Raw genomic sequence first — 128,438 nt, 5'->3', positions numbered from 1 at the left:
TGGCTGGCTTTTCCCTCTGCCAGGAATGCTATTTCCTCCTTTCTCACTCAGGTCAGGGGGGATGTTCCTTATCCTGGAATCCTCAGTTTGGACATTACCCTCTCTGAGAGCCCTCTCCTCTTTCTAAAGTTTCCCCTCTCCCTGATCCCATAAAAGTTCAAACATCTTACCATATTACATATGATTTTGGAAACTTCCCAAAATTTATTTTTGGAATAAAGGAGATGGATGAGGACAAGGTTTTTCCCAGCCATATTTATTTGGTCCTCAATATTTTGCTCAAATTATCCAGGTTGGTAGTTCTCAACCTTAGCTGAGACAACAACGTCCACCTGCCGAGGGTGAAGGCCCACGATAGGCTGTTCTGGGCACCTGGAGGCCAATGGGGTCAGGGACCAGATGTCTTTATAGGATCAGCCTCCTGGGATCATTCAGGGACCACGAAGATATCATTTTCTGTAGGAAGCAAGACATCTGGTGACTGCGGTATTCTACTTCAATCCTCACTCACTCTCACCAGTGAAGCTGCCTTAGGAACAAAACCAGCCAAGCAAGGAGGGTGTTTGGTTTGGGGAAAAAATGATCTATTGATCCAAAGCAATCTCTGTGCTAGTGGAGACCCTGTCTCAAGAGGAGGGATGGCAGACTCCACAGTTCCCAGCTATCAATATAGGAGGGAGCTTCGTTTTCCTGGGTCACTGAAAAAGAACAAGAGAACTCTGGCGCCTTGGTCCTGGAGAAGACCCAGGGGGAACGTCCCTCTCAGAAACACTCTGGGCAAAGGTTGTGGAGTTGTTTTTATCTATAAATGTCCATATCTGATAGTTCAGGATTTCTTGCTTTTTAGGGTTTCACTGAAGTTTTAGGTGACTAAGAATAAAAATTCTAGTTAACACATACTTCTGTATACAAAATATGCTAGAAAGGGTTATGTTATAGGTGAAAAAAAAGAATAATTTTGTCTAATTCAGAAGTTATCTACAAGTTAGTTCAAATTACAGTTTTGAAAAGGTTATTTATGAAACAATGTAGTAAGGAATCATTAAGTAGGGGAGAAAGATGCGAAAAAAGTTTAAATAATAAAACATTCTTCAAAACCTGATACAGAATTGGAGATATTTGGCTAATTAACACTTTCATTGTTAAAGCCAAGTCTTGATTAAAGTAAAATAAAAGTATTGTAAAGAAATGAATCAGCAGTTTGGCAATTCTTTTTTAAATATAGTTAAGCATGAAGCTGGATTGAGTGTGGAGCCAAATTTCACATCCATGCTTGCATTGCTTCATGCTGTTTACCACTTTGCTTGGATAGTGCTGGAGTACTTGTTGGTCATGTGCCTAAAGTGAATTTCTTGATTGCACAGAATTTATAATAATATTGATGAACTTAAGGATATTAACTTTTGTATCAGGAATAAAATATGTAATATGTAGGTTTTGGGGGTAGGTAACACTGTAGCCTCCAAAGTATACTGAGTAGGAAAATTTAGGGTTGGTCTCCTGTTTTTTGTTTCTGCTTCTAGTTTTCATTCATTTGCGTTTATTCTCCTCTAGCTTTGTGTGTATGTGTATGTGTATGCATATATATATAACCAATATTTTTTTTTAGTTCCTAGTGGAAGGCTTTTACTTGGTTCTGTGAATAGTTATTTTGTTTCCTATGCATTTCTAGCAAATCATTATGTGTTCCATTTATCTGGAATTTCTATGCTGCCTTTGTTGGACCACAGGAGTTAATGGAGCACACCAGCTTCCTATCCTTAAAATAATTTTTTGGATTCTAGGCTCCCTGATACTTTAAGTGTGTTGAGTATACTCTAATAAATAGAATTTGAGTCACATTTCTCTCTCTCTCTGCCTAATTTCTCCAAAATTTGTAAACGATTTGTGAATATTCTTAATTCATGGCAATGTGTTTGTTTGCATACAGTCAAGCGAGGTCAACTAGGGCTGGTCAGGGAGAGAGAACCCAGAAACGTGGCATGCTGGCAAAAGGGTAAGAATTTCTTACCAGCCAGTCACTGGCCTCTTTCTCTCTGTACAAACTGGTTAAACAAATAGTAAAAGTCACTGTTTATCTCCTCTGTAAAGTTTTAATTAATATAAAAGAGCTTTAATTAATTGGTTTAATAATAATAAGAGCTTAAATCAAATATTTTGTCAGAAAAGTGAAAAATGTAATGCCTTTCCTTTAGTTCATGTGACTTGAGTAATCTTTGGGAAATAAAGACAGTTTTAAAGATTATTGGTAAAATACAAAGGTCTTCAAAATGTAAACAGGTGGCCTAAGTTATGTTCAAATATTAGGTTTGCTAAATGCTTTAAGGTCATAAACTGCTTCTTTAGCTTTTGAAAATTGTTTAACTTGTCTGCTTTCCTCCAGGTGAGGCCTGAGGACATGTGGAGTTGGCCACGCCCCTAGCTAATGCTGGAAATAGTCAAACCTTATCAGAACATAACTTACCAGGTTTCCCATTAAAATTAAAATTGCTGAGAGTCACCATTATAACATGTAATTAAGACTACTAGAAACAGTTTTACATGCAAGGTGTATAAGAACAGTAGAATTTTTTGTAAAAGATTATAAAAGTTTTTTGCTTCTTTAAAATTTCTGAGTTATAATTTTGGCAAAATAAATAATTTATGGTAATCTGGAATTCCAAAATTAAACTTCAGTTTAAAAATTTTCTTTCCTAATGCCTAGTTTTTTGAATGGATCAGGGGGGTCCTTGAAAACATCTGGAAAAGAAGTAAAAAAGGTTATTTGACATGGTTAGGTATATGGGATTGCCAAAATGATGTTCAATCTTCTTTAGGTTATATTTTTGTGAATAATACTAATATATATTCCAAAATTATATGGGATTTCTAAAATTCTAATGTGTAAGTATATGCTACCAATTATCATTATGGTTATTGTGTTAAGTTACTGTAAACCACAGAAATAACTAAATTTCCTTATATAAGGGAAATTTGTTCTACCCAAGTAGAACAAAAAAAATTAAATACCAAGAAAAGTCATATTTTCATGTTAAACCAGCTGATACTGAAATTGTTTAGATATACAATTTGAATAAATTCACAGCTTAAGTCAAATTACCTTTGATAACTCATGAGTTATCAGTGCTATGCACCTAATTTAGAAAAATAACTGGTATTCAAGAGGATATACATCTGATGTTAATAAGCATGGACTCATGGAGAACCAGGATGACCACCTTGTCCTTTTTGAGTCCTTAAAGCTTTTATTATTAAAAGTTCTGCATTCCATGACTCATCATGGAAAAGATAAAATAATCCAAAGTGAATACATGCATGTAGTAACTTATAAATTACTAAAATAGTTTACAACCAATGTTTGGCTCTATATTCATGGGAAAACAATTAAAGCTTCAGGTACATTTGGTCACCTGGTGGGTCATTTGAACATTTTATAAAGGGATTTCGCTCAATTGTTATTTTCAGTGCATGTTTTCTGGTTGTATAAAAGCTTTCCTGGACAGGCAAGGTGGCTCACGCCTGTAATCCCAGCACTTTGGGAGGCTGAGGATCACCTGAGGTCAGGAGTTCGAGACCAGCCTGGCCAACATGGCGAAACCCTGCCTCTACTAAAGGTACAAAAAGTTAGCCGGGCATGGTGTTGGGTGCCTGTAATCCCAGCTACTCAGGAGGATGAGGCAGGAGAATCACTTGAACCTAGGAGGCAGGGGTTGCAGTGAGCTGAGATCACACCATTGCACTCCAGCCTGGGTGACACAGCAAGACTCTGTTTCAAAAAAAAAAAAAAAGAAAGAAAAAGCTTTCCCATGCCAGAGGGCTAATGTTTTCACAGCAGATTATTATGCTACAGTGTAGTTTCATCTGGTAAAGAAAACTTTTTATGGTTTGGATCTTCTGAGAACGTCAAAGAAAAACTGTCCTTGCCATCCACACTCTTACAAAACTTCAGGACCTTGAACTTTGGGTTCATAATCTCACAACTGAGAAGCGTCCCTCATCACTCTTGGAACCGTACACCCGTTGAAATCCTTAAGGTAAAACTAGCCAGGAAAGTTTCTCCCCAGAAGAAGACGGCATCCTTGATGTGAACTGCTTTTTCCACGTTCACAGATTAAGACTTCTATTATCATGAAACTCTTTTCTTTGAATATTTTTTCTTGCTTATGCCTCTATAAACAATAGAAGTGAAAAGGGAGTCAGTCTGTTATGTGCACTTACTGGGTATAGTTTTATTTGTGAGGAAGTTTACAGCCAGCCCTATACATGGAAAAACTTATACTTTGATAGATAAAAGGTGAAGGCCTAATGTAGGTACAAAACTTTAATGGTACATACATTGCCTCGTATTCAGTTATAAACAAAACATTGATTCATTCCTTTTAACCCACATCATGGGTTAAAAAGAACATTGCCAGGAGGTCTTCACTCTTCTAGAAGGGCATCGTTTGTTAGGTCCTTTTTCCATGGTTTAAAGTAAAAGAAGCAATGATTAGAAATGTAACCCTCGTGATAGACTCTAGAGCAAATTATACAGTAAAGGACACAACAAACTTTAAATTCTCTTGTAAAAGTTATAATAGAATTAGCTGAACAAGAAGTGTCTGTTCCGCTGCTGGCACTTGTGGCCTATGGAAAAATACATCAGGTGAAAATTATGGAAATTCAGTGGCAGGGGATTAACAAAGAGACTACTTATTAAGTGAGTAGACTCTTTATCTAGCTCATTCTTTGCTCTATCTGATTTTAGGAGGTTTGACTTATGGAGACCCTGGGTAAGGACCATACTCCAAACTCTTTGTACTATCCTCCCAATAGTCATGAGAATAGTCTCCCTGGTGCACTGGATTCTCTCGAAGGTTTTATTGCTTGCATGCAGCCATCTCTAGAACGTCATATGGTCTCTCTTCAACTGGAATGACAAGAGCTGAAAGAAATGTGCAACCTTGAGGACACCGCAACCTATCAATGAAGTGCTGAGACCAGAAACCCAAAATGATGGTAACTGAGAGTGGTGCTAAGGCCCTAAGTTTTGGCCACACTCTCACCTAAGAGAGAATCTGACCAAAAAGGGGGAATATTTTTAAACAAAATTATGGGATGCTATTGTTTTAGACTAAGATCATGCACTAGGCCCCAGCAGACCCAACCAAGCCAAAAGGGAGTTATTGATGCTCAGAGTTTAAGGAAACACATGGATTCTAGAACAGAACAGGTTTTGTTTTTTCTCCTGCAAATCTCTATAACAAACATTCCTGACAACATAGATATCCATCCCCTGAAGTTCCCATTAAATCTTTTAACCAAATTCATTTCCTCTCGCCTAGAGACCATCAAACTTCAGATAGTTATGCAACAAAGGTTCTAGCCAGTTCCAGGTGAAGACACCACCCCTGGCCATCAAGGAGCTACTCTGCCTCCACTAGACAGAGCAGGGCGAGAGTTCTGTGATCGCCAACAGGTAGGGACTATGCGCCAAGCCAGCATGAAGCAGTAACAGAAGAAAGACCATTGGTCCTTCTGCCTCCCACATAGATTTATGGGAATCACATCTCTCAGGGGGAAAATGAGGCAGGAAAATAGGGACTGGAGGCAGGGAACATAAGGCCGATTCACACTTCAGCTACAACAGCAAATATCCTCTCCATAGGGTGTACACCAAGTAAATGACTTTGTAACTTTAATTCATCCTCTTCATTACATAAAGCATATACCATGTAATCAATGGAATCCTCTAAAGGATATTTAAACTCCCAAAAATTCTGTAATGGGGCCCTTGAGCCCCCATCCTTGGGCCCTCGCCCAGACTGTAGAATGTACTTTCATTTTCAATAAATCCCTTCATTCCTTCCTGGCTTTGTTTGTCCATTTTGTCCAATTCTTTGTTCAAGACGCCAAGAACCTAGACACCCTCCGCCAGTGACACTACCTGGAGCTTCCTTCTGCACTTCTTCTTCCTCCTCTACTCAAAGACAGTCACATGGGTCTGCTGGTCCTCAGGGCAGGTGCTGAGCACATGTGTGCTGGACATGCTGGATGCTGGGCAGACGGGTTGGGGGTCTGTGGGCAGGACCCTCCCCAATACCCCTTCTCCACTTTCCACTTTGTCCCCCTCTTCCCTTCGAAGGGCCCTGAAGAGCACTGGGGCAGTCGGACCCATCTGTGGAAGCCCCAACTCCTACCTCCTTAGAGAGCAGCAGGGACCCCTCACTCTCGAGTGCCCCTCCAAGGCTGGCAAGACAACAAGCCCGGGAGACAAGAGAATCAGTGATCCTGGCCCAGAGAGGATATGGGCAGAGGGCATGGGAAGATCCCCCGGCCCGGAGCCAGAAACAAGAGTTCAGCCAGGTGTGGGACGGGTCCAGCCCCGGCATGGAGCGGACAGCCTGGAGGGCAGAGGGGGCCCCGTGCCCAGGGCCTTCTCACCCACTGTGGAGACAGGCCCCCATGTGAGGTGGCAAGCGGGCTGGGTGACAGTGAAGGCCTCTTCCATCTGAGATATGGATCAGGACTGCCGAACCAGGAGTGACCTGAGGCTCCCCCACTCCAAAAAGCTCCCCAACCCCAGACTGCACACAGCACTCCCTCTGGGATCAGCAGCCTGCAGGGGTGTCCTCAGTCACAGACCAGGGGGCCACACAGGGACCCCGAGGACGCCAGAGGCCCAGGCCTGTGGGGCTCATCCCTAAGGGGCCCCGGTGGGCTCGGTGAAGATGCTGACCATGTCTGTTTCCTTTATTCTCAGCCAAACTGGAGCGAGGGTCCTCAAGGGCATCCCTTGGCATTGGGCCATCTGTGAGGGAGACAGACCGGCCCTCCCCGGCCCAGCAGCTCAGCTCCAGGAGCCCATGTCATCAGCCCTCCTGGGACAGAAGCCTTGTCCTGTCCGGCCTGTATTGTACCAAATGTCTCAGTCACAAAGTTTTCCTATTTCTGTCCTGGAGAAATGGAGCTTTACTGGTTTGAAGGTCTTAGGGCCCATGTAGAATGAAGCCTCCCAGAGGGCACACAAAAAATGGTTGCATTTAACATGGAGACCGCATTAAGTCTGGAACCTGGGACATTCTCTGGTGCCCCTTAGTGTTTCCATGTAAAGGAAGTCAAATAACTTGCCATAGAGGTTTGCAACAGAGGCACCTGAACATGGAGGGGGAGGGCTATTTAACTCTCAGAGGCTGACTGAAGATGAGGCCAAGCAGGAGAGTCCTGACTCACTGAGGGCAGGGGAAATGTGTGGGGGCAGGTAGGAGAGCACTTCATAGACATACACCATGGCCTTGTGACCTGTCACAGAACCGTGCACTTAACTAGCTGTGCACATTTTCTCTCCACTCCATTTGCTACTCTCCAATCATGCAGGGAGCTTGCTACAAAATGCACATTGCTATACCACAGCCCAGGTCTTGCAATCCAAGTCTGGCAAGGATTCCTGCACATCAATGGCCCCAGTGACTTTCATGCACACCCAAGTCTGAAGGTCCATGGCTGTCCTGACTCCTGGATGTCATCACGTGACCATGAAAAAAGGAACAAGGGTCAGCAGCAGCAGGCCAGTCACAGAAAGGGAAGAAATGTGAGTGCATGGCCTTCTCGACACCCAAACCAGTCTTTGGGCACAAATTGAGACTGCAGCTCTGGCCACTGACTCAGACCAGGGACATCCCCATCCAAGTCAGTCTGCACTGGCTCTTCTTCCTCCTGCCACCCTCTCTTTGACTGCTTGTGTCAATAAAAGGAGAAGCAGCCAGTTTTCAGAATAAAGTGTAGCTTAATTATGACATAGGAAAGACTGCAAGCCACTAGGGGAAAGACTGCAAGCCACTAGGGGAGGAGGAGGAGTTAAAAGGCTCCTGAAAATGAGAGGGGAAAGAAGGGGCAAACATCTTGGTAAATAAAGTCTCCAACCACAGCACAGTCACTGGAATTTTTTTCTTAATTTTTATTTTCAAACTTACAGTAAACAAAGCAGTCAAACTGTCAAAAGAACAGCAATTTTACACAATGAAAAGCATACACAACAAGCCAAAATACAACAGCTCTCGGGTCTATATGTTGCAGTGGTGCTGGCACCAGAGGGAACATCCAGGAAGGTTCCAGTGCCTGCCAGGGAGCCCAGCCCCACAGAGGGCCCCGGGGCTGGAGGGAAGCCACTCACACTCCCAACACATCACCCACCTCAAAGCATTCCCTTCAGGCATCTGAAGCAGGAAAGCCCATTTGACTTCCTGTGAAGCACTGAAAGGACAGCCAGCATCTCAGACATGCAGGTGATTTTTAATACACTGGTGGGAATGTGTTGGGGGGTCACCCAGGGGGTCCCTAAGTGGTCAGATACACTTTGTCACAATTTACACCTACATGAGGTGATTACTGGGCAACAGGAGAACAGGTTTCCTGAATTTCATAGCCAGATCGGGAGCTAAAAGGAGAGATTTCCTGAACCTAGAAACGGCAATGTCACAGTGAATAGGGGATTAACTTGGATACAAAAGTTTAGAATAATGCCCACCAGGAATGCATGTAGCTCCATCTCTCTTCCCAGTTCCAGTGTTCTCAGAGCAACAGCCACCCTTGAATCCATAAGGAGACAGGAAGGGGCCCAGGGGGACGTGGGGAGGCAAGGTTTGGCCAAACCACAGCAGCTACCAGAAAGGCCCAAGGCCCTCACACCTGCCTTCCACACTCTTCAGAGTACACCCCTGTAAACCGGGGTGACCCGAGGTGGCAAGCCTTCAAGAAAGGCACTACCCGGCTTCCAATCCTGCAGGCCAACTTCAGTCAACTCTCTTTTTCATTAGATTTGTTCCTGATTAAAAGACAGCTCTTGCCCCCAAAAGAGATCTTTATAGCACTGTCACACAAACAGCAGAACTTGGTCATGTAGAGCCTCTTCTGAAAATCTGGGCCCATCCTATTTCTCTGATAATTCTTGTTTTAAAGCATGCTTCCTCTTGAATTCTTTAAATGCAGAAAAACAACAGAAAATGAACTGATGTCATGAGTACCCTAAGGCTTCTACCGCACGTGATGGTTCTGCCGGGTATGGTCGTCGTGTCCTGTGTTCTGGTGTTCTCTCCACTGAGCAGTGAGTTCTGTCACTGCCCCCTCCCCAGCCTAACCAGCTAAAGAGCTGGACGTGGTCCCCACCAGCTTCCCTGTGCCTGTGAGCTAAGAATAATTTTCACATTGTTAAATAGTTTTTAAAAATCGAAGTTTCTTGACACTGAACATTATATGCAATTCAGATTTCTGTGTCTAAGAGTTGTACCAGATACAGCCATACTTCTGTAGTTTATGGCAGAGACCATACAGCCCACAGAGCTGACAGTGTTCGCTACCTGGCTGTCTATGAAAACATCTGCCCACCCCCGAAACAGGGGATCCCATTCTCTGCAGGACTGAAGAGCCCTCAGTTCAGATGCAGACAGGGCTCCCAGACAAGCACAGCTTGAGACACGGTTGTTTCATAAATTATATTAAGTATTTTTCCTCCTCCTTGTCCCTAGTTTGCAATTTCACAGTGGACAAATGGACAAACCACCATGTTTGAATTTGAATACATAGATACACGCAAGATATCTTACAAAGAACAACGCACATCCTTCTGCTTCCTCTTTCGGCTCTGCTGACAAGTTTGGTCATGATGTCATTGTACCCCCACTATGCCTGAAAGTACACCAAATGTAAAGCAGAGGCAGACACCACAAGACGCAGGCTCCACCCGAGGCCACTCCAGCTCTGCAACCAACACACTGGCCACCAGGCAGCGGCAGCCAGGCAGTGGGACAGAAAGCCGAGAAGGAAAACACGAGAGGAGGATCGCTCAGACACCAGCAACGCTGCATTTTCTCCAGACTGAGATGACAGAGACACGTTGTGAGTTGCAGCCCGACTCCTTCACTGCACCCACTGCCAGCCACCAGCAGACACCAACGTGGCCAGAGGGGAGCCAGGTGCACAGGGCAGAGGAAACATAAGCAGCACCGATTTAAAAGCAAGACTCGCTCTCAGGACTAAAGGAGAAGCTATCTAAATTTCACTATGAACAGTAATTCACTCACTTCGCTAGTGTTACATGTATGAAGTTCACCTCTGTGGAAAAAGAGAGGAAAGGGGCAGTGATGAGAAAATGCCTTTTTAGGCCGAGAGCGATGGCTCACACTTGTAATCCCAGCACTTTGGGAGGCCGAGGTGCACCTGAGGTCAGGAGCTCGAGACCAGCCTGGCCAACGTGGTGAAACACCGTCTCTACTAAAAATACAAAAATTGGCCAGGTACCTGTGATCCCAGCTACTCAGGAGGCTGAGGCAGGAGAGAATCACTTGAACCCAGGAGGCGGAGGTTACACTGAGCCAAGATCGTGCCACTGCACTCCACCCTGGGCAACAAGAATGAAACTCCATCTCAAAAAACAAAAAAAAGAAAGAAAGAAAATGCCTGTTTCTAGAAATCTGTGAGAAGCTTCCACCTGCAGCTTGACGCTAAGTTATCTGCAGAGCAGACACACTTGGAAACCCAATGTAGTGTCCTCAGTTGCAGAGCTCTGGGGGCTGCTTCACAGCCGCTGAGAAAACCGAGGCGAAGAGTTCCATACTCTCCGTATTTAACACTAAAAGTCATGAACAAGGTCTTCTGTCCCGCACACTGCATCTCTGTCTTCAACTTACTTCTTAAAGAACCCATAATCTTACAGCAGACAGGGGCCTTTCCATACCCAGTGCTAGGGAATGCCAGGCAGAGGTCACTCCATGCTGTGAGGCTCCCATCGCCCACCCCCGCTCCTCCGCCATATTATGAGGAGCACAGAAGATGTCCTGGTGATGGGTGCACATTGCTCCTCCCACCCAGAGCACAACCCTCACCTGATCCATCTTCAGTGCAGTTCCTGGAGCCTCCCCATCCGTGCGGTCTATCCTGACCCCACGGGTCCCAGGTGCAGAGGGGCCACATCTGCATGGGAGACAGCGTCACCAGGCCGGGAGGTGGGGGGTGGATGGGGGTATCACTTGGTGAGGCTTGCCAATGCATTGCCTTCATTTTTTCTGACCAGCTGCAGATAAGTCTACTCTATTCCAGGAACTGTGATCGAACAGCAAGTACCTGCAGAGGCAGAGAGAGGGAGGATGTTCGCATCTAATTCCTAAGACGGGAAAGCCAGAACAACCTGCCCTACACAAGAGCACGCATGCTCTGCACTCTGCACAGGTCTGCCAGGCCTGATTTCATGGCCAGAAGGTTTTGGCTTTTCAGTCCCCAAGGAGGAACAAGTGTGTAGCTGGCTGGTGGCACTGGCCCTGCCCATCACCACAGCTTGACCACCACCCCCACCTGCCACAACGTCACCCATTGCCTCACCCGACCTCACACAGCCTCTCCCCCACCCGTGACAGCCCTGCCCTTGTGTGGGGCCTGCTGTTGTCAAGGATCACGGGGGTCCAGTCCACATCCACCTTGTTGCCCTGAAGGCTGTCCAGTATACCACAGAGCCTTCCAGATGAAACCTCTCAAGAGGGCGTCCATGTTGCTCTGAAGGTGAAGTGCAAAGGCCTCAGGGAGTTCCTGACGGCTGGGGTCCCCTTGATCCCTGGAGGGTCAACGGGTTTCTGTGCCATGAAAGAATGAAACTGGGAAAGAAGAGAGGAGCTGATAAAAAAAACTGATGTGTCCAGGTCATGCGGTTAAAAACACAACTGCCCAGGTGTTCTCTGCATTAAGGGAACCCCTCCAGAGAGGGCCTTCAGTCAGGCACCTTCTCTCCCTCCTGCGAGCTCGTCAGGGCTGGCATCCTATCCAGAGCAGGCCCTCATACTTCAGCAAATGAAGGTCAACACCTTCGAGCAGTTCTACGCTCACATGTGGGTTGGTCTCAGCTATACCAGAGGGGAAGCAGCACTGCCACCACGGGGCCTCCCCTGCCCCAGGGCCTTCCTCCCGCCCCACAGGACACATCCTTCACTGTCCTGCAAGTCCTTGATGCTGGCCTTGGTGATAATGGCATCGTCACACTTGAACCACTGGTCTTTGTGCTGCGGGATAAAGCTGGTGTGGTGGCCGCTCTCCAAGGTCCTTTGATGGTTAATGTCAGCAAATAAGGAAAACGTAGTGCAGGAGAAAGGAGAGGGAGTGCAGCGGACTCAATGCTGTCACTCACCACCGCCAGAAACCAGGCAGCCTGGGAGAGGGAGCGCAGCGCACTCAATGCTGTCACTCATCACCGTCAGCAACCAGGCAGCCTGGGCAGGGAGGGGAGGCCTGTCAATCCCCAGGGACTCAGGCTGATGCACAGGAGGCTACAGGGACAAGGAGAGCCTGGTCACCCCGCTTGGCTCTCACCCAGGTCCAGCTGCTTCCTGGAACCGCATCTAGTGGGAGTGGTGACTGCAGTCAGCAGCGGGGATCCTGGAACATCCCAGCCTTTCATTCTTTCTACAACCCCAAGGCAAGAAGAATGGACACTGAGCTTTCCAGATGGAACCTCCCTTCTCCCATAGGCCAGGAGTTGAGATGGGCTCCTCCAATAGGAGGCAGCATCTGTGGCCCCGCATGGAGCAGCCTCTCCTAGCACAGCCACGGGCAGCCAGGCGGGAAGCTGGTCAGTGGCAGGAGCTCTGCTGGGTGCCCTGCAGGGCAGACAGGAGCCCATCGCTGGCTCTCCGCCAGAGGCCCCCGACACCCACATCGCTGAGCACCTCTTACTTGTTGTTATTGAGACTGTCCATGGGCTGCTGGGACTGTCCATTCATCCTGCTCTCTTTGCTATAACAAACGACAGCAGAATTCAGCATCATTCAAAATCATCAGACACAGAGACACAAGGCTCTCGTGATACCAACACTTATCCAGGCCCGACCACGCAGACACTGTACTGGGGTGCACTTTATGTTTCAGGTAGAAATCACCCCACATTTTGTGAGGATACCAAGGCAGAGCACACCTGGGTCCCCGAGTCACCTGGCCCTCCCAAGGTGGGTCCTGAATGGGCTTGGTGATGGGAGTTGGATCTGGGACAAACGTGAGTTTGGTTTGTGACACAGAGATGGTGAGGGCACTCTTCCTCACACATGTAAAGGGTTTGTTTGAAAAGCATAAGTCAAATCCATTCCACAACCTAGACAGCTGCTTCCTCAAAAGGGGCAAAGATTGCTGCTTATTATTTCATGACCAGCACCTCTCCTGGTGAGATGGGGGAGACACGGGTACTGGGAACAGGAAGTCCCAGGCGTTATTTACTGTGTTTTCCCATGGTTGTGGTTGGCTGAAAACACAAGATCTTTGTGACCCTGACCTTAGCAACAGTACTATCACCTCCCTCGGTACATGACATCGTGGTCAGGCTGACAACACGGAGCTCTGACTCTGGTGATCTTGTTTTATTCAAGAGGTCATCTGTGTGCCACAAGACAGGTGGGACAGCCATGAGAAAGGACACCAGGAAGAGGCCGATAACTAACCAAAGGCAACATGCTTTCCACAGTGCTGGCACTGGGACGGTGGCCCTCTGAAAAACAACATCCTCCAAATCATAACATCCATGTCTCAACCCTCAGAACCTGAGACTGGGACCTCATTTGTGAAAAGTCTTTGCAGCTGGAATCAAGGTAAGGATGTCGAGATGAGATACTCCTGGAATGATCTGCCTGGGCCCCAAATCCAATGACCACTGTTTCTGACAGCAGAGGGAGATTGGACACACACTCAGAGGAGCCGGCCGTGTGACCAGGAAGCCAGGGAAGGGACATGGCCACAGAAGTTACATATGGAACCACCGGCAGCTGGAGGCTGTCTAGGGTCAGACAAAGGGTCTAGGGAGGAATGGAATCCCCCTAGACCCTTTGTAGGAAGTGGGGCCTTGCCAACCCCTTGATTTCAGATTTCCGACCTCTAGAACTGTGAGAAAATTAATTTCTGTGGTTCTAAGCTTCCAAGTTTTTGGTCGTTTGTCACAGATCTGTAGGAAACTCATATGTGTCTCACACATTAGTGAGCAGCATGGTATTCTGGAGGCTTAAATTCCAAGGGCCCCACGATATTACAGATCTGAAAAGGAAAATGCAATCTACAACTGCAAAAGCAACGATGTCTATCTGTACTTCAACACCTGTTCCACCAATTAAAGTGCTGACTTCTCGCTGTGATCCCACCTGACTTTGCCAGTTTGAAAGTGGATCAAAAATTGTTAGAGAAACATTCAAAGCAAAATCAGTATATCTGGCAAAAACAACTCATTAAAGTGTGTCTTATCTTAAGATCAGGATAAATAGGTTTTTGGAAGGTGGGGTTTATATTAATATCAACAGTTATCTTATCACAGGAGCTCCAAGCGGGGTTCCTGTCCTGACCACAGCCCCTCCAGACACAGAACAGGCCAACACCCCCACCTAGACCTGGAGGCCATGAAGGGGCCCATGTCCAGCTCCAGGGGAAAGAACATGTATGTGGCGATCTTCCGTCACAGCTTGGCTGAGTGTTCAAATCACTGCAGAAACAGGAAAAAGGCAGAGAAGAGGAAAGAAGAACAGAAATGTCACTGGAGACTTCAGGGGCTTCCTTCAATAACATGTGTCTGTGTATCTCATTGTATTTTATGGAATTGCCTTTTAGCTACATCTAGAATTACAGATTCCATAACAATGATAACCCATACAAGTCCTCTTTTACAGGGTTCCAGTCAAGGCTTCAAATGATGGAATTGTTCCGTGATAACACCAAGGGTACAAAAAGTAATTTCACAGCAAACCCAGCAAAGCATAGACAAGCAAAGATCCACGACCCGTAGCAGAATAAATAAAGAATTTGTTTCTTTCACCAGACAGAAGACAGTCTTTTGCCTAGATCAGGAGTCACGCATTCCAGGCAGTGAGCTAGGAATGGGTGCTTTCCACATTTAAAGAGTTGTAAAATGAAACAAAGAACATGCAACAGAGATTGTGTGATCGCATGTGGCCCGTGGAGCCTGGTATCTTCACAGTCTGGGCCTTTAGACAAAGAGCTTGCCAACTCCTGGACTGGATCTGAATGCTGAGGGCCTTCGTTCTAAAATAAAAGAACAACGTAAAATCTGAGGTGGGAGTAGCTGGAGGAATTTGGGTAGAAGTAATAAAAACGTCACAACCACTCCCTCACAACCACTCCCCTCCCCTAGAAGAGTAGCTCACATCCTACTTTCACTGTAAGACCACTGCTTTTGTTTACCACAGCACAGAGAGAAGGACAATTCACTCACACCCTCTTGTTTCCTCTGTGTTCTTGCTGACTTGCTGCAATTATAAAAAATGTTGGCCAGGCGTGGTGGCTCACGCCTGTAATCCCAGCACTTTGGGAGGCCGAGGCGGGCAGATCACCGGAAGTCAGGAGTTCAAGACCAGCCTGGCCAACATGGCGAAACCCCATCTCTAATAAAACAAAAATTAGCCAGGCATGGTGGTGCACGTCTGCAATTCCAGCTACTCAGGAGGCTGAGGCAGAAAAATCGCTTGAACCCAGGAGGCAAAGGTTGCAGTGAGCCAGATCGCGCCACTGTACTCCAGCATGGGTGAAAGAGTGAGACTGTGTCTCAAAAAACAACAACAACAAACAAAAAAAAAAACTCTGCACATCAAACCAAACCAAGAGGCTGCAAGTTGTACTATGGGCTAAAAATCGAGTCTGCCACTAGAGTTGGCTTTCTGGAAAACCAACTATTTTGAGATAGGAACAGGCTACGATGGGCAGTTTCTTCATGTTGAGCTGATCCGTGGACTCCTGGTAGTTATGGCAATCACTGTGCTTGATCTTGGCACTGCTGCCCTAGTACTCTGGTCTGGTGAATCTACAAGGTGTTTTAAAAAGATAGGAGTGGTAAGGGAGATGTGAGAGACAGGAAAAAGTGAGGAAAGGGGTATTTTATCTCTTTCAATAGGTTGATTTTTCCTACCAAAAACACCCACATATAACTATGAATGGTTACAATTTCACAATGAAAAAAAGAGAAATGTTTCCACCTTTGCTGCCTATCTCTTTAGAGAATATTGATCATAAATGTTTTGTTTCAGGGAAAGAGCTGGGGAAATGATAATAATGTTCTAAGTACCACATGACCCAGCAGTCAAATTTGAGCCAGAAAAATGAAAACTAATGTTCACACAAAAACTGTCCACAAATGTGTACCACGGTGTTACTCATAATCATCACAGAACTGGAAACAACCTCATTTCTTCCCATGGATGAATAAAGAAACTGTGGAACATCTGTACCATGGAACACAAGTCAGCAGCGAAAAGGAAGAAACTACTGACCGCAGCCGCACCCTGGATGCATCCTCAGAGAGTTATCATGAGCAAGAAAAGCCAACCCAAAGGGCTCCCTGTTGTATGATTCAGTTGACATGACATTCTGGAAATGTCAGGTTTATGGAAATGGAGAAGGAGTCCCCAATGGCTGGGGTTACAGAGCGAGTGGTGAGGAAGGAGGTGATGAAGATGCTGGGTACTTTCTGCATGAATATCTCTGTATCCCGGCTAGGGCGCCACACCACAGCACCGCAGGATGTCACCATCAGGGAACCAGGACAAGGGGCAGCAGATTGCTTCTTACAACTGTATGTGAATCTATAATGATCTCAACATGAGCAGTTTAATGTAGAGAGACGAGAGGTCTGGGAAAGGTAATTTCCTGACGGTGCAGAGGCAAGAAGTAGGAGGGCTATGTTAGAAGTGCATCTGGCACAGGTGGCAGCTGCCACCAACAAAACCCACGGAACAGATGATTCAACAAAGCACACATCAAATTTTAAAGCTGAAACACTAGCAAAAATCTCAATCTTTTCACAGCCAGGTATGGAAAGCCTTTGTTTATGGTTTGGAAATTCTGCCATCTCACCTAGGGCAAGATGAAAAGACCCCCGGGCAAAGTGGCACCTGTTTCCTTGCTAGCTTTGGGATCTGTTCTCCACAAGACTCAAAAGGAGCCTTTGCTTGTAATACAAAGTGAGGAAGGGCGCGCTCTCCCTCTCCTCCACCTTCCCAGGAGCCAGCACCATGCCAGGTCTCTCCTAACAACACAGGCTTCCTACACATTGTAGTTTGTGAAGTGCGGTTTCTCCTTCATGGCCTACTGTTTTAGGAATGCTTTTTTTTTTTTTTTTTTTTTTTGAGACGGAGTCTCACTCTGTTGCCCAGGCTGGCATGCAGTGGCACAGTCTCGGTTCACTGCAACCCCCACCTCCCAGGTTCAAGTGATTCTCCTGCCTCAGCCTCCCGAGTAGCTGGGATTACAGGTGCCTGCCACCACACCTGGCTAACTTTTTGTATTTTTAGTAGAAGCAGGGTTTCGCCATGTTGGCCAGGCTTGTCTCGAACTCCTGACCTCGTGATCCACCTGCCTCGGCCTCCAAAAGCACTGGGATTACAGGAGTGAGCCACCGTGCCTGGCCAACACTTTCACTTTATTGGAATTTATGATGAAGTTTAATTTAGTTGCAAAGGCCTTCTTTAAGAAGGTTTTGGTTTCCATCGTTTATTTACTAGTTTTCTGAATTTAGAACGTGATACCCCATTTTATTATGTGGACTTAGTGTTACAAAGTTGATGCTTTCAAAATTCTAAACATGCAAACTTTTGGCAGGGCACAGTGGCTCATGCCTGTAATACCAGCATTTGGGGAGGCTATGTTGAAAGGATCACTTGAGCTCAGAAGTTCAAGGCCAGCCTGAGCAATGTGGCAAGACTCTATCTCGACCAAAAACAAAGAAAAACTTTTTTAATCACAAAATTATCTGGGCATGGTGGCACACACCTGTGGTCCCAACTACTGGGGAGGCTGAGGCAAGAGGATGGTGTGAGCCCAAGAGATTGAGGCTGCAGTGAGCTATGATCATGCCACTGCACTCCAGCCTGTGCAACAGAGCAAGACCCTATCTCAAAAAATAAAATAAACATGCAACTTTGGTCCTGTTGACTATGCAGCCAGACAGAAACCAAAAGCTTATACCTCTTCTAAGGAATACTTCCACTCAACAAGGACTCTTCTGTATTACCTTTAATTAATGCAAATAAAACAAGGACTATAAAACACTAGACAAAGTTTAGGAAGGTTTTCTGCTCCTTTTACAATTGTATGCTACGGCTACTTAAATACATTAAAAAAAAAAAAAAAAAAAAAGCTTCCTAAATCTTATTACTTATCCCAAATAAAGCAGTAAATGAACAATTTCAAAAATGGCCCTAAGCACAGAACATCACAACTAAGTTTTAATCACGTGTAGGGAAGGCTGTGGACCACAGGGAGAGAGCTGGACGTTTCTCAGCTCACACTCCAGGGTCGGTGTCTACTACAAAGGCTAAAGGAGCATCCAGTTTGGCCCTCAACTCATTTACATGAGGAGGTTGGAATATCAGCTGCTGACAGCAACATCCGGCACTGTGCAAAACTGGGGAACAGAAATATCAGCTGCTGACAGCAACATCCGGCACTGTGCAAAACTGGCCAAAACAGAAGACAAACTGGCCAACCCAGGCTAGTGCTGCATCTTTGCTCAGGCTCTGTCCTGGGCATGTAAAAGAAAAGCCCTCTTTTGGTTCTGATCAAGTACAGCCTTCCCGCCAGGAAGACGAGCCCCTTCCATGTGGGTGCAGGCAGGCTTCTCACCTTCGAGGCAGTCCATGATTGTGGTGATTCCCAGACACGTGGCTTTCCTTGTTCGCCATGCTGCCCTTGCTCCCTGGGCTCAGGGGCCAGAATGGGGTGGAACAGCTGGGCAGATCCAAGCTGATGTCCCAGAAGGGGTCTATGGTAGTGGAGACACTGCTGGAAGCAAAGAGAGGGAACAATGCCTGTGAGGACTGATGCCCTTCCAGCTCCAGAGGCATCCTGGGGAGGAGGCTGCGCCCACACCCCTTCCCCATAGTGCCCTTTGTCTCAGGGACACTTGGGACTTAGGATCAAGAGCAGCAGTGCTCATACCCGACCTGTCTTGGCTCCCAAGGTGGCCCTGGGGAGGGATGTGTGTGAACCCTGAAGCCAAGGGCTGCTCCTCAAGCAAGGGCTTCCCAGCCTGGAGACCATCATAGTCACTAAAGGGCTTTGGAAGAGGATAAACTCATGGGCCCCATCAGAGGCTCTGAATCCACCGGTCTATTTTACAGCTGCATCTGGAACCTGGGGCCTGCGATCTAGGTGACACTGGAGACTTCCTTGCACACTTCACAGAGAGTGTGCTCCAGCCAGGCTGGACTTTTTTTCTTTCTTTTTTTTTTTTTTTTTTTTTTTGATAGAGTCTCACTCCATCACCCAGGCTGGAGTGCAGTGGTGCCATCTTGACTCACTGCAGCCTCCGCCTCGTGGGTACAAGTGATTCTTCTGCCTCAGCCTCCCGAGTAGCTGGGATTACAGGTGCCCGCCACCATGCCCGGCTAATTTTTTGTATTTTTAGTAAAGACGGGGTTTCACCATGTTGGCCAAGCTAGTCTTGAACTCCTGACCTCAAGTGATAGGCCTGCCTTGGCCTCCCAAAGTGCTGGGATTACAGGCGTGAGCCACTGCGTCCAGCCCCCAGCTGGACATTTTTTTTTTTATACTTTAAGTTCTAGGGTACATGTGCACAATATGCAGGTTTGTTACATATGTGTACATGTGCCTTGTTGGTGTGCTGCACCCATTAACTCACCATTCACATTAGGTATATCTCCTAATGCTATCCCTCCCCCCACCCCCTCCCCACAATAGGACCCGGTGTGTGATGCTCCCCTTCCTGTGTCCAAGTGATCTCATTGTTCAATTCCCACCTATGAGTGAGAACATGCGGTATTCGGTTTTCTGTTCTTGTGATAGTTTGCTGAGAATGATGGTTTCCAGCTGCATCCATGTCCCTACAAAGGACACAAACTCATCCTTTTTTATGGCTGCATAGTATTCCATGGTGTATATGTGCCACGTTTTCCAGCTGGACATTTAATGCTGCATTTCACAAGGCCAGTTCCTTGCTAGAGATTTATTTGACAACACTAAAAACAAAAACTCACAGACTGGGAAATTTGCTCTCGATATTTATACAAGATTTAAATCTGAGACAATTTCCTGCTGACGGAATTCAGTAGTTGAGGGTCAGCAAGGAGGTCTAAACTGCTCAGAGCAAACTCGGTTCCTAATGCTTAGAGCCAAGGCCTCTAACGGTCTATGCTCCTTACAGAAAATTGCATCCGTGACACAGCCAGCAGTGGCCTTTCCCGTTTTTCACTGGTCTTATGCAGATTGCAGGTGGCAATCCATTATGGGTTCTGAAATCGTTTTAGTGGATCATGTCCAGGGTTTTTAAAACTTCAACTGCAGTAAAGAACAGAGCCAGGCACCGTGACGCACACCTGTAGTCCCAGCTACTTGGGAGGCTGAGGTGAGAGGATTGCTTGAGCCCAGGGGTTCAAGGCCAGCCTGGGCAACGTAAGACCCCATGGCTAAAAATAAAACAAAACCCAGCAGCGTGCACTAAGGTTGGTTGAGAGGGTTCCTCTAATCTAACAAAACAGTAGATTGTTCCTGCACTCAATGCTTGGAGTTGTAAGCAAAGACCACACCTCAAAAGAATTAGGGCCGCTACATAGAGAAAATGGAACAGGAAACCATAAAATAATGAGAACTAACACACTTCAAAGCACATATGTAAATAATCTGCCATACGTGATCCACCCCTTCTTGAAGGGGGTTATTTTCTGTTTGTTTGTTTCCTGGTCAAGGACTAAAAGAAGAGAAATGTTGGGGGAAGCTTCCAAGAACATACTACCGGCTGTGGACAACACCAAGACCTCCACACAGAGGTCTCACATCCCACCGGGACACCCGCCCCAGGATCTCCCCAACAGGAGGCACCTCTACCCCATGACCTTCGCTCTCAGGGTGTCTGTTAACCATTTCTCTTGTAGCCTCCTTAAAGACCTCTCAGAGCACACACAGTTCTGGAGACTGGCAGCTCTAGAGACTGGGAGATGTCAGCACAGCCCCGGAGGGTTTCAACGCCACGAAGCACACGGCCTGTCACTTACTGGCAGACTTGGCAGGTGACGTCCAACTGCAGCCCACCAGTGAAGATCTGATCTATGACGCAGCTGCAGTGTTTGGGGTTGTTGGCCTTCTTCCTGTTGTCGTCACCTGGGGACAGAGCACGGCTCTGGGATTAACGTCTGTGTGCTCCAAAGATGGGGAGTCTCCAAGGGAAGAGCACGTTCACCCAGCAGAGACCCGAGGAACCCTGGGCCGATGCTTTAAAGGGCCACATGAGGCCGGGCGTGGTGGCTCTCGCCTGTAATCCCAGCACTTTGGGAGGCCAAGGCGGGCGGATCATGAGGTCAAGAGATCGCGACCATCCTGGCCAACATGGTGAAACCCTGTCTCTACTAAAAATACAAAAATTAGCTGGGCGTGATGGCACGTGCCTGTGGTCCCACCTACTCAGGAGGTTGAGGCAGGAGAATCGCTTGAACCTGGGAGGCAGAGGCTGCAGTGAGCCAAGATCGCACCACTGCACTCCAGCCTGGTGACAGAGCGAGACTCTGTCTCAAAACAAAACAAAAAAGCCACGTGAGGACACTCCTCATTTCAGCAGAGGGTCTCCTCATTATTTTAACGTGATGAGAAATCACAGCACTTGGATTTGTAATGTTTCTTTTTCTCATTCCCTAAGAAGAGACACACAGCTTCAATCTTGCCAAGAAAGCCCTCATAATACCCAAATGACTGAGTATAGGGTAACTGAGCACCTTTTTCATATAGAGAATGATTGAGTCAATATTTTTCTGGTAAGACAGCTAAACATATGGTGGGCCAGGTACACCCAAGGAAGCCCCTACAACCTCCCTCCCTGACTAGGTGTCACGGTGCCCTGAGTGCAGAATGCGACACCGCAGGATGCTCTGGAACTGTCCTCATCAGCTGGAGCCCCCGGGGGACAGCATGTCTTCCTGTTAGTTGCATCTGGAAGTGCCATGCCCACCCTCTCTATCCAATACACGTTTAATTCATATCTGTGTGTGTGGGTAAGTGAAGAAGAAACTTAAGTAGTGGAACTTAATACCTAATGTGGAATACATATTCTACATAACTTCACTCAACTAGACAGTAGGGATAGTGCATGGGGCCGTGTGTTTATAGGTCACAGTTCAAAGATGTTGAATCATGACAGAGGAAGAGAGACTGATCACTGAGTCTTCTGAGCAGAGGTTTAAGATTAGAAAGAAAAATGCTACCCAGAAGGAACTCAAATTCATGGGACAAAATGTTAGAATATCCATGTAGGAAGATGCAAAGAAAGATAAATGGAAAGATGCCATGGAGGTCACAAGGACAAACAACTGCATGTAACCAAGGGCACATGGCCAGGTCACCTTGCTAAAGGGTTTCGACGATCATGTTTCTAAATGGAAGAATCTTACATTTCTTTTCAGACATTTCCAAGGGGATGAAATCAGAAGCACAAGAATCTTGGTTAGGAGACTGTGGACCGCTACAGCAAGAGTGCTGGCCCCAGTCAAGCACTTACCTCACTGATTACAACTGTCCACGGCTCCATGTCCCCATAGACTGTAGGTGCTAGGACAACCCCTGATGCATTCTAGGTAACTGGTAACTGTTTACTAAATAGCACATTTTATAAATGTGTGCATCAACGTCACTTCAGTGTTCACTACTAAATGACCACCTCGTTCCTTAGCTACTCAAGCCAAAAATAATAATAATATTATTATTGTTTTTCACATAGTAAATTTTTTATTGGAGGGGGAGAACATCTAAAATTTACATTCTTAGAAAAATTTTAGTATGCAACACAATATTTTGAATTATAATCCTTGTGCTGCACATTATATTTCTAGGCCTATTTAATCGATCATAGTTGGCACGACTACAACCATAAAGACTGTTGAGATTACAATGCTCTTTACAAATAACTCTATTCAAGAAAAAAATTGAAATGACACCCACAAAAAAAGCTGATTGCATTTTTATAATAAACAACAATGAAAGAAAGATAATATGTTTTGAGAAGAATTTAAAGTACTGAACTTAGGTTAAATTATTTAATACAAAAAAGTATTAAAGTGTCACCCTCATTTGTAATTTAAAGCCAGCAGAATATACATACTTCTAATTGTCATCCTACTAAGAAGATACATATACTGAAATCAACAAAGTTTTAAGTTCTTCAGTTTTTAAAGATGCATAGTTTAACATTACTGAGACACTTTCCAACACATCTTCTAAGCAAGGCACCAGACTCCAAATTTTTTTTTTCACTTAAAAAATATTCACTGGGCTGGGTGCACGACTCACGCCTGTAATCCCAGCACTTTGGGAGGCCGAGGCGGATGGATCACCTAAGATCAGGAGTCTGAGACCAGCCTAGCCAACGTGGCAAAAACCCATCCGTGGCAAAAACCCATCTCTACTAAAAATACAGAAAATTAGCCAGGCGTGGTGGCGAGTGCCCGCAATCCCAACTACTTGGGAGGCTGAGGCAGGAGAAGTGCTTGAACCAGGGAGGCAGAGGTGGCAGTGAGCCGAGATCATACCACTGCACTCCAGCCTGGGCGACGGAAACTCTGTTTCAAAAAAAAAAAAATCATTTTACTAGTCTCTTCATTCATTTTACTGGTCTCTATAACAGATTTGAAGGAAAGTTTATAGACTGTAAGTCATGCTTTCTGTTATTATCTACCTCCTACTTATTCTTTACCTGAAGGTGAAATGTCTAACTGTGACTTGGAACTGTCGTCGACCCACAGTATTCTAAGCATATATTATTTTCATTACCAAATTTCATCTTCCCAGCCTGAAGGACTACTAGCAAACTGAGGTGGTGACAAGATTGACATGTGAGAAGTCAAAAGAAGGCAATCTGAGGTTACTGACCCTCTGGCCATGTTATACCTAAGAAGTCAGTCACTTGAGCATCCCTGGGTAGGAGGCTACTGTGTGTTGTTGAGGTCACATCCACATCACCTGCTGGCTGAGATGGAATGAGTTAAATCACAAAAGTTAAGAGTAAAGAGTGTTGGTCAAACAAATAGACCTAATCCTGATATCCCTGAGAATTTCAGATGGAGAAGCATTTTCAAAGAAAACAATTGTTTCACAATGATCTGGACAATGAATTTTTCTTGCCTGTAAATTTTATTTGAAAAATGATAAGGATAAAAATAATTACATTTTTCTTCCTTTTACACTTATTTGACCTAAAATAAAATTTCAAAACCCCTAGAACCTGGAGGCTATCACCACATATCCTGATCATTTAACCTGGAGTTGACATACCTTCTCTGGTGTCACCACCATCCATGTACATACATGGCTAATGATGCATCTTCATCATATGCCTCTGATTAAATCTATCATGCTCAGTTACTCCTCCCAGGAAGAATCAAGCCACAGGAAAATAGGACTAAGGCTGAGGATGAGAAAAGGGTGAAGTATGGAAAGTACTGGAAGACTGGGGACATGAAGTGGGCTGGGGAGACAAGGAATTTAATGGGAGATCCTGAACACACAGGAGCAGAAAAGGGGCAAAAGCTTACAATGAACTACCAGAAATTGGAGGGGAAATAAAGATGTCAAAGATAAAAGCCAATTTCACCTAATGCACAACTGTCTCCAGCAAGATCTACTCCTCCAGGCTTAGTGGGCAGTAACTATTGGAAGGTTGGCAGAGATGCGGGAACTAAGAAATAAACCAAGACTACAAAATTACCACTGTGCCTACTTCAATACACCTTTCTTCCCCCACTCCAGGTAACACTCACATAGAAAGCACAGCACAAAATGAATGCTCACTGGTTGGTTAGTAAAAAGTTGTAAAGTAGGCAGATAATGGGAAAGGCACCATCGTACTGTTACCAAGCAAAGGAGGCTGGCTGCCCGAGGCACTGGAAGTCAATACTGTAACACTGGGTTTTTGATAAAATAAAAACTGTTATTGCATGTCAACCAACAAAGAAATAGGAAGTCCAGCTCAAATCTGTCTCCCTGTGCTGGCGTTAGGGCAATTATTAGAAATGGTTTTGAGTGTGGATTCCGGGATTAGCAGGTGCGTGGTGGAAGGAAAGAGGAAGTCTGGGAAGTCCTTGGGCATGTGCTCCTGTCTCTTCATGCTACCTAAGGGTTCCACCTGCAAATTCAGTGAGGAGTTAGTATGAAACATGCCATAGAAATTCAGCTGTAAGGTCAGCAAGCTGGGTCTGTGCAGACTCTAGATGGCCTTATAGGTTCCAATGGATTTCAGCCAGTTTTATTAACCTACAAGCCCAGGCATTTCAGCATTTCAGCAATTTGTTTATTTTATCTGCCATCCTGTAAACTCAAGAATTTCTATGACTGTTTTCTTTAACTCTTTGGCACACAGTTTCAACACCCTTCTTCTCAGAGGTTGTCATTCTCACCCTCACCTTCTGGTTCTTGCAGGCTCAGTTCTAGCCTCCCACATTGTATTAGTTTTTTCTCACAATGCTATAAAGAACTGCCCAAGACTGGGTAATTTATAAAGGAAAGAGGTTTAGTTGACTCACAATCTCACGTGACTGGGGAGGCCTCAGGAAACTTACAATCATGGCAGAAGGCCAAGGAGAAGCAGTCACCTTCTTCACAAGGCGGCAGAAAGGAGAAGTGCTAAGAGAAGGGGAAAGAGCACCTTATAAAACCATCAGATCTCGTGAGAATTCACTCACTATTGCGAGAACAACATGGGGGAAGCTGCCCCCATGATCCAATTACTTCCACCTGGTCTCTCCTTTGACATGCGGGGATTATGGGGATTACAATTCAAGATGAGATTTGGGTAGGGACACAAAGCCTTACCATATCACACATATCATACATAGAGCCTATCCTCCCCACATCCCATTCCTTGATGGGGTGTGGGGGACAAGTGGGGAGGGGGGTGACATCCCTGTTCTCAGCCATCACAGGAAGTCATGACCCTGTAGGTGCAGAGACGTGGCTCACATTTGTATCTTTTGGGGAAAACTGAGATAATCAAGGTGGGGCTAGGGTCTGGGGACGAGGCAAGTAAAGGACTTTGCCACGTCCGCACCCACCAGGCAAGGAGCAGAGGCTCTGTTAGGGCGCCATGCCAGGGGCTGCAGTTTCAAAATCCTGCAGACTCCACCCTCTATCTGGCCGCACTGTCCTCAATCCTGCGAGGTGACCTGGGGAGGGAGGACAGGTCGCATGCTCCGACCTCACCAGGGACTCCACTGGACCGGAGTTCTTCCTCCGCCCAGTCCACATGAGAACACTCCGTGGCCGCCGGGAGACAGCTTCAGACCTGGAAGCCCTGGAAAAAGAAACTGATATAGCCATCGCCGCTGCCGCTAGAGGGCGCCTGGGGGCGAGGCGCGGGTGGGGCCAGGCGGTGTCCTACAGGAGGCAGGGCGGCGAGCCGAGAGGGGCGGGGCAAGGGACCGGGAGGCGGGGCCAGCGGCCGCAAGGCGGAAGAGACCCTCTCACCTCCGACACCGCGCCTCTCGCTGTCTTCACTCTCAGTACCTCTTCGCGTTCTTGCCAGTGCCGCATCGCTGGGCTGGCTGCCTCCGAGGTCTCTAAGAGCCGCCTACCGCGCCCCGCCCGCCACCCGGCAGCCCCCAGCCCCTCAAGGACGCATCACTTAGTGCCGCGGTCACGGCTACCGTCACAAGCGCCCCCCAGCCCCACCCTACCCCGGCCTGCCCGCCGTCCTTCTCCCGCCCCCGCCCCTGCCTGCCAGCTCCACCGGGCCGCAGGTGCGGACGACCTCAAAATTCCTCGGCCCGCGAAGGCCGCCAGCTGCAGGGAGCAGAGGGGAGGCGCGGTCCCGCAGCGCCCCCAGACTCATGTCCCAGGTGTGTCCAGACCCCCGAGGCACCGCTCGCAGGGCGATGACAGCCCGCGAGGCTCGGCCTCGGCCCCCGGCACCCTTGGTCCCAGCTACGCCGCCTCCTGGCCTTCCCCCAAGTCCGAGGGAGAGGTGGGATTCTCCCCGACGCAGTGGAAACCTGGAATCCCTTTTAGGGTCCCGTTCGTGCTGCACCCTTGACTCCACCATCTGCAAACGGATTCTTGTCCGGAATCCCCGAAGCCTTTAGGACAGCTCTTATTCTCTTGAATGAAGAGTCTCTAATTTTCGGAAAGACCACAGGCTAAAAGTCAACTGAGTTTTCTTGAATAGTTATAGTTAAATTTGAGGCAGGAATTAAATTTCAGTTGATAGCCACAAAGCGGACTGGTACGAACCTACTGGATGGTCATTGTGGTGACTACTTGGAGGCACCTTCCACTTTGTGGATTTGTTTCAGTTGAAATTCATTTCCATAGAACTTATTTAGGTCTTTATTACTGATTTGACCGCTTTCAGTGCAGAGGGAAGCCTGTGATTTCTGTGCAGCGTCAGGTTGAACAATTTAACAGTGTAAAATGTGTTTTCTGCCTGCCTTGAGTGGACAAGCCAAATGTCCCCTCCTTTACTTTTCCAGGTTGTGCCTTTTTAGCCAAGAAGCATGGAGGTCATTCACGGCAGGCCCTACTGTTGCAGGGAGCTTGAAGGAGCTGACATACTGTCCAACACCTTTTACTCTAATGAATTGCACACCCCCCTCCAAACGACTACTCGCCCAACTGCCTCAGAGGACAGGTAAAACAAAAACTAGAAAAAGCAAAAAAGAAAAAGCAGTTTTAATGTATTAGTGTATTTTATTATGTGATGAAAAACATGTATTGTTCTGGGGCTCTTCTGTTTTTTGTTTGTTTGATTTTAAGACGGAGTCTCACTCTTGTCACTCAGGCTGGAGTGCAGTGGTGTGATCTCGACTCACCCGGACCTCCGCCTCCCAGGTTGAAGTGATTCTCCTGCCTCACCTTCCAGCGTATCTGGGATTACAGGCATGTGCTCCACCATGCCCAGCTAATTTTTTTGCATTTCTAGTAGAGACAGGGTTTCACTATGTTGGCCAGGCTGGTCTCAAACTCCTGACCTCAAATGATCCACCCACCTCGGCCGCCCAAAGTGCTGGGATTACAGGCGTGACCACTGCACCGGGCTGGGGCTCTTCTGCTTATCATATCACAGGGAAGGCAAAACGTGGCAATTAACTGAACCGTCAAGTGTCTGTAAGGAACTCGAGAAGTAAGTGGCTGTGTACTATAAAAGCCAGACATCATATTCATCCACTACATTCTAAAATCGTAGAATGGCCCGTTCCTTCATTGGGAAATTAATATGTGGTAATCAAAGACTATTATAAAGAGTACTGTATTGGTTCCCTAACATGCCCTTCTACTGTCTAGAATTTGCTGCTTATAGTTGTGTAAATTTTTGCTTCACCAAATTCCCTGTAGCACATTAATTACACATTATGATTTAATTTATGAAAAGCAGTTTGGTGATTTCTCCAAGAACTCAAAACAGAGTTACCATTTGACCCAGCAATCCCGTTATTGGATTCTAAGTTGTTCTTATACGTTGTTCTATCAAAGGAATATAAGTTGTTCTACCATAAAGACACAGGTATGTTCATCGCAGCACTATTCACAATAGCAAAGATATGGAATCAGCCTAAATGCCCATCAATGGTTGACTGGATAAAGAAAATGTGGTACATATACACCATGGAATACTATGCAGCCATAAAAAACGAGATCATGTCCTTTGCAGCAACATGGATGGAGCTGGAGGCCGTTATTCTAAAGCAAACTAACACAGAAACAGAAAACCAAATATCACCTATTCTCACTTATAAGTGGGAGCTAAACATTGAGTACACATGGAGACAAAGAAGGGAACCACAGACACCAAGGCCTACTTGAGGGTAGAGAGAGGGAGGAAGGCGAGGACCAGAAAACTACCTCTTGGGTACTGTGCTTATCACCTGGGTGACAAAATAATTTGTACACCCAACCACTGCAACGTGCAATTTACCCGTATAACAAACCTGCATATGTACCCCTGAACCTAGAAAAAAAGTTTTTAAAAAAAATTACAATGAAAAATATTGCACCTAACATATCTAATGATTACTATGTGTCAGCACTCTACCAAATGCTTTGTATGTAGTAATTCGTTTAATCCTCATGACAACCCTATGAGATAAGTACTACTGTTATCTGCATTTTACATATGAAATAACAGATACACACAAGGAGTTTGCCAAGATCTTAGTGTCAGCATTTCCTCTATTGTATTTACTTGAATCATTTTAAGGAAAGGAAAAGAAAAAAACACCTCAAAACACCTGGACAATGAAAAAATGACTGGTTGTCTGCTTGTTTTGTGGAGTTCTTTTCTTTTTTTTTTTTTTTTTTTTAGACGGAGTCTCGCTCTGTCACCAGGCTGGAGTGCAGTGGCACAATCTCGGCTCACTGCAACCTCCGCCTCCTGGGTTCAAGCAATTCTCCTGCCTCAGCCTCCCGAGTAGCTGGGACTACAGGCGCACACCACCACGCCCAGCTAATTTTTTTGTATTTTTAGTAGAAACGGGATTTCACCATGTTGGCCAGGATGGTCTCGATCTGCTGACCTCGTGATCCATCCACCTCAGCCTCCCAATCATTTAAGAATTCTTTAGGAAACCAGACAGGCAGTCACCCAACCTCAGTTTAAACACTTCCAAAAAGGACAGCACTTCCACACCAGGCAGTCCATTTCACTTTTGAATGCTCCTGATTGTTAGATCATTTTCTTTCTAATGAGAACAATTTTTTCCCTTGTAATTTCTGCCTGCTGATTCTGGTTCTTCCCTCTGAAGCTATGCAAACAGTAATTCATCGTCCCATGCTAGCAGCCCTTCAAAATCTGAAGATTCTCTTGGCCCCTCTGAGAGTTCTGTTTGCCAGACTAAACACTGATTCTCACAGATTCAGCTCCTTTTTCTTCTTGCACTTAGCCTTTCACCATCTCGATCAGACTTCCACAGGTCTTCTCCAGTTTACAAACATGCTGTTTATATTAATAAAGAAAAAGAATGATTTTTCCATAATTATAAAACTAACACACATTCCTCATAATGTAGAAATCATAGAAATCTGTAAGGAAAACAAATTCTTTCTGTTTCCAACAGAAAAATTATGAAAATGAGGCACAGGAAAGAAACCCTCTGTACTTCCTTTATCCAGAGATAATAACTACTGTGTTAACATCTTAATATGTGTCCTCTCCAATTTTTTTAAATGTAAAGATCATATTCAACATTTTTTAAATCAATTGCTATTTTCACTTAATGAAAAGAAATATTCTTATATTGGGGGAAGAGGAGCTCTTGTCACTTCTGGGTCAGTCCTGGCTGCCCCTACTCCCTCTACCGTTGACCTGATTCACAAGAGTGGTTTTCAGCCCTTAATTCCCGTTCAGCTCCAAGGGCTATCACATTAGGCAGAGCTTCACTTGAGTCAAATGAAATTCTTAGTGGATTGTGTGTGATCTGGGAATGGGCAGTTGTCCCTGGCTCAAAAACAGCAATGTGAGGTTTTATATTTGGCCTAAAGGAATCCAAGAATTTAGGGCTGCCATGTCTGAATGCACCACCAAAAAGCACTGTCAAAGGCTTCTCACTGAAATGTTGATCCCCTCTACCTAAAAGGTCCTGTAGTTGGTTAGTGATCGACTCCAAAACCCTTTAACTGGCATGAAATTTAAGAGAAGCACATTTTTTGTTAACTGACTATAAAATTCAACACGATATATGGTCAACTATAAACTACAAAAAGGTATTATTTGAAGCTCTATCTAGGTACAACCATGTGTCTGGCTACTAATAACTACAATTTGCTTTCCCTTTTATTTCACGTGAATTATTTCCTTTCACAATCCCCAGACTGAGAAAACCAGGATGATCATGTGTTCTCAGAACCCCTCCTCTTAACCCCCTCTTAAAAAGCCACCAGACAGCTTACAAAAGAGTCTCTTCTCTCAGTGTTAGTGATGGAGCGGCTCTGGGCGGTGTTCGCAGGATACCAGTGGCCCGTCTGTTCTATCATTGCTGAGGCTCACTTCTCCAGACCAGGTGCAGGGTCTGTGGCTCCCAATTTGAATCACAAGGTATCTCAACAGCAAAATAAAACAATACAAAACAGAAAGCCCCTGGTTTTTCAGGATTACCTTCATAATGGTAAGGATGAATGTGAGCCCTAGCATACGTCTGCACTCAGCAGCTTAATTTTCTAAACATGGATATACTTAAAGGGACACTCTTTGTAAATACCGTGATGTATCCAGGTACAACTTAGATCATGTAGGCTGTACCTACAGCTTAGATGCAGCCATCATGGCCCTCACTTGGCAGTTTTAGCAGTGACGCAAAACAATTTCCTCACATCAGCCTACTTTTTTTTTCTTTTCACGATAGGTGAGGTGAATACAAAAATTAGCCAGGTGTGGGGGCTCACACCTGTGGTCCCAGCTACTTGGGAGGCTGAGGTGGGAGGATCACTTGAGCTTAGAGGCAGAGGTTGTAGTATGCCAAGATCACACCACAGCACTCCCGACTGGGCAACAGAGCGAGACCCTGTCTCAAAAATCAAAACAAAATAAAACAAGACAAAAATAGGTGACGCAGTCTAGCTGCCCTGTTACCCAGGACTGGTCTGCAGACAGGGTACTTCAAAATCACCTGAGGAACTTCCTAGAAAGACAGATTCCCAGGCTTCCTCTGTGGACATGCTGACTCCCCAGGTCTGAGGTGGGGCAAGGGAATCTGCATTTTTAAGTTTTTCAGCTTACATTGAGAACTACTGCGCTAGCAGCACTGAAAATGTAAGAAAACCAGGACTACGGTTCTGGCTTACCTGATGACCAAGAGTAAGTTAGTTGTTACACTTTAATGACTTTATTCAAGTGGATTTTTTAGAACAATTATGCTAGCCACTATTTTATATAAACTTGCTTATCTCCATTAAAAATATTAAGTATATAAACAGGTGGTTTTTTGTTCTCATTTCTTCTGTTGAAAATTTAAGTGTGGCAGGAACAGCTACTCAAAATCATCAAGATTCCTATCCCCTTTTTCATTCAGCTGACTTCTCCTTACTTCTAGCAAGTTCTCTTAGCTCACAGGGCAAACATATCCATTAAGGAAGTGCCTTGAGAACTGCTTAGGATTTCATTATATAATAGAATTTCATTATAGAATTTGATTATCAGTTCCCATTTTGTTTCTGGATTCACTTTGCTGTTTTCTGACTCTTAAAACATTTTTTTAAATAATAGTTATCTGCCAACTAAAAATGAGGGTTATGTTTATTTCAAGCTTTTCTTTAATCATGCCTCCCAGTAATTACTGGCTAAATTACTGAATTTGGGACTTGATGCACAAAATCTTGTACAGTGACTTTAAAATGAAATATTGGTTCATCTATAGGGAATGTACCTTTTCAAAAACAAGTAAACAATTTTCTATTGCTAGAGATGGTAGCACCAATAATTTGATAATTATTCTCTTTGTTATAGAGATGTATTTTATTTACATTGAGAACTACCGGGCTAGCAGAAAGGGAGAGAGAGGGAGAGAGAGAGGGAGAAAGAGGTGAGAGACAGTGAGAGAGAGGGGGAGGAAAAGAGGTAGAGAAAAAGGGAAGCGGAGACAGAGAGGAAAAAAGAAAGGTTTAAAATTTCATTAAAATTATTAAAACATAACCCTCATTTTTAGTTGGCAGATAACTATCATTTTTTAAAAATGTTTAAGAATCAGAAAGCAACGAAGTGAATCCAGAAACAAATGGGAGCCTATAATGAAATCCTAAAATTATTACATCCTAAAATGTCAATTTTTATTTTAATTTGGTTCCTTCTCTACAATTCTGTGAGTATTAAGGCTAAGGGGAGGGAGACGTGATACCTTAAAGTAAGAGGGAAATATGACTTATTTATGCATTGTCTTTTATTTTAAATGATTTCCTGCAACTTTCCAGCTTTAGGTGGATGCCAGTCCAAATGATTGATTAGCATTTTCTACCAGCTCATCTTCCGGGGACAATGTAATATACGGGGGTCAGATGTTGAGAAATTGACTCATTTAGGTTTTGAATGTAACTTTTACAAACTTAGATATTAAAGCTTAGGTTGTCATTAATCAAATGCATTTAAATATTTTTAACTTGTCACGTCCCCGAAACCGTGTCTCTTGATCGTTGTCAGACAGCTAGAGAGGACGTAGAGGTCTGAGAGCTGAATGCCAGCATCCCTTCTACAGCACCCCAAATCAGTGGGCCCAGGACTCTCCTTGCCTAGCTAGTGCGGGGTTAGCAAACTTTTTCTGTAAAGAGCCAGATGCTAGGCTTTACCGTCTGTGTCCAACTATTCAACTCTGCCATTGTGAGGCAAAAGCAGCCATAGACTGTAGATAGTTCATAAATGAATGGTCATGGCTGTATTCCAATAGACTTTTATTTACAAAAACAGGCAGGGAGTTGGATTTGGCTCATGGGCCATGCTTTGCCAACCCTCAATCTAGTGACTTCACAGGATAATACATTCCACTTACAAGACAGTCCTGAGTGTTGCTTCTTCATTCTATTCAACAATTATTCCAGGTGGAGGAGAGGGGGGTTATGTTAAGCCAAGCACTGTACTGGTAAAGAGAAAAAAGTTGCTCCACAGGTCATACCTCTTTCTCCTTCCCTCTCTCTCTCTCTCCCTGGCTCTCCCCTTCTCTCTCCCTATCTACCTATCTCCCCTTCTCTTTCTCACTCTCTCTCCCTTTCTCTCCTTCCCTTTTTCTCCCTCTTTCTTCCCCCTTCCTCCTCTCACCCTCCTCCCCAACCCTTCACCCCACCCCCCTTCCTCTCCTCCATGTTTCTGAGTGGCTGCCACTGTTCTCACGGTATAATCCAGAGGATTTTGAAGGATAGGATACTGTCCTTGTTTTCCTCTCATGCTCCACCTCTCACCATGGCCCTTCTCTACATGCCCCAAGTTCTGGAATTCTATATCAACTCTTCTAATATAGTTCAAAATTCAACTATATTTTCTCAACCCCTAAGATCTGGGTAAGTTCTACTCAAATCTTTACTCATGCCTTGTAGAATACCTCCAGATTTATCCAAGTTCCCAGGATAAGGATAGGGATAGCATTTGAAAGTCTCATGGTCACTTCTGACTTTGGGTTCCTGGTTGCACTTAAAAGAACACACTGGCCCAGATGTGAAACTCAATCATCCCTCATTTTTCTCTGGCCCAGATGTGAAACTCAATCATCCCTCATTTTTCTCTAAAGACCTTGTCCATGCAGAGCATTTGTGAGCCTGGTAAACTTCACTGAATTGTTGGGGATCAGGAGGGAGAGTCACACCATGCCATGCTACATGTAACCAAAACACCTTAGAGCCATAACTTCCACATTCTTAAAAGGTCTTTAACCAGCTGTCACCAAGGGTTTCTCCCTGGGTTTCCAACCAGTGCAGTCCCCAGTAGCCTCACCATCCTGGTGGCTCCTCTCATCTCCCTCTTCCCTTACTCCCCTTTCCTCTCCTCTCCCTCTTTCAAGAGCAAACAAACACGTTTCTCCCACTGCAGAGCAGTTTAATCAGTCTGAGCTTGCTTGAGCTCCTACCAATACCCATACTTTCAGAGTCTGTGTCTACACCAAGTGGCTTAGCAGAATATTTTACCAAACAAAAGTAATTCTTCCCTAAGAGAGATTCTAGACTAAAGCCAACACTGTCAAGAATTTTCCAGTCTATTAAACTCTAGGCCTTGCTACCTGCTATTCCCTTGCACGCCCCAGTATTTCCTCTCTTTCCTCTAGATAACTCCTACTCATCCTTTAGAACACATCTTGTGATTCCCCCAAGAATCCTTCCTCCTGAAAGGATTCCTGTTTGTCCTGCAAAGTGCCTTATAGGTATATACCATAATACCAATCCAGGACCACTTAAATCCAAGCTTAAGTTTAGGGTAGATGCAAACTGGGGCCACAGGGAAACTGGTTAACTTCTGACTCACCTTGAACACGAGAGGGTAAGCATTTTAAGGTCCCAGCTTTTTGTGTAGATGGTCTCCTTTAGTTTCCTCACTTGGCTGATTTCCATATCCCTCACCTTAAAGCAAAAATGTAAATTTGCCAGGATTGGCCCTGCCCTAAGGGCAGAAGTGACTTCCCTGCTTGCTTACTTCACTGGGTTCCTATTTACCCTCTATGTAGCACTCATCCCTTTCTGTCTTGTCAAAAAGTTAGTTGCTTTTAAGATTTTTTTTCCCCCTCCCAGTACTTTTAGTTGTTTTCAGTGGGAAGTTTGGTCCAAATAACCTAGGCCGCCATTACTGGAAACTGAAAGTCATTAAATCCTTCCTAATTAGGAAGCAGAACTTTTGCCAGATACTTTGCAGGTGATTTTGTGAGGCTGTGTTCCTAACCAGATTTCATTCCTCTCTCACAGAAAGCAGTACAGGAAACAAATCCACCTCTTTGGCCTTACTTATTTATTCAGTAGTATTCATTGGGTACTTCCTGTGTGCCAGGCACTGGGGTAAAGCCTGGTTACAACAGTGAGCCAATAGAATCCCTGCCCTTCACTCCTTTGTTAACAAAAAGCAGGCCGGGCACGGTGGCTCAAGCCTGTAATCCCAGCACTTTGCGAGGCCGAGATGGGCGGATCATGAGGTCAGGAGATCGAGACCATCCTGGCTAACACGGTGAAACCCCGTCTCTACTAAAAAGTACAAAAAAACTAGCCAGGCGCGGTGGTGGGCGCCTGTAGTCCCAGCTACTCCGGAGGCTGAGGCAGGAGAATGGCATAAACCCGGGAGGCGGAGCTTGCAGTGAGCTGAGATCCGGCCACTGCACTCCCGCCTGGATGACAGAGCGAGACTCCGTCTCAAAAAAAAAAAAAAAAAAAGAAAAAGCAGAGAGAACCATCTGAGCTACCAGTTTCAAGATTAGATAAGCCCTACCAACCAATTTAGGAAACTCCCATATCTCCAGTCCACTGCATAGTACTGTTGTAATGGGTGGGACTTGATTACCATACAAGGTGAGACCATACAGGGTGAGACATGATTACCATACAAGGTAACTGTTGAATAGAATAGTGCTTCTAAAACTTTAGCAAGCACAAGAATCACCTGGAGGGCTTCTTAAAACATTACTGCACCCCATCCCCAGAGATTCTGATTCTTAGGTTCTGAGATGGAGCCTGAGAATTTGCATTTCTAAGAAGCTCTTAGGAGATGCTTATGCTACTAGTCTAGGGACCACTGTTTGAGAACCATTGTTGTAGTAGCCCTAGATAAAACTTATGAGCAAGTAGCTCCTTTAGAAGATTAGAAATATTCCTTTGCAATACTCTCCGTTTTTGAAAATCCAAAAATAATCTGTAGCCAAGACCATTTAATGAGGAAGAAGGATTTTCAACAAATAGAGCTAGGACAACTGGATATTCACATGCAAAAGAATAGATGCATGAGATCCCTTATCTCGTATTGTATCCAAAATTAACTCATCCTGAATCAAAGACCTAAGCGTAAGGGCTAAACTGTAAAATACTTAGAAGAAAACATAGCAATAAATCTTCATGGCCTTGGATTTGCAACTGTGTTCTCAGATACGACATCAAAAGCATAAGCAATAAAAGGAAAAACAGATCAAGTGAACTTCATCAAAATTAAAAAACTTTTTTGCTTCAAAGGACACTATCAAGTAAGTAAAAAGAAAATGCACAGAATAGGAGAAAATATTTGCCTATTATACCTGACAAGGGACTTGTAAGTAGGATATATAAAGAACTCTTAAAACTCAAAAATAAGACAAATAACAAAAAATGCAAAGGATCTGAATAGATATTTCTCCAATAAAGATATTGCCAATAGGAACATGGAAAAAAATGCTCGATATCATTAGTCATTGGGGAAATGCAAATCAAAACTACAATTAGATACCACTTCACATCCACTAGAATGGCAATAATTCTTTTAAATTTTAACAGAAAATAACAAGTGTTGGCAAAGATGTGGAGATATTGGAATCCTCATACAATGTTGGTAGGAATGTAAAATGGAGCAGCTACTGTAGAAAACAGTTTGGCAGTTCCTCAACAAATTAAACAGAATTACCATATGATCTACTTCTAATTTAGTTCCCCAAAGAATTAAAAACAGATATTCAAACCAAAATTTGAACAGGAATATTCATAGCAGTATTATTCACAAGAGTAAAAGGTGAAAATAACCCAAATGTCCATCAACTGATAAATGGTGAAACAAAACATGATATATCTATATGGTAAAATATTACATAGCCATTAAAAGGAATGAAGGGCTGGGTGCTGTGGCTCACGCCTGTAATCCTAACACTTTGGGAGGCCAAGGCGGGGGGGATCACCTGAGGTCAGGAGTTCAAGACCAATCTGGCCAACATGGTGAAACCATGTCTCTACTAAAAATATAAAAAATTAGCCAGGCGTGGTGGCGGGCAGCTATAATCCCAGGCACTCGGGAAGCTGAGGCAGGAGAATCACTTGAACCCGTGAGGTGGAGGCTGCAGTGAGCCAAGATCACGCCATTGCACTCCAGCCTGGGCAACAAGAGTGAAACTCCATCTTAAAAAATAAATAAATAAATAAATGGAATGAAGTATGGACACATACTACAAAATGGATGAACCTTGAAAATATCATTATCCCAAGTCAAAGAAGCCCATCACAAAAGGCCATGTGTTATATTATTCTATTTACAGGAAATGAGGGATAGACTGAGGGTGGGGAGTATAAGGAATAATGGCTTAGGAATACAGGGTATTCTTGAGATGATGAAAATGTTGTAAAGTTGACTGTGGGGATGCTCGCACCTATCTGTGAATAAACTTTAAGGCCATTGAATTATACACTTTATTTTTAAATTAATTATAAATTTATAAAATAGTGACAGGGTCTTGCTATGTTGCCCAGAGTGGTCTTGAACTCCTGAGCTCGAGCAGTCCTCCTGCCTCAGCCTCCCAAGTGCTGGGATTATAGGTATGAGCCACTGCACCTGGCCTGAATTGTACACTTTAAATGGATGAATTGTGTGGCAAGTTAATTCAACCTCAATAAAGCTGTTTTTAAAAATAAACACATGGGCAGACGCAGTGGCTCACACCTATAATCTCAAGCACTTTGGGAGGCCGAGGCAGGTGGATCACCTGAGGTCAGGAGTTCGAGACCAACCTGGCCAATGTGATGAGACCCCATCTCCACTAAAAATGCAAAAATTACCTGGGTATGGTAGTACACCCCTGTAATCCCAGCTACTCGGGAGGCTGAGGTGGGAGAATTGCTTGAACCCAGGAGGCAGAGGCTGCAGTGAGCCAAGATCATGCCACTGCACTCCAGCCTGGGCAACAGAGTGAGACCCTACTCAAAAATAAATAAATAAATAAAATTTAAAAAATAAAAGATAAGCACACTACAACTGATGACCAAAAAAAGGATAATCTGTAAGTCCTCCGAAATTTAACCTCGTTCTTTGAGCAGTCCCATGATGCCTAAATAACCAGTATCATAATCTACCTGACACTGAGAATTCTGTGTTCTGAAGATTTAATCTAAAAATTCTTATGAAGTGGTAGGAATTTTATGCAATCCGTTATGCAGTTTTGTGCATCTGTTTTGTTGCTGAGGCTGTTTAAAGTCTGTCTTTCTCCACAGGTATCAGGAATTAAGGGAGTCACTTCAACAATGTAGACTTCCTTGGGGCGCTGAAAGAGAGTATGGTGGGATAATACCGATTTCACTCCCCGAGGACCACAGGCCAAAGTGTGAGCCTCCTCGTGTCATGGGCAAAGGACATCAGCATTACGGATTTGGTGGAGAAACCTGGCCAAGGTAAATAAACTTTCTGCCATTCACAGAAAGTGTCTTTATTATCCATTTTTCTTTTTTTCTATTTTGAGTCCTTTGTTTGCTTAAATCTGTCTTCCAAGTTATTTCTTTTACTATTTATGAAAAGACACAGAATGAAAGACTAATTTCTAATTGTGAAATAATAATAACTGAATGGTTTTTGCTGTCCTTAGTGATGTTAAAATATTGTGATCAGAAATTTTGATTCATTTAATTCCTTCACTTATCATATCTTACCTAAAACTAAATGGGAATGTTCCTGAGATAGAAAGAGAGAAAAACAATTAAATGTTAAATATTTTTGAGCAAAGACCTGGCCTAATTTGTATAGATGCTCTTGGTTTTTGGAACTTTTGATTTGTAATTTGTCATTCTTTTTGATAATCACTAGAATCTGCTGGACGTTGTTTTCGAGTGTTAAAACCTTTCAATAATAGTCTATAAATCTTAAAGTCACTCAGCAACTCTATTCAAAACATATTAAAATTCAAGAGAAAGCAAAAAAAAAAATCTGAATAGCAAATGTCATATTAAATATTTCCTAAGGATTAAGACATTTACTCAGAGCAGAGTCTATCCTACACTTGGCACAGAGCCTGCTTCCCCCTGCTTTATCTAACAATCCTGATTATCTGGCTCATGAACACTTTAGTTAACTAATTCTTTGTTCTAAAGCAGGTAAAAGAAATAAATTAAGGAAGACAAACCACAGCAAGAGAGAGAAACATTAACAACAGGGACATGTGCCGCCGGTGACCTTGTCAAAGCCTTAGAAAAGCAATAAAAAGCAGACAAATAAAAAGTCACAGGCCAATTAGAAAGATTCAGACATCAACACACATAGATAGTGAGGCCCTCACGTTCATTCATTCACTCAGCAAACGTGTTGAAGCCCATGCTCTCATGGAACTGCAATCTCTTTGTGAAGCAGATGCTGCCATCCTTGTTTTACAGTGAATAAACAGACCCGAGAGATTCAGCACCTTTCCTTGGGTCAGACAATTATAAAGTTGTTAAATAGGGATTTGAGTCCAGATTTATTGACTCCAATACCCCAACTTCTTTTCATCTGTTCATTTTATTTATGCAATCTGTTTATTCATTTATCTGCTCTGTAATTTAAGTATAGGAAGCATTGTTCTGGAGACTGGGGAGATAGCTCTGTATGGAATTTACAGCTACTGCCCTCCCAAAATTTAAATATTAAAAAATGCACAATGCTTTGTAAGAATTAGAAGTATTCATACAGAATTCCTGTGTGTAAAAAGAAAGCCAAAGACTTGTTTCTTAAGGGCAATCTACTTCGAAATGAGATTGGTGCATGATCTCTTACTGAATGTGCAGGGAGAGAGAGAATACTTGTTCCACTCAGAACGCCAGTTATACCTGGCATATCTCTTAATTTTTTATTTATTTATTTATTTATTTTTTTGAGATGGAGTTTCACTCTTGTTGCCCAGGCTGGAGTGCAGTGGCGTGATCTCAGCTCACTGCAACCTCCCCCTTCTGGGTTCAAGTAATTCTCCTGCCTCAGCCTCCCAGCCTAGCTGGGATTACAGGTGTGCGCCACCATACCCGGCTAATTTTGTATTTTTAGTAGAGACAGGTTTTCTCCATGTTGATCAGACTGCTCTCGAACTCCTGACCTCAAGTGATCCACCTGCCTCGGCCTCCCAAAGTGCTGAGATTACAGATGTGAGCCACTGCGCCTGGCCAATCCTGTTCTTCTTAAACTAACCATTGCTCTCCAGTCTGGGCAACAAGAGTGAAACTCTGTCTCAGGAAAAAAAAAAAAGAAAAGAACAAGATTATGGGAGGATATTATATTAGCTCACAAAACTGTGGGATGCCTAGAGAAATAGACTCATTGTTTGGCATCCAGGAATAGTGACCAACTCACTCCCAGGACTGGCCTCATCAGGGAGGAAGTGCCTCTTTAACTGGACACCTCTGCTGCCACCTTATTGGCAGTTTGGATGCCCCTCATGAAGCTCATGTTCTCAGGCTACTCACAGTCAAATCAAAGTCTAGTATAGATGGGGATGATTGGCAGAACTTAGGGCACATTTGCACCCTGGCTGCTAGGAAGGCTGGGAAATGGGGTGTTCCAAATGTGGGAAACTAGCAAAATGTAGAGAGGGTATTGTAAGGATGATAGTCTTGAGTGCCAGTGGACTGTCACTCTAAACAACAGCTGCAACAATAACATGCTTTTCTATTCGATACATGGTACCTGGGCCAGCAGCATCAGCATCACCTAGGAAATGGTGAATACCACATCTCAGCCTCCACCCAGATTTACTGAAACAGAATCTTCATTTTAACAAGATACCTCAGATAATTCCAACATGCAGCAAAGTTGGAGAACTGTTGCTTCAATGTAAGAAAATGCAGCTGGGCGCGGTGGCTCACTCTTGTAATCGTAGCACTTTGGGAGGCCAAGGTGGGTGGATCACGAGGTCAGGAGGCTGAGACAGGAGAATCACTTGAACCCAGGAGGCGGAGGTTGTAGTGAGCCAAGATTGTGCCACTGCACTGCAGCCTGGGTGACAGAGTGAGACTCTGTCTTAAAAAAAAAAAAAAAAAAAAAAAAAAAGCAACAATTTTCATACAAATGAAAATACACTCACCTCCCCAAAAGCAGAGGCCAAAGGAAAGCGGTTTCCAACTTTGCTATATCCAACTCCAAGTGCTCACTCCTGTCTAGTTCAGTTGTAATCTTGTCCCAATATTCTATACCCATGCCCTCTAATAAAGCTAACCATCACCAATGCATCCTATATGAAATAATAAGGAAAATGAAGAGGGAAAAAGAAGATACATAAGGCAGAATACACAGCAAGGCAGCAAATAGGAGAAGCGACCATAGTCCTCATTCCTGCACCTGGTCATGAGGCTATCATTGGTGGTATAATTTCCTTCCTCCAGAAAAGAAGTCATTATATGAAAAAGACACTTGCACATACATGTTTATAGCAGCACAATTCGCAATTGCAAAAATATGGAACCAGCCCAAGTGCCCATTAACCAAGTGGATGGAGAAAATGTGGCATGGATATACCATGGAATAGTACTCAGCCATAAAAAGAAATGAAATAACGGTATTCACAGCAACCTGGAGGGAGTTGGAGACCATTATTCTAAGTGAAGTGACTCAGGATTGGAAAATCAGACATTGTATGTTCTCACCTATAAGTTGGAGCTAAGCTATGAGGATACAAAAGCATAAGAATGATACAGTGGACTCTGGGGACTCGGGAGGAAGGTTGGGAAAGGGGTGAGGGATGAAAGACTACACATTGGGTACAGTGTACACTACTTCGGTGATGATTAGACCAAAATCTCAGAAATTACCAGTAAAGAGTTTATTCATGTAACCAAACACCACCCATTCCCCAAAAACTATTGAAATTAAAAATGCTTTTATAAATAATAATAATTTCCTTCCTTCACTACCTATTCCAAGTTCCCTTGCCCTCAGCCAATACCTGAGCTGGTAGGAGTATGTTACTTGATAGAACAACCCAAAAGTATGTTCTGAGAGATCTTAGCTCTTAGTGGTTCTGCCTGTGTAAGGCTGCTATAGTGTTTCATTAACTCCATGCTACTGAAGACAATACTAGGTGTTCAAAAGGTTCCCTAGGTTCCAGAAATACTCCTTTCCCCCATCATTGTATAATATCCTCTGGCCCTTGATATTCAGGATCAGTCATCCTGCCCAAAATTACCACATCATCATCAATTCAGCTTCCAATGCAATTGGGACCACTGTTGTATCCCCGGATGGAAGCGTTTCTCCCTTGACCTCTAAACCACCAAAGCTCAAGGTGGCTGGGGAGGGAGTCAAATTTTCTCAAGTGTAACCATAAGTATAACAGTAAGAGGCACCACTCCCACTTCCACCCTTTGGTTTTCAGACCATGCATTCTGGCCAAGGGGGAATCTATTTATTGGTCACTGGTTCAGAGCGTGTCCTGCACTCTTTAGGACAACACTCAGCCGTAATTGAATATTCAGTAAGCCATTCTAACGTTCTGTAAGTATGGCAAAATATGACATTCTGTATATATGGCGAATCATTTGAATGCAACCAACTGTTGCCCAATGTCTTTTGTGGTAAATTGAGTTCCTTAATCAAAAATAATATTGTTTAAGACGGCATGGCAACAAATGAGACATTTAGTAAGTTTACTGATGATGTTACTTGCAGAGGCATGGTGAGAAGGGAAGGGAAATCCCTATTTTGAAGAAGTGTCTAATCTTATGAGTATAAGTTATCTCTTTGATGATGGAAGGGGTTCAGTGTAATTATCCTACCACCAGATGGCTGACTAGTACATCCAGGGATAGGTCACCCTATCAAGCACTTAGGATTGGTCACTTCTGCTGGCAAACTCAAATGCGCCAACAGCCAGGTGAGTCTTAGTGAGGGAAGTTCATGTCGCTGAGTCCATATGTGATAATTTCTGTGTGCCGCCATGATCACTTCGTTACGAAGCCACTGAGCAAGCACCGGAGTGACGAGAAAACCTGACACGCACAAAGCTGGTCGTTGTATCTGCCTAATTATTGAGAACATCCTCAGTGGTGGGGTTCTCTAGGTGAACATTCTTGTGGGATACAAATAACCCTCACACTCCAGGGCCATTCGGAGGCTGGAAAAAGCAAGTTTCTTGGAATCTGCATTGGGTAGATGACATTCACAGTACACGCACTACAAAAATGTAGGCTGGGGCCAGGCGCGGTGGCTCACACCTGTAATCTCAACACTTTGGGAGGCCGAGGCGGGTGGATCACCTGAGGTCAGGAGTTTGAGACCAACCTGGCCAACATGGTGAAACCCCGTCTCTACCAAAAATGCAAAAAAAATTAGACAGGCATGGTGGCAGGTGCTTGTAATCCCAGCTACTCAGGAGGCTGAAGCGGGAGGATTGCTTGAACCTGGGAGGCAGAGGTTGCAGTGAGCCGAGATTGCACCACTGCACTCAAGCCTGGGCAACAGAGTGAGACTCCATCACAAAAAAAAAAAAAAAAAAAAATGTAAGCTGCATGTTCAAAAGATAATTGGGCAGCCACAAGTTGCAGGTGAGCATAGTATACATGAAAACATGAAAAGGTTACAGATGAGGTCCATTGTCTTTTGACCACTACCCCGCAGTCTCACTCTCCTTCCTAGAGGAGAACCACTGTTACCATTTTGGTGTCTCCTTCCATGCCTTTTGTTATGCACTTACGCTATTATACATGTACCCATTGAAAATGTACAGTGTTATTTCATATATATGTGGAATCACTTGATACATAGTATTAGGCAATTTGGGGTTTTTTTCTCTGTACAATCTAGAAATGGTCACATGTCTGTAAATGCAGATAAACATAGATCTACATCATTCTTTTTAATTTCTCACAGTATTCTACAATATGGATGCATCATAGTTTAGCCATCATGTATTGTTTCTCTTCTCTCTGTTTCTTTTTACATTAACCATATTTTAAAAGCATCCTTGTACAAGGCTTCTTGAGCTCATGCTCAAAGGTTTCTAAAAGGCAAATCCAGCTGGGCGCAGTAGCTCACGCCTGTAATCCCAGCACTTTGGGAGGCTGAGGTGGGTGGATCACCTGAGGTCAGGAGTTCGAGACCAGCCTGGCCAACATGGTGAAACCATCTCTACAAAAATTAGCCAGGTATGATGGTGGGTGCCTGTAATCCCAGCTACTCGGGAGGTTGAGGCAGGAGAATCACTTGAACCCAGGAGATGGGAGTTGCAGTGAGCCGAGATCACGCCATTGCACTCCAGCCTGGGTAACAGAGCAAGACTCCATCTCAAAAAAAAGTTAAATAAATAAATAAATGCCAGATCCTAAGTGGGTCACAGTATAGGGATTTTTTTAAATTTTAGTGCATGTAACCCAAATGATTTATATTGTCATGGTAGTGTCTAAAAGTATTCATTTCCTCACACTCTCAGCCATCTATATTATCAAAATGTATAGCTTTTACCCATCTAATGAGTATAAAGGGTATCATGGTTATGAGAATGTATTTCTCTGCTTACTAGTTGGCCTTATCTTTTAGGTATGGCCATTCACATTTCCTTTTCTATGTTTATTCTTCGCCCATTTTTATTGTTTGTATTTTACTTATAGATTCTTGTTGGTTCTTTTTGTTCTGGAAACAATCCTTTACGTGTTATCTTTGTTAATATTTGCAAGTAATTCTTCTAATTTTTATTTTATTTAAACTTTTATGGGTTTTGTCTGAAAATTAAATTTGGGTTTTTTAGTTTTTTATTTTTTATTCTTTTAAATTTTTATTTATTCTTTTTTGTTTGAGACAGAGTTTCACTCTGTTGCCCAGGCTGGAGTGCAGTGGCATGGTCTCAGTTCACTGCAACCTCTGCCTCCCAGGTTTAAGCAATTCTCATGCCTCAGCCTCCCGAGTAGCTAGGAGTACAGGCATGCACCAACATGCCCAACAAATTTTTTTCTATTTTTAGTAGAGATGGGGTTTCACTTTGTTGGCCAGGCTGGTCTCAAACTCCTGGCCTCAAGTCATCTGCCCACCTCGGCCTCCCACAGTGCTAAGATTACAGGTGTGAGCTCCCGGCCTTATGATTAAATCTGATGATCAAATTTTCTTTCAAGTTTTTGACTTTTAAAATAAAGTTATTGTTTTAAAGGTCCTTCCTACCACCAAAGAAAAAGCACATTCCTATACATTTTATTTTTGTATAGGTTTTTCTCTAAATTCTTTAGATTTTTAAATCCATCTGAAATTATCTTTCTGAATAGTGTAAATAGAAATGGATTATTTTTCAAATGAATACTGAATTTTTTTCTATATTAAAAAATATATCCTGGCTGTACGTGGTGGCTCATGCCTGTAATCCCAGCACTTTGGGAGGCTGAGGCAGGAGAATCATTTGAAGCCAGGAGTTTGAGACTAGCCTGGGCAACATAGCAAGACTGTGTTTCTAAAAAAAAAAAAATAAAAAAAATAAAAATAAAATAAAATACATAAAAAGTTTTAAAATTTTAAAAAAGAAAACTGCATCTTTTTTCCCCTGGTTTAAAATGACACCTTTGGTCAGGCACAGTAGCTCATGCCTATAATCTCAGCATTTTGAGAGACCAAGGCAGCAAGATCTCTTGAGCCCAGGAGTTCAAGATAAGCCTGAGCAACATAGCAAGACCTCATCTCCATTTATTATAAAATAATAATAAATAAAATAAAATGACACCTTTTCATATATTGAATTTCTACATATATGTGGATGTATTATTAATCTATTTGTCTTTTACTATCTCACCATTATATTGTGTTAATTTTAAAACATGTTTAATTTAATCTTTTCTTTCTTTTCAGAAAGCTTCCTATTGAACAATTTTATTATTTGACCCAGAACAAAAAAAGTGATCTCTATGGAAATGATTCTTTGTAAGTTTGGGTTTTTTTCCTTATATAAAATCAAATAACATTTTTAAGTGGAAATGAGTTATATGAGACATTATTAAAGCCCCAAATGGGGACTTTTAGAGAAAAAATTATTCCTTTTTAAAAATAGAGACAATTAATGCCAGAAACCAAGACCAAACAAACAAAAGCAAATAAATAACAAACCAATAGTTTTAGTGTTTAAAAAAATCAAGAAAAAGATAGGAGCTGATGAATACTAATGTTCAAAGGAATTCCTAAAGGTTATCTTGGTCCATTTCCCTGCCTTTGACCTACTTATATAACCTAGTAAGAATCTGTTACATTTATTGAAATATCAATAGAAAACGCCTTAGTGGCCCTCAACAAATTTGCAACCAGAATTTTACGAGGATAGAGTTTTTTTATCATCTGCAAATAACTCCTAATAACACTTCCTAAGTATCTTTTTTAACGTAAGCCATACTTGTTAATTTACCCATCATTTAAAGGTATTCTTTTCAAGTGTATTATTTTATTATGCTTTTAAATAGTTTGTCATGTACATTACAAAAGCATACATTTTTATTTTTAGATAAAAATAAAACACAGCTGGGCGCAGTGGCTCACGCCTGTAATCCCAACACCTTGGGAGGCTGAGGCGGGTGGATCACCTGAGGTCAGGAGTTCAAGACCAGCCTGGCCAACATGGTGAAACCCTGTCTCTACTAAAAATACAAAAATTAGCCGGGCATGATGGCAGGCGCCTGTAATCCCAACTACTCGGGAGGCTGAGGCAGAAGAATCACTTGAACCCAGGAGGCGAAGGTTGCAGTGAGCCAAGATCGTGCCATTGCACTCCAGTCTGGGTGACACGAGCAAAACTCCGTCTCAAACAAACAAACAAACAAACAAATATTAAACACCACAGCATTGAAGTAATAATGAAACTATCATTTATTAAGAAGTACTAGTTGTTGATAGGTAAAAATTTAATATAGAAGTTAGCCACTAGATGGCGCCAAAAAGACAAAATTTGTGGTTGTCTTGCTTTATCCCTTTGGGATAAGTGAATTTTGCAAAGCAGATGTGAAGGATGGCAGTAAACTTAATGGACTGATTTAGGTCAAGGAAGAGGTGTCTCAGCATTTGTTACTTTCATTTTATCTTTTCAAATCTTGAAGTTTTAAAAAAGATTTTATATTTTAAATTTAAGTTGTTTTTTTTTTTCATTTCAAATCAAATCAATTTTAGGCATATGCTTATCAATATTGTAGTGGAATTTGTCACATGAGAATAATTTTAGATGCTAGCTTAATTATATATTATATATATTATATTATATATAGTTGCCAATCTATTAATAACAACTCTAGATTTCTTGGATTCATATATTCATCACTTCCCTGCCCTTTGTGCCCCCACCATCTCTCCAACTCAGTGATGTCGGTGGAAGACAGAGCATGCTTTTCTAGTTTCATGCCCACGGATTTAGAGTTGAAATTTAAAAAGATATAAACTTTTATAGTTCATGGGAATCTCGTGTTTATAATACATTACAGGATAATAAATTTATATGGCTTACATGCCACTTTCTAGGGAATATCTGCTAGCATGGAGGAACATCTAAAAAATTAAAGTGTATTCAATTTTACTGACTTTTACTATCAAATTGATAACATTCTGTTCATTTTTCACACCTGAAGTCTTTCACAATTTTATCTGCATAGGCTGAAACGAATTGTTGAAATCCAATGTAGATGGATGATTACCCGTCTTTAGTCGACCTTTTTCCAGGTCTGCAGGATTATTTCTTGGCATGCAAGGTTCGGAGTAATTAGTAAATGCACAGCCTTGGAATGAACTGCTTCAGAAAAGGCATGCTTCCAGGAACTTGGTCCGTTTTGTTCTATCCTCTCTCTGCTGACCGGGCAACATTTACTATCATGAGATATCAGCAACCCTGAGTAAAGGTAGAAAGCACACATGGTACTTAAATATCCTCTCCAGCCGGGCCACACTCGGGTCACTTTAGGCCGTGAAATTGCACCACATGTATAATGTCCGGCTTCCTCAGAGCACTTTGGCTACTGCCTGATTATGAGAGTAAAGGTCAGAAAGAACCAAAGTTGTCTTATCATTAGAAGTAGTCATCCCGGCCGGGCGCGGTGGCCCAGCACTTCGGGAGGCCGAGGTAGGCGGATCATGAGGTCAGGAGATCGAGACCATCCTGGCAAACACGGTGAAACCCCGTCTCTACTAAAAATACAAAAAATTAGCCGGGCGAGGTGGCAGGCGCCTGTAGTCCCAGCTACTCGGGAGGCCGAGGCAGGAGAATGGCATGAGCCTGGGAGGCAGAGCTTGCAGTGGGCCGAGATCACGCCATGGCACTCCAGCCTGGGCGACAGAGCGAGACTCCATCTCAAAAAAAAAAAAAAAAGTAGTCATCCCATGTATCTTCACTGCAAATGGAAAATGCAGAAACAGTGGTGAGCAGGACTGAGGTTAGAATAAATGGATGGAAAAATTAATCAACAGACAACTGAGATAAGGAAACAACATCTCTGTCTTGTCAATATTCAGGGATCCAGAAAGTTAATCAAGAACATTATCTTAATGGCATTACGGTTTGAAAATGGGGTTCATCATTATTATTTTTTTTTTTTTTTTTTAAGGCAGACTTTTGCTCTGTCACCCAGCAACTTCCACCTCCTGGGTAATCCTGAGTAGCTGGGATTACAGGTATGCACCACCATGCCTAGCTAATTTTCGTTTTGTATTTTTGGTATTTTTAGTATTTTTCTATTTTGTATTTTGCCCAGGCTGGTCTTGAACTCCTGAGCTCAAGCAATCGCCTACCTTGGCCTCCCAAAGGGCTGGGATTACAGGCGTGAGCCACCATGCCCAGCCTATATCATTAATCAAGTTTCTAATAGGAATATAAACCTTTAAAAGCCCTTAATATAAGTTAGAACTTATTTCCTGTTTTTATTCTAGGATACCCAAACCCCCGAATTCAACAGTAGGGTAAGTAAATAACTTATATTTTCCTTCTCTGTTATAATCAAAGAAAAAAAATTGACATTTCTTATGTCTCAGAAGTGTGAAAACAAGTGAGACTTTCCATGAAAACTTTTCTTTTGTTTGTTTTTTTGTTTTGTTTTTGTTTTTGTTTTTGAGACGGAGTCTTACTTTGTCGCCCAGGCTGGAGTACAGTGGTGCCATCACAGCTCACTGCAGCCTTGACCTCCCCGGGATCAGGCGATCCTTCCACCTCCCAAGTAGCTGGGACTACAGGTGTGCACCACTATGCCTGACTAATTTTTGTAGAGATGGATTCTTGCCATGTCGCCCAGACTGGTCTTGAACCCCTGGGCTCAAGTGATCCGCCCACCTCGGCCTCCCGAAGTACTGGATTACAGGTGTGAGCCACAGTGCCTGGCCTGAAAACTATGTTTTAATAGTTGGAAGGAAAGGCTGGTGCAAGTCCAGGATAACATTACTTTTATTTCTCTCCTATTATATCCCCTGCAAATCTTTTTTAGTACATGTTTTATTTTCATATAATTTTAGATTTATAGAATTATTGTGAAGATAGTGTGGAGAGTTCCCATATACATCACACGCAGTTTCCCCTATTGTTAACATCTCACATTAATATGGCACATTTGTCACAATTAATGAACTATTGCTGATGCATTACAATGACCCATACTTTATCCATGCTTTATCCAGATTTCCTCAGTTTTTCCCTCATGTCCTTCTTCTGTCCCAGGATCCCATCCAGAGTACCGCATTACATTTAGTCATCATCTCTCCTTAGGTTCCTCTTGGCTGTGACAGTTTCTCAGACTTCCCTTGTTTTAATGACCTTGACAGTGATTAGGATTATTAGTTAGATATTTTGTAGAATGCCCCCAAATTGGGCTTTGACTGATACTTTTCTTATGGTTAGAGCTGGATGATGTATTTGCAGAAGGAAGACCACGGAGCTAAAGTGCTGTTTTCATGACATCGTAGCAAGGGTACATGCCATCAGCATGATCTATCCCTGGTAATGCTAACCCTGACCGCCCCGCACAGGTGTCCTCAGCAGGTTTCCCCGCTGCACACACACTCCTTCTTCCCTCCTTTCCCCACTGCACTCTAGAAGAAGCTGTGTGTCTGCGTGCAGCCCACACTTAAGGCATCTGGATTTATACTCCACCTTCTTGAAAGCAGAGTACCTGCATAAATTATTTGGCATTCTACTCCATTTACTTATTTATTCAATCACTTCTTTCTCTCAGTATAGACTCATGGACATTTATTTTGTACTTTAGTACTTAGGTAGCAATCCAATACCACTTTCTTTTGTTACTAAGATTGGCAATGAGGAGCTCTTTGAGTTCGCTCCCATATTCCTTTGACATTTCCCCATCATTGTGGGGTTTTGACTTTTTTTTTTTTTTTCCTTTTAGCATTTCCTTTCTTTCCATCACTCTAAGATAATCCAGGCTCATCTTATATAATAGCTCCCAGAGTGGCCGGGCACAGTGGCTCACACCTGTAATCCTAGCACTTTGGGAGGCTGAGACGGGCAGATCACAAGCTCAGGAGTTCAAGACGAGCCTGGCCAACATGGTGAAACCCTGTCTCTACTAAAGATACAAAAAATTAGTCTGGCATGGCAAGTGCCTGTAATCCCAGCTACTCGGGAGGCTGAGGCAGGAGAATCGCTTGAACCCAGGAAGCAGAGGTTGCAGTGAGCCGAGATCGCGCCATTACACTCCAGCCTGGGTAACAGAGCAAGACTCCGTCTCAAAAATAATAATAATAATAACTTCCAGAAACCCTAGCTCCTTTGATTGAAGATAGGTGTTAGAAGCCGAGATCTGAGCACCCAGTGTCCTCCGTGCCACTGGAGTCCTCTATCAAGCTTAACAGAAATTATTAAGCTGCCATTTAAAAAGTTGTGTTTCAGCTAAAGACCTATTCAAAAGGCTATTAAAATTAATGTCTAGGTTTTTTTGGTTTTTCTATTTTTAAAAAAACGACGAAGTGAAGAACCCTTGTCTTGGGCTTTTCAAATTCTCTTCATAAACAGTTTGAAAAGTAAAGTCCTTTTTGTTAGGTCACATTTCTTGGATTCACCTTTCTGCTTGCAGCCTGGCAAGTTCCAAGGTGGGGGGCCGGAAGTCTGAGATCAAGGCGTCAGCCGGGTTGGTTCCTTCTGAGGACTGTGATAGAGACTCTGTCCCATGCCTCTCCCCTGGCTTTTGGGCTTTGCTGGTGATCTTTGGTGCTCCTCGGCTTGTAGATGCAAAATCCCAATCTCTGCCTCATCTTCACATGGCATTCTTCTCGGGTGTTTGTCTGTGTCCAACTTTCCGTTTCTTAAAAGGATACCAGGCGTATTGGGTTAGGGGCCCACCGTGCTCCAGTATGGAGTAACTTGGTCTTAACTAAGTATATCTATAATGACCCTATTTCCATACAAGGTTACAGTATGTGGCCCTGGAGATTATGGATGGGGGTGGAGGGGAGGAATTCAACACATAACACTTGGTCTTGCTTTTTTCTACTTAATTTTCTTGTTATGAATAACATTTCTCTATCCCATGGACTTCCTAATTTTGCTTTTCTTCTGGTTTAGACAGCTCCCACATGGTTTGTTTGTTTTTTGTTTTTTGTTTTTTGGTTTTTTTTACCTCTGCCAATTCTCCAAATGATAGGAAAATTATACCCCTATGCTCTCTTTAACATGTTTATTTTTTCCTTCAGTGTGCTAGCTGTTTTTGGCTTTTTGATTTCGAAGCAGTACTGTGTACATAAACAGGAAGTATATTTTGTTGATTGATTGCTTAAAGAAACAGATGCCCTGGGTTGAAAGTTCATTCCAAGATGGTTAGAGATCACTTTGCTGAAGCAGAATGCCCAAAACAATTCATGGGAGCCTCTTAAAATAAGACACAGTAATTAAAAGCAACTAGAAATTCTTCCTATATACCATTCTAAAAACACGGGCCAGGCGCGGTGGCTCAAGCCTGTAATCTCAGCACTTTGGGAGGCCGAGACGGGCGGATCACGAGGTCAGGAGATCGAGACCATCCTGGCTAACACGGTGAAACCCCGTCTCTACTAAAAAATACAAAAAACTAGCCGGGCGAGGTGGCAGCGCCTGTAGTCCCAGCTACTCAGGAGGCTGAGGCAGGAGAATGGCGTGAACCCGGGAGGCGGAGCTTGCAGTGAGCTGAGATCGCGCCACTGCACTCCAGCCTGGGCGACAGAGTGAGACTCCGTCTCAAAAAAAAAAAAAAAAAAAACACAAAACACAAAACTCGTTTATTTTCTGCTTTATATTTTTTATACCAGTTATGAAACTTATTCACTGATAAAGAATTAAGCATGATTTATTTTAAAATTAAATTTAGTTTTATCTAGCAAAATTAAGAAAATGTCCTGTTTTATGGTATACATTCCAAGAGAATGCCAACTCCATGAGCACAGGGACATCGACTCACTGTCCTGTCCCCCAGCATTAGAACAGTTTCTGCCGTTAAAAAAGGGGTCCCAATAAATATTTGGTGATTAATTTTTTCAATCATACTTCTTTCTGTTCTTTTCATTTTGTTTTTTTCCCTCAATAAATCATAGAGAGATCTGCTTGCCATATCCAATTGAACACCCCTACCACACACACACCTGTCGTGGCGCCATGTTCCCCACCTTCACGTCACCTGACGACCTCTACACAGGCATTAAAGCCCGCGCCCAGCAGCCCTTTCCTCCCACGGTGCCAACCAAGACTTATGATTCAACAGTTTTGAAGACAAGAGGTAAAATGTGATCTAGAATCAGAACTGTATTAATTCTTATTATTGGGGTTTCTTCAATAATAAAATTAAAGCAAGGAGCACAAAGGACTCAAGTCACAAATGTGTGACTCAGTAGATCAGGAAACTTGTTCTCAGCTGCAACTTTACAATCAGCTGGAGCACCACCACCGACCCATCAAATCGGACTCTTTGCAAGTGCTCCCAAACTTTCCCCTAGACAAAACGTTGTAGAATTGGTGGTTTTTATTCCGCTTCTATTTTTATTTATGTCCTGCTCTCATGGTTTAGTTTTTAAAAATTTCATCCTAGCCCAGGTGATCAGCACAAGGGACAGTGTTTGGATCAATCATAGAGTCTGGATGTGGGTGCAGCAGCAGTGATAGAATTGAAAGATCCCCATTGAAATAAGATGCAGAAAGCAATGGGAGTAGTTTGTTCAGTCCTTCTTCACACCCTGGAGCACGTTCTCCCAGCTGCAAACCTTAGAGTCTTTGTGAATGTGTTTTATCAGAGAGGACAGGAATCCCGTACACTAGTCATCGAATCTCTCCCACACTAGACACCTTGGTCTTTGCTGAGGAGACCTACGCATGTGCGTAAACAGAGAGGCCACCTCTGGAGAAAGAGTGAAAACACTCAAGAGAGAGGGATGAAAATGATACATGGTAGGCAAAGGCAAATATTTGTTGAGTGCACTTAGGTGAGGTAGAAAAGACTCAAGAATTGTCCTATCCTGCAGGACAAGACTCAAGAATTGTCCTGTCCTATCCTACACATGAATATTTGGACCAAAATGCAAGGACAGAATATTGCCATCATCGGCCTCAACCTCAGTGTCTTATTAGCAGACAGTAACGTTTTGAAAGCTAGCATAGTGGAGTATGTAAGAGCATGGATTCTGGAGTCAGATGCATGAGTAGAATTCTGGATCTGCCACTTACTTACCTGTGGTCCATGGGAGTTTCTGAACTTCTCTGTTCTGCTTCCCAGTTTGCAAAATGGGAATATTATTAATAGTACCCACTTATCAAATAACAGAGATAAATGTTAGCGGTTATTCTCTTACCCTGCTAGCATATAATCACTGCGGTATGTGTGTACCATGCTGAACTTTCCCATTGCCTCTCAGACCAGGCAGCATTGGAAAAAGGCAGTGAAAGCTGTATCAAGTGTACTGGCTGTTAGTGTTGGGCACCATGCTTAGCTACACAGCAGAAGTGGTGAGAGATGGTGCTGTGCAAAAGAGCTATAAATATTCTAAAGGAAATGATAGGTATGATGCCTCAACAAGTAAAATTTGTATGACTTTGTTATATAAATTGTCAAAGTAAATTTCTTTTTCTCAATCCTGAATTCAGTAATTTCTGAAATCATATGAAGTACATATAGTTAGCAAGAAATCACAGAAATATGTGTTTAATTCATATCAACACTTTTTTTTTTTTTTTTTGAAATGGAGTCTTGCTCTGTTGCCCAGGCCTAGAGTGCAGTGGCACTTTCTGGAACCTCTGCTTCCTAGGTCCAAGTGATTCTCCTGCCTTAGCCTCCCAAGTAGCAGGGACTACAGGCATGTGCCACCACACCCACCTAGTTTTTGTATTTTTAGTAGAGACAGGGTTTCACCATGTTGGCCAGGCTGGTCTCGAACTCCTGACCTCAAGTGATCTGCCCACCACAGCCTCACAAAGTGCTGGGATTACAGGCATGAGCCACCATGGCCAGCCCATAAAAACACTTTTCAATGCAGTAGTACATAAGGAACTGAAAACACAAGTTATCCTCTTAATTTCCTGCTCTTCCAACCCTCTACCTCTCTCCAACCATTCAGTCACTCAGGGAATTTTTAAAAGATGAGCATACTCTAACAACCCTTATCAAAAAATCTTTCCAGGAACTAGTATGGCATTAGGTTGCTACTCTTTCACTTGTTTTAATTATTCTTTATTAGTAATAAGAAGCATGGGCCAAGTGTGGTGATTCATGCCTGTAATCCTAGCACTTTGGGAGGCCAAAGTGGGCAAATCACTTGAGTCCAGGAGTTCAAGACCAGCCTGGCTAATATGGCAAAACTCTACTAAAAATACAAAAACTAGCCGGGCGTGGAGGTGCATGCCTGTAGTCCTAGCTAATTGGGCAGCTGAGGCATGAGAGTCTCTTGAACCCAGGAGGCAGAGGTTGCAGTGAGCTGAGATCATGCCACTGCACTCCAGCCTGGGTGACAGAGAGACTCTGTCTCAAAAAAAAAAAAGAGAGAGAGAAAAGGAAGGGAGGGAGGGAGGAGGGAGGAAGGAAGGGAAAGGAAGAGAGAGAGAAAGAGTAAGGGAGGGAGGGAAGAAGGAAGGGAGGGAGGGAGGGAGGGAGAAGGAGGGAAGGAAGTTAAGAGTTCAGGCTCTAGACTCAGATTGCCTGAGTCTGAAGTCTACCTGTGAGATGGGGACAAATCACTTATTCTCTCTCTGCTTCAATTTCCTCATTTACTAAAGTTGGAATAACTATACCTTTCTTATAGTAATGTTAAAAATTGCATGTGATGATATATATAAAACAGTACTGTGACTGGCACATGGTAAGTGTTCAATAAACGCCTGCACTTGTTCTTATTACATATGAAGATGGGTGTTCAGAACATTCTTTAACTTGAAACTTATCACGAGAGCAAAGCAAGCCATGCTGTTTGGTAAAGCTTATCAAATTATAAAACAAAATCTAAGAAGCCGTATTGTTTAAGATGTTCCCTTTCAATACCTTTTTGGTAAGCAGGTACTAACTCAGTTTCAGAAAACTTGATATTTAGGCAGAGAAAAGCCAAGACAGGTAATATGGAAATGTATTTGTTGAGCCCCCAGAGACCAGAAAAAAAGATCAGAAAGAGGATCCAGGAACACTTATTATTTACCTAAGATCTCTCTCATTAAGAAGAAAGGTGAAGTACTAGTGACTCCTATTACTACTGAGAGCACTAGGGTTAAAGACTCATTCTCACGCTGTGTGGCCCACATGCTGCTCCTGTACATGCTCAAGAATTCAAGAGCAACAAGCCCAGTGTGGTGGCCTGGCCTGCCCTGCCCTTGTAGTCTTAGTTATTCAGGATGCTGAGGTAGGAAGATCATTTGAGCCCAGGGGTTCAAGTCCAGCTTAAGAAACATAGCAAGATGCTATCTTAAAAAATATATAAAAATAAAAGAGAATTCAGGAGCAAGCTGAATCGCTCTAAAGCTGTAACTACATAGGTAAAATATACACCAACATCCATCTCTACCTTATATTATCTCATTTCTATTTATTGGACCTATTAATCCCTTAAAAGACTGTTCTTATTTATTGCTTTTCCTGAAATTTTCAGGTAATCCTTATAGATATGAACTGATTGATATTCCCATGGATTCAAAGAAGAAAGCACTGACTTGGCCAGGTCAGGGTGTATATTATGATGTAAGTATCTTTTTAAATGTGTGTTTAAGAGAAAGTAACAAATATTTTTAGTCAATACATTTATAAAAATCTAGGCTGGGCATGGTGGCACATGCCTGTAATCCCAACACTTTTTGAAGCCAAGGTGCACAGATTGCTTGAGGTCAGGAGTTTGAGACCAGCCTGACCAACATGGTGAAACCCTGTCTCTACTAGAAAATACAAAAATTAGCCGATTATGGTGGTGCATTTCTGTAGTCCCAGCTACTTGGGAGGCTGAGGCACGAGAATCACTCGAACCTGGGAGGTGAAGATTGCAGTGAGCCAAGATCATGCCACTGCACTCCAGCCTGAGCAACAGAGTGAGACTCTGTCTCAAAAAAAAAAAAAAAAAAAAAAAAAAAAATCTAAAAGATTGTTTTCATTTTCCATCTGAATGTAAAATTTGAGATTTTGACTGTGACTTACATTTTTCAGTTTTCTTAGCTGATTTCATGTACTGTTGGTAATTATGGAACATTCCACAGTTACCAAAAAAAAAAAAAAAAGATTGCCCCCAGGAAGATGGTGGGGGAGGGCTGCATTTCTCACACTGTGTTCCTCCAACCCTGTTCTTACAACTTATAATATATCCAGTCACTCTAAATATGCATAGAGTAAATGGAAGATTTCCAGAAAGATTTACAAGCTATTATTGTTCCAGCCATATTATCATATTGGTGTCAAGTCTAAAATGAAATAAAACAATAGGCACCATTTATTGAGAAATTGCTACACACCTAACCACTCTAAATACATCATTTAACCCTTTCAATAACCTCCTAAGGTTAGCATCATCATTTTCATTTTATAGATAAGGAAACTGGTGACTAAGAATTTGTGACTATGTCATGATCACAGAAATCAGGTTTGTGAAGTTCTAGTCTCTGACCTTAACCTCTGCCCCGTAACTCCACATGGATAAAAAGAGAAAATTATAAGTCAAGAGGGAAAATATCTAGACATTTGAAAATAATAATGGCTAACATGGTTGGTGAGAAGCGGTGCCAAGTGTTCTCCATATATTATCTCGTGGCATCCAGCAATCCATGAGATAGGCAAGTGAGAGGTTGGAAACATTTGAATTTTACTTGGCAAATCATTATGACAGGCCCAGCATGTGGTCACTGCCATGTCACAGAGTCATCTATAAAGTAAGTCATTTCCTGTTTGTTTTTTAAAGTTAAACATCAAAAAGAATTCCTAACGAAGTGTCTGTTTTACTGGATCTCTTTCAGTTTTTAAGCAAAATCTATATCTAAGCAACCCAGAAATATGAGAAGTTATTCTAGAACTCATCCTATCATTACATGTTCTTATAGCCAAAGGCTCCAGATCTGTAGCTAAGTTTCTTCCTAGTCATTAAAATCCTGTTTTCCTCATGTCACATTCCTTTAGCAGCCATCCTGAATAGCTCTCCTCTGCCTGAGTGTAAATCCCGATACTTTAACTGAGGTGCAGGGACCCCTCAGGATCTGCCCTTACCTCCAGCCTGCAGCCTGGCCCCACCCTCTAGTTCCCAAACAGGTTCATGCCATTTCGCTTCCTGGAAGCCCTCCTCCAGGGCCTCTCTGCCCAATACTTGTTAATTCAAGGCCCAGCTCAACCCTCCTCGTTTCTGTTGTGTAGCAAAGAGAACCAGGTCAGGAGGCCTGTGTGCTTGCTGGTCACTCCTCTGTTGCCATTTGCTGCATAAGTTATATGAGGCAGATTATTTCCCTTTTCTGAGCTTTAATTCATAAAACATATCTGGGTAATTTCACTAAAATCTGTCCTGTAAATTTCACAAGATATGCAGATCATATGAAAGATTGAAAACCTAGAAAATACTATAATTTGTAAGGCATTATTATTACTCCAGCAGAAATGATAGCTCCCTCTTCTAAATTCTACAACACATACTGTAACCAGTAACTTTTCACATGTATTTCATATTTCACCAACTAAATTACGAGTTATTTCAGAACAGAATATGTTATGTGTATATCCCCACAGTGCATTATACATAAATATTTTTGGCTGATTATTTATTTCTTTTTTTTTTTTTGAGACGGAGTCTCGCTCTGTCTCCCAGGCTGGAGTGCAGTGGCCGGATCTCAGCTCACTGCAAGCTCCGCCTCCCGGGTCCACGCCATTCTCCTGCCTCAGCCTCCCAAGTAGCTGGGACTACAGGCGCCCGCCACCTCGCCCGGCTAGTTTTTTTTTGTATTTTTTAGTAGAGACGGGGTTTCACCGTGTTAGCCAGGATGGTCTCGATCTCCTGACCTCATGATCCACCCGTCTCGGCCTCCCAAAGTGCTGGGATTACAGGCTTGAACCACGCCCGGCCAATTATTTATTTCTTATTTCTGATGATTAATCCCACTTTCTTAATCTTTATTAACTGCTCTTAATTTTCGACCTTTCAGATTTTCTTCTGGCTCATCCCTAACTCTAACCAAGTGTTGCATTTCCCTGGACAAAGAAGTAAAAATAAAATAGATACTGAGCTTCATGGGAGTAACTCATGACTCACCTTTTTTTTCCTCTAATCTCTAGGATAATACCCTATACTTGTCCTTCCTATTTTTCCTGCCTTTCATCATTTAATTGGGGGAGGTAATCTACAGCGTTCTGTATCTACAATGCTCTATTCCCATTAAAGGATTTTTTTTTTAAGAGACGAGGTCTCATTATGTTGCCCCATAACCAGAAAGGAGGAATTGTTGAGTATAGCCTACAGCTGCCTCCTCATGTCTTTTAAGTTTGGCCTAAAGATTTTTCCATACAGAATGAACTGTAACCTAACTGGATGCATAAACAGACTGTAACCTACTATTGTGCCGATCAGCTAGTTTTAGCTGTTTCTGTGTCTCACTTCCGTTTTCTATAGGTCACTTTCCTTTTTCTGTCCATAAACCTTCTTCCACCACCTGGCAGTGGCAGAGTCTCTGAACCTATTTTGGTTTGGCAACTGCCCAGTTTATGAGTTGGTTTTTGTTTAATTAAATGCTTTAAATTCTAAAATATATAAATAAAAATGAGAAACAAAAGAAAAAGAGATAGCCAGACGCAGTGGCTCATGTCTGTAATCCCTTTGGGAGGCATTTTGGGAGGCCAAGGCGGGTGGATCACTTGAGGTCAGGGGTTCGAGACCAGCCTGACCAACATGGCGAAACCCCGTCTCTACTAAAAATACAAAAATTAGCTGGGCGTGGTGGGGCATGCCTGTAATCTCAGCTACTCAGGAGGCCGAGGCAGGAGAATCGCATGAACTCGGGAGGCAGAGGCTGCCATGAACCAAGATGGCACTACTGCGTTCCAGCCTGGGTGAGAGTAAGACTCTGTCTCAAAAAAAAAAAAAAAAAAAAAAAAAAAAAGAGAGAGAGAGAAAGAGAGACAGATTCTGTCTCATGCTGCCTTTCTCAGGTCTATTAATTATTTAACACCAGGCTGGAGTGCAGTGGCTGTTCACAGGTGCGATCATGGCACACCATATTCTCAAACTTCTGGCCTCATGCATTCTCCTGCTTCAGCCTCCTAAGTATCTAGGACTGCAGCTGTGCACCACCACACCAGGCTCAGGAGGATATTTTTTTATAGTATTTACCTTTCCTATTGCCAGAGCAGTGGTCCTCAACCTTGGCTGCACATTAGAATCGCCAGGGGTGCAGGCTGCATCCCACACCAATTAAATCCTTCTCTGAGAATGGAACTCATAGCAAGAATGCCTTGTTTTTGAAGGACTTGTAACTTGCATTTCTGGGATAATAGTCTTCCCTCTCCTTCTACTGTACCCAGGGAAGGAGAAGGGACACTACCAACCTGATACACAGGTCCAAAAATGTGTCACCCAGCTGCAAAACAGAAAACTCCAGGAACCATATGTTAGTACTTTCCATCCAAGCCAATAAGAAAATATGTATAACATACTGCTCCAACACTTATGAGTTCTGTGACCTGGGTAACATACTTAATCCTTCAATACCTGGTTTCCTCATAGATAAAGCAGGAATAATAATAAAATCTACCTGATAGTGCCGTCCTGAGAATGAAATACACAGAAAAGCACCCAGCACAATATTTGTACATCGTAAGCTCATAATAAATATTAGCTGCTATTATTATTATTATTTCAATGGTTATAGTATTTTGTTGACCTAGCAACATAAAGAAATGGGTAACCTTGGAAAGGAGAATATTCCACATAAGAACGTTAACCTTTTAAAAATTAATTCCCGGGGCTTCATGTTAACAGAGTGTGTTAAATGTCGTTTTTCCCTCCTCCTTTCACGTTGCATGTGGATGCAGCAGCTCTGCCTTCAGCAGCTACTAGATCAGGCGCCCCTTTCCCACCCAGACCCCAGAGCTGCCCTAGCTTTGCCTCTTTGGACTGGCCCAGTTTTCCAGAGTCATTAGTGATCATTGCACTTAACACTCTATTCAGGGCCTCTTCTGCTACCCTTCTCTTCCTGCTGAGATCTCTTCTCACTGACCATTTCCGTCCATTACCGAACCAGTCAACATTCCTTTTCCTTTTCCAATTGGCAAACATAAATAGGTTTTATTTTTGTTTTGAGATGGAGTCTCGCTCTGTCACCCACGCTGAAGTGCAGTGGCATGATCTCAGCTCACTGCAGCCTCCACCTTCTGGGTTCAAGCGATTCTCCTGCCTCAGTCTCCGGAGTTGCTGAGCCCACAGGTGTGCCCCACTATGCCCAGCTAATTTTTCTATTTTTAGTAGAGATAGGGGTTCACTGTGTTGTCCAGTTTGGTCTCAAACTCCTGACCTCAAGTGATCCTCCCTCCACGGCCTCCCAAAGTCCTGGGATTACAGGTGTGAGCCACTGTGCGCGGCCCATACATAGGTTTTAATACTTGACTCTTCTGGACTGTTTGTGTCATTGCTTACTCAAGTGGCTGAAGACTTTTGTCCGATTTCTCAAGAGCTTAAATGTCTAGCCTTAGCTTTTAGGATATGAGAATAGTCTCTAGGATGAAATCTACCTTGTAATAATTTTTTTGATAAGATGAGATATAATCACAAAGGTCAAGTGCCATACGCCTCCTTACCTTGGACTTTTTGAAATGTTTTTAAGAAAACCATTTTCAAAGCCTCGCTGAGAATAACACAATGTTCATTACAACCCAGTTTTCTGCAAACCTAAATATTTGGACAGACCCTTGGCTTCCCTTTGAGAGAGAGCTCACCAATATCACCCCTTCAAAGGGGAGCAGTTTTTCTTCTTGATCCACCTGCCACCTTTCCAATCTAAACTGCCCATCCCCATCCTAGAGATACTTTCCTCATTCCAGGGACAGTTCTCTCTCCAACACACCACCCATACTCCACACTCATCCTTAAGTGGCCAGAATGAATTTGGTGATCATGCGGGGACCTCCTTTAGAAAGGAGTCATCTTATCAAATAACTGGACGCCCACAGTGCACCTCTCCGTGGCCACCAGCACCCTGTGCCCCCTCCCACCTGTTCAGGCCCATTGACATACAAGGGGCCCAGAATGGGAAACAAACGGTCTGTCTCTCTCCTCATCTACCGTCTCACACCGCCAGTGTTCCCGCCATTCCATCTCAGGCAGCACTGTTATCCAACCAGGTGTCCTCTTCTCCCTTCAGCCCTCTGTCTTTCCTAAGCCCTGACTAGATGCCAAAAATAATTCTCTCTGCCAGTCTCTTATTTGCTCCCTCTCTCTGTCTGTCTCTCTCTCTCTTTTCATTCCAGATGTAAATGAACAAAATGCCTTATCATAACCTGTTAGTGTAAAAATGGTGCTAATACAATAGAATTAATTAAAATATCTAATAAAGAACCAGTATTCTCAAATGCTAAGGCCTCTGCAAATGGCAATGTGGTCTCCACAGTAAACCTTTTAACCTCCCCTATTTAACCTGGTTAAGTCCCATCATTCAAGACTAAAATAAAACAAACAAAAAAACTATATTTGCTTTTTTTGTTTCATTTAATATATTACAACCATGTTATTTTAGTGATAATTTATGGAGTTTTGGTGCCTAGCACAGAACTCTCAAAACCTTGTACATGGTTTTGCATGCAATAGGTATTCAGTAAGTGTTTAATAAATAGGTTATGAGTTACATATATTATATGAGCTATGCTGGGAATGTAACCACAATTTATATAGTACTATCCCTCTGAGAATATATTCCAAATTCAAAACAACTAATGTCACTTCTTTGTAGACTGGAGTGTCTGCCTAGAAACTAACATCTCAGGAACTGTAATTCCTTTCTGCTGTGGGCTTATCTTCCATATCAGATACAAACTCTACCCTGAGTTTAGTATATTGAGCCAATGAATACCTTTGGAGTGAATGGTTTCCACCACCCCTCTCTCATTATCCTCTCAGAGTAACATCCCCTTAACATACTGAAAACTGATCAGTTCCCCTCTCAAATGTTTCCTGCCTCTTTAGTCCCTTCTCAAGACATCACAGGCTACAGTAAAATTTCACATTGCTTATTTCCTTTCCCACACCCTTGAATGTGTTTCAGTAGGTCTCTGTTGTTAGTTCAACCAGTGTAAGACACGAGATTAATCCAGCCCCGCAGCACAATATTTTTTTAAAAGTCCTTCTTGGGCATAGTGGCTCACGCCTGTCATCCCAGCATTTTGGGAGGCCGAGACAGGCAAATCACCTGAGATCAGGAGTTCAAGACCAGCCTGGCCAACCATGGTGAAACCCCATCTCTACTAAAAGTACAAAAATTAGCCAGGTATGGTGGTGGGCACCTATAATCCTGGCTACTTGAGAGGCTGAGGCAGGAGAATCACATGAACCCGGGAGGCAGAGGTTGTAGTGAGCCAAGATCGCACCACTGCACTCCAGCCTGGGGGACAAGAGCAAGACTCCATCTCAAAAAAAACAAAAACAAAAAACAGTCCTTCTTATTTCCAAGTAAGCTGGCTCTGCAAATAATGAAAAAGATAAGGGGATCAAAGGGGGCTTTCTTTATCCCTGAATAAGTAAGACACATATTTGTTAAAGGTTTACAGGGGTAGCAGTGCCTTTTCCCATGAGTACTCTATATGTAAAATGGAATCACTTCAATCTCAAAGGGTTGCTATGACCAGCATAACCCTTAGGCCCAGGAACTTTAGAAGGCCCCACACTTTAGAGGGCCAGTTCTGGCCTTCCACTGGCTGTGGCCCTTTCTGTGGAGCAAGCAGGTATGTTCATCTGGAGCCCATGCTCCCCTGTCTCCCTCCCCTGACCATGATCTTGAACCACAGAATTCCCTGACCAAATGGCTTTGAACCCAATCCTAGGCCCTTCTTGGGGTCTATTCCTCAACTCCATCCACCCACGGGTTAGCAGTGCTGCCAAGCTGGCATATACCTCATGGCCAAAGGAGTGACCAAAATATGACTGCATGCCTGTTTGCTAGAAGTGGGGTGGGGGATAAATGGAGCGGGTAAAGAAGAAAGCAGTCAGGGTGCTGAGGCCAGGGACCAGCGGCTGGCTTTTCCTGAACCACCCTGTCCCAGTGCAGAACTCGAAGTAGTCCAAGAAGTCCAATTTCAAACCTGGAAAGGAACATATTTTATGTGACATTTATTTACTTGATTTATAAATTAAACTATTTAGACAAATGGAATACGGACTTCCATTTTCTTTTTTTTTTTGAGATGGAGTCTTGCTCTGTCACCCAGGCTGGAGTGCAGTGGCGCGATCTCGGCTCACTGCAAGCTCCGCCTCCCGGGTTCATGCCATTCTCCTGCCTCAGCCTCCCGAGTAGCTGGAACTACAGGCGCCCGCCACCACGCCCAGCTAATTTTTTTTTTTTTTTTTTTGTATTTTTAGTAGAAACGGGGTTTCACTGTGTTCACCAGTATGGTCTCGATCTCCTGACTCGTGATCTGCCTGCTTCGGCCTCCCAAAGTGCTGGGATTACAGGCGTGAGCCACTGGGCCTGGCCCATTTGTACTTTCATCCCAGGCCCTCAGGTGTTAAGGGTGGGCCTGGCTGTAAGGGCACCCAGCAGCCTAATGTTCAGGAAATGCTAGTTCCACACTTGCCACCACTAACCATACCTCTGCTCCTGCTGTTCCTTTGGCCTCCACATCTCTGTGCGTCATTCAAGGCCCAGTTTCTGCGTATAACATGACACGGCCTCTCATCTCCACCCTCCCTCCCTGTTTCCCAGCTCCACTTCCCCATTCAGGTGGAATCAATCTCTGCCTTCTTTGAACTTTCAAATAATTGTGTCTCATGGTCGAGCATGGTCTATAATCCTAATGCTTGATAGGCTGAAGTAAGAGGATCACTTGAGGTCAGGAGTCTGAGACCAGGCTGGGCAACATGATGAGACCCTGTCTCTACAAAAAGTATTTTTTAAAGAAAAAGCCGGAAGTGGTCGTACAGGCCTGTATTCCAGGCTGTTCAGGAGGCTGAAGCCAGAGGATCACTTGAGCCCAAGGGTTGGAGGTTTCAGTGAACTATAATTGTACCACTGCACTCCAGCCTGGGTGGCAGAGTGAGACCCTGTCTCTGAAAAAAAAAAAAAAAAAAAAAAAAAAAAAAAAAAAAAAAAAGTACTATATAAATTTCTTCTTTTTTTTTTTTTTTTTTTTTTTTTTTGAGATGGAGTCTCGCTCTGTTGCCCAGGCTGGAGTGCAGTGGTGCGATCTCCGCTCACTGCAAGCTCTGCCGCCTCCCGAGTTCACACCATTCTCCTGCCTCAGCCTCCCTAGAAGCTGGGACTACAGGCACCCGCCACCACGCCGGGTAATTTTTTTGTATTTTTAGTAGAGACAGAGTTTCACCGTGTTCGCCAGGATGGTCTTGATCTCCTGACCTCATGATCTGCCCACCTCGGCCTCCCAAAGTGCTGGGATTACAGGCATGAGCCACTGCGCCCGGTCCATAAATTTATTTATTTTACAACAAAGAATTACTTTTTAAAATCTTTTTGTCATTTGTGTTTCATGCTTTATCTCCGCTACTAGCGTTCCTGGATGGCAAGATTTGTTTCGGATCCACGCTTGTTTCTAACCCCTACTGTGCACATATAGGTGCTCAGTAAATATTAAGTATCATAAGAGAGATACGGAGAAAAGGTGAATTTCTAAGTAACCAAAAAGACTGCAGTGAAACTCACTTATTCACTCATGTTTACATGCATAGCTTTTTTGAAAATATAAAATAAAACTCTATAGTTATGTCTGAAGAATGAAAATTTCATTTGAATTTGAGTGATGTAAACTTCATTGGAAATTCATAAAAGACATCAAATGGTTTCATTTCAGGCAGGGAAGGAAAAGTAGAAGGCATACAATGTTAGCTAAACTTGGCCAAACGAGCACCTCAGAGCCCTTTGTATTGCTAATAAAATTTCATTGGAGGTAGAGTATTCAGGGACATTTCTCCAATACACATTATCAAAGTCCCTGCTAAGGCAAAAGACTTTTAGAAAAGACCTTACCATTTATTTGATAGAATATTGTGTTTAACTCTATATATGGTTCCAATTATAGCAATTAGTAATTAACTAGTAATTAATGACAAAAAAAAACAGTATCTGACTTCAGCCTGGAATTTCCTTTGCCTCTTTCCTGCTGAGATGATGAATCAGCTCTTATTCTACTAGATGACATTAACGGCAGTAATCTTTATGTTCATATTTTAGTTTCCTAGAGGTATTGAGAAAAATAAGCCAGTATTCTACCCAAAACCTCCTAAAACATTCGCTCCTAACACTTCTTTAAATTCACTGGACCCTATTTGCTCTGCCAAAGAAGCCAACATACAAAGAAATCTTGAGAGGTCCCACTGGCTCACTTCGTACACTCATGATTTTACAGGTATGAGTTCACTTTCATAACAAGTAAAAATTAGAACAAAATTGGAGTATTTAACAAATGCTATGACAAGCTTTCAACTTCTCATATTTTTGCATTTTTCTCAATCTAAGTATTTAAATCCTAAGTAATAGGAATTAAGGTGGGTGGTAAATTTCTCTTCATGGGTAGCTGGGAGGTAGGGTTGGTTTTCATTTTATTGGTTCTAATTATATTACAAAGGGAATGGGTAAGTTTTCCTATAAAGGGTGATATAACTGCCGTTCTTCGTTTACCCTAACAAAATAATAAGACGATGTTTCCATTAAGGTCTGGGGCCCATGGACCCCCTTGAACTGGATGATTACCATGAAAAGGTGGTAGCAGAGTTAACAGGACAGATAGGATTTGACCCAGAGCCTGTAAGTAATTACAGTCAACTCTCAGTTATTTGGGGGGAGAGTGCTGGGCTCTTTCTTGGTTTGCCACTTTTTGTGTCACGGGTTTTAGCAACCAAGTTAGCAAATGGAAATTTTTATTCATTTTAGAAGTGAATTCTGAGCTGATTGGAACTGGTTTGAATACTGTGTCTGCTGTTTGGGAAAACAAGCAAGATTTATTTTCTTGGGCTAGGCACGGTGCCTCACACCTGTAATCCCAGCACTTTAGGAGGCTGAGGCGGACAGATCACGAGGTCAGGAGTTCGAGACCAGCCTGGCCAATATGGTGAAACCCTGTCTCTACTAAAAATACAAAAATTAACCAGGCATGGTGGCGCTCACCTCTACTCTCAGCTACTCAGGAGGCTGAGGCAGAAGAATTGCTTGAACCCGGGAGGCAGAGATTGCAGTGAGCCGAGATCGCGCCACTGCACTCCACCCTAGACGACAGAGTGAGACTTCATCTCAAAAAAAAAAAAAAAGATTTCTTTTCTTCTTCAGAGTGATTTTGTTTTTTTAAAAAAACAGATTTTCTACTGTGCTACTGTTGCTGAAATAACTTACAAAAGAAGCAGTTTACAAAAGAATTTAATAATTTAATGAGATTCCTAGTAAATTCCGTAGATCTTTGCTTTTTTTTTTTTTCTTTTTTGAGACAGAGTCTCACTCTGTCACCAGGCTGGAGTACAGTGGCACGATATCAGCTCACTGCAACCTCCGCCTCCTGAGTTCAAGCAATTCTCGTGCCTCAGCCTCCAGAGTAGCTGGGATTACAGGCACGCAGCACCACACCCAGCTAATTTTTGTATTTGTGGTAGAGACGGAGTTTCACCATGTTGACCAGGATGGTCTCGATCTCCTGACCTCGTGATTCGCCCACCTCAGCCTCACAAAGTGCTGGGATTACAGGTGTGAGCTACTGCGCCCAGCCCCTTGCATATTTATATATCTTGTACATTACCATGCTTTTGAAGAAATAAAGGCTTCCTCTTGCTATTCATAATAATTGAGAGCTGGCTGAATTACAATTAAAAGCCAATACATTCTCTGCAGATATCATAGAGACTTTTAAATTGATTATGCAAAATGGCCTGGAAGAAATAATCAAGCCCTTTAATGAGCAAAGGTGTCATCTATTGGTTTAATTACGTAAATGAGATGAAATGACCTAATAGTTTGCATATGTGTTGTTTTATTTGAGACCTAAATTTTCTTCTCGACTACAAATTTTGAAAACAAAATTAACATTTTAAAGATATATAAATTGTGAAAAACACATGGAAAAACAACTGTAAGATTATTTCAATTTGAACACTTTAAAAACTGAGCTGGGTCAGGCTTGGTGGCTCATGCCTGTAATCCTAGCACTTTGGGAGGCCGAGGTGGGTGGATCACCTGAGGTCAGGAGTTCGAGACCAGCCTAGCCAACATGGTGAGACCCCCGTCTCTACTAAAAATACAAAAATTAGCCAGGCGTGGTGGCAGGCACCTGTAATCCCAGCTACTCCGGAGGCTGAGGCAGGAGAATCGCTTGAACCAGGGGAGGAGGCGGAGGTTGCAGCGAGCCAAGATCATGATGGGCGGGGGAAAAAGAAAACAAAAAAACTGAGCTGAGGGCTGGGTGCCGTGGCTCACGCCTATAATCCCAGTGCTTTGGGAGACCCAGGCAGGTGGATCACCTGAGGTCAGGAGTTCAAGACCAGCCTGGCCAACATGGTAGAACTCTGTCTCTAGTAAAAATACAAAAATTTGTCGGGTGTGGTGGCGCATGCCTGTGGTCCCAGCTACTCAGGAGGCTAAGGCGGGAGAATCGCTTGAATCTGGGAGGCAGAGGTTGCTGTGAGCCAAGGTTGTGCCACCGCACTCCAGCCTGGGCAACAGAGTGAGACTCTGTCTCAAAATAAATTAATAAAAATAAAAACTGAACTGAACATACTTATTTTACATTACCTTCAGCATTTCCTAAGTTGATATAAAATCATAACACCAGGAGCAAGTTTATAGACTGTGCTGTATCATTCACTGAAGGGTTTTTTAATGATTTTTATGTGGAATTTGCAATGAGCATTCTTTAAGGATAGAAAATATTATATGAGCACATATTGTCAGGTATGTTCAACAACTGTCCAGATTTCCAGAGATTTGACCCTGTATGGTATGTACAAAATACATATTCCATTATATACAGAATGTTTGCCAAATATATTATACGCAAAATCATTGTGCAAGCAAATCAACTCTTAAATATTTATGAATAACAAGATAAAATATACCTAAGATAATTGGAAGTTTAAAAGAAAGTTTTAGTGAATCTTGCTGGTTTCTGATTAAATCATAAAGAATAGACCGGGAAAACATGTTTTAGTGGTAATAAAAATGTGTATGAAATGTTTTATTGTAGTAGTATAAAGTAAAAGCACTAAAAACTGCTTCTTGCATACAGGAATATATATGGTAAAAGTACAATATGGTAAGTCCTGTCCTTTTTTATGACAAATTTAACAAAGCACGTCAAAGAGTTGAAGTTTTTTCTTTTCATCGCAGTATTTACTCAAACTTGATTAGCTATAGGCTGTAACAAACTTGTTACATCAATATGGAAATTTCTCTATGAACAGACTAGCTTTCAAATGGATGTTCCTAAGTCCGTTTTTTAAAGTCCAAGCTACCGTGATTATTTTCTCACTAGTCTCATTTGTATTATCTCTGCTGTCAATTCCATCATCATTATACATACATTCTTTGGTAGTTTTTTTACTTTAACATATTATTATAAAATGTTTGAACATACAGAAAAGTTAAAATAATTTTATAATTAACACCCATATACTCACCACCTAGATTCTACCACTAACATTTTTACTATGCTTGTTTTATCACATAATCTATCCATCTTTCCATCCCTCTAACCATCCATCATCCAGAAATAATTAAAATATTTTATGCATTTTAGATTAAATTGCAGACATTAGTATACTTCACTCCTAAACATTCAGCATGTATATTATCAACCAGAGTTCAATATTTGTTTGCAGTTGTTTTTTCTTTTAAGGTGAAATAAAGTTCAATTGCACAAATCTTAAGTGTACATTCACTGAGTTTTAACAAATACACCTTTGTAACCCAAACCCCATCAAGATACAGAATACTATCATTCCAGAAAGTTTCCTCCTCATACCCCTTCCCAGTCAGCTGCATCCTCTTCCCACCACCCAGCGTGTATCCATTAATAGCCCTTTAAATACACTCACTACTTTCGCAGTTACCAGACATAATTGAGTTCATAATATTTATAAAACAACTTAAAAAGAAGCACAGACATGACACCTCAGACCAGTGTTTCTCAAAACATAGCACATCTCCAGCCTCACCGTCACCTGAAATGCTTGTTGAAAATTCAGCTTCCTGTGACCCACTACAGACCTTCTCACCCACAATCTTGGAGGGTCTTAGGAGCTTAGGAATTTCATTTCATGCCAGCTCTGAAGATGATTCTGATTCAGCCAAGGTTTAAGGGCACTTGCTAAGGCCTAATAAAGGAGACTTTAGCTAAGATTAAATAACTGCACATACTGCTAATGCCATCTGTTAGTGATGGACAGAAGTTTTATTCCAGTGATTCCTTTATATCTTTGAAGTTTAAAAGCAGAATACCCACACAGAAAGAGTTCTGTATATCCAAATAAAACACATGCCCCTTTCATATTCACTAAAACCATTAAAGGAGGAAAATGTATTTGGACCCAAATTTCAATGTCTTTAAATTAATATCAAAGAGCGTTGCAATGTACACTCCTACACCCATCTCATGTGTACTCAGACAGTGAAAATGGGTATGACTTTTGACCTACTATTTATGGCAATATCCCTGATTAATTTTTTTCTCCTTTTTGTCCCACAACTACAGCAAGAAAAATTCCATCCTGTCTTCAAACCTCCCAGACCATTGGAAGGACGAATTGCCCGATTAATTCAGAACCGTCGTTCTCTGGAGGCTATAGTCCAGCAAAGACCACGTTCCTGTCCAGACTGTACTCCTAGAGTTTTGTGTAATTTTCATACCTTTGTACCCAGTTCTAAAGAAATGATGGCACTTAGTGATAACACACCAGCAGGTGTGACCCATAAAAACCAGGATATCGAAGAGAAGATTATAGAAGAACAGAGCTTGTTGTCTACGTATGAACTCCCATCTTGTTACCCAACAAAAGATCTGACTAGCATTTATGACATAAAGCCATTTCCAAAAATCACAGATACTAAAAAGACAGAAGATTTATACTGGAGACAGCAGTCACTGAAAACCCAACCCACACCTTACTGTAAACCAAACCACTGGATTCACTACGAAAATCTTAAATCTCCCCTGCGTGATCAATATAATATGTATCCAAACCCTGTTAGCCTTATTAAACCTAGTGTTTTACAAAATAAACAAGACACGGAAGCTTTCACTTTAGAACATTTTTTAAGTAAGCCAGAAGACGAGTTGGTTTTGAACATGGAAAACAATGAAGAAACAAGACCTATTCTTGGTTGGATTCCTAGAGCTGGAGTGACCAAGCCTCAGACCAACCTGCTGGAGCTTAAGAACTCTTTTTCAAAAACTGGTGCACAAAAGCGTTTCCATAAATCAATTCTAGAAGACCATAAAGACCTCAGGGATAATGAGCATTCAGGGATGAAGCACCAATTCTATGGCCATAATTCCTATTATTTCTATAACTGAGATACTCATTCTTCCCTTCAAAACCCAGCCTCTTGCAAGAAGCTAAAAAATAGAACAGAATTTCCTTCATATTGCTGGATTTTGTTTTCTAGATGAAGCCACAAAGACCTTGTTAATGAGGTTTATGCTTTCAGGAATTTAAGTTAGTATCTGGTTGGAGGAACCCAGAAAAGGTGATGTTCTGACTTCTTGAAAAGTTTAACAATTTGGCAGTAAAATATTAGAACTAGAAAAATGTATAGTCTTTAACCTCTCATCTTCAGATTCTACTCTAAGGAAATTTTCCAAAATCGCAAAAAGCAATGTGTACAACAAAGTTTACATCGTTTCACCAAAAAAAAAATGAAAAGCTGGAAATAACTCAAATGATCAATAATTAATTAATGACTATACAAATTATAATATCTTAATAAAATAAATATGAGAACACTGTCCCTTTATGTAAATTTTTGTACATAGTAGCGTTAGATAGAAAAGACAGAACTCAAACACCCAGTTAATTGAGGGATGGACAGCTCTACAAACTACATTGTCTTAAAAGTATGTGGACTCTGTTCCTTTATGTAAACATGTAAAGAAAATAAGTCAGCGAAAAAAATGAAACCCAAAACTCTCCGCATGTACGCATTACAAATTGAATTGTTTCCTTACTCTTAACCTTCTGACTAAGAAACATAACTATTTCTTTTATGCAGATAAAATTATTTTACTGAAGATCTAGCAATGGCTTTAATTAGCAGCTGGTGAGTTGTAATTATAGCAAGAAAGGAAGGCTTGATATCAGTTATTACAGAGCACCAAATCTTCATTTCTGGAGTGTGTTCTCTAAGAGTTTGGCTAACGCCCATATGCAAGTCAATTCATTTAATGTGCCAAGAGGTAGATTTTAAACATAGTCTATCATGGAAGTTCAAGAGGAATTTAAGTATTTTGTGAATATTTATTTTAATTTTACAATCAACATGTCATTTGGTTATAATCTCCTTAAAACTATTCTAAAGTTGGAGAATTTTGTTCCAACTGCATTCTGTACAGCACTAGTTACATTAAGTGCCACAGGAAGTAAAGGTTTATGTGGTGAAATAACACTGGGGAAATCTTATCAACAATGTCAGTTGCATGACTTGGTCACTGGGTTCTCTACAGCCTTTAATATGTAATGCAATTGGGAGTGTCTGATGTGAGGGAGATAAAGATAGTGTACACACTTTTTATCACAGAGTAGATCACTGGACTGGAATTCCAAATAATAAACTTTGGAAGATGTAACTCTCCAGTATAAAAATTTGAGGTTTTGATTGCACTCCTTGAGTTTTGTGTAATGTTCATACCTTTGTACCCAGTTTCCCTGGGTTGCATGGAAATTAGTTAGAAATTACATTCTAAATACGGTGTTCACTCTGCCTACCTCCCTGAAGGGTGGCGCAAGGAGCCTTCTCTTTAGACATTGTCATAGTCATCCTCCTCAACTAAGAGGAGGTCAGCCTTTCCTTTAACTCTGCTGATTGTTAAAGCTAATGAATCTGCCCTTATTTGATGACAGAGAATATCAAACTCCAAGCATGCTCATCAAAAGCTCAATTTTTTTGTTTTTTGTTTTGTGTTCTTTACAAAATGTGTTAGTTTACCTACTCTTTTGGTTTTTGTTTTTGTTTTTTTGTTTTTGTATTTGTTTTTTGTTTTGTTTTGTTTTGAATCGGAGTCTCACACTGTTGTTGCCTAGGCTGGAGTGCAGTGGCACAATCTCAGCTCACTGCAACCTCCATCTCCTGGGTTCAAGCAATTCTCCTGCTTCAGTCTCCCAAGTAGCTGGCATTACAGGCACCTGCCACCACGCCTGGCTAATTTTTTGTATTTTTAGTACAGAAGGGGTTTCACTATGTTCGCCAGGCTGGTCTGGAACTCCTGACCTCGTGATCCACCTGCCTCAACCTCCCAAAGTGCTGGGATTACAGTGTTAGCCACCACTCCCAGCCTACTAACTCTTATTTTTGTCCTACATTGGCAACCTCTTTAATATCCAGAGATTAGATATTATAAAATTAAGACTCGCTTGTCCAGTACATGCACAATATATACAGTACAGAAAAGTTAAATCAAATGAACATAATGTATAGAGCAATGGATAAGCTGAAATGTTCTAGTACACATTAGCAAAACACCTTTTGTGATTTCCTCCCTCCTCCCTCAACCCAATGAATGATACAGAGAGTACACTGTTCACAGAGGTGGTATAACAATTCTATTATACTTCCAAACACAGTATTCTCCATTAATTTTTTAAAGCTATTTACAAAAAGTGTTATTCTACTACTTCTGCTTTTAAAACATCAGGCACATCCGAGTATCTTCAAAGACTAGCTATTTCATATCAGAACATGTCTACTATATACACAGCAGTTAAATTACACACGTTACAAAGGTCACAATCTGAGAGATCTTCTAAATATGACCACTTTGGCCTTGAACCATTCCATCCTCACTTCCTTCTTTCTGCCTTCAATCCAGTGGACAAACATAAGCATGTGTAATGCTTAGAGATGGTTGAACAAATTCATATCCAGAAGTCATTTACAGAAGACAAGCTTGCCTATTAATTTCAACACAAAGTGTACAAAATGTGCTAATTCTACTAAGTATTTTGCGTACACTGGCAACCTCTTTAACATCTAGAGACTGGATGTTGCAAAATTAGGACTCATTTGTCTATTATATACACTATATATACAGCAAAACAAAATGCACAAAACATACAGAAAAAAACAGCTCCTGAAAATATCCAAATATGAACACACTAGCATATTACCTTTTGCAATTCCTTTCCTCCTACCTCCTCAAAACCACTGAGCAGGTACAGACAATACTACACTGCTCACAGAAGTGCTGTAACAATTCAATTTCCAAAAGCCAATATTTCCTATGAATTTTAGCAAAAAGTGATATTTTACTACCTCTACATTTAACATACATAAGGAGTTAATTTGTCCACTATGTGTACAGCAGTCTTGAATAAATTGCACACATGTAAGAGTAGTTATAATTTGAAAGAGCCTTTTAAAATATGAACATTCTGGCCTAGAACACTTCCCATCTCCATCAACTCAGTGGTCAATAATGCTCAAATTTTCAGAAGGCAATCCTCTCTGGAAATTTTAAAACAAAATATATAAAACATACTCGTGTACTAACCCTACTTTTGTCATACACAAGTGACCTCTTTAACATCTAGAAAGACTAAATGTTGTAAATTAGGTATTGTTTATCCTTTATATACACAGATAAATACAATAAAATGCATAGAAGTAAGGAACAATGGTTAATCTTGCCTCACTGTGGACACCAGCATAGAGCTCTTTGCACTTCCTTTTCCTCTCTCCTGGCCTGAAACAGTGCACAAACACAGTGTGTACTACTCAAGAGGTGGTTTGGCCATTCTCCCCCCAAACATTTCATAGGGAATTTTAACAAAAAGGTATTTACAGAATGTATTATTTTACAGCCTCTACTTTTAACATATGTATTAGGCACTGAATACCTACAAAGCCTAGATATTTCAAAAAAGTACTTAGCATTGTCAGTAACATATACAGTAGTGAGGAATAAAATGCACACGATGACAATGGTTATACTGAGAGACAGAACTAGCTGGATTTCCTAGGCCGACTAAAAATCCCTAAGCTTAGCTGGGAAGGTGACCGCTTCCACCTTTAAACACGGGGCTAGCAACTTAGCTCACACCCGACCAATCAGATAGTAAAGAGAACTCACTAAAATGCTAATTAGGCAAAAACAGGAGGTAAAGAAATAGCCAATCATCTGTTGCATGAGAGCACAGCGGGAGGGACAATGATTGGGATATAAATGATTGGGATATAAAACCAGGCAACGGCTCCCCTCTTTGGGTCCCCTCCCTTTGTATGGCAGCTCTGTTTTCGCTCTATTTCACTCTATTAACTCTTGCAACTGCACTCTTCTGGTCCGTGTTTGTTACCGCTCGAGCTGAGCTTTCACTCGCCGTCCACCACTGCTGTTTGCTGCCGTCGCAAACCCACCGCTGACTTCCATCCCTCTGGATCCAGCAGGATGGCAGGGTGTCAGCTGTGCTCCTGATCCAGCGAGGCCCCCATTGCCATTCCCGATCGGGCCAAAGGCTTGCCATTGTTCCTGCATGGCTAAGTGCCTGGATTCGTCCTAATCGAGCTGAACACTAGTCACTGGGTTCCACCGTTCTCTTCTGTGACCCACGGCTTCTAATAGAGCTATAACACTCACTACATGGCCCAAGATTCCATTCCTTGGAATCTGTGAGGCCAAGAATCCCAGGTCAGAGAACACAAGGCTTGCCACCATCTTGGAACTGGCCACCGCCGTTTTGGAAGCAGCCCACCACCATCTTGGAAGCTCTGGGAGCAAGGACCCCCCCAGTAACAATAATATGAAGTGTTTTCTAAATATGACCAGTGTGGCATAGAACCTTCTTCTCTTCCTTCTCAAGTCTTCCAGCTCCATGTCCTCTAACCCAGCAGTCCACAACCTTTCTGGCACCAGGAACCAGTTTCGTGGAAGGCAATTTTTCCATGGACCGGGACATGGGGGATGATGATTTCAGGATGATTCAAGTGCATTACATTTATTGTGTACTTTATTTCTATTATTATTACATTATAATATATAGTGAAATCATTATACAACTCACCACAATGTAGAATCAGTGGGAGCCCTGAGCTTGTTTGCCTGCATCTAGACGGTCCTATGTGGGGGTGATGGGAGATGGTGACAGATCATCAGGCATTAGATTCTCATAAGGAGTGTGCAACCTAGATCCCTTGCAAGTGCAGTTCACAATAGGGTTCAAGTTCCTATGAGAATCTAATGCCACCATTGATCTGACAGGAGGCAGAGCTCAAGCAGTAATGTGCATAAAGGGGAAAGGCTGTAAATACAGATGAAACTTCATTTGCTCACCCCCACTCACCTGCTTCTTTGTGGCCCTGTCCCTAACAGACCACAGTGCAGGGATTGAGGGCCCCTGCTCTAACCCACTGAACATATATGGATGTGTGTTGCTCCAAGTGTCACCGAAACTGCATTTGCAAAAATGATGAAAGTCAAATAAATCTGACATAGCTATTTCCATCTTGCTTCTAACCTCACAAGCTGTGTGTTCATTCCTGGGCATAGGCCAAGCTAACTATGGGAGGAATTTATAGTTTAACTGTAAGGCAAAGACAATAATAGCTCCTCCCTTCCCAAAACTAACTCCCTGCTGGGCATGGTGGCTCACACCTATAATCCCAGCACTTTGGGAGGCTAAGGTGGGCAGAACATGAGGTCAGGAGTTCAAGACCAGTCTGGCTAACATGCTGAAACCCTGTTTCTACCAAAAATACAAAAAATTAGCCAGGCATGGTGGCAGGCACTTGTAATCCCAGCTACTTGGGAGACTGAGGCAGGAGAATCTCTTGAACCTGGGAGGCAGAGGTTGCAGTGAGCCGAGATCATGCAATTGTACTACAGCTTGGGCAACAAGAGCGAAACTCCATCTCAAAAAAAAAAAAAAAGAAGAAGAAGAAGTGATAACCAGCCACTGTCCCCCAGCTTACTTTTCTTTCTTTTCTTTCTTTTTTTAGATGTGGAGTCTTGCTCTGTCGCCCAGGTTGGAGTGCAGTGCAACCTCCACCTCCCAGGTTCAAGTGATTCTCCTGCCTCAGCCTCCCAAGTAGCTGGGATTACAGGCATGCACCACCACACTGGGGTAATTTTTTGTATTTTTAGCAGAGATGGGGTTTCACCATGTTGGCCAGGCTGGTCTCGAACTCCTGACATCAAGTGATGTCAGGCCTTGGCCTCGGCCTCCCAAAGTGTTGGGATTACAGGCATGAGCCACCGCACCCGGCCACCAAACTATCCTTGAAAAACCCTAGCTTCCATTTTCTTAGGGAGGCAGATTTGAAAATTATCTCCCATCCTTCTGCTTGGCTGGCCCTCTGATAACTAAACTCTTTCTCTGCTCCAAAAACTATTGCTCTCAATGCATTGGCTTTTCTAGGCAGCGGGCAAGAAGAACCCATTGGGCTGTTACACCACTTCCAGTGACAGTCTAATAACTCCCCTCCAAAAAGTCATTTTGGTGGAGAGGTGGGGCAAGATGGCCAAATGGAAACCTCCAAGAATTGCCCCCGACATAGGAACAACAAATTGAAAAACTATCCACACAAAAAAGAACCTTCATAAGAACCAAAAATCATGTGAGCAATCACAGTACCTGGTTTTCACATCATATTAAGGAAAGAGGCACTGAAGAGGGTAAAAAAGGCAGTTTGGGATTGCCTACACCACCCCTTCCACATCCTCCAGCAGTGGCCACATGGCATAGAGAATCAGTGTGCTTGGGGGAGGGACAGTGCAGTGATTGCGGGGCCTTGCATTGGAACTCAGTGCTGCCCTGTCACAGTGAAAAACAACACTGGGCAGAAATCAGTCAGTGCCGAGGGAGCATTTAGACGAGCTGTAGCCAGAGAGGAGTCTTTCACCCAAGCAGCCAGAACCTGAGTTCTAGCAGGCCCAGCTACCATGGGCTAAAGTGCTCTGGGGGTCCCAAATAAACTTGAAAGGCAGAATAGGCCAAAAGAACTACAATTCCTGGGGGAGTTCTGTTGCTGGGCTTGGTGCCATTGGGCTTAGAATGTACATGACCTAGTGAGATACTAGCCGGGGAGGCCACGGAAGTGTTTGCATCACTCCTCCCCAAGCCACAGGCACTGCTGCTGACAGCACTGGGAGAGACTCCTTCCCACCACTTGAGGAGAAGAGAGGGGAGAGTAAAGAAGACATTGTCTTACAACTTGAATACCAGCTCAACTACAGTAGAATTGTGCACTAGGGGGAGGCCCCCATCTCATGCCCTATCTCCCACATGAAATTTCTAGACACACCCTGGGCCAGAAGGGAACCCATGGCCTTAAAGGGAAGAACCCATTCCTGGCAAGATTCATCACTTGCTGACTAACGAGCCTTTGGGCTTGAATAATCAGTAGTAGTAGCCAGCCATGCTGGCTTCAGGTGTGGTGGCTTCAGGGGAGAGACTCCTGTTTGAGGAAAGGGAAGAGTAAGGAGACTTTGTCTTGCAACTTGGATACCAGCTCAGCTACTGTGGAGTAGGGCACCAAGCAGGCTCCTGGAGTCCCTGATTCCAGGCCTTGGCTCCTAGACAGCATTTCTGGACATGCCCTGGGCCAAAGAGGACCCCACTCCCCTGAAAGGAGAAACTCAGGACTAGTAGCACTTATCACAAGCTAACTGAAGAGCCCCGGTGCCTTGAGTGAACGTTGGCATAGCCAGGAAGTACTAGCCATGGGCTAGTGCAACGGTGGTCATGGAGAAGGACTTTGATGCTTGAGGAAAAAGGAGGGAAGAGTGAGAATAACTTTATCCTGTGGTTTGGGTGCCAGGTCAGCCACAGCGGAATAGAGTACCAGGTACATTCCTAAGGTTCCCAACCCCAAACCCTGACTTCCAGACAGCATCTCTGGACTTGCTTAAAGATAGAGAGAACTTGTTGCTCTGAAGGGAAGGACACAGGCTGGCTGAATTCACCAGCTTCTGAATGGAGGCCTTGAGGGAACATAGGCTACTGTAGCCAGACAGCGGTCACTGCAAGCCTTGGACCAGACCTAGTGCTGTGTTGGCATCAGGTCTCTCCACAGTCACAGTGGAGGCTGCCACAAGGGTGCTTGTGTCACCTCTCCCCTAGCTCCAGGCAGCTCAGTACAGAGACTCCATTTGTTTGAATGAAAGTAAGATAAGAGAACGGAGTCTCTGCCTGGTAATCCAGGGAATTCTCCTGGATCTTACCCAAAACCACAAATGTGGTACCTCTATAAGTCTGCAAGAGCCACAGTTTTACTGGGCTTGGGATGGCCCCTAATGCAAATATGGCTGCAGTGACCAAAGACTTAGATCACAACACTTAAGTCCCTTCAAATACTTGGAAAGTCATCCCAAGAAGGGTAGATATAAAAAAATAAAAAGCCCAGACTGTGAAGACAATAATACCTAACTCTTCAATGCCCAGACACCAACAAAAATCTGCAAGCATCAAGACCACCTTGGAAAACACGACCTCACCAAACAAACTAATGAAGGCACCTGTGACCAATTCCAGAAAGAGATATGTGACTTTTCAAACAGAGAATTCAAAATAGCTGTGTTGAGGAAGTTCAACAAAATTCAAGATAACACAGAAGAAATTCAGAATTCTACATGATAAATTTAACAAACAGATTAAAGCGATTAAAAAGAATCTAGCAGAAATTCTGAAGCTGAAAAATGCAATTGACGTACTAAAAAATGCAGTTCCTTACGGGCAGAATTGATCAAGCAGAAGGAAGAATTAGTGAGCTTGAAGATGGGCTATTTGAAAATACACACTCAGAAGAGACAATAGAAAAAAGAATAAAAATGAATGAGGTACACCTATAAGATCTAGAAACTAGCTTCAAAGGGCAAATCTAAGAGTTATTGGCCATAAAGAGGAGCTAGAGAGAGAGATCAGTGTAGAAAGTTTATTCAAAGGGGTAATGACGGAGAACTTCCCAAACCTAGACAAAGATATCAATATTCAAGTACAAGAAGGTTATAGAACACCAAGCAGATTTAACCCAAAGAAGACACCCCAAGACGTTTAATAATCAAACTCCCAAAGATCCAGGATAAAGAAAGAATCCTAAAAGCAAGCAAGAAAAAAGAAACAAATAACATAAAAAGGAGTTCTAATAAGTCTGGCAGCAAACTTGTCAGTGGGACTTCACAGGCCAAGAGGGAGGGGCATTACGTATTTAAAGTGCTGAGGGAAAAAACTTTTATCCTAGAATAGTACATCCAGTGAAAATATCCTTCAGATATGAGGGAGAAATAAAGACTTTCCCAGGCAAACAAAAGCTGAGGGATTTCATCAACACCAGACCTGTCCTACAAGAAAGGCTAAAGGGAGTTCCTCAGTCTGAAAGGAAAGGACATTAGTAAGCAATAAGAAACCACCTGAAGGTCCGAAACTCACTACTAATAGTAAGTACACAGAAAAACACAATATTATAATACTGTAGTTGTGTGTAAACTGCTCATATCTTGAGTAGAAAGACTTAGAGATTAACCTAACCTATCAAAAATAATAGCTACAACAACTTTTCAAGACATAGTATAATAATACATAAATCGAAACAAGAAAAAGTTTTAAAAGTGGGGAGAGTGAAGTTAAAGTGCAGAGTTTTTCTTAGTTTTCTCTTTGTTAGATTTTTGTTTATGCAATCAATGTTATGTCGTCATCAGTTTAAAACAGGGGGTTATAAAATATTATTTGTGCTGGACGCTGTGGCTCCCGCCTGTAATCCCAGCACTTTGGGAGGCTGAGTTAGGCGGATCACGAGGTCAGGAGGTCGAGACCAGCCTGGCCAACATGGCAAAACCCTGTCTCTACTAAAAATACAAAAATTAGCCAGGCTTGGTGACAGGTGCCTGTAGTCCCAGCTATTCGGGAGGCTGAGGCAGGAGAATCACCTGAAACTGGAAGGCAGAGGTTGCAGGGAGCCGAGATCGCATGACTGCACTGCAGCCTGGGTGAAAGGGCGAAACTCCATCTCCAAAAAAAAAAAAAATTACTTGCAAGCCTCATGGTAACCTTAAATCAGAAAACCTACAATAGAGGCTGGGCACAGTGGCTCACACCTGTAATCTCAGCACTTTGGGAGGCTGAGGCAGGAGGATCACTTGAGCCCAGGAGTTGAGACCAGTCTGGGCAACTTAGTGAGACCCTATCTCTACAAAAAATAAAAATAAAAAATTAGCTGGGCATGGTGGTGCATTCCTGTAGTCCCAGCTACTCAGGAGGCTAAGGTGGGAGGATTGCTTGAGTCCAGGAGGTCGAGGCTGCAGTAAGCCCTAATCATGCCACTGCTCTCCAGCCTGGATGATGGAGCAGAACCCTGCTCCCCGTCAAAAAAAAGCCCTACAACAGATACACACAAAATAAAAAGCAACAAACTAAAACATATCAGAGAAAACCACCTTCACTGAAAGGAAGACAGGAAGAAAAGAAACAAGAGAAGACCACAAAACAACCAGAAAACAAATAATAAATAAAATGGCAGGTGTAAGTCCCTACTATCAATAATAACATTGAATGTAAATGGGCTAAACTATCCAATAAAAAAATGGAGTGGCTGAGTGGACAAAAAGCAAGTTCTAATTATCTGTTACCTACAAGAAACACACTTCACCTGTAAAGACATACATATGGTAAAAATAAAAGGATGGAAAAATATTTTCCATGCAAATAGAAACTAAAAAATAAAGGCAGGAGTGTGTGTGTGTGTGTGTGTATATATATATATATATATACACACAGATATATATATATATATATATATATCAGACAAAATAGATTTCAGACAAAACTATGAAAAGAGATAAAGAAGATCATTATATATTGATAAAAGGGTGAATTCAGCAGGAGGATATAAATTGTAAATATGTATAGACTCAACACTGGAGCACCCAGATATATAAAGGAAATATAAGAGATCAGATCCCAATACAATAATAGCTGGAGACTTCAACACCCCCACTGTCAGCTTTGTACAGATCATCCAGACAGAAAATCAACAAAGAAACATCCGACTTAGTCTGCATTATAGAACAAATGGACCGAATAGTTATTTACAGAACATTTTATCCAACTGTTGAAGAATATATGTTCTTCTCCACAGCACGTGGATTATTCTCAAGGACAGATGATATGTTAAGCCAAAAAACAGGTCTTTAAAAATTTTTTTTAAATAGAAATCCTATGAAATATCTTCTCTGACTCTAATAGAATAAAACTAGAAATCAATAACAAGGGGAACTTTAGAAACTATGCAAATACATGGAAATAAAACAATATGCTCCTAAATGACCAGTGGGTCAATGAAGAAATTAAGAAGGAAATTGAAAAATTTATTCAAGCAAATGAAAATGGAAACACAGCACAACAAAACCTGTGAGGTACAGCGAAAACAGTACTAAGAGGGAAGTTTATAGCAATAAATGCCTACATCAAAAAGTAGAAAAACTTCAAAATAAACAACCTAATGATATATCTTAAAGAACTAGAAAAGCAAGAAGAAACCAAATCCAAAATTAGCAGAAGAAAAAAATTATTAATAAAGATCAGAGTAGAAATTAATGAAATTTAAAAGTACAAAAGATAAATGAACCAAAAAGTTAGTTTTTGATAAGATAAAATCAACAAACTTTTAGCCAGAATAAGAAAAAAAACACTCAAAATCAGAGATGAAAAAATATACATTAAAACTGATACTACAGAATTCAAAAAGTCACTAGCGACTACTATGAGCAACTACATACCAATAAATTAGAAAGCCTAGAAGAAATAGATAAATTCCTAGACACATACAATCTACCAAGATTGAGCAATAAAGAAATCCAAAACCTGAACAGACCAATAGCAGGTAATGAGATCAAAGCCATAATAAAAACTCTACCAGCAAAGAAAAGTCCAGGACTAAATGAATGGCTTCACTGCTGAATTTTACCAGACTGAATTGGTATTTTATTTGTTTTTGTTTTGTTTTGTTTTCTTTTGTTTTTGAAACGGAGTCCCTCACTGTCACCCGGGCTGGAGTGCAGTGGCACAATCTTGGCTCACTGCAACCTCCGCCTTCCAGGTACAAGCAATTCTCCTGCTTCAGCCCCCTAAGTAGCTGGGATTACAGGGGCCTGCCACTACACCCGGCTACTTTTTTTTCTATTTTTAGTAGAGACGGGGTTTCACTATGTTGGCCAGACTGGTCTCGAACTCCTAACCTCGTGATCTGCCCGCCTCGGCCTCCCAAACTGCTGGGATTACAGGCATGAGCCACCGCGCCCAGCCTGAATTGGTATCGTAAAGAATACCAATTATGTTCAAACCATTCTGAAAAATAGAGGAGGAGAGAATACTTCCAAATTCATTCTACAAGGCCAATATTACCCTGATGCCAAAACAAAAGAAACATAACAAGAAAGAAAGAAAGAAAGAAAGAAAGAGAGAGAGAGAGAGAGAGAGAGAGAGAGAAAGAAAGAAAGAAAGAAAGAAAGAAAGAAAGAAAGAAAGAAAGAAAGAAAGAAAGAAAGAAAACTACAGACCAACACCCCTGATGAACACTAATGCAAAAATTCTCGACAAAATACTAGCAAACCAAATTCAACAATTTAAAAGATTATTCATCATGACCAAGTGGGATTTATCCCAGGAATGCAAGGATGATTCAACATACACAAATCAATCAGTGTGATACATCATCTCAACAGAATGAAAAACAAAAACCATATGATCGGCCGGGCGCGGTGGCTCAAGCCTGTAATCCCAGCACTTTGGGAGGCCGAGACGGGCGGATCACGAGGTCAGGAGATCGAGACCATCCTGGCTAACACGGTGAAACCCCGTCTCTACTAAAAAAATACAAAAAACTAGCCGGGCGAGGTGGCTGGCGCCTGTAGTCCCAGCTACTCGGGAGGCTGAGGCAGGAGAATAGCGTAAACCCGGGAGGCGGAGCTTGCAGTGAGCTGAGATCCGGCCACTGCACTCCAGTCTGGGCGACAGAGCGAGACTCCGTCTCAAAAAAAAAAAAAACCATATGATCCTTTTAATTGATGTTGAAAATCATCTGATAAAGTTCAATATCCTTCATGGCAAAAAACTGGATATAGAAGGAGCATATCTCAATACAATAAAAGCCATATATAACTGAAAGCCTCTCCTCTAAGATCTGGAACATGACAAGGATGCCTACGTTCACCACTGTTATTCAGTATGGTACTGGAATTCTTAACTAGAGCAATCAGACAAAAGAAAGAAATAAAGGGCATCCACATTGGAAAGAAAGAAGTCAAATTATCCTTTTTTGCAGATGATACTATCTTAAATTTGTAAAAACCTAAAGACTCCACCAAAGAACTATTAGAACTGATAATCAAATTCAGAAAAGTTGCAGGATACAAAATCAACAAACAAAATCAGAAGCATCTCTATATACCAAAAGCAAAACAATCTGAAAAAGACATCAAGAAAGTAATCCCATTTACAATAGCTACAAATAAAATAAAATGCCTAGTAATTATCTTAGCCAAAGATGTAAAAGATCTCTGCAATGAAAACTATAAAATGTTGATGCAGGAAACTGAAGGGAAGACAAAAATACAGAAAGTTATTTCATGTTCCTAGATTGGAAGAATCAATACCGTTAAAATGTTCATACTACCCAAAGCAATCTACAGATTCAATGCAATCCCTATCAAAATATCAATGACACTTTTTACAGGAATAACAAAAATAATCCCAAAATGTATATGGAACTATAAAAGACTCAGAACAGTCAAGGCATCCTGAACAAAAATAATCAAACTGAAGGAATCACATTACCTGACTTTAAATTATATTACAGAGCTATAGTAACCAAAACAGCAGGTACTGGCATAAAAACAGGCACATAATCCAATGGAACAGAATAAAGAATCCAGAAATGAATGTATATGTCTACAGTGAACTCATTTTCAACAAAAGTGCCAAGGACATACATTGGGTAGAGGACAGTTTCTTCAATAAATGGTGCTGGAAAAATTGGATATCCATATGCAAAAGAATGAAACTAGACCTCTATTTCTGGCCATATACAAAAATCAAATCAAAATGGATTAAAGACTTAAATCTAAGACCTCAAATTATTAAATTACTAAAAGAAAACATTAGGAAAACGCTACAGGACATTGGTCTGGGCAAGGATTCCTTGAGTAATACTCCACAAGCAAAGGCAATCAAAGCAAAATGAACAAATGGGATCACATCAAGTTAAAAAGCTTCTGCACAGCAAAGGAAACTATCAACAAAGTAGAGAGACAACCCACAGAATGGGAGAAAATATGTGCAAACTATCCCTCTGACAAGGTATTAGTAACAAGAATATATAAGAAACTCAAACAACTCTATAGGAAAAAAAAATCTAATCCCAATCAAAAAAGATATGAAGAGACTTTTCTCAAAAGAAGGCCTAAAAATGGCAAACAGGTCTATGAAAAGGTACTCAACATCATTGATCAAAGAAATGCAAATCAAAAGTACAATGAGATATCATCTCACCTTAGTTAAAATGGCTTTTATCTCAAAGACAGGCAATAACAAATTCTGGCGAGGATGTGGAGAAAAACGAATGCTCATACAGTGTTGGTGAGAATGTAAATTAATAGAACTTAATGATGGTTTGGAAGTTCCTCAAAAAACTAAAAATAGAGCTACCATATGATCCAGCCACCACCTCCCGGGTTCAACGGATTCTCCTGCCTCAGCCTCCCGAGTAGCTGGGATTAGAGGCACCTGCCATCACCCCCAGCTAATTTTTGTATTTTTAGTACAGATGGGGTTTCACTATGTTGGTCAGGCTGGTCTTGAACTCCTGACCTCAGCACCATATGATCCATATTTAGGTATATACCCAAAAGAAAGGACATCAGATATCAAAGAGATATCTGCACTCAAATGTTTACTGCAGCACTATTCACAATAGTCAAAATTTGGAAATCTGTTGATGTCCATCAACAGATGAATGGATTTTTTAAAATGTGGTACATGTACAAAATGGGGTACTGTTCTGCTATAAAAATTAATTAGATCATGTCATTTGCGAAAACATGGATGGAACTGGAAGTCATTATGTTAAGTGAAATAAGCCAGACACAGAAAGGCAAACTTCACATGTTCTCACTTGTTTGTGGAGGCTAAAAGTCAAAGCAATTGAACTCATGGAGATAGAGAGTGGAATGATGGTTAAAAAAGTCAAAGCAATTGAACTCATGGAGATAGAGAGTGGAATGATGGTTACCAAAGGCCAGGAAGATTAGTGGTTGGGGGTAGAGGGTATTAAGAATGGCTATTGGATACAAAAATAAAGTTAGAAGAATGGGGCCAGGTGCAGTGGCTCATGCCTGTAATCCCAGCACTTTGGGAAGCTGATGCGGGTGAATTACCTGAGGTCAGGAGTTCGAGACCAGCCTGACCAATATGGTAAAACCCCATCTCTACTAGAAATATAAAAATTAGCTGGGTGTAGTGGTGTGCGCCTGTAGTCCCAGCTACTTGGGAGGCTGACACATGAAATGGCACCACTGAAGAAGAATGAATAAGGTCTAGTATTTGGTAACACAACAGGGTGACTAAACTCAACAGTAATTTATTGTACATTAAACAAACTAAATGTATAATTGGATTGCTTGTAACAGAAAGAAATGATAAATGCTTGAGGTGATAGATAGACCATTTACCCTGATGTGATTATTACACATTGTATGCCTGTATGAAAATATCTCATGTACCTCTTAAGTATATATATGTGTATATATATACCTACTTTGTACTAATAAAAACTTTAAAAGGTACCTATACGTTATCATTGCATCCTCTTAATTTTATTTTTCATTTCCAGAATTTCTAATTAATTCTTTTTCAAATCTTTTCTTTTTAAACATCATAATTTCTAGTTCCCTTTAAAAATTTTCGACTTTGGCTTTTTTCTCTAGAACATCATAAATGTAAATGTATTACAGACTGCCTGATATTCCAAAACAAGGAATCCCTATGATCTTTTTTCTTGCTTCTGCTGATTCTCTCTTTTTTTTTTTTTTTTTTTTTAATGAGACGGAGTCTCGCTGTGTCACCCAGGCTGGAGTGCAGTGGCGCGATCTCGGCTCACTGCAAGCTCCGCCTCCTGGGTTTACGCCATTCTTCCGCCTCAGCCTCCGAGTAGCTGGGACTATAGGCGCCCGCCACCACGCCCGGCTAGTTTTTTCTTTTCTTTTTTGTATTTTTAGTAGAGACGGGGTTTCACCATGTTAGCTAGGATGGTCTCGATCTCCTGACCTCGTGATCCACCCGCCTCGGCCTCCCAAAGTGCTGGGATTACAGGCTTGAGCCACCGCGCCCGGCCCTGCTGATTCTCATTCATATTGTGTATGCAATTATTTTTCGTTGTTGGATGAATACTTTATTTGAAAATTTTATTTGTAGAAATAATTTGAAGTCTAGCTGATATTATCTTCTGCCAGAAAGAATTTTCATTTGGTTTTACCAGGTATCTGGAGGCAACAGAACTCCTTATTCCAAGTTCAAAAGTTGAGGCTTTCCTTGACCAGCCAGAAAATATGTCAGGCCGCAGACCTTGTAAGATGTGGTTTTTGGCCAGTTCACCCTCACTACCAGGGTGCAGCCTAAATGCTGGCCTAAAGTAGGGGGTGGTTTGCCAGGTTCCAAACCTCTGTAAGCCCTGAATTGATATAACGGATGGATGGAGAGAGAGAGAGAGAGAGAGAGAGAGAGAGAGAGAGAGAGAGAGAGAGAGACAGAGAGAGAGAGAGAGAGAATGGGAATCCTCAGTGGCCTGGACTGAGATACTCCTCTAGAGAAGATCTGTGTTTGCTTCTGCCAGCCACAGGGATACACTGCCCATCCACAATGTCATTGTTCATTTTTCAGATAGAGTTTTCTCAGACTATGCGAGTAGAGTACAATCAAACCCTAAGCCTGCATGAAGGCAGACCTGTGGTTATGAATTCTTAGGGAATACTTTTTTCTGCCACTTGATACTAAGGCCAAGACAGGCAAGACTAACCTGGTTCTTCTCTTTGCTGGTGGAAAGACTGTATTTTATTCTTTAGATTTAAGTGTACCAGGATTATGCATGGATCTCTGCCAACTTTTCCCCCAACTTGCCCATTACCATTTCACATGAGCTTTACTTCCATTTTGCTGCACTGCTATTACAGCCTGATGCTCAACACAAGTCCTTAAGATGGCCATGGAGTCAGCTTATGCTTATCACACTATTATCAGTTCTTATGCCCTACCTCACCACCTGTCTCTAACCTGGAGATTTCTCTTACTTGTGTCTCAATTTTGATTGGGTAGGGTGGGGGATTTTACTAGATTTTTTTCAATCAGAAGAGTTTTTAAAAATACAGTCGTCCCCACTTACCCATAGTGGATGACTGAAACTGCAAATAGTACCAAACGCTATATATATATAGTAATGTACAACATAACAATGTTTTGATCAGTGATGATCACAAATACAATGGTGTTTTTGTTTTGTTTTGTTTTGTTTTGTTTTTTGAGATGGAGTTTCGCTCCTGTTGCCCAGGCTGGAGTGCAATGGCACGATCTTGGCTCACTGCAACCTCCACCTCCCGGGTTCAAGTGATTCTCCTGCCTCAGCCTCCCAAATAGCTGGGTTTACAGGCACCTGCCACCATGCCCAGCTAATTCTGTATGTTCAGTAGAGATGGGGTTTCACTATTTGGCCAGGCTGGTCTCGAACTCCTGACCTCAGGCAATCCACCCGCGTTGGCCTCCCAAAGTGCTAGGATTACAGGCATGAGCCACCGCACCTGGCCAATGTTGTTGTTTTCTTTCTTCCTGTACCTCTTCTATGTTTAGGTACACAAATACCATTGCATTGCAATTGCCTACAGTATTCTGTACAGTATCATGCTGTACAGGTTTCTAGCCTAGAAGCAGTAGGCTACACCATATAGCCTAAGTGTGTAGTAGGCTTGTATTAGTCTGTTTTCACACTGCTATAAAGAAATACCCAGACTGGGTAATTTATAAAGAAAAGAGGTTTAATCGACTTATACTTCTGCATGGCTGGAGAGGCCTCGGGAAACTTATAATCATGGCAGAAGGGGAAGTAGGCACATCTTACATGGTGGCAGGAGACAGAGCACAGAGGAAATGCCAGACATTTATCAAATAACCAGATCTAGTGAGAACTCCCTCACTATCACAAGAACAGCATGGAGGAAACCACGCCCATGATCCAATCACCTCCTACCAGCTCCTTACCTTGACATGTGGGGGATTAGAATTCAAGATGAGATTTGTGTGAAGACACAAAGCCAAACCATATTAAGGCTATACCATCTAGGTTTGTGTAAGTACACTCTACAATGTTCACAACGACAAAATTACCTAACATCACATTTGTCAGAACATATCCCTATTGTTACATGATGTACGGCTGGACTATGGTTTTTGTCTATATAGTACATACATAACTATGATATAATTTAATTTATAAATTAGGCACAGTAAGAGACTAACAATAATCATGAAGTAGAACAGTTATAACAATATACTGTAATAAAAGTTATGTGAGGCCAGGCACGGTGGTTCACACCTGTAACCCCAGCACTTTGGGAGGCCGAGGTGAACACATCACAAGGTCAGGAGTTCGAGACCAGCCTGGCCAACATGGTGAAACCCTGTCTCTACTAAAGATTTAAAAAATTAGCTGGGCGTGGTTGCACGTGCCTGTAATCCCAGCTACTCAGGAGGCTGAGGCAGGAGAATTGCTTGAATCCAGGAGGTGAAGGTTGCCGTGAGCCAAGATTGTGCCACTGCACTCCAGCCTGGGTGACAGAGCAAGACTCTGTCTCAAAAATAAAAAAATAAATAATTTTTAAAAAGATGGAGGTGGGGGAGTAGATATAACAGAAATGAATATGAAACAAAGCGGCTTGCAGAATATTATTGTTCTCTTCAACTAATTCTCTTAGGTACCGCAAGTAAATTGTAAGTACCATGAATCTCTTGAATACATATATAACACAAAATTTATGGTATCTGCTTTACTACAGGAAGATGCTAACTGTTCATTTTTGTGGTTGTTCTGTCTCTTCATCTTCCCATTACTTTCAATAGCAACTCTTTATCCACAATTTCCTTAGTTAAAAAAAAAAAAAAAAAAAAAAAAAACTGGCCAGGCGCAGTGGTTCACACCTGTAATCCCAGCTCTTCGGGAGGCTGAGGCAGGTGGATCACCAGGTCAGGAGTTCAAGACCAGTCTGGCCAACATAGTGAAACCCCGTCTCTACTAAAAATACAAAAAATTAGCCAGGCGTGGTGGTCTGTGCCTGTAATCCCAGCTACTCAGAAGGCTGAGGCAGGAGAATCACATGAACCTGGGAAGCAGAGGTTGCAGTGAGCTGAGATCACACCACTGCACTCCAGCCTGGGCAAGGACAGAACGAGACTCCATCTCAAAAAACAAACAAACAAACAAACAAACAAACGCTTCCTGTTTTCTATTCTTCCTGTCATGAGAATAAATTTAAAATGGCTTCAATCCATTCATTTGGCTGACTTATTCCTACATCTATATGATCTGCAGTATCAGCACATGAAACCTCATCAGTATGAACAGACAGTAGTTACTTCTGATGATAGAACAGTTACCTATTTAAGGACTACATTGTCCTTAGAAGGGTATGAGTGGCAATATCAGGACCTGGCTTCATAAGGATGTGCTGAATTTTCAAGGTGTTGCTAAGCTTGGTCTTTTAAAAATTTCAATAGTTTGCCAAATAAGCCTACTTAAGGAGTTACATCCAAATGCTGACTATCTTTGTCCCCTCCAAAAAGCACAAAAGGTCTTGAATAAGTGTGGTGATTTCTGCTCTGTTTTATAGGAAGACTGTGGCTGTAGTGTGTGAAATTAGAGGGGAACTGGAAGTCAGGACAGTTCAGAAACAAAAAAATACTCGTCATATAGGGAGATGGAGGATCGGAGCAGAAATAATAAGACCAGTGGTTTGGAAGTGATCTAAGATAATCTACGTCAACCTCCTTGTATCTATCACTTAAGTTGCAGGATGGGAAAAAGGATCCCAGAATGTAAGCTCCACCAGAAAGAGTCCTCACTGATTTATAATACTCCAGGTACCTAGAAAAATACCTGGCACATAACATGCATTCGATAAACACTTTTTTTTTTTTTTTTTTTTTTTTTTGAGAGAGTCTCACTCTGTCGCCCAGGCTGGAGTGCAGTGGCACGATTTCGGCTCACTGCAGCCTCTGCCTCCCAGGTTCAAGCGATTCTCCTGTCTCAGCCTCCTGAGTAGCTGGAATTATAGGCGCGCGCCACCACGCACGGCTAATTTTTGTATTTTTAGTAGACACGGGGTTTCGTCATGTTGGTCAGGCGGGTCTCGAACCCCTGACCTCAGTGATACACCCGCCTCGGCCTCCCAAAGTGCTGGGATTACAGGCGTGAACCACCTCGCCCGGCCAATAAACACTTGACTTAATACGGCAGTGCCAGACAGAATACAAGGAGAGAGAAGAAAACAAAAACAAACAAACAAAAAAAAAACAAGAAAGATGGAAAAATTAATCAGAACTTGGGACCAGAATTTGAGGGGTAAAGGAGTCAAGAAAACCAGTGACAGAACTAGGCATGTCAGGAAAGGGATCTAGTTTTAAAGGATGGCTATGATAACTAAAAGCTGGGTATTAACGCCTTTATTTCCAATATGATCTTAACTGCATTAAGTTTACTTGAACATGACCTTTACCTAGGTAAGAAGGGATGCAAATCCTCTAGATTTCCAATAATTCTCTAATCATCTAAAAATGTTTCTTCCTAGATGTTGCCAGCACACATTCTGTGTTCTTTCGGCACACGAACGCGAGGGGGAGGAGGGCGTTAGCAGAAAAGACGCTGACAGGTAAGGGGTCAGAGGGATAATCCTGTTCTGCCGCAAATGCAGCACGTTCCTCAGTCTTGGGGCGTCCATCAAGCGGAGAGCTGGAAGATGACTGAAAGTAACGGAGTAGAGGTGGAACTAGAACAAGGTCACGAGCTGCTGCCCAACTCGTGTAACTCCTGGTTCCAGGCTGTCCCTCTAGGATGCTGCTGGCGCCAGCCAAGGGAGCAGGACAGAGTCTGGGTAAAGGTCGCCAGCTGACAAGATGGTAGCTAGGAGACCTCTAGGTGCGCCAAAACTAGGGCGTCTTTTCCTGGACGGGCAGAACGCCCGGCTCAAAGATCATTACATCACCACGCCCAAGAACTGATACTTTAGCAGGGCAACGCGCCAACAAGGCGACTCCGCCCTACCCTCCCCGTTCCTCCAGCACACGCAAGCGCACAGAGGCCCGCGGGTGACATCACCCCTCCCGACACCACCTCGTTGTCGTACGACCAAAGGCCTGTCGTAACGGCCGGGCAAGAAAGGCCTCGAGAGGAAGGGCACGCACGCCGCACACCCTAACCTGCTCGCCTGCATGCGCGCGCAGGTCCTTTGCGCAGGCATTGGGACTAGAGCCAATGAGGTGCGGCGACGTTACTGCGTAGCCGCCAGCTCGGCCGCACGTCAGGGCGCGGGAGCGCGGAGCGAGTTTGGTTGCACTTACACCGGTACTTAAGCGCGGACCGGCGTGTCCTTGGACTTAGAGAGTGGGGACGTCCTGCTTTGGAGCGGGAATATTCGTTGCGCCAGCGACTAAAAAGAGGTGAGAGCGGGTCGCGGAAGCCGCACCTGGTTAGAGGCAGAGCTGTGGGCGGCGCGCACTCGCGAGCGACCGAGACCCACGCGGGGAGCCTCCGAGTGGAGCCCGCGCTGCGTGGGAGGGCCGGGAGTGAGGACCCGGGACTGTGGTCAGACCGAACCGGGCGAGTAACCGCTTGAGGTGCGGCGGCCCTAACTAGGGACAGGTATGGTCTCAGTCAGGGACTAGAGGCGGCTTAGATACAGATCCGAGGAAGACGCGGCCCCTTTCGTAGTGGTTGCTGAGGGGCTATGGAAATGATAGGCAAGACTTCCCACCCGGAAAGCCGAAGCTTAGCACTTCACGTTCTCCTTCAGAAGGCAAAAGCTGTTGCTCTTCTAATAAGGGGCCATTTCTTTACGTGGGCACGTTTCTTCCGTCAGTCGTTCTGACATCCTAGAAACAGTTTCATCAGTCACCTTGAAACCGACCTGGATGGGTGACCTCATGTTCGCCCCAGGGGATCACAGGTAGGAGAGTGGGGATGTCCTGGGGGTACCGTGCAGCCTGCTCCTGCGTTCCCATTTACAAGTTCGAGTGTCAGGCTACTCCTGTGACCTGGGCAGGTAGAAACAGCCAGTACCGTTTTTTAAATATTTGTGTGCTTTGCAATATCCTCAGGAAGAGGTAGCTTTACATGGTAGTAAGATTAAATGACTAGGCCTTCTTAAAAATTGAAATTGTGGTGATTTTGGCTTAATGTGATCGCCCTTCAGCTTCAGATCTGTGACTTAGTGATCATGATTTTCTCTTCTGAAACTGGAGTTTGAATTAGGTTCCCTCTTTGCTTGCTTGGGCTTTAACGTTCCTTCACGTGTACACACGAAAATAGGTTTTTGAGGAGGTGCTCCTAAAAAATGTTTTTGGTATTAAAGAGTATTTGGTATAAAGAGTATTAAAGCAATACAAGATTAATTCTGGTATTTAATGACATAAATTACCAATGGATTGGTAATTAAGTGGCTAGAGTGGTCATTCATTTACACTGTATTTGTTACCTGAGGAAAAATTACTAAGTTGGGGCTTTCGTTTTTAGAATTAAATATGGGTGATGTTGAGAAAGGCAAGAAGATTTTTATTATGAAGTGTTCCCAGTGCCACACCGTTGAAAAGGGAGGCAAGCACAAGACTGGGCCAAATCTCCATGGTCTCTTCGGGCGGAAGACAGGTCAGGCCCCTGGATACTCTTACACAGCCGCCAATAAGAACAAAGGTAAGAGCCACTTGTTAAATAAAATAAAACAGTACAAAACGCACAAATGTCACCTGTGACACATTATGAGGAGTGTGAAATACTTAACCGATGCATTGTTTCTTGTTTAGGCATCACCTGGGGAGAGGATACACTGATGGAGTATTTGGAGAATCCCAAGAAGTACATCCCTGGAACAAAAATGATCTTTGTCGGCATTAAGAAGAAGGAAGAAAGGGCAGACTTGATAGCTTATCTCAAAAAAGCTACTAATGAGTAATAATTGGCCACTGCCTTATTTATTACAAAACAAATGTCTCATGACTTTTTTATGTGTACCATACTTTAATAGATCTCATACACCAGAATTCAGATCATGAATGACTGACAGAATATTTTGTTGGGCAGTCCTGATTTAAAACTAAGACTGGCTTGTGGTTAAATGAATATGTTCAGTTTTTGAATTTTAATAGTAATTCCAATTCAGTAAATGCTATCACTGTTTACCCCGTCTAAAGATATGATTAGACTTTGTTAGTAATGTTCAACTTTTCGCAAAGATGGTGAGTGCCATCTTAAAACTTACTGGAGATTGGTTTTATATTTAGATTTATATAGCTGGTTATGTGAATATATTTAAATACTGGGGAAATTCCTTCACTGTCTCAGAACTAAGCAAGATTCACCTGTGTTTTGTGTTCATTTGCCTCTTAAAGGCAAGGGTTGAAGATAAATAAGGTAGCAATGTCTAGAGTTTTGGCCTTAACGATGCCAATCTAATTATAATTCCCTGTATTTAAAATGGTTCCTTTTACTTATTGAAAAGCATTTTAGTATGGTTTATGTGTAATATTAAAGATTATTCAACACTTCTCACATCTTACAAATCTATAAGGTCACATGCTTTTAAAATAGTAGCAAGTTATTTGAATTCTTTACAATCTAAGGCAAACTAAGTTATAATTTAGGATTGTCTTTAAACAGCCATTCAGAAACATAAAACTGTAGAACTGTATATTTGTGATTGGGAATGGTGCTTTTGCCAACTTAAAAGGATTAAAGTAGCGGAGATATACACAAATTTTAAAATGTGTGATCGCAAGACTAAAGATAATTAAAAAGAAAACCACAGATCATGATTTTTTGACTGTGCTTGATTTCATGACTGATGCAGAAACTTTAATGATTAAAAAGTGCAGGAGCCCTAAGTATCAGTGCAGCAGCATTAACCAGTCATGGTGCTAGATTGTTTACTTGGTTTTCTAGGACTGCCTGAACTAGAATAACACTTCACTAATTGACTCTTAGTTTCTTTGCCCAGATTGAGAACTGCAGCATTTATGCCAGACATGGACAGACAAATGCTTCTGGTCATAGTTTTCTGATGTGTAACAGTGTAATTACATACTGAATTATTTCATGCATAGTCTGTGCCATACACATTTAGAGTAGTCCTTGGAGATTTTATGGAGATGGTGAGCACAAGGTAAGACATAAAGAATGATGAGAAAATAAATCTGTGCTGGCGAGCTGAGAGCTGTATCTTTGTGGGACAGTGAGAAGACTGGGAAGATGTAAATCCATAGTCTCAAAGGTGATAGGGATGATTAGATAGGTGTTTAAGGCCTGAAAGCAATTTATAACATGTGAGTCTTATTTTTATTTGTAGAAGAAATGTGGAAAGCTTGCTGTAATTCATATTTGAAATCCTAGTCTGAGTTATGGTGGGGAATTTAAAGATGCATCCTGGAAATACTTTTAAGATTTCAGCCTTTAAAAGGCCTTGTAGCAGAGGACTTGGTGACTGCATAAAGTTAGTGGTATTCAGGGACAGTGTAGCAATTAACTTACAAGGGGACAATCCTGGACTAATGTGAAAGACCTAAAGTAAAGGCTAGAGAGTTGATTTTTTTTTTTTTTTTTTTTTTGGCATTCTGGAAATGATACAGGAAACAAACATATTAAGGTAGATACAGAAATACAGCAATGTGTTCAACCTTTCATCTCGGCTAGTTGTGAGGTTTTGTTTGTTTTTTGAGACATGGTCACACTATCGCCAAGGCTGGGGTACAGTGGCGTGCTCTTGGCTGGCTGCAACCTCCACTTCCCAGACTCAAGAGATTTCTCCCACTTAAGCTTCCCAAGTAGCTGGGACTACAGGTGTTCACCACCATGCCCAGCTAGTTTTTTTTGTAGAGATAGAGTTTTGCCATGTGGCCCCAGGGTGGTCTCAAACTCCTGAGCTCAAGCAATCTGTCCACCTGCCTTGGTTTCCCAAAGTGCTGGGATTACAGGCATGAGCCACCAGGTCCTGCCTGGTTTTCAAATTCAGAAATCTTATTTAACCCAGAAGTAATCAGCCCAATAGTAACTTAGGTTTAGGTTTAATTTTTTTTCAGGTTTAAAATTTCTCTTGTTTCTTTTTTTTTTTTTTTTTTTTTTTTTTTTTGAGACGGAGTCTCGCTCTGTCACCCAGGCTGGAGTGCAGTGGCCGGATCTCAGCTCACTGCAAGCTCTGCCTCCCGGGTTTACGCCATTCTCCCGCCTCAGCCTCCCGAGTAGCTGGGAGTACAGGCGCCCACCACCACGCCTGGCTAGTTTTTTGTATTTTTTTAGTAGAGACGGGGTTTCACCGTGTTCACCAGGATGGTCTCGATCTCCTGACCTCGTGATCCACCCGTCTCGGCCTCCCAAAGTGCTGGGATTACAGGCTTGAGCCACCGCGCCCAGCCCTCTTTTTTCTTTTATTTTTTAGATGGAGTCTCACTCTGTCGCCCAGGCTGGAGTGCAGTGGCGCAATCTCGGCTCACTGCAACCTCCACCTTCCGTTTTCAAGCGATTCTCCTGCCTCAGCCTCCTGAGTAGCTGGGATTGCAGGCACTGGCCACCATGCCTGGCTGATTTTTGCGTTTTTAGTGGAGACAGCATTTCATCATGTTGGCCAGACTGGTCTTGAACTCCTGACCTTGTGATCCACCCACCTTGGCCTCCCAAAATGCTAGGATTACAGGTATGAGCCACCACGTCCAACCAATTTTTCTCATTTCTGTACCTCCTATATTAAGGTCTGTGTTGGCACAGATGAGTAACTGCTGTGTTCTAGGTCAGTTATGCCCAGGTACTTCTGGTGGTTTAAAATGTAAGTGATTCTGTAACTTTTTATTTTATTTTATTTTATTTATTTATTTATTTATTTATTTTTTGAGACAGAGTTTCACTCTTGTTGCCCAGGCTGGAGTGCAATGGCGTAATCTCTGCTCACCGCAACCTCCGCCTCCCAGGTTCAGGTGATTCTCCTGACTCAGCCTCTCAAGTAGCTGGGATTACAGGCATGTGCTACCACGCCCGGCTTATTTTGTATTTTTAGTAGAGATGGGGTTTCTACATGCTGGACAGGCTGGTCTCGAACTCCCGACCTCAGGTAATCCACCCGCCTTGGCCTCCCAAAGTGTTGGGATTACAGGCGTGAGCCACTGCGCCTGGTCGATTCTGTAATTTTTTAAAAAGAACGTTTCTATCAGGGATATATACTTTCAGAAATAAGGAAACTGGGGAAGAAAGAGCTAACACTAGAACCCACATGTTTTCATTTCTAATGCTTCACTGTAGGTGGCTCGGTTGGTAGAACCAAAAGTAAGAGCCAGATTTATTTAAGGGATATTCAAATGCCACCTACACTCTATTTTGTCTAGAACAGTGCTGTCTAATAGCACTTTCTCTGACGATGGATATTTTCTAGGCTTTTGCTTTTACAGTATGGTAGCCACTAACTACATGTGGCTATTAGGCCCTTGAAATACAGCTAGCGTGACTAGAAAGTATTTTATTTTAAATTTACATAGGCACAAGTGGCTAGTGGCTAATGTATTGACAGTCTGAGTCTAGGACTAGAACCAGTGGTCTGTAACAAAAGTACTTCCCCTGTGCTCTTATCAAATCTAGAATTAGCTGGGTGTGGTTACTCACGCATGTAATCCCAGCACTTTGGGAGGCCAAGGCAGGCAGATCACTTGAGGTCAGGAGTTTGAGACCAGCCTGGCCAGCATGGCGAAATATAAAAATTAGCCAGGTGTGGTGGCGGGCACCTGTAATCTCAGCTACTTGGGAGGCTGAGGCACAAGAATCACTTGAACCTGGGAGGTGGAGGTTGCAGTGAGCCAAGATTGTGCCACTGTATTCCAGCCTGGGTGACAAGAGTGAAACTGTCTCCAAAAACAAAAAAATCTAGAATTCTTGCAAGTATGTTATATTGTCCTTCAGAACAGATTCCAGTTCCTGTTGTGGTCACCTTTATAATTTTACCGTATGTTTTACCTGTTCGTAAGTTGGCAGTTCATTTTAGATAGGTAACATTCTGGTGGTAGCTAGGGATGTACCTTTTGTCATCCTTTTCCTGCATTTTTCTCAGATTCTTTTATAGATACACATTTTTGCTTTAACCACTGAAGATTGCTGTAAATTATAAAAGGTGTGATAGAATCCACATGGCTGTCAAGAAGGAGGTCGTACTAAGGACAGTTGGCTGACTAGTCTCAGATTGTTTAATTAATCATTTAAACTTGGGCAAGAGTAAACTAAATAACTGGGCGTCGTGGTGCACACCTGTAGTCCCAGCCACTCTGAGGCAGGAGGACTGCTTGTGCCCAGAAGTTTGAGACTGCAGTGTAGCTATGAGTGTGCTACTACACTCCAGCCTGGGCAACAGAGTAAAGCAAACTCCATCTCTTAAAAAGAAAAAAACAATGTGGTCTGCGTGTGGTGGCTCATGCCTGCAATCCCAGCACTTTGGGAGACCGAGGCAGGCAGATCACCTGAAGTCAGGAGTTTGAGACCAGCCTGACCAACATGGTGAAAGCCCATCTCCACCAAAAATATAAAAACTAGCTGGATGTGGTGGCAGGCACCTGTAATTGCAGCTATTTGGGAGGCTGAGGCAGGAGAATCGCTTGAACCTGCGTACCATCGCACTCCAGCATGGGCAACAATAGTAAAACTCCATCTCAAAAAAAAAAAAAAATAGTTTTCTTAGAATGGAAGATATTCATTCATGAGCTCTTTTGGCAATCCGTCATCTTACCAGAATATTCTGAAAACCATTAAGATGTTGCCAAGTTGGGGGTGAGAGCTATGTAATCCAAGGCATATGCCTGACCGAGTATACAAATACACCTGACCAGAAACTTTGTCTCCCACATTAGTCTCTTCTAGGCACTGCCGGGGTACATACTGAGCTGCTGCTTTGGCTGTATTTTCTGTGCCTCAGAATAACCATTGTCCTGGTGTTCATATCCTTAGAGTTTAGTACAAAATACTGGATATCCATTTACTAGGTTCCAGGTTATCTTAGTTGGAGTTTGGGGTATTTGAAAACATCATACCCTCAGGCTATCATTTCCCACAGAAAGCTAAGTAAATTTACTGCGTCCATTTCTCAAAGAGTAAATGTGTAGGTTGTATGTGTCTATGAAGATTTAAACATGTTAAATTTAACATTTTAAATGTAAACATTTAAATATGTCTGTAGCTTGAACAGTGTAGTTTTAAGAAAGGACCGCTGGACTAGTGTAATGCAGAAAGCGCTGGGTCTAGGATTAGGAGAAAATTGTGTTTAGTGTGTGTCAATAAACAGCCCGTGGACGCAGTCTGACCAGATGCCTGTTTTTTAAAGAAAACTTTATTGGGCCAGGTGCAGTGGTTCACACCTGTAATCCCAGCACTTTGGGATGCCGGGGCAGGCAGATCACGAGGTCAGGAGTTTGAGACCAGCCTGACCAACATGGTGAAAGCCCGTCTCTACTAAAATACAAAAATTAGCTGGGGGTAGTGGTGGGCACCTGAAATCCAGCTACTTGGGAGACTGAGGCAGGAGAATCGCTGGAACCTGGGAGGCAGAGCTTGCAATGAGCCAAGATCAGGCCACTGCACTCCAGCCTGGGTGACAGAGCAAGATTCTGTCTCAAAAAAAAAAAAAAAAAAAACTTTATTGGATCACAGTCACATTCATTAGTGTATTGTTTAGGGCTGCTTTGGGCTACAACATTAGAGGTTAGTGGTTGTGACAAAGCCTAAAATATTTAGTGTGGCATTTTACAGTTTCTCAGTCCTGTGTTTAGAGCTTTGCTTTGCCAATCTGTGATTAACACAACCCCGTATTTGTGGAGAATGGGAATAAGCACCTCAAAAGATTCATTGAATGATGTGTGAAGAAGGCCTGTAACTGGCAAGCACAGAAAAATTTGTTCATATCTATGTCAAATTCCTTGAAAGTCACATAGTGAAAAATCACTACTTCCAAGATTAGCAATAACCTGTAAGTCGATGTTTTCTATTCTCAATTGACTCAATCTGTGTGACATCTGACATGCTTGACTGCTCTTATTTTCTCACTTCTTTCGGTTTAAGTTAGTTTCACATTCACATAGAATGAAACAGACATCATAAAAATCCTTATGTATGTGTAGCTGTAATAATATGTTGATAACCCACATACTTCAGCATGACATTTTGCCTAAATTCTATTCCCTGAACTTAAATTGCTTTGTGGTTATAAAGTGCATTCACATCTCAATTCATTCTCAGCACCTTGTAAGGCACTGGGGACAGGCTCAGAGGTTGTTACTGCTAAAGGTCACACAGGTATACTACCTTGTTAGCAGTACCAGATGTACTGACACCAGCCCTTCCTCGGTGTCTTCTGAAACTCCACATAAACTGGGTCATCTCTTTTAGCCTCTTGACAGAACATACACACTTTGTTAATAGAAACTGGGCTTTCTCCAGGCCCATGCACTTCTCAGCCCTCACAAATAGACACTGCTTCCACATGGTCCACAAAAGAGGCCATGTAGTCTTGGCATCTTTCAAATGACTCTTCTCTCACAGGCGGAACTACTTGTGTGAGTGTTCTGACATCTGCACAGACCTTTGGACCTTTTGCTGTCATCTGTGTACTTCTAGACCATTACATTCACTGAGCACTTCACCTGGCTTATGATCTCTACCCCAACCCTTTTTTATTTTTAAAAGTTACCCTGGTAATAGCTGTGTACAATCAAAAGACCTATACTTAATGCCACTGTAGCCTCAATTTTTTACTTGATTTTAACTCTTCTGAGGGCTTTCCCATCATTATAATTTAGACTTATCAGTACTCCAGAACTACTCCACCTCTGAAATTAGAAATCTCAAAACACCAATCTTTGATCACAACCTCATACTGTTCCACTTTCTGCTGTATCTCCTTGAACTCATCAAAACCCCCAGGTCCTGATCATACTCTTCAGCCTGCCTTCCTCAGCCAGCCTCTCAGTGTATCTTTTCAATCACTGCATTGCCTGCATCCTCTACCTTTGTCACTTGTGTTTCCTTTTGTGTCATCTATTCTGCAAACAGCCTGAGAACAGCCCAGCCATCTTTCTCTGCTTCCATACCTGATCTGAACACCGTAGGAGAAAGTCACACTGCCGTCCATCAACACCACTGTAAACTTACCATCTCTGATTCAGTTGAACCAGCAGAAACCTTGTGCAGCTGTCCTTTTATGTATCCATTCTTATCCTAGTCTTCATTGTTATTTTAGATGTTCATCGTGCTCCTCATGATTCTTACCTCATCCCCACTGCCTTTCTTATAGCAGATGGCCTTGCCTCCCATTTCAGATACAAATTCTCTACTTCCTGACTACGAGGAAGATTTCTGTTGTTCCCTGTCCTTCACTTTGAATGTTGTTCTTCATTCAGATATGTTTCAGAATGGTCAATCACATCAGAACAGTCGCTCTACATACTACACCCCAACACGGTCATTCTAACACCCATTCCCAACCCCCTTGTCCTCTGCCTCCCTCTCCCATAAAAGTTGGAAGGACTACATGTCTACTTTCTTTTTAGCACAGGAAGTTTGCATGGGGAGCCACATTTAAACGATATAAGTAAATTCTGGAAATTAATTTTTCTAATTCAGTTTAAGTTTAATGAAATTATAGTTGTCTCTACCTGAATTGGGCATGTGTCGTGCGTCCAGAGATACGAATTCTCTACTTCCTGACTACGAGGAAGATTTCTGTTGTCCCCTGTCCTTCACTTTGAATGTTGTTCTTAATTCAGATATATTTCAGAATAGTCAATCACATGAGAACACTCGCTGTACATACTACACCCCAACACAGTCATTCTAACACCCATTCCCAACCCCCTTGTCCTCTGCCTCCCTCTCCCATAAAAGTTGGAAGGACACATCTTTGCAATTTGGGGATGGCAGGAGACATCTTTAAGATTTTCTAAGTCATCTACACTGAGTTGGGGCAGTTGTGTTGTCAGTAAGATGAGAACTTCTACACCTTTTTACTGGTGAATGTTAGAGGAAGACAGCCCAAGGATCTGAGACCTCCACTGACACTGCATAATGGAACCTTAGGCACATTAACCTTTCTGTACTTTCGTTTCCTCATCTGTAAACTGGCACTAATTATTTCGGCCCTTAGGGTGGTTTTAAGGATTAAACAAGAGAATGTAATTGGCGTGTTGCCTAGCAGTCAGTAAACACTCAAAGATTAGCTATTCTTGAACTAGATGGGCAACAATTTATCAAATTGTTTAACAATTGGACATATTGCCTGGGGGAGAGAGGATGCCCACTGAGATGATTCTTCCAAGTGAAGTGAACAGAATGGTTTAGTGGGAGAGAAGTGCCTGGAATTAGGGATATGTATTCCTGACTCTGGCCCTTAATTCTAACCATTAACTCATCAAGTGATGTCTCATGCACTTTTTAGTGACCTGGACCAAGAATCAATTAAGTTCAACCTCCATTGAAACTTCATTTACCTTGAAAGCTTTTTCTAAGGCGGGGGGCAAGGCTTGTAGTCAAAAGGTATGTATACACTGATATGTGTACACTCTCATCTTTTTCTTTTTCTTTTTTTTTTTTGAGACGGAGTCTCGCGCTGTCTCCCAGGCTGGAGTGCAGTGGCCGGATCTCAGCTCACTGCAAGCTCCGCCTCCCAGGTTTGCGCCATTCTCCTGCCTCAGCCTCCCGAGTAGCTGGGACTACAGGCATCCGCCACCTCACCTGGCTAGTTTTTTGTATTTTTTAGTAGAGACGGGGTTTCACCGTGTTAGCCAGGATGGTCTCGATCTCCTGACCTCGTGATCTGCCCGTCTTGGCCTCCCAAAGTGCTGGGATTACAGGCTTGAGCCACCGCGCCTGGCCTACACTCTCATCTTCTAAGTGTGCCTAGTTTCTCTAGTAATCTAAGAAAGGCATAGTTTTTAATATCCCATTTACTGGTATAATGCCAGCGCTAGTCAATTTCTCCTGAATCTTAACAAGAAGAGAAACAAATTGAGATGTTAATATGTGCATTAGAGGCAGCTTAGAGTGGGAAATGTTTAAGTGGTTGGCTGCAAGCCTCCACTGTTCCATCTCCCAGGAGGATTTATTAGGATGTTCGATCCAGGTCATAGCAGGATGCCACCTGGAGGGCCCTTACCTATGAAGAACTAGTTCTGCCTCTCATCCTGTCACAATGCATTGCTAACTTGTGTTGAGCAATGTTCAGTAGTTACGTTGTTAGAGTTTTGATTCTGGAACATTAGCACCTCCTATAATATATATATATATTTTTTGAGATGGAGTCTTGCTCTGTTGCCCACGCTACGGTGCAGTGGTGCAGTCTCGGCTCGCTGCAACCTCCACCTCCTGGGTTCAAGCGATTCTCTTGTCTCAGCCTCCCAAGTAGCTGGGATTACAGGCACACTACCATGCCTGGCTAATTTTTGTATTTTTAGTAGAGATGGAGTTTCGCATGTTGGCCAGGCTGGTCTTGAACTCCTGACCTCAGGTGATCCACCTGCCTTGGCCTCCCAAAATGCTGGGATTACAAGTGTGAGCCACTGCTCCTGGCCCCTCCTATAATTCTTGAATGGGGCATATGTGATAGTGATAACAGAAAATCACTATGCCAGACAAACACTGTATGTTGAGTGCACAGGTTAGAGATGGTACAGGAAGAGACCTATGGGAGAGATTTTTAATTTATGAGTCTCCTGAGTTAGACTAGGTTAAGATATTTAAAGAACCAGTGCTTAGTGGGAAGTGACAGGGCCAGCCCATTTCACCCCCCCCCAACCTGGTATCTCTCAAGAATGAAGGAGCGTTTTTTTGTATTATACCTCAAGGTCAGGGAAAAATTCAGTTAGCCTGAGCATGTTGTCTTATGTCTGTAATCCCAATGCTTTGGGCTGAGAAGGAAGGATTACTTGAGGCAGGAGTTTGAGACAAGCCTGGACAATATGGCAAGACCCCATCTCTACAGAAAATTTCTTATAAAATTAGCCATGCATGGTGGCATGTGCCTGTAGCCCTAGCTACTTGAGAGGCTGAGGCAGGAGCATCATTTGAGCCTAGGAGTTAAGGTTTACAGTAAGCTATGATTGTGCCACTGCACTCCAGCCTCGGCAACAGAGTGAGACCCTGTCTTAATAAAAGATTCAGAGAGTCTTTTACCATTATAAAACAAAATGTGGGCCGTACATGCCAGATTCCTTTTGTAGATATCCTGCCTGAAGATTCTGATAGCTTCCTACTCATTATGCTAAACTTGATCAAGCAGGTTAGCACCAAGGCCTATATTAGATACAAGAGAATACAGGCAAGGTATGTGATTTTCTAAGGGATCCCGTCAGCTGAAGCAGTTCCCCCCTTCACCCAAGTTGGTTCTCCAGCAGAATACCTTGGAAGTGGAGAGCTAATGTCTTTACTCTTGGCCTTCTACACAGCAGGGGCTATATTAAAATCCAACTACCTTTCGAGTTCGTAGGAAGGCAGGGAACTGCCCTTTAGGAAACAGCCACAACCTCCCCACCATTGGTTCTTCTAGTTTACTGGTCATTCCTTCTCAACTGCATCTGTAGGCCTCTTTTTTGTCCAGTCTTGCAGAGATTGCTGTTGGTCTACTCAATACCCATTCTCTCCTTCATTTTTAGTAACAGAACTTTGGTTCTTTTCAGGGGAAAATGTACCTATAAGAGACTACATTGTCCAGCTTCCATAGATGTGATTAATGGGTCAAGTGGAAGTCAGTTGGGTGGGACTTCTGGGAAATCTTCTGTAAAGAGACCTGACTCAGATAGGAGGACTGCCCTTTTGCCCTTTGCTTTTTCTCTTTTTCCTGCCTGGAACCGGATGGAGTGGCAGAAGCTCCACTGGCAGCCAACTGGGGTTTGTGGCACCACTGAGGATGGAAGCCACACACTTGAGGATGGCAGAGCATGAGGAGAGAAGGACCTGGCACACTGGGGAAGTGATGAAGTTGCCATGCTAACTCAGACTTCTTTAACAGTTTAAGAATTGCCATTCTTATTTAAACTATTGTCATTTCAATTTCTGTAATATGCAGGTGATACTCTCTTTTTTTTTTTTTCTTTGAGATGGCATCTCTGTCGCCCAGGCTGGAGTACAGTGGCATGATCTCGGCTCACTGCAACCTCCACCTCCCAGGTTCAAGCAATTCTCTGCCTCAGCCTTCTGAGTGGCTGGGATTACAGGCGCCCACCACCACACCCGGCTAATTTTTGTATTTTTAGTAGAGACGGGGTTTCACCATGTTGGCCAGGCTGGTCTTGAACTCCCGACCTCATGAGCCCCCCACCTCAACTTCCCAAAGTGCTGGGATTACAGGGGTGAACCACCACTCCTGGCCACTAATTCTGATACACTCATTCCTTGTGTAATAGTGACCCCTAAAGTTATGCCTTCAAAATTTTTTCTTTATATTTTTTTTCCCCGGCAACATCTACACGCATGCCTTAAGCACAAATGCCAATGACTTCATATCCACAATGCAAATCTGTCTTGAGCTCAATAGCCATACACTCAACTGTCTTTTAGACATATTTATCTGAGCTCCCCCACAGGCACTGTGGAAGGCTAAATAAGGGCTCAAATGTGTCCATGCCCTAATCCCTGGAACCTGTGAATGGTACCTTGTATGGCAGAAAGGACTTTACAAATGTGACTAAGAAGGATCTTGAGATAGGGAGTATACCCTGCAGTATTTAGATGGGCTCGATATAATTACAAATGTCCTTATAAATGCAGGAAGTAGGGGGGCTGGGCATGGTGGCTCACACCCGTAATCCCAGCACTTTGGGAGGCTGAGGAGAGCAGATCACGAGGTCAGGAGCTTGAGACCATCCTGGCTAACACGGTGAAACTCCGTCTGCACTAAAAAATACAAAACAATTAGCCAGGTGTGGTGGCAGGCACCTGTAGTCCCAGCTACTCGGGAGGTTGAAGCAGGAGAATGGCGTGAACCTGGGAGGTGGAGCTTGCAGTGAGCAGAGATCACGCCAGTGCACTCCAGCCTGGGTGACAGAGTGAGACTCCATCTCAAAAAATAATAAATAAATTTAAATAAATTTAAAAATGGGGGAAGCAGGAGTCAGAGTCAGAAGGCAGCAGTGTGAGAGAGGAAGCAGAGACTGGTGTGAGGTGGCCACAGTTGGGGAGTACTGGCAGTCTCTAGAAGCTGAAAGAGGCAAGGAATATGTATTAGTCCATTTTCATGCTGCTGATAAAGACATACCTGAGACTGGGTAATTTATAAAGGAAAGGGGTTTAATTGACTCACAGTTCCACATGGCTGGGGAGGCCTCACAATCATGGTGGAAGATGATAAAAGAGCAAAGGATTGTTTTACATGGTGGCCAGCAAAGAGAATGAGAACCAAGCAAAAGGGGTTTCTCCTATCACGTCTTGTGAGACTTACTCACTACCACAAGAATAGTATGGGGGAAACCAAACCCATGATTCAATTATCTCAACACATGGGAATTATGGGAGCTAAAAATTCAATATGAGATTTGGGTGGGGACACAGCCAAACCATATCATTCCACCCCAGGCCCTCCAAATCTTGTGTCCTCACATTTCAAAACCAATCATGCCTTCCCAACAGTCTCCCAAAGTCTTAATTCATTTCAGCATTAACTCAAAAGTCCACAGTCCAAAGTCTCACCTGAGATAAGGCAAGCCCCTTCTGCCTATGAGACTGTAAAATTAAAAGCAAGTTAGTTACTTCCTAGATACAATGGGGGTACAAACATTGGGTAAATATAGCCATTCCAAATGGGATAATTTGGCCAAAACAAAGGGGCTAAAGGCCCCATGCAAGTCTGAAATTTAGCAGGGCAATCAAATCTTAAAGCTCCAACATGATCTCCTTTGACTCTGTGTCTCACATCCAGGTCATGCTGATGCAAGAGGTGGGTTCCCATGGTCTTGGGCAGCTTCGCCCTGTGGCTTTGCAGGGTACAGCTTTCCTCCTGGCTGCTTTCATGGTCTAGCATTGAGTGTCTGCAGCTTTTCTAGGTGCACAGTGCAAGTTGTCAGTGGATCTATCATTCTGGGGTCTGGAGGATGGTGGCCCTCTTTTCACAGCTCCACTAAGCAGTTCCCAGTGGGGACCTCTGTGGGGGCTTCAACCCCACATTTCCCTTCCACACTGCCCTAGCAGAGGTTCTCCATGAGGGCCCTGTCCCTGTAGCAAACTTCTGCCTGGACATCCAGGCATTTCCACACGTTTTCTGAAATCTAGGTGGAGGTTCCCAAACCTCAGTCTCTTTTTTTTTTTTTTTTTTTTTTTTTGAGATGGAGTTTCACTCTTGTTGCCCAGGCTGGAGTGCAATGACACAATCTTGGCTCACCACAACCTCTGCCTCCTGGGTGCAAGTGATTGGTCTCCTGCCTTGGCCTTCTGAGTAGCTGGAATTACAGGCATGTGCCACCATGCCCAGCTAATTTTGTATTTTTAGTAGAGACGGGGTTTCTCCATGTTGGTCAGACTAGTCTTGAACTCCCAACCTCAGGTGATCTGCCCGTCTCGGCCTCCCAAAGTGCTGGGATTATAGGCATGAGCCACTGCATCTGGCCAGTTGACGTCTGTGCACCTGCAGGCTCAACACCATGTGCAAGCTGCCAAGCCTTGGGGCTTGCACCCTCTGAAGTCCAAGCTGTACCTTGGCCCCTTTTAGCCATGGCTGGAGTGACTGGGACACAGGGCACCAAGTACTTAGGCTGTACAGCACAGAGGGGCCCTGGGCCTGCCCCACAAAACCATTTTTCCTTCCTATGCCTGCAGGCCTGTAATGGGAGGGGCTGCCAGAAAGTTCTCTGATATGCCCTGGAGACATCTTCCCCATTGTCTTGGCAGTTACCATTTGGCTCCTTGTTACTTATGCAAATTTCTGCAGCAGCTTCAATTTCTCCTCAGAAAATGAATTTTTTTTTCTATTGCATCATCAGGCTGCAATTTTCCAAACTTTTATGCTCTTGTTTCCCTTTTAAAACTGAATGCTTTTAACAGCACCCAAGTCACCTCTTGAATGCTTTGCTGCTTAGAAATTTCTTCCACCATATACCCTAAATTATCTCTCAATTTCAGCATTCCACAAATCTCTACGTCAGGGGAAAAATGCCACCAGTCTCTTTGCTAAAACGTAACAAGAGTCACCTTATTCCAGTTTCCAACAAAGTCCTTATCTCCATCTGAGATCACCTTGGCATGGATTTCATTGTCCATGTCACTATCAATCAGCATTTTGGTCAAAACCATTCAACAAGGCTCTAGGAAGTTCTAAACTTTCCCACATTTTCCTATCTTCTGAGCCCTCCAAACTGTTCCAACCTCTGCCTGTTACCCAGTTCCAAAGTTGCTTCCACATTTTTGGGTATCTTTACAGCAGCACCCCACTCTATCTGTACCAATTTACTGTAGTAATCCATTTTCATGCTGCTGATAAAGACATACCTGAGACTGGGTAATTTATAAAGGAAAGAGATTTAATTGACACACTGTCCCACATGCCTGGAGAGGCTTCACAATCATGGTGGAAGATGAAGGAAGAGTAAACGGGCATCTTACATGGCGGCTAGCAAAAAGAGAATGAGAATGTGAACCCCCAAAATTTGAGACAATTTAGAAAGTTTATTTTGCTAAGGTTGAAAATGCACACCCATAACACAGCCTCAGGAAGTCCTGATGACATGTGCCCAAGGTGGCTGGGGCACAGCTTGGTTTTATACATTTTAGGGAAACATGAAACATCAATCAATATATATATAAAGTACATCGGTTAGGAGGTTTCCAGGTCACAGGTAGGTGAGACAAATGGTGGCATTCTTTTGAGTTTCTGATAAACCTTTCCAAAGGAGGCAATCAGAATATGTATCTATTTCAGTGAACAGAGGGATAACTTTGAATAGAATGGGAGGCAGGTTAGCCCTGAGCAGTTTCCAGCTTGAATTTCCCTTTTCCTCAGCTTGCTGCAGCCAAAATATTTTCCTTTCACAAGAGCCAAGTGAAAGGGGTTTCCCCATATAAAACCATCAGCTCTTGTGAGACTTACTCACTATCACAAGAACAGTATGGAGGAAACCACCCCCATGATTCAATTCTCTCCCACTGGGTCCCTTCCACAACACATGGGAATTATGGGAGCTAAAATTCAAGTTGAGATTTGGGTGGGCACACAGCCAAACCATATCAGAATTGATTCCCTTTTCAAATCCCCAGAAGGAACTAGCTTTGCTGTCACCCTGATTTTTAGCCCACTGAGGCTCATTTTGGCCTTCTAACCTCCAAAACTGTAAGAGGATAAAGTGTACAGTAAGTTGTTACAATAGTGGTGGGAAATTAACACAAGCACCTCAAACCTAACATATCCAAAATAAATTCATTAATTTTCTTCCAAAACCTGATCCTCTTATATTGCCTACCTTTACACCATCCAAACCAGAAATTACTCATATATACTAGATCGTCCCATTCCCACTTCTTCACTTACCACTGGATATTTTTGGTTCTATCCATTATCCTTCAAATCAGTTCCTGATTCAAGCTTGCATGTTCCTTCTGTACTATTACTGTAGCCCAGTGGTTCTCAACTGGGGGCAAATTTGTCACCTAGGGAACATTTGGCAATGTCTGGAGACATTCTGGTTGTCACCACTGTGTAGGGGGCTGCTACTCGCTGGCATCTAGTGGTTAGAGGCCAAAGATGCTCCTGAACATCCCACAGTGCACATGACAGCCCCCACAACAAAGAATTATCTGGCCCAAAACATCAATAGCACCAAGAATGAGAAACTGCTATAGTCTCATAACTAGTCTCCCTACCTGCCATATTAAGCCACTCCAGTCATGATCATTATAAATTCCAATTACCTGATGAAATCTATTTTGTTATTAATCATAACTTGAAATCCCTGTTCAATAGTGTCAATATCTGGATCATTTGTTAATCTGTTGGCTTTTATTTCTCTCCGTTTTCAGTCATTTTGTCCTTTTTCTTGAAATGCCAGGTCATTTTTAATTGAATGCTGACGTGGGCTATGAAAATTCATAGTGGCTCTGTAGGTTATCTTACTCCAGAGAAGGTTTACCCTTTCTTTTTTTAGATGGAATGATTATCTTAGTCCGTTTAGAGACTGTGCTGACTCAAGGCTGGGTTGAAAATGTGGAAAGACTTTTACTTCTGGCTCAATTCCACTCTTTTTTTTTTTTTTTAAGATGGGGTGTCATTCTGTCCCCCAGGCTGCAGTGGCACGACCAGGGCTCACTGCAGGCTCAGCATTCCAGGCTCAAGCAATCCTCCCACCTCAGCCTCCTAAGTAGCTGGGACTAAAGCTATGCTCAACCATGCTTGGCTTTTTTTTTTATTTTTTGTAGAGACGGGGTCTTGCTATTCAACTCAATGCTTTTTTTTTTTTTTTTTTTTCTTCTCCTTCTTCTTTTCTTTTTTTTTTTTTTTTTGAGATGGAGTTTTGCTTTTGTCGCCCAGGCTGGAGTGTAATGGCGCGATCTCGGCTTACTACAACCTCCGCCTCCCGCGTTCAAGCGATTCTCCTGCCTCAGCCTCCAGAGCAGCTGGGACTATAGGTGCGCGCCACCACACCGGCTGATTTTTGTAGAGACGGGGTTTCCTCATGTTGGCCAAGATGTTCTCGATCTCTTGACCTTGTGATCTGCCCGCCTCAGTCTCCCAAAATGCTGGGATTACAGGCGTGAGCCACCGTCAACTCCACTCTTACAGTGTAGCTTTTGGAGTTCTAACAGAGCCTAGGGAGTTGACTGGGCCTATCCTAAGGCGAATCTGTAACCTTATCTCTTTGACAACAACTCTGTTCAGCTCTTTAGGGACTTTCCACTGGGCTTCTTGGCCTCCTGCCTTGTTCAGCTTGAAAATGTAGCAAATGTCTTTTCTTTCTTTCTTTTTTTTTTTTTTTTTTTTTTTTTTTTTTTTTTTTTGACGGAGTTTTCGCTCTTGTTGCCTTGGCTGAAGTGCAGTGGCACAATCTCTGCTCACCACAACCTCCACCTCCCATGTTCAAGCGATTCTCCTGCCTCAGCCTCCGAGTAGCTGGGATTACAGACATGTGCCACCATGCCCAGCTAATTTTGTATTTTTAGTAGAGATGGGGTTTCTCCATGTTGATCAGGCAGGTCTCGAACTCCTGACCTCAGGTGATCTGCCCACCTCAGCCTCCCAAAGTGCTGGGATTACAGGTATGAGCCACCATACGCGGCAGCAAATGTCTTAAGGGCAGGCTTGGGCACATATTCTGCCCCTTCCTTCTCACGGAGACATTCTTCCTTCAAGTCTCTGGTTATTGTTTCTTTATGCCCAAGATACTGCCAAAAGCTCTATGGTTTCTCTGCCTTTCAGTAGAGGGTCTCTACCCAAGCCCTGTCCCTGGGTTCTTAGGCTTTTGCTCTACACCCAGAATTGGTAATCACTCAGAGGAAAAATGTAGCTACAGAATGTCACCTCACCTCTCTTTGCAATTCTTTCTCCAAGGTCTTCTCCTTTCAAGTCCTGATTTCTTCTCCATTATCTTCAAAAAGATTTTTTAAAAAACAACAAAACAAAATAAAAGAAAAACCCTGGTTGGGTTTTTTTACAGGTGCGGTGGCTCACCCCTGTAATCCCTGTACTTTGGGAGGCCGAGGCGGGCAGATCATCTAAGGTCAGGAGTTCCAGACCAGCCTGGCCAACGTGGTGAAACCCCGTCTCTACTGAAAATAGAAAAAAAAAAAATTGCTGGGCATGGTAGTGCGCGCCTGTAATCCCAGTCACTCAGCATGCTGAGGCAAGAGAATCGCTTGAACCCGGGATGCAGAGGTTGCAGTGAGCCAAGGTTGTCTCATTGCACTCCAGCCTGGGCAAAAAGAGTGAAAATTTCTCTCAAAAAAAAAAAAAAAAAAAAAAAAAAGCAACCCTGGTTTCTCTTACCATTCTCAGTAGGAGTGCTCTGCTGCAAGATACTTCATCTTTGGCTCCACACAAGAAAGAGCAGTGGACTTCAGGCCTCATCAACTCCTCCCAGCCCTCCCGCTTTATCTTGGACCTGCAGGCTCACTTACAGATGACCTGCCCTTATAAAGAACTTGCCTAACATCTCAGCCCTGCCTTAATGCCAGAAGAATTGTCTTTCCTCACAATCTCCCCACATCTCAGTCCCATTTGTTTCCAGATCCCCAAACTAGCCTCTGTCTACATCCCAGGCCAGGGTAAATAATACTTGGACTTTCTTTACTTTTCTCAAAAGCAGGATTGCCTGCTTTCTAAATCCTGTGATTTTATTTTGTGGTGGCTCCCACTCCTGTCTCCTTGTTAAAATTCTGGAGTAAATGCTGTGTCTGCTCCAAATAAATTATGGAAGAAAACACATTTGGACACTCACAGATATATTGCATTCTGTTTTTCCATTTATTCCTAAGAGAAAAGGTTTGATAGCCCTCTCGTAGGTTGAATTCTCCTCTATGGATTGTAAATTAGTCAATTTGTGACTATTTTGCTAAGCAGAGTCAAAGATCCCTATTAAAAACAATAATGGTTGCTATTTTATAACTACGGTATTTTGTGCTTCAATTGCTGGATACCAGGGGTCTAATCTATGCCTGGTCTCATTTAGCACTTAACAATCCTGTGCATACTGGGGACAGGGGCAGTAACTGTTGACTGCACTTTATTTAATCAGGAAACAGAAGCTAAGAGATGTTAGATTGTTCATTAGTAAGTTATAGAACTAAGATTCAAAGTCAAGACTCTCCGACTGCAAAATTCTTGCTCTTCCTAATACAGTTCTACCTCCTAACCCTTAATTCTCAGTATCTAATGTTACATAACTTCAAACCCTGGTCAGTCATTGTAACTACCCATGGGTCCCCAGAGAGAATGTGGATGTCTCAGGATGGTCCATCACCTTGACTGAACAGTTAAAATGCAGTGACAACATAGGACGTGTTTAGAGGCTGATAATAAAATTTAAAAATATTATGCCTTCTATCAACAGATGAATGGATAAGGAAAATGTGGTCTATGTACACAATAGAATACTAGATACCCTTTAAAAAGGAAATTCTGGCTGGGTGCGGTGACACAATGTAATCCCAGCACTTTGGGAGGCCAAGGCAGGCGGACCATCTGAGGTCAGGAGTTTGAGACCAGCCTGGCCAACATGGTGAAACTCCATCACTACTAAAAATACAAAAATTAGGCCAGGCATGGTGGCTTACGCCTGTAATCCCAGCACTTTGGAAGGCTGAGGCCAGCAGATCACAAGGTCAGGAGTTGAAGACCAGCCTGGCCAACATAGTGAAACCCTCTCTCTACTAAAAATAAGAAACTTTGCCAGGCATGGTGGTGCACACCTGTAGTCCCAGTTACTTGGGAGGCTGAGGCAGGAGAATCGCTTGAACCTGGGAGGCAGAGGTTGTGTCGTGAGCCAAGATCATGCCATTGTACTTCAGCCTGGGCAACAGAGCGAGACTCCATCTCAAAAAACAAAAAGGCCTGGCATGGTGATGGACACTTGTAATCCCAGCTACTTGGGAGGCTGAGGCAGGAGAATCGCTTGAACCTGGGAGGCGGAGGTTGCAGTGAGCTGAGACTGCACCATTGCACTCCAGCCTAGGCGACAGGAGTGAAACTCCGTCTCAAGAAAATATAAATAAATATAATCCCAGCACTTTGGGAGGCCAAGGCAGGTGGATCATGAGGTCAGGAGTTCAAGACCAGCCTGGCCAACACAGCAAAACCCCATCTCTACTAAAAATACAAAAATTGGCCATGCATGGTGGCAGTTGCCTGTAATCCCAGCTACTCAGAAGGCTGAGGCAGCGAATCGCTTGAACTCGGGAGGCAGAGGTTGCAGTGAGCCGAGATCATACCACTGCACTCCAGCCTGGGTGACAGAATGAGACTCTGTCTCAAAAATAATAAATAAATAAACAAACAAACAAACAAATAAAATTAAAAAATAGAAAGGAAATTCTGCCATTTGTGACAACATGGATGAACTTGAAGGGCGTTATGCTAAATGAAATAAACCAGGCTCAGAAAGACAAACACTGCATCATGTCACTTGCATGAAGAATCTGAAAAACTCGAACTCATGGAAGCAGAGAGTAGAATGGTGGTCACCAGAGGGTGGCCGGTGGGTGGGAAGAGAGTGAAAAAAGGGGAAATGGTCAATGCATACAAAGTTTTAGTGATTTATTGCACAGCAGGGTGACCATAGTTAGTAACGTATATTTCAAAATTGCTATAAGAGTAGATGTTTAAATGTTTTTACCACAAAAATGATAAGCCGTTGATGGATGTGTTAATTAGCTTGAATTAATCTTTCTACAGTGTATGCACATATCAAAACAACACATTGAACCCCATAAATATATACAAATATTATGCCTAAGTACTAGTTAGTGACTGAGAACACACAAAGAAGATTGGAAGCTTTAAGTGCATTATTATCTCTCAAAAGAAAAATAAAGAGATTATTGGTACAATCATTGGTGACTTGCTGATGAGGCAAAGGGCACTACTGACCTCCTCTGGGTTATGCAAAGATGAGGAGCAAAAGATGTAGACAAAGAAGTGGAATCGTGGCCTATGCAAATACCCAGCTAGTCCCTCACTGGGGTGACTCCCCAGACTCTTCCAGGTAGGTCTACATGGGCTGTTAGTTCCCACACCCAGTTAACAATTGTGTCACTCCTATAGCTGGAACTGACTTTTTCTCCAGCACAATTTGTTTTAAATATGTTCTAGTCAGGGCTCCTAGCAAAGAAACTGGAAAATCCTTTTTCAAATTTCAGTGCAAAATACAGTTGACCCAGATCCTTTTTTATCCCAGACCTTAAGTCATATATTGCTGATTAATCTGTGTTCTGGCTTTGGTTCACTTTCATCAATGGCTTAGACAATAGTGGTTGGAAGAGTTTATATGGTCTTAAAACCCTCCATGTGGGTGTTGATGCCTCTAGGAGGGTTCAAATAATGATCTCTCTTCCCCACATAAGTCCTGAATAAAATGAAAAATAAAACAAAGAACAAGGTAGATGGCAAACTAAATACCACCTCATCTACTGGTAAAGATGAAGCTGGGAAGCTTAGGGCAAGACCAAGCAAGCCTACTGGCTGGACCCCAGAGTTAGACAGACTTCAGCGCCCACCTGCAGGCCATGCTAGTTAATAGAACTCATGGCATCACCTCACTCCCTTACGTCTTACTCTGTAAATTTAGGGAGAAATAGGTCTGTATGGTTGGAATCTCTCTTTCCTTTTGGGAGCTAACAGTTTGGGGAAGCAGACATTCTCACTCCTCTGTCCAGCATGGCCTGCAGGTGGGCGCTGAAGTCTGTCTAACTCTGGGGTCCAGCCAGTAGGCTTGCTTGGTCTTGCCCTAAGCTTCCCAGCTTCATCTTTACCAGTAGATGAGGTGGTATTTAGTTTGCCATCTACCTTGTTCTTTGTTTATTTTTTTCGTAGTAGTAGGAAGCAGTAACCACTGATACTAGAAGCATCTTCAATCTCTTACCCACTCCCCTCACCCCCATTGCATGCTGGGCATCCCCTTCACATCGTATATTTCCCATCACAGTCTCTGAGGCCCTGGAGGACAGGGTCAATGTTCCATTTATCTTTGTAAATAGAACAGATTTTTTTGTATCCCTAACGATATACTATTTGGTAGTAGGAAACTAGTAAATATTCCTTGAATTAATATGAATGATCTCCCCAACAATAATTTAAGCTCTGGGATGGCAGAGGCTACCTCATTTAATTTCTATTTCTCACACTGCTGTTAATTAATCTTATTTGATTGCATGAACCAGAGATCTCAGACTCCCTCAGGAAATGGGGGTTTACTGGAAAAAAAACTTACTGTAATGTTGGAAACTGGCATGGCATAGGCCTGTAAAAGTAACTCTATTCACAGTCTGAGGCAGCTTTAGGGACCAGATTAACAGGTCTGCCCCTTCAGCAGTTGTTGGATCTTTCTTTTCTTTCCTTTTCTTTTTTTTTTTTTAAGACGGAGTTTCGCTCTTGTCACCCAGGCTGCAGTGCAATGGTGCGATCTCGGCTTAATGCAACCTCCGTCTCCCGGATTCAAGCAGCTGTCGTGTCTCAGCCTCCCAAGTAGCTGGGATTACAGGCGCCTGCCACCACGCCTGGCTAATTTTTGAATTTTTTAGTAGAGATGGGATTTTACCATGTAGGCCAGGCTGGTCCTGAACTCCTGACCTCAGGTAATCCACCTGCCTTGGCCTCCCAAAGTGCTTGAATTACAGGCATGAGCCACTGCGTCCAGCCATCGTTGGATCTTTCATCTAATTTGCTACCATTAATATGGCTCCTCTTTTTAGTCTTTGCTTCTCTTTGATGTCTTCTCTATGCCTGTTATTGACTAGCTGACCCTGCCCCCATTCAACCACCTAAGTGAGAAAATTCAACTGACTTGATTAACTCTCCTTGGTAGGTAGAGCTTTTTAAACCAAGCCACTTCACAGGTTGCTTGGTGCCCATCTTTGTCCTGATAGCCTTCTCCTACTCCAAAAACCACCTAGGGCCTGTATCAATTAATTCAGGGCTCTTAGGAAGGTACTTTTCCTAGGAAGCAGTTGGTGGGCCTGACAGACCTCATGACTGGAATTTCTAATAAGGGTCTTACACAGGGCTTAAGTTAAATGTTTATTTATGTTATCTGAAGAGTAAGTCTGAAGAATTTCATGACTGTGTATAATTTATTTAATCCTGTTTAGTAAATTCTAGATATTTGTTTGAGCCTTAACACTGAACTAGGGTATAAATATTCTATTCTGTGACTAGTATCTGTCAGTTATTTTGAGATTCTGGAAGAGTTCGTGAATCTCTCTCTTCACAGTCAGTTCCCTGCCTTTGACTGAAAAGCCAACTTGTTTTTGAAGTTAAACATTTTCCCCAGTGCATTGGAGAGCTATGGCACTTTGTTTTCCAATGATCATTCACCAGAACAATATGTTCCTTCCTCTCTCAGAATCATTCAGGACAGCGCTTTTACAAAAATAAGCAATTTCAGGTTAGTCTGATTTGGCCTTTTAGTAATGCCTTATGTCTTTCTTAAAAATTTGACATTAATTTATTTATTTATCTATTTCTTTTTCTAAAAGGTTTTTGAGATGGAGTCTTGCTCGGTTGCCCAGGCTGGAGTGCAGTGGTGCAATCTCTGCTCACTGCAGCCTTTGCCTCCCTGGTTCAAGCAATCCTCCTGCCTCAGCCTCCCAAGTATCTGGGACTACAGGTGTGCACCACCACGCCCAGCTAATTTTTTTTTTCTTTTTTTTAGTGGAGATAGGGTTTTGCCATGTTGGCCAGGCTAGTCTCGAACTCCTGAACACAAGTGATCCACTTGCCTTGGCCTCCCCAAGTGCTGGGATTACAGGCATAAGCCACCGTGCCCCACTAACGTGAATTGTTAACATACATTTTGGCTGGGCAAGGTGATTTACACCTGTAATCCCAGCTACTTAGGAGGCTGAGGTGGCAGGATCACTTGAGGCCAGGAGTTCGAGACCCCCATCTCTAAAGATGAATAAATAAAAATACACATTTTGTATATTCTATCAATATTTTACATACATTATCGCAGTCTTCCTTACAGCCCTATGAAGTAAGTGTTTTTAGTGTTTTACAGATTAGAAAATTAGAGCTCAGGGGCCAGATGTGGTGGCTCATGCCTGTAATCCCAGAACTTTGGGAGGCTGAGATGGGTGGATCACTTGAGGCCAAGAGTTTGAGACCAGCGTGGCTAACATGGTGAAACCTCGTCTCTACTAAAAATACAAAAATTAGCTGGGCTCGGTGGCACGCACATATAATCCCAGCTACTCGGGAGGCTGAGGCATGAGAATCACTTGAACCTGGGAGGCGGGGGTTGCATGAATGGAGATGGCACCACTGTACTCCAGCCTGGGCAACAGAGTGAGACTCCATATCAAAAATAAATAAATAAGTGAAAAAGAAAATTAGAGCTCAGGAAGGTTAAGTAATTTGTCCAAGTGTGCACAACTGATGAGTGAAGGAATGGAAGTTTCAAACCCAGGGCTGTCAGAGGCTATGGTCTTCACACTCACCTATGTTGAGTCATTTTCTAGGCTCTTTCAGAACACAGAGTATTATGTGGTGGATCACAGAAAAGTGAAACTGCCTCGCAGCTCTCTTCTTTCTTGCTCACCACCTCTCCCTCCCATGGTTGCATTACCCGATGCAACTAATTGGATTCTCTTTGTTCCATCCATCCACCAATATCTGCTACATATTTTGATGCTTAATATATAAAAATACCTATTGGAAGCCAGAAAATTACATAAATATAAATTTAGATGATTTAATAACACATTATGAAGTCAGATATGATCTAGGAGCTCTGAAGGGAATAAATGAGGAAATAAAAAGCATAACAAAAAATAAGAAAAAAAATTAGTGTTCTTGAGAGTAGGGTGAAAGAAAAAATCAGGGATCTAAAGAACTTCACATTCTTCTCAGTTTTTCCTGGAGCTGGTTCTATATACACGTGATTCTGAGGGTGACAGCAGCTTTTAAAAACTGGTAGCCAAAATTCTAACACTTCCCATAAAATAAAAGATGCATTGAAAAATACCCCTTGGCAAATCAGGGTGACCTGGCAATGCTTGGCCTTGTAGTGAACACAAGAGGGCGCTAAACTCCCAGTGATGTACAGGCCACTAAGGCCCACAAGTAGTGTCGCAGCACGTATACAAATGAGCAGCATGTATACAAATAGTTGTTTTCAAGCGATATTTCTTAAAAGTTATACCAAGTGTTAAAAAGACTTACAGCTTCTCTCCTACTTATATCTACCTCTAGTTCAGTGGATATCCATCTCAGTTAATTTTATGATTTTATGCGCCTGGAAAATTTGCCAGAGACCAGATCGAAGGTCTTAATTTTTTTTTTTTTTTTTTTGAGACAGTCTCGCTCTGTCACCTAGGCTGGAGTGCAGTGGTGTGATCTTGACTCACTTCAGCCTCCGCCTCCTGGGCCTCAGCCTCCTGAGTACCTGGGATTATAGGCGTATGCCACCATGCCTGGCTAATTTTTTTTTGTATTTTTAGTAGAGATGGGGTTTCACCATGTTGACCAGGCTGGTCTCGAACCCCTGACCTCAAGTGATCCACCCACCTCGGCCTCACAAAGTGCTGGAATTACAGGCGTGAGCCACCATGCCCAGCCGGTCTTAACATTTTTAAAGAAATCAAAAACAGGTTGGTCAGGCATGGGAGCATAGAAAGAAAGGTTGCAGAAGCGTCAGTAGGGACCATGCAAGCTTTCTCGGTGAAGGAGGAGCCTTAGCAATGACCTCAAATATTGCAATCCCATAAGAAGACCTGCACCATCTTAGCGGGAGACCATTAACTTCCCTCAAACCATTAACTCTTCACATCAGCCAACCCCCATGCTCTGGTTCCATACTCACAAAGCAACCTCTGACAATTATTTGGCTTCTCGTGGGGGTCTGTGTCCAGGGATGGAGTGCTCAAGAGCAAAACAAACATTAAAAATTCTCATTTCCCACGGCAAAACACAAGAAAAATGGGAATATTAAGTAGTGGCTGGGTGCAGTGCCTCACATCTGTAATCCCAGCACTTTGGGAGGCTGAGGCAGGCAGATCACCTGAGGTCAGGAGTTCGAGACCAGGCTGGACAACATGGTGAAACCCCATCTCTACTAAAAATACAAAAATTAGCCGGGCGTGGTGGCAGGTGCCTGTAATCCCAGCTACTGGGGAGGCTGAGGCAGAAGAATCACTTGAACCCAGGAGGTGGAGGTTGCAGTGAGTTGAGATTGCGCCATTGCGCTCCAGCCTGGGGGACAAGAGCGAGACTTCATCTCAAAAAAACAAACAAACAAATAAATAAATAATACTATGTTTGGTAGCAGTTATATTTCTTATTTTGGGAGAGTCAAAGGACAAGGAAGATTTTTTTTTTTTTTTTTTTTGAGACAGAGTCTCGCCTTGTCGACCGGGCAGGAGTGCAGTGGCGCGATCTCTGCTCACTGCAAGCTCTGGCTCCTGGGTTCACGCCATTCTCCTGCCTCAGCCTCCCGAGTAGCTGGGACTACAGGCACCTGTCACCACGCCCAGCTAATTTTATTTTTTAGTAGAGATGAGATTTCACCGTGTTAGCCAGGATGGTCTCGATCTCCTGACCTCGTGATCCGCAGGACAAGGAAGATTTTTAAATGACACCTAAATTTTAAATCTGTGTGTCAGAGAAAACCACTAACAGAAATAAGAAAGAGTTGGGGGACAATGGGAATTAAGGTTTTGCCATGAATATGAGGTGCAGGTTGTTTGTGCAGGTGGCAACTATCAATGAGCTGTCGGAAATGAGGTGTTGGTAGTTAGGAGAGATGGGGGAAGATACCTGTTTAGGTCTCATTGGCATAGAAAGATTATTGCATGGATGGGATTACTGGGGAGGAGCATGGAGAAAGAAGAAATGAGGCCCAAGGGGCCAGGCACAGTGGCTCACACCTGTCATCCCAGCATTTTGGGAGGCTGAAGTGGGCAGATCACTTGAGGCCAGGAGTTCATGACCAGCCTGGCCAACATGGTGAAACCCTATCTCTACTAAAAATACAAAAAAATTAGTTGGCCATGGTGGCATGCACCTGTAATCCCAGCTACTCGGGAGGCTGAGGCAGGAGTATCTCTTGAACCCAGGAGGCGGAGGTTGCAGTGAGCTGAGATTGCACCACTGCACTCCAGCCTGGGTGATAGAGCAAGACTCCGTCTTAAAAAAAAAAAAAAAAAAAACCAGGCACAGTGGTCATGCCTGTAATCCCAGCACTTTGGGAGGCTGAGGGGGGTAGATTACCTGAGGTCAGGAATTCAAGACCAGCCTGACCAACATGGTGAAACCCTATCTCTACTAAAAATACAACAATTAGCCAGGCATGGTGGCGGGTGCCTGTAATCCCAGCCACTCAGGAGGCTAAGGCAGGAGAATTGCTTGAACCCAGGTGGCAGAGGTTGCAGTGAGCCAAAATTGCACCATTGCACTCAAGCCTGGGTGACAAGAGTGAAACTCCATCTCAAAAAAAAAAAAAAAAAAAGAAAGAAAGAAAAGAAAAAAGAAATGAGGCCCAAGGACAGTTTTAGGGGGCGAGGAAGTAAAACCCAAGAAAGACAATGACAGGATAGGGAGGATAGATGTCATTTGGAAAAGGAAAGAGTAAGAGAGTAGTATCAAATGCTGCAGGAAAAAAACAAAAAGAACAAGGACTGGATTTTTCCATTTAAAAATCACCAATGACATTTGAGAGGACAAGTTTCAACAGATACATTGGGTTAGAAGTTAAATACTAACCAATTAACCAGTAGATGGTCCTGGAACATCTTATCATATCAGCAGCAAGAAAACCCTCGTCTTGGAAGTCGACTTGAAAAGGATAACACTGGCCAAAGATGGGTTAATATGAGTGTCAATAAGGATGGTAACGGTATTAGTTCTCTATTGCTGCTGTAACAAATTGCCACAATTTAATGGCTTAAAACAACACAAAGTGGCACTTCTATAGGTTAGAAATCCAACCCAAGTCTCACTGAGCTCAAATCAAAATGTCAGCAGAGCTCTGTTCCTTCCTGCAATTCTAGGGAAAAATCTGTTTCCTTGCCATTTCCAGCTCCTAGAGGTTGTTGCCTGCATTCCTTGGCTTGTGGCCACCTTCCTCCATCTTCAAAGCCAGCAATGGTAGAGTCTTCAGATTACATCACTCTGCCCTCCTCTTTTGCCTGCCTTGTCTATTTTTAAGGACCTTTGTGATTACATTTGGCCCACTGGGATAATCCAGGCTAATCTCCCTATTTTAAAGTTAGCTGGTAAATAACCTTAATTCTATCTGGAATCTTAATTCGTCTTTGCCACATAACAAAGCATACAAGTTCCTGGGATTAGGACACAGATCTCTTTGGGGGAAGCATTATTCTGTCTACCACAGCACCACAACAGATTGACACACATCAAATATGTTTAAATGCATGAGTTCAAGATAATATTAAGACAAACAACAAAACTCACTGCCAGGAAGCTGACACAGTGCTTTTGAAAACTGGTAAATATAAACGATCAAGTATTTGTCCTGCCTTTCCTGTAAGAACTCTTACCTTGGTAACCAAAAAGTTGATAAAAGTTTTCTTTATAAAAGTTACTACCTGGAAAGCTAACACATGAGCAGCAGATGCCACCATTTCCCAATGCTCAGTGAATTAATGAATCTGAGCAGTGATTATCAGTGATGGCTAACATCACAAAAACAAAACAGATATCTGGATATTCTGTCTTCTGACAGGAATACAGAATACCACGTACAACTCCTTCTTGCCAACATAACTGATCCCAAAACTAGTGGAGCCTCCAGCTTCAACCACCGGTTTACAGGAAATACAGGGGACAAAGGAACACACGAAATGACCACATAGGTGCAGTGAACAAAACCCAGACTGCGGGAAAGTCCATGGGACAAATGACCTGTTTCTTCAAGAAATTGTAAGAACAACAACAACAAAGATAGAGGGCAACTTATTGTTGGAAGACTTAGAAATGAAACATATCAACAATGACAATGCATGGATTTTGTTTGGATCCAAATTCAAGCCAACTAACTTAATAATTTATAAGGCAATTAGGAAAATGTAAATAATGACTGCGTGAATAATTGATGATATTAAGAAAGTGTTTGATTTTCTCAGGTGTTCCAATGAAATATTTACAGATTAAATGACATAATGTCTGGGATTTGCATCAAAACAACCTAGAGGCAAGGCCAGGAGTAGGTTGGGGAACAGATGAGACAAGATTGGTCAAGATGAGACGATTACCATAAACTGATAACTATTGAAGCCAGGTAATGGGTTCAGGGAGTTTCGTTATACTGCTGTCTTTCTCTTTTTAAAAATACTTGCAGTTGTCTACAGTTAAGGAAAAATACCATTTAAAAAGGTGGCTGAGCCGGAGCGCAGTGGTTCACGCTTGCATTCGTGTTTCTACTGCCTCAGCTGCAGGCTGAGGGGAGAAGCTCTGCCTGATCTAAGTACTGCATTATATTTTGTGTCCACTGGGCGGCAATATCAACATTTGATCCTGCCTGCCACTTAATCTCAGGAGGCAGCAGTGCAGATTACATCTGTGTCTGCGAAGCTCCACCTTTCCCGCTTCTGATCATTTTCTTCCCCGATTCTCCACGCTGTCAAACGTGGAGCTGCCAGAGCCATGGTGACTGGGAAAGAGGAGCAGACGGTACAGGCTAGGAAACAGAGAGGAGGCTGATCTTCCCACCTTTTCTCAAGTTGGGGTAGAGGAAAGGCTTTCATCTTAAAGATTTGCATTTTTACTAATGCATGAGATAAAATTTTAACTAGTGGCTTGGCCCTAGACAAGACCAGAGGATTTTTTTTTATTACCTAAGAGTAGAGCTGATACTGAGCCAGTCCACATCATTCGAGAGGACAATGGCTAGACCCATTGTCAAAATACTCCAATCTTCCTGTACTAGTTGGTAAACAGCTCCAACCTGCACTCCCTGGTGTTCACTCACCCACCGCCCTGGCTGCCATGACCCTGATGCTGGAACCCTCCATGAGCCCTGCCATGCAGAAACTAAAGAGGTCACACCCGGCCCAGCAGGGGGCCCCCAAGAGCTGCTCCGTTTTGGCCAGTGTGCGTTCCAGTTGGGGTTGCAGCTGAAACAATTAAGATTGGCCAGAGAAATCACGGGACAGGGAAGGAGAGGAACGAGTCCCACTAAGCCCGTGAGGGGAAGGAATAAAGTTACTTTGATCGTACTTGCTTTAGGTTAAAGTACCGATTACACAATTATTGACATAGGAAAGTCAACAACCACAGTGACAAAATGAAGGAAATGAAAAAGTCAGAGTTGCAGGATATAGGAGAAACCTATACAAATAAACTGCATTTCTACGACAAGTTAAATTTAACATGATTACAAATTCCATTCATAACAGCAAAAAGGCAGTAGTAATTCAAGACAGGAGATTTTGTCAAGGAAGTAATTTTTTTTTTTTTTTTTTTTTTTTTTTGAGACGGAGTCTCGCTCTGTCGCCCAGGCTGGAGAGCTGTGGTGCGATTTGGCTCACTGCAAGCTCCACCTCCCAGGTGAAAGCGATTCTCCTGCCTCAGCCTCCTGAGTAGCTGGGATTACAGGCGCACGCCACTGTGCACGGCTAATTTTTGTGTTTTTAGTAGAGATGGGGTTTCACATGTTGGTCAGGCTGGTCTCTAACTCCTGATCTCGTGATCCGCCCGCCTCGGCCTACCAAAGTGCTGGGATTATAAGCGTAAGCCAACGCGCCCAGCCGCAAGTAATTTCTAAATCCCGGGAGAAGATAGAAAAAAAAAAGCAAGCCACATGAGTATGAATGGAAGAAGACTAAACATGAGAAGATGGTAACAGGCTCTAGGTCAGTGGTTTTCAAAGCATGTTCCTTGGATCAGCTACTCTACTAAGAACTTGAATGTGGTATCTCTCTCACCCTTCACAGCAACCCCATTGGCTGGCCATCATCACCCACACTTACCAATGAGGACTGGAGGTTAGAGGGGTAAAGTGCTCAGTGCCTGAGGTCCCTCCCAGAGTTTCTGAGTGACAGCACCAGGGTTCAAATACAGCTCTACTTGACTCCAAAGCTGTTTTTCCTACCAAACAAGACTGACTCCCAATTAATAGGATGTGGTAAAAAATAATTTCGTAGATGGTAAAGAGCTATAGAATCGAATCCTGATTAAATACAGCATGCTCTACTCCCCTGCTCCTGAGTGTCAAGAAGCCCTAGGCACTTCCACACGTCTTATGTGTGTCACTTTCTTTGGGTTTCTATTAGCACAAGTTTAGATCACAACCTTTTCAGAGCTGGGAAATCAACTGATTTGCTTGCATTTGAGCAGGAAACGTAGGCTGAGTACCTTATGGCCAATCGGCTGTCACTGCAAAAGGGCAAACCAAATTGCATCACTGGCTACACTGGAACCAGAGGAGGAAGATGATTCCAATGAAGAACTCAGACCCTGGTCTGAGTGGGCTCACATGCTGGCTCCATTCAAACAAACCTGTTGTAGCACAGCTCAAATTGGCCCCTCTCTGTCCTTAGCAAAGCATAGGAGACAGGATGTATTTCACCTTGGGAGCAACATCAGGTGACAGATTTTAATCCCCTCGGGAAAATGCTCAAGATTAATGTGGCCAGTTGGGTGACAGTGCTGAATTACCTCATGCTCAGATTTCTCTCACAGATCAGATGCTAATGAACATGATATAGACCAGTGACATATTGTAGCTATAGTAACTTCCAGGAAGAAGTACATTCCTATCTATATACATATATATGTACATTCCTACATATATATACAAGTACATATATATAATATTCTTTTTAAAAATTTACCCTTTTAACATTTGTTTTAAAAATTATCTTAAGCAGAATCATATGGGTTTACTAATACTATATTCTGTATTTCAGCTTTTAAAAATCCTGTGTCTTCCCTTTAACAAAATTTAACAAGATTTGCCACTCTTGCCTTTGTTCACAACCAATATTCCCCCAAGTCCCTGGTTTCACTAACACTAATTATAAACGGGCTTTTGATGGTTCAACTGTTCCCTATGGCAAGAAGATGAAAAGGCTTCCAGAGAGAAAGCAAATCTCAGATTTTTTGTCCTTTTATCCTTTTTCTTCTCTCAGAAGCGCTTTTGCCTGACATCTCAAGAGTTAGAAATTCACAGCCTAGTAGAAAAAGTAACACCCACTACCAGATTAACAGTTAATTCAGCACCGCCCACTGAGTGAATCATGGAATTTCCAGTAGTGCGCGGAACACTCAATGGGACTTCACTGCTGGCTGTAGCTAATGGCTGCGGAGAAGTCCAGGAACAGAATTAGGAAAAGGAAGGAAGTTTGTCCTGTGAGGACAGTCAAACAGGTTTAATGCATCTTTAAAATTACACATTTTAAATGATTAGTATTTAAAGAGAAAATGTATATGATTCTCTCTTTCATAATTCTAAGATTTTCAGTCTTCGTTTTTTATCCTTCTCCTTTTCGATCTGTAAAATACCACGTTATCCAGAGAAGCCTGGGAGATGGGTCAAAGGTTTGTGACCTGCCTCAGAAATTTCCAGCATCAGCCCACAGTCACATACGTCAGCAGCTGCTGCACCTCCCACTTGAGTTAGGGGTTGTCTTCTAAATCGGGACTCCCCTAGGGCACATGAAAGCCAAGGGCAAGAGGAGCTCATTTTTCAGGCATCTTTCTGATCGTATTAGAAATGTTTAAAATGAGGACAGGCTCTGATATCATTAGATTTAAGGCCTGAATGTCATTTCAGTCTCAAGGGGACTCTTAAAAATAGGCCATTATGTGGAGAGCACTTGCAAGGCTCCAGGGGAAAAGGTGCTCAGAGTAAAAAGGATTATGATATTTAACAGGCACATTTTGCACATTCTAAGAAGTTGGGGGCGAGGGAGAAAGCATTACCAAGTCCATCAGTGTGCATATATTACAGTATATAAAGTTTGCCATTGTACTTGAGTTTGAGTTTCCGTGACAAGGAGAAAACAAAACACTTCTGTGCTTATGGTTGTTGGTAACAATAATGGGGGTGAAATCTGTCAAAGCTGGGGGTGGATGGTGAGGAGGGCCCTTGCACTAAGTCAGATATAGTTAAACTGTGAGTTGCACACTTGGGAGGGTGTGTTATCCTATCCCACAAAAGAGGAGGACTGACTTGTGTACCTAGCATTCAGCAGCTTTGGGGTCTTTTCCTATCACTGCAATTTTCTATATGTGATCTTTAGAATTAGATGACCTGTTTGAATCAAGATTTCACTATTATAGCTTTTCTACCTCTAATAATGGAGCAATCTAGCTTCTTGACATTTGCGCTGATAGTATGTTATGTGTACTTGTTCTGGCCTGATCCAGCAAATGAAGTTTGCTAGCTCTCCTCTAGTAAACACACTGAAATGCAACATTCACTCAAGACCTTTGCTAAAGATTTTTTTTTCCTTGAAACAGAGTCTCGCTCTGTCCCCCAGGCTAGAGTGCAGTGGTGTGATCTCCGCTCACTGCAGCCTCTGCCTCCCAGGTTCATGCTATTCTCCTGCCTCAGCCTCTCAAGTAGCTGGGATTACAGGCATGCGCCACCACACCTGGCTATAATTTTCGTATTTTTTAGTAGAGACGGAGTTTCACCATATTGGCCTGGCTGGTCTTGAACTCCTGACCTCAAGTGATCCACCCACCTCAGCCTCCCAAAGTGCTGGGATTATAGGACAGGTATAAGCCACTGCTCCTGGCCTAAAGATTCGATAAAAAGACAGAAAGCTCTGTGACTTTGGTGAACCTTCGAGCCTCCGTTTCCTTATGAGAATAATATTCATCATATCCACTTCCTATGGTTGTGAGAACATCATAGGACTGTAGTTTGGATTATTTGGGTCTTTTTTAAAACTGGAAAAAAAAGTCTGGCCAGGCACAGTGGCTCATGGCTGTAATCCCAGCACTTTGGGAGGCCAAGGCGGGCGGATTGCCTGAGGTTAGGAGTTCGAGACCAACCTGGCCAACATGGTGAAACCCCGTCTCTACTAAAAATACAAAAATTAGCCCAGCAAGGTAGCAGATGCCTGTAATCCCAGCTACATGGGAGGCTGAGGCAGGAGAATTTCTTGACCCCGGGAGGTGGAGGTTGCAGTGAGCCAAGATCGCACCACTGCACTCCAGCCTGAGCGACAGAGCGAGACTCCGTCTTAAAAAAAGAAAAAGAAAAAAAAAGTCCTCTGAAAGGTCCTGGCAGTCTTCTGTCTCTAGAAGTAGAGGAGCTATCAATCCACCTTTGGAGGAGTCTTCCTTTATTTTGAAAAGAAAAACAACACCAGAAGGGACGATTTTAGTTTAAAAAAGGCAAATCTCCAGTATAAGTGCTTTTGTACATACAGTCATGTGCCACAACGCTGGGAATATGTTCTGAGAAATGC

At 42.8% G+C, this 128,438-nt stretch overlaps 3 protein-coding genes across 7 annotated transcripts; 2 read left to right on the top strand and 1 right to left on the bottom strand.

Annotated features, from left to right (window-relative positions):
• Positions 1-14,275: 14,275 nt before the first annotated feature.
• On the bottom strand, positions 14,276-26,524 carry LOC126951388 (uncharacterized). 2 transcript variants are annotated; one of them, XM_050785469.1, is made up of 5 exons: positions 26,458-26,524; positions 25,554-25,617; positions 21,009-21,114; positions 18,622-18,780; positions 14,276-15,030 (listed from the first exon to the last, which is right to left on the bottom strand). In XM_050785469.1, exons 1-5 carry the CDS (start codon positions 26,521-26,523, stop codon positions 14,859-14,861), a joined length of 567 nt encoding a protein of 188 aa, XP_050641426.1. In that variant the 5' UTR covers position 26,524; the 3' UTR covers positions 14,276-14,858. The 2 variants fall into 2 exon arrangements, with proteins under 2 accessions (XP_050641426.1, XP_050641427.1); XM_050785470.1 differs by having other exon boundaries at positions 18,622-18,777.
• Positions 26,525-26,706: 182 nt separating this feature from the next.
• C3H7orf31 (chromosome 3 C7orf31 homolog) lies at positions 26,707-72,726 on the top strand. Of its 3 annotated transcripts, XM_050785439.1 has the most exons (10): positions 26,707-26,828; positions 27,459-27,616; positions 38,593-38,769; positions 46,154-46,225; positions 49,199-49,228; positions 52,838-53,019; positions 56,363-56,451; positions 66,117-66,291; positions 66,598-66,689; positions 70,615-72,726. In XM_050785439.1, exons 2-10 carry the CDS (start codon positions 27,483-27,485, stop codon positions 71,434-71,436), a joined length of 1,773 nt encoding a protein of 590 aa, XP_050641396.1. In that variant the 5' UTR covers positions 26,707-26,828; positions 27,459-27,482; the 3' UTR covers positions 71,437-72,726. The 3 variants fall into 3 exon arrangements, with proteins under 3 accessions (XP_050641396.1, XP_050641397.1, XP_050641398.1); XM_050785440.1 differs by lacking the exon at positions 66,598-66,689 and having other exon boundaries at positions 26,708-26,828; positions 66,226-66,291; positions 70,615-71,671; XM_050785441.1 differs by lacking the exons at positions 66,117-66,291; positions 66,598-66,689 and having other exon boundaries at positions 26,708-26,828; positions 70,615-71,671.
• Positions 72,727-92,652: 19,926 nt separating this feature from the next.
• Positions 92,653-99,687, top strand: LOC126951393 (cytochrome c). Of its 2 annotated transcripts, none has more exons than XM_050785477.1 (3): positions 92,653-92,812; positions 93,885-94,061; positions 94,172-99,687. In XM_050785477.1, exons 2-3 carry the CDS (start codon positions 93,893-93,895, stop codon positions 94,318-94,320), a joined length of 318 nt encoding a protein of 105 aa, XP_050641434.1. In that variant the 5' UTR covers positions 92,653-92,812; positions 93,885-93,892; the 3' UTR covers positions 94,321-99,687. The 2 variants fall into 2 exon arrangements, with proteins under 2 accessions (XP_050641434.1, XP_050641435.1); XM_050785478.1 differs by lacking the exon at positions 92,653-92,812 and adding an exon at positions 92,852-93,014.
• Positions 99,688-128,438: the final 28,751 nt, after the last annotated feature.

This window comes from Macaca thibetana, chromosome 3, assembly GCF_024542745.1.
Source record: "Macaca thibetana thibetana isolate TM-01 chromosome 3, ASM2454274v1, whole genome shotgun sequence".
Lineage (NCBI taxonomy): Eukaryota > Metazoa > Chordata > Mammalia > Primates > Cercopithecidae > Macaca > Macaca thibetana.
Note: the sequence above shows the minus strand (reverse complement) of the source record. Positions and strands in the feature narration are given on the sequence as shown.

Bases quoted from the DNA above. Each gene is read 5' to 3' on its own strand.
- C3H7orf31 (XM_050785439.1), top strand. From the start codon at position 27,483: ATGGAGGTCATTCACGGCAGGCCCTACTGTTGCAGGGAGCTTGAAGGA. The intron at 27,617-38,592 runs GTAAAACAAAAA...CTTTCTCCACAG, and splicing joins CCAACTGCCTCAGAGGACAG to GTATCAGGAATTAAGGGAGT. The intron at 66,690-70,614 runs GTAAGTAATTAC...CCACAACTACAG, and splicing joins TAGGATTTGACCCAGAGCCT to CAAGAAAAATTCCATCCTGT.
- LOC126951393 (XM_050785477.1), top strand. From the start codon at position 93,893: ATGGGTGATGTTGAGAAAGGCAAGAAGATTTTTATTATGAAGTGTTCC. The intron at 94,062-94,171 runs GTAAGAGCCACT...TTTCTTGTTTAG, and splicing joins AGCCGCCAATAAGAACAAAG to GCATCACCTGGGGAGAGGAT.
- LOC126951388 (XM_050785469.1), bottom strand. From the start codon at position 26,523: ATGCGGCACTGGCAAGAACGCGAAGAGGTACTGAGAGTGAAGACAGCG. The intron at 25,618-26,457 runs GTGAGAGGGTCT...CCCTTCTCTTAG, and splicing joins CGAGAGGCGCGGTGTCGGAG to CACTTCTCCTTTCTGCCGCC. The intron at 21,115-25,553 runs GTAAGTTTCCTG...CTCTGTCCCCAG, and splicing joins CTTGGCCTTCTGCCATGATT to GTGACGACAACAGGAAGAAG.